Source organism: Prunus avium, chromosome 8, assembly GCF_965620075.1.
Source record: "Prunus avium chromosome 8, drPruAviu1.hap1.1, whole genome shotgun sequence".
In the NCBI taxonomy this organism is placed as follows: Eukaryota; Viridiplantae; Streptophyta; class Magnoliopsida; order Rosales; family Rosaceae; genus Prunus; species Prunus avium.
Window position 1 is genome coordinate 40,197,419 of NC_142291.1, and position 128,730 is coordinate 40,326,148.

Sequence of the window (128,730 nt, forward strand, 5' to 3'; positions counted from 1 at the left end):
GTTTGGTTTTGTTATCTTGTGTTGGGTTTTGAAAGTCGAATTCAACAATCCTCGACTAGTTTATGAGTTTAAACAATTTTTTTTGTTGTGATCTGAAGCCAATTAGCTAACCAGTTCAAATTTATACTTTAAAAAATGCAATGGCAACAGACTGAACTGACATTTTTAAAAAAATGGAAAACGTAATAATGGAAGCTTTCGATGGAGGAGCAGAGAATACAGGCCTTTGGGAATACTCTTATATTTTTTATCTTTGGATTCTTGGATGGATGGTTCATGCTTCATGGTTGTTGATCTCATTAATTCCTAACAACATTCTTAAATATAGTCCTGTCCTCCGTTATTACATAATTAAATTTTACAACAGCCTTCTTTTTTGTTTGGTTTTTCATTTTTAATTGGCGCTTGTCAAGAGTAACCTACAAACACAAACATACGGCTGTAAATATATAGTCCATTTTTATTGAGGGATTCTTTAAATAATTTTATTTGAGGGACACCTTAAGGGTTCCTTACGATTTTTTTTTTCAACGATCGAAACTATCTATTTTTTAAGTTTACATTCATAGATCATTCTTGCAAAAAATTAGACAAATCAAAAACTGTTTCGATATTCAATTGTGTCCTACAAAATCAATCAACACAGTGTTTTAAAGAAAGTACTAAAATTTCAATTATTCAATTGAGTAGTCAAATGGTATTGGATTCAAGTATTTTTTGTAGAGATAATCTACAAAATAGACGGTTTGGATTAGTAATATACAATACGGAATGAGCCCTACAAAAATATGCCTCAAATAAGCTAATTTGAGAAGACCCTTAATAGAAGCCCGCCCTCCGTGTGTGTGTGTGTATATATACCTACCATACATGATCCATATAAAATATATATTGATTTTTCTCTTTGCGGGGTTGCAAAGTAACAATGAAATAATTAACACAGCAGCATTTCACATGGATGCCTGATTAATTTACACAGTTGACAGTGCATACTTTATCTTTGGGAGCTTTTGGGAGCTTTTGTTGCAACGCAAGAAAGAAGAAAGAAGAAAGAAGAAAGAAGAAAGAAAGTAGAAACAAACAAATAGTGCAGTTAATGTAATGTAGTACGGAAGCAGATGGCCATAAACTCTAATGATGGCAAAGGTAAAGGCCGATTTGACATTTCCTTTCAAATCCCTTTGTTTTTTGAACATTGATTTAGACCCCTCTTCTTTTGGTGGCATCGTGTGTTGGCCTGCCCTGCCCTGCCCAGTAAAGCTTTTATTTTTTGTCCCAGAGTTAAACAACAAAATATATCTGACAAACTTTTTCCTTTGTGGTTTGTCCTTTTGGAGTTTGAGTTTTCACCATTCAATAATCACTTTGTATTCAGTACTCACTTAACCCATTGCCCGTTGCTTTGCTATTATGCGGGTGGCTGCACGCTACACGCTGCACCCATTGACATTGTCACATTGCTATGCAATTATGTTGGTGGATGGAGAAAATATACGGGTGGGAATAGAATTCAATCTCATTATACATCAACAACATTCTGGAATATATTCATATACATATCGTATAAGTATCGATAATATCAACGTCGATCATTTCTTGTGAAAATAATTTAAAACCTTAGAGAGTGTTCTTGTAATTTCTAAAACCTCAAGAAGTTTTATGAAAATGTCGAAAGCCTCAAGAGGTGTTGGTGTAAATAACTCAAATTTAAACCTTATAGAAACTCTATATGGTAGTAAGTCACTCATGTATCTTATGATACAATGTATAAAGTGTAAAATATTATAGTAAATCATTATAAATAAATGATTATGGTGTGTTTAATCTTCTTTCATTAATTACTATATATTTTCTACACTCATAGTGTTTGTCAGTTCGCTATATAATCAACTCAAATTAGTTAAACTCATCAAGCAATGCATTTTCTTCAAATTTTTTTGTGATAAAGTAAAATATAATTGACTAAATAAACATGCTCCAAAATTGCAATAATTTTTTTTAAGTTTTTCTTACAATTTATGCTGTTTTTATTCAATTTTTATTGATATCAATAATATCTCAATATTTCTATCGAAATTTCCGTGTTTTTGCACTAACAATATTTCCAAAATCATCAATATAATATTTTAGACTTAGGGTGGGAAAAACGTTCCATCCTGTTTCTCTCACTCTCTCCCTAAACCGTAAAGAAAAAATTGTGGCCTCCTCCCTCTCTCAGAAAACCGAACCCCAACAACAACAACAAAACGCGAACAGAATTTTTTTAATTGAAATGAATTTGAAAAAAGAATATAAGCTAAACCGAAAATTCAAATGTGGAAAATTGGGTACTGAAATTTTTGTACATGTAGTACTAGTAGCAGCAGCAGTTACAATAGAACATGGAAAAGGGTGACAAAATTTCCCGGCAAGTCTTGATATTATCTTTTTTTGTACACACTACAGAGAAAACCAAATGAAGCAAGATTCTCCAGCCCGCCGGTAAAGTTGGAAATTTTCAAGTCCAAAAGTCTTGCATGGATGAGCGACTATCGTCGTCTATCAGCAGCTCAATGCCTCATACTTAACTGTAATTGGGCGGTTAAACCCAACCTGCGACAGCAAATTCCCAACCACCGCAATGTCTCGGCAAAACACCCCTTGGAACGACGCCGCTGCTGCTTTAGCTTCCGATGACGACGAATGCATACTATGATTATTGATAATATTATTGTTCATACTGTGATTATTATTCCTATTACTAGAATTGGAACAACTAGAGGAGGAAGAGGAGGAGGATTCAATAAAAGACTCTTGGGTTTGAGTTACTTGCAGTTGCATTGCAGCTGCTGCCTGAGCTGCTCCAAGTGCAGCAGCAGCCTTCTTTCTCTGTTTCTCAGCAGCCTCCTCTTCCATGATGGTTGTCATCACGCTCGAATAACCCTTTTGCAGCAATCTGTAAAGCAACAGAGCTGACATCTTCGCTTTATCTCTAATTGAATCAACATCCCGATCATCCGCCAGCTCACAACGGTCAATGAAAATGGTGGCCTTATCGGGCTTGTGCCTTAAACACAGCAGCAAATGCGCCCTCTCTAACTCGGACCTCGAACAGCCACGCCGCAGCCCAATCAAAGCATAGTAATCCACATTCCCTGTTTCCCCAGAAGCCACCCTCTGTTTCAGTTGCTGTATCTTCGTCGTCAGCACACAGAGCTTCCCGGGAATCTCCCTGTACCTCACGTTGTGTCGCTTCCAGGCCGGTCCCGCAAGCTTCCGATCCCTCAAGATGGCATTGTACAAAAGCTTCAAGTGCTCCAGGTCATGTAAGCAATCAGGCAAACACCTGATCGTCTCAAGAAGTGACGCTCTCGTATCCAGTGCTTGTATGCAACTCGGCTCAAGAGCCAAAGTCCGATTACAGTCCGCGATGGCCTCCGCGATCCGACCCGCCGACCGGTAAGCCGAGGCGCGCTGCATGTAGCACTCTGCCAGAAATCCCTGTGGGGCCCCACGGCGGCCGTCGACGATTTTAGTGAAGTGGCGGATGGCCTCGGAATAAAGGCCAGCGTCTAGGGCAGCAATTGCGGCCGTACGGCGGCGAAGGAGGAGCTTTATGTGGCTGAGGAGGTGGGTCACGGTTTCCGACTCGGTTAGGATCCGAGGCGGAGTGGCGGGCGCGTTGGCGGACGAGATGATGTCGTCTGAGAGATGGAAATTGGACAGGGAGAAGCTATCGTCGGACCAGCATATGCTTTCGCGGCGGAATGCGGCGGTGGCAAGTCGTTTTCCGGTCTGGAGGAGAGCCATGGCATCCTCCATTAGGCCCAGGTGGCAACACGCCTGGCCGAGAACCAAGTACCTGTGTCCATCAAATACATCGCACTCAATCAACTCAATTTGCAAAGTTTATTATTTTTCTCTAATTATTACTTGATTAAAAAATAGAAAGAAGAAATGGTGAAGGAAAAGATTATTCAAAATTTATAAGACTAGACGACTAAGGCTAAAGGGGCACACACACCGCATGTATATATTTTATAGGGGCACATGGCATATTGGGGAAAAACAGCTTTCTAAATAGTGTGAAAAGGTTTCAAATGTGAATGTCAATTGGATTATTTTATAATTTTCAAAAATGGTTAGCTGGCCCTGCAAATTTGGAAGTCAAATTTCTGGAACACAACTGGATTTCAGTGTTGTTGCCCCAAGTCCCTAACACCTCTTTCTACAAAGTTTTTAGTAAAACAATTGCAAAACAAAGAACAACAACACAAACATGTACCAAAATTTTGAAACAAAGTATTATACATATTGTAGGGAATTGTTGCTCTTCTGAGAAAAGATGTAAGAAGCAGTGGTAGAGAAGAAGAGGTACAGAAAATAGCATTTAATTTTTATGGCTGGTTAGCCTGGCAGTGCATTTACTACTCTACTGGAAACGTATAGTGAATAGTTAAGTCATAAAAAGCTGAACCCAGAAAACAATTTTAAAAGGAGGCCAGGCAAAGGCAAAGGCAACACAACACGCAAAGCAAATTTGCAAAACCAATGGAATGGAGACAGAAGATGAGAAGAGAGGAGGAATTGGAAATTACCTCCATTGCCCTTCCTTTTCGCAATTTTTACAGAGGCCTGCCATGACCTTCTTTTTCAAGTCGGAGACAGAGAAACACTTGAAGGAAGGATCCCGATCCGGCGAGTCACAGGAGGAGTTGGTGTTAGATGAGAGAAGCTTGACTCGCTCCCTGGAAAGCGGCTGAGAGGAAGAGTCGGAGGCAGAGTCGTCGGATGCCATTTTGAGGCTGGGAATGTAGTCCTGAAGCATATCAGCCACGTCCTTGAAGCGCCTGAGATAGAGCAGAGACCTGGCTTTGAGTTCAAGGGCTTGTTCCAGGCGAGGCGAGATGGCCAGAGCCGCGTCCAGGAGCCCCACAGCCGAAGCGATCTCGCTCTGTTCATGAGTCGCAATCAGGCTTCTGGCGTCTCTCATATACTTTTCCACAATCTGGATGGATATTATTATCAACCAAACAAACAACACTAACATCATTCATTAGCTCTCTCTACTTAATATTGGATCCTAAAAATTAGAAATGAATCCCCATTTCATTTGGATTAATTTGAGAAGAAGATGAAATTGATGCCTGATGACGACAAATGGCATTGGCACCTTGATTGCAGCAACAATGAACTAAGAAATTGAAGATCAAAGACCAAAGAGGAGTCAAAGAGCATACCTTTCTACTGCTAAGCCACCAGTGCTTCTTCTCATTGGAAGACAGACAAGGAGAAGTAGCAGTCATTCTTCTTCTTCTTCTTGTTAATATCTTGTAAGGGACTTCACCATTCACCATTCAACATTCACCATCAACCCTCCCCCCCCCCCTCTCTCTCTCTCTCTCTCTCTCTCTCTCTCTCTCTCTGTATCCCCTTCAAACAATAATACACAATTCTTTTCTCTGCTCCTGCTCTAATTAGACAAGGGAGAGGAGAAATATCTAGTTATATATGTAAGAAGAAGAAGAAGGAAAAGATAAAGATAAAGAGAAGGATACAGAAATAGAATGGAAGAGGATTTAGAATCTGCAGGAAATTTTGAGGAGTAAATATGGGAAGAAGGAGGTGTAGAGAAGAACAAAGCTCTTAAAATAAAACTAAAAAATTAAAAATAAGAGAAAGAGAAAATGCCAGCTTTGACCTTATACATACACTCTCGTAGAGAAACAAGTAAAGGAAAGGAAAGCCTTGATCCTTCAACTTAATAGCTGGCACCAGCCACTCACTGCACAGCACAGTATTAGATTCTCTCTCAAGTCTCTAGCTAAGCCTACTATCTATCAGAGCCTATGACCAAAATTACAAAAATACTGACTAAATTCTCATCTCATCAACATTCAACATTAACCCACTGGGCTGCAGCCGGTGAGTGCATCATTGTGACTGGATATACCCGGTCAACCATCACGGGTCCTTCCTTGGGTTCAACTACTGGGCGCAAAAGATTAAACGCCACCAAATTTGCCCCCATAACCTAAAATAATTAAGTAAATGATTACTATACTTATTTGTATTTTTATTAGATAAAGCTAGAGAATTTTATCGAGGAAATAAACATGCAATACTCCCCAAAATAAGAATAAGTTTAAGGGGATTATGCGACTATCTCTAAACATAAAGATTTGATGGTAATCTAATACAATTTTAGTAGATTTTAAAATTAAAATAAAAAGTCTTTCCAATAAAAAAGTATAATGAACACAGTACTCCATTTATTTGGTGGTAAATAAACGCGGGACTTGACTCCTTAATTTATGTGGTTGGTTAACTAACTGGGCAGAAATGTGACGAAATGTGGTGTTTAACTTTTAACCTAAGAAATGAAAACTTTCCTAAATTTGTACCTATGAAAATGTCACTGATAGTGTTTCTTAAAGTTGAAAGAAATTAGCATTGCCTTTTTCTTGGTATTTTAAAAATTACCAATGTATTTTTAGGGTTTACTAATTATTCATTGATTTAGGGTTTCATAGCCAACTCTGTGTATAGATTAGATAAAATGATTAAATAAGTAAACCCTAAATCAAAGAATAATTAGTTTGATGACGTTGAGTATTTGATTAATTGGTTAGCTAGGAGGTTGTTAAGAGAAGCCAGCTTATGTATTAATTTAATCTGGCAGATAAAACTAAAAAGTAATGTGGTGTAGGTGTTTATAGATGGTTGGAGATTTCAAACAATTTATTCCTCTCTTAATTTGTTAATCCCTATAGCAACGTTCATCTCTAACAATCACGCTTTATAATTGGTTAAATTATTCAACAAATGCTTACCAAATATGTTACATGTGCGTGTGGGATAGTGTGATATGTGTAAGATGCTTTCTTTTTTTGGGCCAGAGTGTAAGATGCTATTTCAAACGCTCAATTCATTTACTAACAAGTTTTTATGGGAAATAAATAAAATATTTATACAAATAGCAACTTTTATTTTATTCAAATTATTATGATTCTTTCCCTTGTTTGGACTTTGGACTTGGGACTTTGGATGGGACGATTGAGGATAGGTAGTATAATAGTGAATAGATAAAATGAAGAGGGAGGAATTAGTATTATTGGATAGGATTGGATTGGATTGTTATTTATTTATTTAATTTTAGTGGGAGAAAGTAGAAAGTGACTCTTCCCTTGTAAGCCACAGGAATCATGCTTTTCCTTTTGGGATTTTTGCTTGCTTTGCTTTTGTTTTTGTATATATATATATATATATTTTATTTTTTTTTATTTTCACCCACAACCTCAACCACAACCACAATCCATCCACATTGATTAATGAATGGAATGCACATGAATATGGATAGATTGCCAGATGGGTTTGTCTTAAAGCCCTCTCTAACTTACCCTTTCCTTTTCCTTTCCCTTTCCCTTTCCCTTTCCCTTTCCTCTGCCCCCACCAAACCCACAACAAGCAAAGCACCCTCATTCATTCTTTCCATTCCAGAAACAACCCTCTTCCTCCTACAATCTCGTGCTCTGCTCTTGCCCACGTCACCATCTGAACCTAGCCTGTATCCACGTGTTATTTCCTTATGTTGGGTCCCACGGTTCAAGGACCACTCCCTCCCATATCCAGACCAGATCGGCCACAATTCCTTTGTTAGTTTTAATTACTGTACATGGACATTCTTCAATGAGTATTTTATGTTAAGGATTAGTTACATAATCTCAGCGTTGGATTGCATCCAAAAAACCATCAACACATTTAATGAATGCAATCCAACGGCCAACTTTCATAAAATACTTATTAGAGAATCTCTTTTACTATAGTATATATATCATAACTATTCATTTAGTAAATTATTGTTCATATATATTATCTTTGCAAAGAAAATAATCAAATTGAAGATCGTTTAATCATTTATGTATATAAAATAAATTAAAGTTTGGTGTAATAATTAAGATCCTCACGATGAACTGTTCATTTATTTGTTACATATGGTCGGATGGATGATGAATTTGATTGTTGTCTCCATACATGATTTTGAAATGGTAATTTGGAAAATGAACTAATCTGATTTTAAGTTCATACTTATTCAATATATTATTGCAATCCAATGCATGATTATTTGTTCTGTTGTAACTATTATGATTCCCAAGTTGTAGACAGAAAAATTTATGAAGCCTAGAACAGCTGCCAAACAATAAATCAATATGCTCAAGATTATAAAAGAGAAGGCTTCCAATTTCTTACTAGATCTTCTATAATTATGGTATTGTACGTTACCCAAACTAAAATTTATGGTACCATACAGCACCATAATCCCCCACACCACACCCAATTAATATAATAGTAAATTAGTAATACCTAACAGCTTCCTGCGTGGAATGAAAGAGTCCTCCACCTCATAAGTTTGGTTACAATATTCTATCTGAAAACAATTCAATATATACGATCCCAGTTGAACTATAGGTACTTTAAAATTGATGGAAGAATTAATGGGGGGTGGGGGGATGATCAAATACTATTGTCTTGTAATGGGTTGGGATAATGACATACTAGAATAATTAAGCTAAGTTCGTTCCCATAGGTTGGGGACCATTTGGACTCATGCCCAAGGGTTTGGTTTCTTCCACACAAGCACACAAGCACACAAGCACAACACAGATAGATAGAGACGGCTGCAACTCTCTTGTCTTTGTACAGCTAAGAAATCCAGGTTGTAAAACTTATTTGAGACGAAGACGGCCCATTTTATAGGTAGAAATCATTAATAGAATTATACAATATGAAGCAAGCTCTATGACTATGGCATTTGTTATGAACTTGTGAGGTGTCTCGGTGTCTCGGTGTCTCGGTGTCTCGGTGACTCAGTGTCTCAGTGTCTCAGGGTCTCAGTGGCTCAGTGTCTGTCTGTCTTGTGTATTTTCATTTTGGCTAGGTCAATGTAGGCTATTTTATCATCTGGATCTGGTGTTCAAGTCGAACCCTTTGTTTAGGTTTTGCATGAAGCTATATATATATATATATATATATATAGACATTTTTGCAGTGACGTACGGGTTCAAACATTCCCATCAATAATTAACGCAAAGAAAGCTGATTGGATATTCGGCTAATAATTCCATTTTGATGTTTAAATTCCGATTAGAGATATTAATTCCCACAATATTATTAATTTAATATTGCATTAGGGTGGCTGTTAGTGTTTACAACAAACAAACAATGAAACAAACAAAGAAACAGCATCATGATTATTCATGCAATGCAACTTTGCAAATTGCAAAATTGTGGTTAACCATTCTCAAAGACATGTTTGTGTCCAAGGGGGCAATAGTGTTGTCAACTCCTAAATATTCTCTTCTCTTTTCAAAAAACACATAAGCTTATGTTATATTTAATTACATAAGCTTGTTTCTTGTTTATTCCACTCTGCACTTTGCGCATTTTGACGGCATTTAGAATAATCAATCCCCTAATTTATTTAATTTATTATAAAAAAATAATAATACATCTGTGCTGTGTGTGCAGAAGCTCAAGCCCAGGTCTGAGGGGCGCACGTGTCTTGTGGATGAAATTTCACGTGGGGAAGGTGTCCCATGTGCAAAGACGTGCAGCTTTATGAACCCATATTCACCCCAGTTGCCTTGCCTTGGTTTATTAGCTTAACTTAAGTGTGAAATGGCCAACAACGCCAGCCTAATTGGGTTGGGTTGGGTTGGTTCTCTCTCTCTCTCTCTCTCTCTCTGTTGCTTTGCTCAAAAGTGTCGCTGATATTTTATTATCACTGCCTCTGCAAGTCTGCAACCCAACCTTCCAATATTATATAGGACATCCACATCCATCTCTAAACTCACATCCAGGTTCATTGTTCGCTAATAAGTCATCCATCTCTAAACTCACATCCTTTTTTACTTAAAATTAAAATTAATTATGACAATTGTCGATAAACCACGCTTGTACTGTTTAATTAAACAACAGTTGACGAATCTCACATCCTTAAAGTAATTTAAGTAACGACTACTCACAAAATAAAATGTGCTTTTAATATTCTAAAGCATCATTCATCAACCCAAACTCATTAAATTGTTCCGTTTACAATGTCATACACATGCGTCAGAAATGACATATCAATTCAAATTTGGCAAGTATGCATAATAGGTTGTTCAAAATATATAAAATAATTGTTTCTTTTTCAATATTATTATGGCAGTCAAACGATTTCTTTTATCTTTTTGTCCCAAAAGAAGCATATGATTCCACAATAAAGAATTACAAATCAAATGATTCTTCATGAAGCATTTATTTTCTAAACCATTTCCCAAGCTAAAACTTACAATTCATGTCAATGTCTGTTCGATCGTCAATACTGTATCAAGTTTTCTTTTCCATTATATACACACCAATGGCCACTACTAGTTCACCTTGGGGCCTAGCCCTTTTTGTAGTTATAACTTACACATACAACACACATCACAAACTTTTAAGGGTATATATGTCAATTCACATCACAACATGAATTCATCCCAATTTCAAGAAAGTTTTGAGCCCCCTAAACTTTCATATTATACAATATTCCCCCAGTCTTCAATTTTGTCACTATTTTTCGTTAGTTTCAATCACGTACATATGACTAACTTTTAGTGGCATATACATCAGTTGACGAAGCAACAACCCTAATTTTGGGTCTTACACGAAAGGCTGGATGGAAATTTTTATAGTAGGGAATGGGTGAGCCAAACCAAGTCCCAACTTAAAATAGCAAAAGAAAAAACTCTCAATTTGATAAAATAATTTAGAAGAGAAGAGAATATTTAGGAGAGAATTACTCTAAAAAACAACGTATTGATGTAACCCTGTTCGACTGCCATCATTTCACTCGATCTAGTTGCAATAGCCTCAACCCATAGGGCAAAAAAAATATTATTACAATGAACCGCCCGATAAATTACGAACTGTGCTCCCTGAAGACGACTTTGAATTTAGTGGGCATTGTTAAATTTCCCCCCTCATATATATACATATATTAATTTCTACTTGGTGCGGCTAAGGAAGATTTTAACATGAATTATATGACGAAATTAAATAAATATATAACCTTGGACAGTGTCATAGTTTCAAATTTGGATGGTTTGCCCTGGTCGTGACAGTAGCTGATTAGCTCCCAGATTAGATTGAAACCAGATTTAAAGCTGAATCTGATCCAAGAATGAAAGGTTCGCCCAATAATTGGGCACAACATGTGCAAAGTAGTAGGTATGGAGCCTTTGCCGGAGTCATGGGCATCAGAGAGGGCTCATATCATATACAAGTTACAAGAGTTGTGTTTGGAATTTATTTCGAGCCCACCCAGGGTCCACCCCACTGCCCCTCAGCCTTTGGAAAAGAGAACAAAAATTCTTTTCGGATAGTTAGTGCTACTCCTTGCGCTTCAGGAAAACTATTTACAAATTACAAAACAAACTAAATGGTCACATCACAATTTTGGAAGCCAAAGAAGAAATGTTAATTATAATTAATTAGCTCACTGATGACTTTATGTTATAATTAGCTCACTGAGACTTTATCAATTGATTCTTCACCACATAAAAAAAGAAAAAGAAATGATGGATGATGTAAGAAGGAGTTGAATAAGTACGTACGTTGTGGGAATCTGTGGTGTCTCTCATACAGTCATATATACTTGCTTGGGCAATGGCAATGGGCATAGCATGCATTATATATAGCCTCGGTCACTCTCTCACTCATATTCTGCTCATAAATGTCAAAATCAGAGCCATACTGTTATAGTTTTTTGTTTTTTGTCGTGGCTTCCTTCCTGGGGTTTGCATATGCAATTTGCAGCCTCAGTCATCATCATATCCTCATCTGTGTTGCTGCTGCTGCTGCTGATGATGATGATGCACATTTAACATAAGATTGTCCGCAGGATGGCAGGAGTTGCCTAAGATTTGCCAAGCTTGGTGCTTTTCCTAGCTATTTGCATCACATATCGGAAATATATATATATATATATATATAATAATAACATATTATACCATCAAATCTTAATTTCTTATTAATTTTCTGCGTCAAGCTTAAGCATGTGCATGGTGCAGCAAACCCTCATTTACAGCTCATGTGAGAATTTAGATGAAACATGAAAAAAGAGTCTTTTATATGATTAATAGTCTTCTTAATGGATTTCTCATGTGGCCGAAGCTGTCTAATAAATTAATTAAACTTTTTCTAACCGTCTTTGAAATTTCAAATTCTTCATTCATAGCTGAAGTTCGCATACTTCTCTTCCATACTTCTCATGTAGATTGGAATATTTATTAGACATATATATTTTATATACTACAAAAAGTAGAATTGTACGTATGAATTAATTTCCAATGTACGTACATTTGCATCAATCAATTCAATGCTCAATCAACTTGAAATATATATCAAGATTTCTAAGCAACCAAAAGAAAAGAAAAGAAAAGAAGAAAAATCAAAATCTGAAACAATTAAAGGATTGGGGTACCCCTATTTCCTCCTCCTCCTCCTCCTGCTGTTAAGCTGGAAAAGGTCGACCTTAACGAAGGTGTATCCATCCTTTACTCAAAAAAAAAAAGAGTATGAAAATGGTGGTGGAAATGAATTAGGATATATATATATATATATATATATATATATATATATATATATATATATATGTGTGTGTACGTGATGACTTGAGGCCAAGCCCCAGTCACACAAGCAGTTCACAGTGTAGCGGGCTGGAGGGAGACAGAGTGCATGAGGTCACCAATATGAAGTTTGTGTCGTCCCATTGGAATTCTTCGAATTCCAGACCCGTCCACAACGCTAAGGTGCTTGCACACATGAATGTTGATTCGGACTCGGCGTTGAGTGTTGGCGGGGACATATACTTTCTCAAACGCAACCAGTTGCTTGTGAGGAGGAGCCCAGCCGCCTTGTCGTGGTGGGCTAGACAACACTAGCAAAGTGTGAGAACCATCTCGGTTGCCCACATTTCTCACGTCCACATCAAGACCCACGGAAAGTTTGCTGCATTTTGCATGCGTCACTCGGATTGCCTTGCCATAAGAAGAAGAATCGTTAATGGTGGCTGTTGTTGTTTTGTTTAGGGATGTTGTGTGGTGGCGACCGTCAAGAGCGATGGAAACCACAGTGACAAGGGGTACATTATTGGGTATGGTTTGAACAAATTTTGTGTAGCTCAATCCGTGACCAAACGGGTACACCACTGGGCCTTTGTAGAATCTGTAGGTTCTTCCAGGGTATCCTTTTGAAGGGTTTGACCTCATCTCCATGGCTGTCATTGCCAAATTCCTAAGATACTCCTGTGGGTACCAGGTCATAGGCAGCTTTCCTCCTGGGTTTGTGGTTCCGAAAAGGACGCGGGCAATGGCTGCTCCCCCAGCTTGGCCAGGGTAGCCAGCCCATAAGATGCCGCCGATGCGTGGGTCATTGTTAGCAAAAGACACGTCAATTGGGCCACCGGACATCAACACCAAAACGGTTGGGCCTTTAGAAGCCGCAGCAACTTTAGATACAAGGTCTTGCTGTCGTCCGGGTAAAAGCAGCCCAACTCGGTCTCTGAATTCAGCCTCAATGGACTGGTCAAGCCCCATCACCAAAACAGTGGCATCTGCTTGACGGGCAGCGTCAATGGCTGCGCCGAATAGCGTGTCGTTGGCGCAGGCTACATCCGCACAACCCGGCTGGTGAAGGGTCCTACTTGCATATTTCCCTAGTCCTTGTAGGGGTGTAGTGTATCCGCATGCCACACCTTGAAACATGATTAAATATTTGTTTTAATTATATTAAGGGTTTACTTATATAAATAGTAAATTTGTGCTTAATTACTAGTTACCTACCGGCGTAGTTGCCGATCATAGTGAGAGTAGCATCAGAATTGGGGCCAATGACAGCGAGAGTGCGGTGACGGCGGGTGGAGAAAGGCAGCGAGGGCCCGTGGTTCTTGAGAAGGACAATGCCTTGCGTGGCAGCTTCAAGGGCGAGGTCCTGATGGGCTAGGCTGCATACGTCTTTGGGGCCCAATCTGGCATAGGACGACGACGACGACGCAGCTGCATTATCATCAAACATCCCCAGTCTCATTTGGACTGTCACTGTATTCACCAATGCATTGTTGATATCAACCTCCTTCAACAATCCTATTTTAACTGCTTCCTCTGAGTGCACACCCAGGAATGGCCCACAGTCTAAATCCAAACCTGCATGCATATCCAATTAGTTAGTTTTAACTTTTACTTAGGAGATGAGATATATTAATCTAGTCAAGTTTAATTCACCTGCTTTAATGGCATCAGCAGCGGCTTCTTCAGGTGTTGACGTGTAGTGTTGGCTATCATAGAATACACCCACTGAGTCGCAATCAGACACAATATAGCTGCATGAAAACAACAAGTAATCCGTTGATTAAATGTGTGTATGTGTGTGTTGCCGCCCAAAAAAAATAAAAAAATTACCCATCAAGGCGCCATTGAGCGCGTACAGTTTTCTTGAGGAGATTAGGGTCGGCGCAGGTGGGGACACCATTCACTTGGTTGTATGAACACATGACACTCGCCACCTTTCCTTCCTTGACGCACATCTTAAATGGCACATCGAATGTCTCCTCCATGTCCTGCTTGCTAACCTACACGGTTACACCACCCACCCATGCCATGATGCCATGATGCCATGTTAATTTATTCTTATTTTTTTAATAAGAAAATTAGGTGAAAACACGGGAATTAATTACGTACGTATGATGTTAATTGAGAGGGAGGGAATTTCAATTACCCTAGCGTTAAAGTGAAAGCGATCAACTCCGTTCCAGTTATCGAGGTCATAAGCCGTGAAGTGCTTACAGCAAGCAGCCACCTTCAAGCGGTTACCGTCATTGCCCTGTAACCCCCTCACGTAGCTGGCAGCGTATCTACCCACTACTAGAGGGTCTTCACCGGGAGTTTCCTGTCCACGGCCCCACCTAGGGTCTCTCAGTATGTTCACATTTGGGCTCCAAAACGTAAGCCCAGCAACACCCCCGTTGTACATGGCTCTTGCTTCGTCTGACACTACCTGCACCACCACCACCGTCCCAATGTTAATAATATTATATTCATGCGCACATTAATTAATAATTAGTATACTTAGCAAATGCATGTCTACAATTTGTCACTGGAATATTATTCACGAGCCAAATTCATTGAGTTGAGCTTCAGAGTACCACCAGCAACTAGCTAGCTAGCTGCCCAACCACTCCCACTCCCACAGTCCACTCTCTCACTCACTGACTGGAGAGAGAGAGAGAGAGAGAGAGAGAGAGAGGGCATGGCATGTAACTTCTTGTACTGCAGTATATGGGATGGGCTACCCATTGAAAAAGGGCATTACGAACTATAAAAGCATTTGTTTTGTTGGCCCACTTTTTATATCTCAACCTCCAATAAATAATATCCAATTCATTCATTTAAAGTAAAAAGTTTGAGAGTGGACATAAAGCAAGATAAGGATAATCATCATGTATTTACAACTTAATTTCTACTTGTTTATCAACCAAATCTTAATTAAAGTAACTTTCCAATATTTCATTATGGGAAGCGGAATTAAAGTGTATATTTCTTTGTTTTATGTCACTTTTGAATTCTTGATAACGTTTTAATAACAAACCAATGCATATATACCAAATACTCACAACGCCTTGCTTACTTACAAACCAATGCATATACTAACTATTTGATTAAGTGAAACTCACTCTAATCAAATTTCCATCCAATAGATTAACTAACTATGCTTGCTTACTTAGGTTTTTTTATGCGATCGTCACATTATATATATATAATATTACTAATTCATTTATATTATAATACATGTATTTATTTAATAATATTATAAGTAACTTAAGTTCATAAATATCAAGCTCACGTGACAACATCACCGGCATACTAATTAAAAAAATTCTTATGCTTATCATAACAAAAAGAAAGAATAGAACCACCAAAAAAAGCCAACTTCAATTATAGTACTGAAGCCTTAAATTTATAGCTAGGCTAGAAGGACGAATCTAGGAAATTGAAAGAGGAAAGCGAAAAGAAAAAATCTCTCACCCTTCCGATGGCTTCCCACAAAGAGGCATTGAAGGAAGCAGCGGTTGTGATGACTTGAGGGAAGCTAGTGGCCCCAGGGAAGTCCCCACCAAACTTGGTTCCGGGGCCGACATTTGAGACGCCATGAAGTGCCTCGGACCACCATTCATAGCCTTTGATCCCAAGGCGTGGGACGGGCAGAGCAGTATTCACCAGCAGCTTAACCTTCTCTTGCAATGTCAACCTTGCAAGAAGATCCCTCACTCTATCTTGTATGGGCAATGTCACACGGCAAAATGGCAAGTCCTTGGTCCTTGCATCTTTTGGGTTGCAAGCGAATGAGTCGCTGCCTTGGCAACTTTGCTGGAAAACACCCAAAACCAGGAAAAGGCAGATGAGGGATATAGAAGCTGCAGCCATTCTTCTAGCTAGTGTAAAATTGTGCTCTCATCTGGGACTGGGACTGGGACTGGGAGGGGAGGCAAAAGTCATGCGGTATATATAGCCATACGCGTGCTACAGCAGTGCACGCAAGTATGGTGGTGGTATGGAATATTGGATGGATGTTGATGAATGATGTTATATACTCATAATGTTTTTTCAACTTTCTTAGAGAAAAGCAGTGTGTGTGTGTGTGTGCGCGCGCCCGCGGGCGGTGGGGAATAATATCATATCATATCATATAAGTTGGTGGCCAGTTGATAACTTATGAGAGCAAAATTCATAATTGAATTTACCAGCTGCCATTGTAACTTGCAAGTAAGTCAAATAAATAAATTGAGAAGATCAGAAGAGTAGGTTTATGTAGGCCATCCGATATATGCACTCATGGGCAGACGTACATTAGCTCATAAAAATGGATAACCATTGGTCGTCCACTTCCCAAGAGATGTCGGCTCGGGTCCCACGCATAGAGAAATTGTAAGAGTAACGGGTGAAGTTAGATAATCTAATTGCTTAATTGTATCTTGTAGATTAATCTTGCTTAAAAATAAAAATAAACCAAGTAATTTTAAGACTTTCTCATCATCATTTCATAATCATAGTATGGCAAGTAAACCAAGAAAAGCCCTTACTAATGGAAATGATAATATAAAGCAAGGGGCTTTGCTTCCAAGGGAGGTTACTTTTCTATGTATGATTCATGATTGCATTGCATCAGCAAGAACAAAGCAATTAAAAGGAATTTCTTAAATTAAATACTGTCACCAAATAAAACAAATAGAAAAAGAAAGCATTGTATTGTTAACAAAAAAACAAGAAGAAAAAGAATGCATTGTTTTTGTTTTTCTAAAGAGAAAAACAAAAAGAAGAAAGCAGAATTCGGCTAACATTGTATGGGCGTCCTGGACTTTTATATTCTGTTGGTGCAGGCATTTTGTAGATATAGTTGTTGGGTCATGGTGGCATGGGGAAAAGAAGGAACACAGCAACTTGTGTCTAGTCTTTTTAGTGGTAGTGGTACCATAACATATAATATGGATATAGGTATTGAAAAGCTTCTGTCTTGGGAAGATGCCCAACAACTGGACCTGATCTAAGTTTCTCCTTTAATTTCAAGCACTTTTCCCACTTCTATCTTTCTCAGAGTCCAGACACAGTTTTTTTATTTTTTATTTAGGCATATATTATCAATTTCATATTCATTTTCCCATAACAATAAATGATAGAATAGAGTAACATTAAAATCATGATCATGCACCGCCTCAAATAACAGTATATATACAGGGATTTTCCGCTCTGATATCGATTGGCCACCAGTTTTTTTATTTGAACCCGCACTAGGCTAGCTAGCACAGTACATACAGTAGAGTAGCCATGCAGATGCAAATTGCAATGCAGGCAGGCAGGAATTAATGTTTTCTTGACCAAAGTTGTTGTTATGGTGTCATGAGCGCTGCTTGAGATCAGGTTTCACTTGGTCAACGTACGTACGGAGGCCAAAGTTGTTTGTGATTAACTACTAAGCTGGAATTTCAAAATGGGGTCCAACAGAAAGCGGGAGAGAAAGATAACAAGTAATTAATAGGAGGGGGGCCGGGTTGAGAAAGAGAAAGAGAAAGATAATGGCAGACTAGTTGTTAGTTAACTTAATTTGCACTGATGACCCATAGGCAATAGTAATCATGGATGCTAATTAAATTAAGATGTAGTGAGTGCGTGTGTGTGTGTACCTAATTATGAATTGTGTGATTAGAGCTCTGAACAGAAACAAACAAATTAGTTGGGTGGGTGAGGTTAATCAACCGTGGAAGTAACAGGAGAATTGGGAAAAGTTTGTTGAATAAGAAGAAGAAAAGAAATAGATTAATTATTATGTGAGGGTGAGCTCTAGACGATTTTGTTCTATCTCTGTTTTCAAAACTCCTCCCCCTCCTGCTGTGCTGTGCTGTGCTGTGATGAAATATTAACAGCAGCAAGACCCTTCATCAAAATACTCTCATAAATGACACACAAAACAACAACACTAGTTGAACAGATTACACCATCTCATACAGCCATTATCTCTTACAATTAGCTCTAATTAATGATTAATCACATACAATTCATCTTTTATATATATATACTTACTTCAACAACATTCTTAATTAATTTCCGCACAAGGCCTGCCATGCAGATGCAGATGCAGCATAGTCGAAATCGAAATACTTCCATCACTAAAATGGATCTTTCTTATTAGTTCAAAATAACCAATGAGATTTCTTCTTGTCAACCTTCTTCTCCTTAATGGTATCCAAATTTGGTTTCCAAGTACCCTTGCCTGAAAACTGCCTGCTCAAATATTCTGGTCTCGCGTCCAAATCTTCCGGAAGATCAAACTGTGGCATGTACTTCGAATTCGACATCCTCTCCGCACAAGATTCCTTGTTTGGCAGAGCACAAGCTTGTCCAGGATGGCCTGCTGGGCATATCCTAGCAAGGAAAGGTAAAAACCTTGAAGATGACAATAGTGACCTTGATCGTAAAACCAAATTTGCACTTAAAACAACACCATGAATCTCTTGTGATGACAAAGAGACTGGTTTCCCTTGCTTCATTGGCAGCATTAAGTAAACCTTTTTCTTGTCTAGCTCCATATCTGCAGGCAATGGGGTTGGCCTTTTTTCAGAGACAGCCGCTCCGAATTCGACAACCACTTGTTGTGGGTGCTCTAGCATGAGCTCAGCAACTGTTAGGGGCTTGTTGAACTGATGCACCGACCCATCCGACAATATCACTTTTCCGGTGGCACTGGCATGTAATTGCTTGTGCGAGATGGAATTACCCATGAATTATAATTATAATTAAGGGCTCAAGCTCAAAAGATAACTAATTCAAACTACTCTTAGAAGGCAGAGAGAGAGAGAGAACACGAGGTGCATAGGATTTTTTGATGATCAGTTGAAGAAAATCTTTTGTTTTGTGGCGTTTTATATATCATTAGTAGCAAGGTATACGCGTGGAACTGGGAGTCTTAGGCTTTGTAGGACATGTTGGTTAACCAGCTCCATCTTGGTGACGGATACATGGTGGACTTGGTAACTAATATATACAAACACTTAACTAACCAATACAAATTAACAATTGGATGGGGTCGTTGGGTCTGGGGTGGGGTTAGTCCTAATTCATGGAGAGACAAGGACATAGATAATACATTGCTAAAGCTTGCTTCAAGACTCTGCTGGGTTTGATTATATCTGCGGTCACAAATGTTTGAGGTACCCACCCAGCTCAAGTCTGCCAATTCTTGTAGGCCACATATATTTATTTAGTAGAGCCCAGAGGTCAAGGAACGGTTCAACCATAACTAGGTTAAGTTGTTAACTAAATTTCTTTAAATTATTAACATACCTGCGATGACTGAAGCCTAAATCGTAATGAAATACCGAGCTCAAGTTCAAAAGAAAGCTCCTTTTCCTAATTGTAATTATTAGAAACTTTCAGATTACTCTTATAAGTTGGGATCTTTGCAAAAAAAGGATGAGCAATTACCAAGAAAATGCCAAGCAGTGGTGAGTATCTTTCGTTTCTTTTCTGATTGACATTGACGACCAGACCATCAAATAAATTCTTCTAGGCAGCGATCAGTAATGAATTTTTTATAAACATATTTGCAAGAATGCTCATCTCTTAAACACTTCCTATCATTAGAAGATGAAACAAGTCATTTCAGACAAAGTACTATTTCCTTGCTCCAAAACAATAGAAATACGCCAGAGAAGGATTGAGGCCACAAATAAATTTTTTTACAAAGCAGTGGCATTGATATTTCCTTCCACACAAATCCGAAGACAATAAAAGATCCAATTAAAGAGCCTAAATAAAACAAGACTGAATAAAATTTTGAGGTAAGGTGCCACAGGTTGTGATAGTTCAAGGGGCTGTAGTACGTGTTGTCGACCATCCTCCTACTTGATGTATTGAGAGAGCCATTTGAAACCATCACCATACCCCATTTTCCGTACAATGCTGCACATAAATACTTCTAACGGACGGACATTTGAGTCTGTTAGGTTTACCTTGCCCTTGCCAGTGGTGAAGTTGGTCAGCCCAAGGTGGTATCGCAACTCATCCTCTGAGGCAGCATATGGTATGTCAATCTTGTTCCCTAGAATTAGAAAAGGGACATTGGCAAGAGCTTCATCAGAAAGGAGTGCATCAAGTTCCTTTTTTGATTCAGCAAACCGCTCCTTGTCATAGGCATCCACAAGGTACACCACAGCATCTACCTATAAAAAGCAAACCATGTATGTATAACTATAACCCATGTTGGAACCTTTTCCTAGCTGATGAAAGTCCAAGCACAACACAAAAGGAGTAAAGTAATTTCAAACTTAAACATCTATCACAGACCAGAGGTACAAGGTTCTACAACTGAGATGCAGAGCATTAAAGATGCAACACAAACACTTGTGTCCATGCAAAATATTCGATGCTTCAATCAGTTATAGAAAAATGCATAAATTGGTTGTACCAAGCAAGCAGAGAAGTTGAAGGCTCGACCAGGACGAGAAAGAACCGAGTACCAACATGGATTAAACTATGAAATTCTAAATGATGGCAAGGACGAAGCTTTCTTCACCAGATTTCTGACCAGTAAAAAAGACCTATTGCAAGCAGGTTTAAGTTGACACAAGAGAGAGACATTGCAAAATAACGCTGCAGAGACATGACAATAGAGAAATAATATATCTAACCTTTGCATAGTAATCTCTCCAGACCCTGCGAGCAATCTGATGACCTCCCAAATCAAAGGCTTTGAACTTGATTTTCCCAATGCTTAACTCCTCTGATGTTGGATACTGCGTAGGCTGATGCTGTACCAGTCTCTGGAAACCAGTACAACCAACAATACTCAAATTGTAAACTTACCACACAGAAGAAGAGCAATTCATTTGCAAACAACCTAATATTTATATTCGAACAAATCACACTACACTAGCAGCCTATCAGTCTAGCAGCACACATGAAATGAAAATACCACCGTGGATAATCTAATATTTGACTGATTGCTCTAGTTTTGGGCATAAATTTGAATCTTGTTGTGAGCTGCCTGCGCTCTTTGTTGTTGATGTATTGCTTGTGCGGGCGGCTGTGATTAAGTGATGTATAATTTTTGTGCTGTGTGTTTGGTACTGTTTTTGGGGAGAAGAGAAAACTAAAGATCTCGTAATTGTAAATCTAGCTGCTCAATTCTCTTTCCGAGGCAATTCTATTTACAATAAATAATCTAATCCGAAATAGGAAAATTAAAGCATAAAATGAGAATTTAAAGGAGAAAAGGGGGCCAAGGAAGGAACCTCGTCTTTCAACATGTGAAGCAAGGTGGTCTTGCCGGCATTATCGAGGCCAAGGAACAAGATCTTGGCCTCTTTCTGCCAGAGACCCAGGGAGGCCAGCACACCGTAGAACCAGTCGAACAGAAACATGCTCAGAGAGTCAGAGGCTGGCCGGTGCTGCTCAATCAATTAATTCTCACGCGGATCGGAACCAAATGGATCGGGTCGAGCTCGGATCCACGACAATCGAAGCCTTATCGGATCCTGCCGTTCAAGGCTTCCGAAGAGAGTTCATGAGTCTACGATCCCTAACTCAAACATGGGAATATAATAAAGTAGTAAGTATCCAAATTACGAGCGAATTATGAGAGAGAGAGACGCAGACAGCAACGCACGCAATTTTCTGGTAAAGTTTGTGGTAACTGGTAACTTAAGTCTCGGACTATTGTCAAAATAATTAATTACAATATTAAAATACGTGTTGCTTGCTGTAACTCTTTTTAACACGTTCTCTTTAGTTTTGCTCGTTGATGGCGGCTTACGACGCCGTTTGCTTGTTGCGAACTCATAAGTTATGGAAGAGGGTTCATCCCACTTTCGGCGAACCAAACAAGGAATTCTTGAGGCTTCACTTCACCACTTTTCTTCAGTCTTCCTTCCTGTGTGGTGTGGGGATGATGATAACAACAAGAAGGAATTCTCCACCGTTTAGGTTTTTGACACCTCCATTATATAATATATGAATAAAATGCTTCTTGTTTCATGAATTTGTTTGGGACGCTCTGAACTTGGTACTAGTTTCTTTTTTTCTTTCGGTGGTAAATAAACGCGGGACTTGACTCCTTAATTTATGTGGTTGGTTAACTAACTGGGCAGAAATGTGACGAAATGTGGTGTTTAACTTTTAACCTAAGAAATGAAAACTTTCCTAAATTTGTACCTATGAAAATGTCACTGATAGTGTTTCTTAAAGTTGAAAGAAATTAGCATTGCCTTTTTCTTGGTATTTTAAAAATTACCAATGTATTTTTAGGGTTTACTAATTATTCATTGATTTAGGGTTTCATAGCCAACTCTGTGTATAGATTAGATAAAATGATTAAATAAGTAAACCCTAAATCAAAGAATAATTAGTTTGATGACGTTGAGTATTTGATTAATTGGTTAGCTAGGAGGTTGTTAAGAGAAGCCAGCTTATGTATTAATTTAATCTGGCAGATAAAACTAAAAAGTAATGTGGTGTAGGTGTTTATAGATGGTTGGAGATTTCAAACAATTTATTCCTCTCTTAATTTGTTAATCCCTATAGCAACGTTCATCTCTAACAATCACGCTTTATAATTGGTTAAATTATTCAACAAATGCTTACCAAATATGTTACATGTGCGTGTGGGATAGTGTGATATGTGTAAGATGCTTTCTTTTTTTGGGCCAGAGTGTAAGATGCTATTTCAAACGCTCAATTCATTTACTAACAAGTTTTTATGGGAAATAAATAAAATATTTATACAAATAGCAACTTTTATTTTATTCAAATTATTATGATTCTTTCCCTTGTTTGGACTTTGGACTTGGGACTTTGGATGGGACGATTGAGGATAGGTAGTATAATAGTGAATAGATAAAATGAAGAGGGAGGAATTAGTATTATTGGATAGGATTGGATTGGATTGTTATTTATTTATTTAATTTTAGTGGGAGAAAGTAGAAAGTGACTCTTCCCTTGTAAGCCACAGGAATCATGCTTTTCCTTTTGGGATTTTTGCTTGCTTTGCTTTTGTTTTTGTATATATATATATATATATTTTTTTTTTTTTTCACCCACAACCTCAACCACAACCACAATCCATCCACATTGATTAATGAATGGAATGCACATGAATATGGATAGATTGCCAGATGGGTTTGTCTTAAAGCCCTCTCTAACTTACCCTTTCCTTTTCCTTTCCCTTTCCCTTTCCCTTTCCCTTTCCTCTGCCCCCACCAAACCCACAACAAGCAAAGCACCCTCATTCATTCTTTCCATTCCAGAAACAACCCTCTTCCTCCTACAATCTCGTGCTCTGCTCTTGCCCACGTCACCATCTGAACCTAGCCTGTATCCACGTGTTATTTCCTTATGTTGGGTCCCACGGTTCAAGGACCACTCCCTCCCATATCCAGACCAGATCGGCCACAATTCCTTTGTTAGTTTTAATTACTATACATGGACATTCTTCAATGAGTATTTTATGTTAAGGATTAGTTACATAATCTCAGCGTTGGATTGCATCTAAAAAACCATCAACACATTTAATGAATGCAATCCAACGGCCAACTTTCATAAAATACTTATTAGAGAATCTCTTTTACTATAGTATATATATCATAACTATTCATTTAGTAAATTATTGTTCATATATATTATCTTTGCAAAGAAAATAATCAAATTGAAGATCGTTTAATCATTTATGTATATAAAATAAATTAAAGTTTGGTGTAATAATTAAGATCCTCACGATGAACTGTTCATTTATTTGTTACATATGGTCGGATGGATGATGAATTTGATTGTTGTCTCCATACATGATTTTGAAATGGTAATTTGGAAAATGAACTAATCTGATTTTAAGTTCATACTTATTCAATATATTATTGCAATCCAATGCATGATTATTTGTTCTGTTGTAACTATTATGATTCCCAAGTTGTAGACAGAAAAATTTATGAAGCCTAGAACAGCTGCCAAACAATAAATCAATATGCTCAAGATTATAAAAGAGAAGGCTTCCAATTTCTTACTAGATCTTCTATAATTATGGTATTGTACGTTACCCAAACTAAAATTTATGGTACCATACAGCACCATAATCCCCCACACCACACCCAATTAATATAATAGTAAATTAGTAATACCTAACAGCTTCCTGCGTGGAATGAAAGAGTCCTCCACCTCATAAGTTTGGTTACAATATTCTATCTGAAAACAATTCAATATATACGATCCCAGTTGAACTATAGGTACTTTAAAATTGATGGAAGAATTAATGGGGGGTGGGGGGATGATCAAATACTATTGTCTTGTAATGGGTTGGGATAATGACATACTAGAATAATTAAGCTAAGTTCGTTCCCATAGGTTGGGGACCATTTGGACTCATGCCCAAGGGTTTGGTTTCTTCCACACAAGCACACAAGCACAACGCAGATAGATAGAGACGGCTGCAACTCTCTTGTCTTTGTACAGCTAAGAAATCCAGGTTGTAAAACTTATTTGAGACGAAGACGGCCCATTTTATAGGTAGAAATCATTAATAGAATTATACAATATGAAGCAAGCTCTATGACTATGGCATTTGTTGTGAACTTGTGAGGTGTCTCGGTGTCTCGGTGTCTCGGTGTCTCGGTGACTCAGTGTCTCAGTGTCTCAGGGTCTCAGTGGCTCAGTGTCTGTCTGTCTTGTGTATTTTCATTTTGGCTAGGTCAATGTAGGCTATTTTATCATCTGGATCTGGTGTTCAAGTGGAACCCTTTGTTTAGGTTTTGCATGAAGCTATATATATATATATATATAGACATTTTTGCAGTGACGTACGGGTTCAAACATTCCCATCAATAATTAACGCAAAGAAAGCTGATTGGATATTCGGCTAATAATTCCATTTTGATGTTTAAATTTCGATTAGAGATATTAATTCCCACAATATTATTAATTTAATATTGCATTAGGGTGGCTGTTAGTGTTTACAACAAACAAACAATGAAACAAACAAAGAAACAGCATCATGATTATTCATGCAATGCAACTTTGCAAATTGCAAAATTGTGGTTAACCATTCTCAAAGACATGTTTGTGTCCAAGGGGGCAATAGTGTTGTCAACTCCTAAATATTCTCTTCTCTTTTCAAAAAACACATAAGCTTATGTTATATTTAATTACATAAGCTTGTTTCTTGTTTATTCCACTCTGCACTTTGCGCATTTTGACGGCATTTAGAATAATCAATCCCCTAATTTATTTAATTTATTATAAAAAAATAATAATACATCTGTGCTGTGTGTGCAGAAGCTCAAGCCCAGGTCTGAGGGGCGCACGTGTCTTGTGGATGAAATTTCACGTGGGGAAGGTGTCCCATGTGCAAAGACGTGCAGCTTTATGAACCCATATTCACCCCAGTTGCCTTGCCTTGGTTTATTAGCTTAACTTAAGTGTGAAATGGCCAACAACGCCAGCCTAATTGGGTTGGGTTGGGTTGGTTCTCTCTCTCTCTCTCTCTCTCTGTTGCTTTGCTCAAAAGTGTCGCTGATATTTTATTATCACTGCCTCTGCAAGTCTGCAACCCAACCTTCCAATATTATATAGGACATCCACATCCATCTCTAAACTCACATCCAGGTTCATTGTTCGCTAATAAGTCATCCATCTCTAAACTCACATCCTTTTTTACTTAAAATTAAAATTAATTATGACAATTGTCGATAAACCACGCTTGTACTGTTTAATTAAACAACAGTTGACGAATCTCACATCCTTAAAGTAATTTAAGTAACGACTACTCACAAAATAAAATGTGCTTTTAATATTCTAAAGCATCATTCATCAACCCAAACTCATTAAATTGTTCCGTTTACAATGTCATACACATGCGTCAGAAATGACATATCAATTCAAATTTGGCAAGTATGCATAATAGGTTGTCCAAAATATATAAAATAATTGTTTCTTTTTCAATATTATTATGGCAGTCAAACGATTTCTTTTATCTTTTTGTCCCAAAAGAAGCATATGATTCCACAATAAAGAATTACAAATCAAATGATTCTTCATGAAGCATTTATTTTCTAAACCATTTCCCAAGCTAAAACTTACAATTCATGTCAATGTCTGTTCGATCGTCAATACTGTATCAAGTTTTCTTTTCCATTATATACACACCAATGGCCACTACTAGTTCACCTTGGGGCCTAGCCCTTTTTGTAGTTATAAGTTATACATATATACAACACACATCACAAACTTTTAAGGGTATATATGTCAATTCACATCACAACATGAATTCATCCCAATTTCGAGAAAGTTTTGAGCCCCCTAAACTTTCATATTATACAATATTCCCCCAGTCTTCAATTTTGTCACTATTTTTCGTTAGTTTCAATCACGTACATATGACTAACTTTTAGTGGCATATACATCAGTTGACGAAGCAACAACCCTAATTTTGGGTCTTACACGAAAGGCTGGATGGAAATTTTTATAGTAGGGAATGGGTGAGCCAAACCAAGTCCCAACTTAAAATAGCAAAAGAAAAAACTCTCAATTTGATAAAATAATTTAGAAGAGAAGAGAATATTTAGGAGAGAATTACTCTAAAAAACAACATATTGATGTAACCCCGTTCCACTGCCATCATTTCACTCGATCTAGTTGCAATAGCCTCAACCCATAGGGCAAAAAAAATATTATTACAATGAACCGCCCGATAAATTACGAACTGTGCTCCCTGAAGACGACTTTGAATTTAGTGGGCATTGTTAAATTTCCCCCCTCATATATATACATATATTAATTTCTACTTGGTGCGGCTAAGGAAGATTTTAACATGAATTATATGACGAAATTAAATAAATATATAACCTTGGACAGTGTCATAGTTTCAAATTTGGATGGTTTGCCCTGGTCGTGACAGTAGCTGATTAGCTCCCAGATTAGATTGAAACCAGATTTAAAGCTGAATCTGATCCAAGAATGAAAGGTTCGCCCAATAATTGGGCACAACATGTGCAAAGTAGTAGGTATGGAGCCTTTGCCGGAGTCATGGGCATCAGAGAGGGCTCATATCATATACAAGTTACAAGAGTTGTGTTTGGAATTTATTTCGAGCCCACCCAGGGTCCACCCCACTGCCCCTCAGCCTTTGGAAAAGAGAACAAAAATTCTTTTCGGATAGTTAGTGCTACTCCTTGCGCTTCAGGAAAACTATTTACAAATTACAAAACAAACTAAATGGTCACATCACAATTTTGGAAGCCAAAGAAGAAATGTTAATTATAATTAATTAGCTCACTGATGACTTTATGTTATAATTAGCTCACTGAGACTTTATCAATTGATTCTTCACCACATAAAAAAAGAAAAAGAAATGATGGATGATGTAAGAAGGAGTTGAATAAGTACGTACGTTGTGGGAATCTGTGGTGTCTCTCATACAGTCATATATACTTGCTTGGGCAATGGCAATGGGCATAGCATGCATTATATATAGCCTCGGTCACTCTCTCACTCATATTCTGCTCATAAATGTCAAAATCAGAGCCATACTGTTATAGTTTTTTGTTTTTTGTCGTGGCTTCCTTCCTGGGGTTTGCATATGCAATTTGCAGCCTCAGTCATCATCATATCCTCATCTGTGTTGCTGCTGCTGCTGCTGATGATGATGATGCACATTTAACATAAGATTGTCCGCAGGATGGCAGGAGTTGCCTAAGATTTGCCAAGCTTGGTGCTTTTCCTAGCTATTTGCATCACATATCGGAAATATATATATATATATATAATAATAACATATTATACCATCAAATCTTAATTTCTTATTAATTTTCTGCGTCAAGCTTAAGCATGTGCATGGTGCAGCAAACCCTCATTTACAGCTCATGTGAGAATTTAGATGAAACATGAAAAAAGAGTCTTTTATATGATTAATAGTCTTCTTAATGGATTTCTCATGTGGCCGAAGCTGTCTAATAAATTAATTAAACTTTTTCTAACCGTCTTTGAAATTTCAAATTCTTCATTCATAGCTGAAGTTCGCATACTTCTCTTCCATACTTCTCATGTAGATTGGAATATTTATTAGACATATATATTTTATATACTACAAAAAGTAGAATTGTACGTATGAATTAATTTCCAATGTACGTACATTTGCATCAATCAATTCAATGCTCAATCAACTTGAAATATATATCAAGATTTCTAAGCAACCAAAAGAAAAGAAAAGAAAAGAAGAAAAATCAAAATCTGAAACAATTAAAGGATTGGGGTACCCCTATTTCCTCCTCCTCCTCCTCCTGCTGTTAAGCTGGAAAAGGTCGACCTTAACGAAGGTGTATCCATCCTTTACTCAAAAAAAAAAAGAGTATGAAAATGGTGGTGGAAATGAATTAGGATATATATATATATATATATATATATATATATATATATATATATGTGTGTGTACGTGATGACTTGAGGCCAAGCCCCAGTCACACAAGCAGTTCACAGTGTAGCGGGCTGGAGGGAGACAGAGTGCATGAGGTCACCAATATGAAGTTTGTGTCGTCCCATTGGAATTCTTCGAATTCCAGACCCGTCCACAACGCTAAGGTGCTTGCACACATGAATGTTGATTCGGACTCGGCGTTGAGTGTTGGCGGGGACATATACTTTCTCAAACGCAACCAGTTGCTTGTGAGGAGGAGCCCAGCCGCCTTGTCGTGGTGGGCTAGACAACACTAGCAAAGTGTGAGAACCATCTCGGTTGCCCACATTTCTCACGTCCACATCAAGACCCACGGAAAGTTTGCTGCATTTTGCATGCGTCACTCGGATTGCCTTGCCATAAGAAGAAGAATCGTTAATGGTGGCTGTTGTTGTTTTGTTTAGGGATGTTGTGTGGTGGCGACCGTCAAGAGCGATGGAAACCACAGTGACAAGGGGTACATTATTGGGTATGGTTTGAACAAATTTTGTGTAGCTCAATCCGTGACCAAACGGGTACACCACTGGGCCTTTGTAGAATCTGTAGGTTCTTCCAGGGTATCCTTTTGAAGGGTTTGACCTCATCTCCATGGCTGTCATTGCCAAATTCCTAAGATACTCCTGTGGGTACCAGGTCATAGGCAGCTTTCCTCCTGGGTTTGTGGTTCCGAAAAGGACGCGGGCAATGGCTGCTCCCCCAGCTTGGCCAGGGTAGCCAGCCCATAAGATGCCGCCGATGCGTGGGTCATTGTTAGCAAAAGACACGTCAATTGGGCCACCGGACATCAACACCAAAACGGTTGGGCCTTTAGAAGCCGCAGCAACTTTAGATACAAGGTCTTGCTGTCGTCCGGGTAAAAGCAGCCCAACTCGGTCTCTGAATTCAGCCTCAATGGACTGGTCAAGCCCCATCACCAAAACAGTGGCATCTGCTTGACGGGCAGCGTCAATGGCTGCGCCGAATAGCGTGTCGTTGGCGCAGGCTACATCCGCACAACCCGGCTGGTGAAGGGTCCTACTTGCATATTTCCCTAGTCCTTGTAGGGGTGTAGTGTATCCGCATGCCACACCTTGAAACATGATTAAATATTTGTTTTAATTATATTAAGGGTTTACTTATATAAATAGTAAATTTGTGCTTAATTACTAGTTACCTACCGGCGTAGTTGCCGATCATAGTGAGAGTAGCATCAGAATTGGGGCCAATGACAGCGAGAGTGCGGTGACGGCGGGTGGAGAAAGGCAGCGAGGGCCCGTGGTTCTTGAGAAGGACAATGCCTTGCGTGGCAGCTTCAAGGGCGAGGTCCTGATGGGCTAGGCTGCATACGTCTTTGGGGCCCAATCTGGCATAGGACGACGACGACGACGCAGCTGCATTATCATCAAACATCCCCAGTCTCATTTGGACTGTCACTGTATTCACCAATGCATTGTTGATATCAACCTCCTTCAACAATCCTATTTTAACTGCTTCCTCTGAGTGCACACCCAGGAATGGCCCACAGTCTAAATCCAAACCTGCATGCATATCCAATTAGTTAGTTTTAACTTTTACTTAGGAGATGAGATATATTAATCTAGTCAAGTTTAATTCACCTGCTTTAATGGCATCAGCAGCGGCTTCTTCAGGTGTTGACGTGTAGTGTTGGCTATCATAGAATACACCCACTGAGTCGCAATCAGACACAATATAGCTGCATGAAAACAACAAGTAATCCGTTGATTAAATGTGTGTATGTGTGTGTTGCCGCCCAAAAAAAATAAAAAAATTACCCATCAAGGCGCCATTGAGCGCGTACAGTTTTCTTGAGGAGATTAGGGTCGGCGCAGGTGGGGACACCATTCACTTGGTTGTATGAACACATGACACTCGCCACCTTTCCTTCCTTGACGCACATCTTAAATGGCACATCGAATGTCTCCTCCATGTCCTGCTTGCTAACCTACACGGTTACACCACCCACCCATGCCATGATGCCATGATGCCATGTTAATTTATTCTTATTTTTTTAATAAGAAAATTAGGTGAAAACACGGGAATTAATTACGTACGTATGATGTTAATTGAGAGGGAGGGAATTTCAATTACCCTAGCGTTAAAGTGAAAGCGATCAACTCCGTTCCAGTTATCGAGGTCATAAGCCGTGAAGTGCTTACAGCAAGCAGCCACCTTCAAGCGGTTACCGTCATTGCCCTGTAACCCCCTCACGTAGCTGGCAGCGTATCTACCCACTACTAGAGGGTCTTCACCGGGAGTTTCCTGTCCACGGCCCCACCTAGGGTCTCTCAGTATGTTCACATTTGGGCTCCAAAACGTAAGCCCAGCAACACCCCCGTTGTACATGGCTCTTGCTTCGTCTGACACTACCTGCACCACCACCACCGTCCCAATGTTAATAATATTATATTCATGCGCACATTAATTAATAATTAGTATACTTAGCAAATGCATGTCTACAATTTGTCACTGGAATATTATTCACGAGCCAAATTCATTGAGTTGAGCTTCAGAGTACCACCAGCAACTAGCTAGCTAGCTGCCCAACCACTCCCACTCCCACAGTCCACTCTCTCACTCACTGACTGGAGAGAGAGAGAGAGAGAGAGAGAGAGAGAGGGCATGGCATGTAACTTCTTGTACTGCAGTATATGGGATGGGCTACCCATTGAAAAAGGGCATTACGAACTATAAAAGCATTTGTTTTGTTGGCCCACTTTTTATATCTCAACCTCCAATAAATAATATCCAATTCATTCATTTAAAGTAAAAAGTTTGAGAGTGGACATAAAGCAAGATAAGGATAATCATCATGTATTTACAACTTAATTTCTACTTGTTTATCAACCAAATCTTAATTAAAGTAACTTTCCAATATTTCATTATGGGAAGCGGAATTAAAGTGTATATTTCTTTGTTTTATGTCACTTTTGAATTCTTGATAACGTTTTAATAACAAACCAATGCATATATACCAAATACTCACAACGCCTTGCTTACTTACAAACCAATGCATATACTAACTATTTGATTAAGTGAAACTCACTCTAATCAAATTTCCATCCAATAGATTAACTAACTATGCTTGCTTACTTAGGTTTTTTTATGCGATCGTCACATTATATATATATAATATTACTAATTCATTTATATTATAATACATGTATTTATTTAATAATATTATAAGTAACTTAAGTTCATAAATATCAAGCTCACGTGACAACATCACCGGCATACTAATTAAAAAAATTCTTATGCTTATCATAACAAAAAGAAAGAATAGAACCACCAAAAAAAGCCAACTTCAATTATAGTACTGAAGCCTTAAATTTATAGCTAGGCTAGAAGGACGAATCTAGGAAATTGAAAGAGGAAAGCGAAAAGAAAAAATCTCTCACCCTTCCGATGGCTTCCCACAAAGAGGCATTGAAGGAAGCAGCGGTTGTGATGACTTGAGGGAAGCTAGTGGCCCCAGGGAAGTCCCCACCAAACTTGGTTCCGGGGCCGACATTTGAGACGCCATGAAGTGCCTCGGACCACCATTCATAGCCTTTGATCCCAAGGCGTGGGACGGGCAGAGCAGTATTCACCAGCAGCTTAACCTTCTCTTGCAATGTCAACCTTGCAAGAAGATCCCTCACTCTATCTTGTATGGGCAATGTCACACGGCAAAATGGCAAGTCCTTGGTCCTTGCATCTTTTGGGTTGCAAGCGAATGAGTCGCTGCCTTGGCAACTTTGCTGGAAAACACCCAAAACCAGGAAAAGGCAGATGAGGGATATAGAAGCTGCAGCCATTCTTCTAGCTAGTGTAAAATTGTGCTCTCATCTGGGACTGGGACTGGGACTGGGAGGGGAGGCAAAAGTCATGCGGTATATATAGCCATACGCGTGCTACAGCAGTGCACGCAAGTATGGTGGTGGTATGGAATATTGGATGGATGTTGATGAATGATGTTATATACTCATAATGTTTTTTCAACTTTCTTAGAGAAAAGCAGTGTGTGTGTGTGTGTGCGCGCGCCCGCGGGCGGTGGGGAATAATATCATATCATATCATATAAGTTGGTGGCCAGTTGATAACTTATGAGAGCAAAATTCATAATTGAATTTACCAGCTGCCATTGTAACTTGCAAGTAAGTCAAATAAATAAATTGAGAAGATCAGAAGAGTAGGTTTATGTAGGCCATCCGATATATGCACTCATGGGCAGACGTACATTAGCTCATAAAAATGGATAACCATTGGTCGTCCACTTCCCAAGAGATGTCGGCTCGGGTCCCACGCATAGAGAAATTGTAAGAGTAACGGGTGAAGTTAGATAATCTAATTGCTTAATTGTATCTTGTAGATTAATCTTGCTTAAAAATAAAAATAAACAAAGTAATTTTAAGACTTTCTCATCATCATTTCATAATCATAGTATGGCAAGTAAACCAAGAAAAGCCCTTACTAATGGAAATGATAATATAAAGCAAGGGGCTTTGCTTCCAAGGGAGGTTACTTTTCTATGTATGATTCATGATTGCATTGCATCAGCAAGAACAAAGCAATTAAAAGGAATTTCTTAAATTAAATACTGTCACCAAATAAAACAAATAGAAAAAGAAAGCATTGTATTGTTAACAAAAAAACAAGAAGAAAAAGAATGCATTGTTTTTGTTTTTCTAAAGAGAAAAACAAAAAGAAGAAAGCAGAATTCGGCTAACATTGTATGGGCGTCCTGGACTTTTATATTCTGTTGGTGCAGGCATTTTGTAGATATAGTTGTTGGGTCATGGTGGCATGGGGAAAAGAAGGAACACAGCAACTTGTGTCTAGTCTTTTTAGTGGTAGTGGTACCATAACATATAATATGGATATAGGTATTGAAAAGCTTCTGTCTTGGGAAGATGCCCAACAACTGGACCTGATCTAAGTTTCTCCTTTAATTTCAAGCACTTTTCCCACTTCTATCTTTCTCAGAGTCCAGACACAGTTTTTTTATTTTTTATTTAGGCATATATTATCAATTTCATATTCATTTTCCCATAACAATAAATGATAGAATAGAGTAACATTAAAATCATGATCATGCACCGCCTCAAATAACAGTATATATACAGGGATTTTCCGCTCTGATATCGATTGGCCACCAGTTTTTTTATTTGAACCCGCACTAGGCTAGCTAGCACAGTACATACAGTAGAGTAGCCATGCAGATGCAAATTGCAATGCAGGCAGGCAGGAATTAATGTTTTCTTGACCAAAGTTGTTGTTATGGTGTCATGAGCGCTGCTTGAGATCAGGTTTCACTTGGTCAACGTACGTACGGAGGCCAAAGTTGTTTGTGATTAACTACTAAGCTGGAATTTCAAAATGGGGTCCAACAGAAAGCGGGAGAGAAAGATAACAAGTAATTAATAGGAGGGGGGCCGGGTTGAGAAAGAGAAAGAGAAAGATAATGGCAGACTAGTTGTTAGTTAACTTAATTTGCACTGATGACCCATAGGCAATAGTAATCATGGATGCTAATTAAATTAAGATGTAGTGAGTGCGTGTGTGTGTGTACCTAATTATGAATTGTGTGATTAGAGCTCTGAACAGAAACAAACAAATTAGTTGGGTGGGTGAGGTTAATCAACCGTGGAAGTAACAGGAGAATTGGGAAAAGTTTGTTGAATAAGAAGAAGAAAAGAAATAGATTAATTATTATGTGAGGGTGAGCTCTAGACGATTTTGTTCTATCTCTGTTTTCAAAACTCCTCCCCCTCCTGCTGTGCTGTGCTGTGCTGTGATGAAATATTAACAGCAGCAAGACCCTTCATCAAAATACTCTCATAAATGACACACAAAACAACAACACTAGTTGAACAGATTACACCATCTCATACAGCCATTATCTCTTACAATTAGCTCTAATTAATGATTAATCACATACAATTCATCTTTTATATATATATACTTACTTCAACAACATTCTTAATTAATTTCCGCACAAGGCCTGCCATGCAGATGCAGATGCAGCATAGTCGAAATCGAAATACTTCCATCACTAAAATGGATCTTTCTTATTAGTTCAAAATAACCAATGAGATTTCTTCTTGTCAACCTTCTTCTCCTTAATGGTATCCAAATTTGGTTTCCAAGTACCCTTGCCTGAAAACTGCCTGCTCAAATATTCTGGTCTCGCGTCCAAATCTTCCGGAAGATCAAACTGTGGCATGTACTTCGAATTCGACATCCTCTCCGCACAAGATTCCTTGTTTGGCAGAGCACAAGCTTGTCCAGGATGGCCTGCTGGGCATATCCTAGCAAGGAAAGGTAAAAACCTTGAAGATGACAATAGTGACCTTGATCGTAAAACCAAATTTGCACTTAAAACAACACCATGAATCTCTTGTGATGACAAAGAGACTGGTTTCCCTTGCTTCATTGGCAGCATTAAGTAAACCTTTTTCTTGTCTAGCTCCATATCTGCAGGCAATGGGGTTGGCCTTTTTTCAGAGACAGCCGCTCCGAATTCGACAACCACTTGTTGTGGGTGCTCTAGCATGAGCTCAGCAACTGTTAGGGGCTTGTTGAACTGATGCACCGACCCATCCGACAATATCACTTTTCCGGTGGCACTGGCATGTAATTGCTTGTGCGAGATGGAATTACCCATGAATTATAATTATAATTAAGGGCTCAAGCTCAAAAGATAACTAATTCAAACTACTCTTAGAAGGCAGAGAGAGAGAGAGAACACGAGGTGCATAGGATTTTTTGATGATCAGTTGAAGAAAATCTTTTGTTTTGTGGCGTTTTATATATCATTAGTAGCAAGGTATACGCGTGGAACTGGGAGTCTTAGGCTTTGTAGGACATGTTGGTTAACCAGCTCCATCTTGGTGACGGATACATGGTGGACTTGGTAACTAATATATACAAACACTTAACTAACCAATACAAATTAACAATTGGATGGGGTCGTTGGGTCTGGGGTGGGGTTAGTCCTAATTCATGGAGAGACAAGGACATAGATAATACATTGCTAAAGCTTGCTTCAAGACTCTGCTGGGTTTGATTATATCTGCGGTCACAAATGTTTGAGGTACCCACCCAGCTCAAGTCTGCCAATTCTTGTAGGCCACATATATTTATTTAGTAGAGCCCAGAGGTCAAGGAACGGTTCAACCATAACTAGGTTAAGTTGTTAACTAAATTTCTTTAAATTATTAACATACCTGCGATGACTGAAGCCTAAATCGTAATGAAATACCGAGCTCAAGTTCAAAAGAAAGCTCCTTTTCCTAATTGTAATTATTAGAAACTTTCAGATTACTCTTATAAGTTGGGATCTTTGCAAAAAAAGGATGAGCAATTACCAAGAAAATGCCAAGCAGTGGTGAGTATCTTTCGTTTCTTTTCTGATTGACATTGACGACCAGACCATCAAATAAATTCTTCTAGGCAGCGATCAGTAATGAATTTTTTATAAACATATTTGCAAGAATGCTCATCTCTTAAACACTTCCTATCATTAGAAGATGAAACAAGTCATTTCAGACAAAGTACTATTTCCTTGCTCCAAAACAATAGAAATACGCCAGAGAAGGATTGAGGCCACAAATAAATTTTTTTACAAAGCAGTGGCATTGATATTTCCTTCCACACAAATCCGAAGACAATAAAAGATCCAATTAAAGAGCCTAAATAAAACAAGACTGAATAAAATTTTGAGGTAAGGTGCCACAGGTTGTGATAGTTCAAGGGGCTGTAGTACGTGTTGTCGACCATCCTCCTACTTGATGTATTGAGAGAGCCATTTGAAACCATCACCATACCCCATTTTCCGTACAATGCTGCACATAAATACTTCTAACGGACGGACATTTGAGTCTGTTAGGTTTACCTTGCCCTTGCCAGTGGTGAAGTTGGTCAGCCCAAGGTGGTATCGCAACTCATCCTCTGAGGCAGCATATGGTATGTCAATCTTGTTCCCTAGAATTAGAAAAGGGACATTGGCAAGAGCTTCATCAGAAAGGAGTGCATCAAGTTCCTTTTTTGATTCAGCAAACCGCTCCTTGTCATAGGCATCCACAAGGTACACCACAGCATCTACCTATAAAAAGCAAACCATGTATGTATAACTATAACCCATGTTGGAACCTTTTCCTAGCTGATGAAAGTCCAAGCACAACACAAAAGGAGTAAAGTAATTTCAAACTTAAACATCTATCACAGACCAGAGGTACAAGGTTCTACAACTGAGATGCAGAGCATTAAAGATGCAACACAAACACTTGTGTCCATGCAAAATATTCGATGCTTCAATCAGTTATAGAAAAATGCATAAATTGGTTGTACCAAGCAAGCAGAGAAGTTGAAGGCTCGACCAGGACGAGAAAGAACCGAGTACCAACATGGATTAAACTATGAAATTCTAAATGATGGCAAGGACGAAGCTTTCTTCACCAGATTTCTGACCAGTAAAAAAGACCTATTGCAAGCAGGTTTAAGTTGACACAAGAGAGAGACATTGCAAAATAACGCTGCAGAGACATGACAATAGAGAAATAATATATCTAACCTTTGCATAGTAATCTCTCCAGACCCTGCGAGCAATCTGATGACCTCCCAAATCAAAGGCTTTGAACTTGATTTTCCCAATGCTTAACTCCTCTGATGTTGGATACTGCGTAGGCTGATGCTGTACCAGTCTCTGGAAACCAGTACAACCAACAATACTCAAATTGTAAACTTACCACACAGAAGAAGAGCAATTCATTTGCAAACAACCTAATATTTATATTCGAACAAATCACACTACACTAGCAGCCTATCAGTCTAGCAGCACACATGAAATGAAAATACCACCGTGGATAATCTAATATTTGACTGATTGCTCTAGTTTTGGGCATAAATTTGAATCTTGTTGTGAGCTGCCTGCGCTCTTTGTTGTTGATGTATTGCTTGTGCGGGCGGCTGTGATTAAGTGATGTATAATTTTTGTGCTGTGTGTTTGGTACTGTTTTTGGGGAGAAGAGAAAACTAAAGATCTCGTAATTGTAAATCTAGCTGCTCAATTCTCTTTCCGAGGCAATTCTATTTACAATAAATAATCTAATCCGAAATAGGAAAATTAAAGCATAAAATGAGAATTTAAAGGAGAAAAGGGGGCCAAGGAAGGAACCTCGTCTTTCAACATGTGAAGCAAGGTGGTCTTGCCGGCATTATCGAGGCCAAGGAACAAGATCTTGGCCTCTTTCTGCCAGAGACCCAGGGAGGCCAGCACACCGTAGAACCAGTCGAACAGAAACATGCTCAGAGAGTCAGAGGCTGGCCGGTGCTGCTCAATCAATTAATTCTCACGCGGATCGGAACCAAATGGATCGGGTCGAGCTCGGATCCACGACAATCGAAGCCTTATCGGATCCTGCCGTTCAAGGCTTCCGAAGAGAGTTCATGAGTCTACGATCCCTAACTCAAACATGGGAATATAATAAAGTAGTAAGTATCCAAATTACGAGCGAATTATGAGAGAGAGAGACGCAGACAGCAACGCACGCAATTTTCTGGTAAAGTTTGTGGTAACTGGTAACTTAAGTCTCGGACTATTGTCAAAATAATTAATTACAATATTAAAATACGTGTTGCTTGCTGTAACTCTTTTTAACACGTTCTCTTTAGTTTTGCTCGTTGATGGCGGCTTACGACGCCGTTTGCTTGTTGCGAACTCATAAGTTATGGAAGAGGGTTCATCCCACTTTCGGCGAACCAAACAAGGAATTCTTGAGGCTTCACTTCACCACTTTTCTTCAGTCTTCCTTCCTGTGTGGTGTGGGGATGATGATAACAACAAGAAGGAATTCTCCACCGTTTAGGTTTTTGACACCTCCATTATATAATATATGAATAAAATGCTTCTTGTTTCATGAATTTGTTTGGGACGCTCTGAACTTGGTACTAGTTTCTTTTTTTCTTTCGGTGGTGAAACGGCAGGCTAAGCCCAAAGAAAACAAACATTTTTGGTACTTCTTTTTACTCTAGGCTTTTTATCACAAAACGTCCGTTTGCGAAACTATCAGATTGCATCCTTAAAGTTTTTTTTATCACTCATGGTCCCTAACGTTAATATAGGTGCTCTTAAATAATCCCTCTGTCAAAAAAACTATTAAATTCAAGGATATAATCGTAAAATCAATTCAAAATATTATTATATATATATATAAATTTCTCTCTCCCCTCTTTCTTTTCTATTTTCTTTCCTTCTCTCTCTCTCTCTTCCTCTTTCTTCCTCTCCCCGAGTTCAGAACTACAGCGGCGAAGAAGAGGATTAGGAGGGAGATCAAGCTTCTCTTTCTTGGGGTGGGTTGGGATATTGGTGGGGATTGCCTTTTCAATGTTCTCTTGGGCTTGGGACTGGAATTGGGAGATTTGAAGCTGCTGCTGTTGTCAAGGCAGAGCATGGACAAGTGTTTGCCAACCACCGCTGCGTATTCTTCTTCTGATTTTGGGTTCTTAATGTTCTGGTCACTGCATTCAACCATTAGTTCTTCTTGATTCAAATTCTATCTCTTCTTCTTCTTCTGGTAGGGAGGGAGAGATTCTTGAGATTCTTGAATATTTTATTTTAATAATTGGATGCAGAGTTGCGAATGAAATGCCTCCTCTCTCTTATATAAATACAGCAATATATATATATATTTAACGGCCTGTGAGAGTCTTTTCAACTTTCAACTTTGATAGTTGATGAAAGAAAGAGAAGAGAGAAGACTGAACTCGGGGAGAGGAAGAAAGAGAGAGAAGAGAGAAGGAAAGGAAATAGAAAAGAAAGAGGGGAGAGAGAAATTTATATATATTTTTTATAATTAAATTGATTTTACAATTATATCTTTGGATTTAATAGTTTTTTTTACGGAGGGACTATTTAAGAGGCATTTCGTTCCGGTACAACTGTGGTTGTGGAGGGAGCTTGATGTGATGTGAGAATTAGCAGCTGGAAGGCGATCATAGTCCTTCACTGAGAGTTGATTATGCATGAATTGGTTTGTCTTGTGGAAGTCAAGTCAGCCAAGCCCAAGGGGAATGCAAATATTATATATTGGGACATACTGTATTACTGGGAATGGGAGCTTCAAATTTAAATGTGTGTGTGTGTGTCTTCTGTCTGGGACTTTGATATTGTTTCCTTGCTTCCTGCCTTCCTAAATACTGGGCACTGGGCACTGGGCACTGGGCAGGGCATAGAGTTTGAATTGAATCTGATCATATATAGCTCATAGATAGATGATGTCATATCATATATATTTAGTATTCACAGGGACAGAGCTTAACTTGTCATTGGCAATTTGGCAGGCAATGAGAGGTAATTAACTTAATTGTAACCAATCGATATATGTATACACAGGCAGAACATAAATCTTATTTTTATAATTACACAAGGCAGACCAGGAATCAGGATTCTCCAACGCCATCTCTTCATTTGATTTGAGATAAGAATAGAACAGAAACTGATGATTATCATTTATTTGTTGTCACTGGTCAGGCACTGGCAGGATGCTTCACAATCACCACCGGACACTCTACGTGTTTGGCACAATAATCACTTACACTTCCAACAAGAGTCCTGCAGAAGGATTAATTACAGATAGATAATTCATAAATCATAATAATCAATCAAATTCCCATTGCAATTGAATTATATCGGCATTCGGCAGTGATAGTACTAGCAGCTCACCTCTTAAGGAAACCATAACCGTGGCTTCCCATGACCAAGGTATCAGCTCTAAGTTTCTCAACCGTATTACATATCACATCCTTTGGATCTCCCCTCCCTACCATTCTCTCAATATGCACATGTGCCTGCATCACCACATCAACTTAATTACAACTTGTAATACTAATACTAATTTCAAATTAAACACAATCACTTGTACTTTTACAGGAACAAAAATAAATAAATCTATACATTGGTGTGGAAATTTCTGTAGACAGCTTCGGCTCTTTGCATCACTGAATTGACCATGTCAGTGCCGTATTTTTCCATGGTTGCAACTACATCGCTGGAAAACATATATCCTGTCAAATCAAGTACACCATCTCCAAATTAGTTCATTAACAAACACGATCATCATCATCATATCACACATCACATATCTGCTGTGATGGTTCCAAGCCAAAATAAAATCTAAATAGCTTGTTGCCAATTAATTACCTGCAGCATCGAAAGTGGAACGGACTGGCGGTGGTTTCACATAGAGAAGAACAAGAGTGTTGCTGGTGTTTTCAGAAGAAGAGAGGTTTCCCAGACACCAGGACAGTGCATGCATGCTTTCTTCACTCTCATCTACTGCCACCACAATTTTGTTCTCTCTGTTCTTCATATGTTCGCCCTCGCCCTCCATTAATTGCTACAACTTAATTATAAGCCTATAATCAACCAAAGTGCTCTGTTTGTTTGGGGCCTCACTCACTCAAGATATTGATACAATGATACACACAAACCCAAATGAATGATAATCTATGTATATATAGCCTGTAGCCTGTAGGGTTACTTGTGCCGTCGGATTAGCTAGATAGATACATGAATTATTAGTGTTTCTAGTTTCTGAAAGGGAAATAAATTAAATTAAATTAAATTAAAACCCCAGACCCCAAATCCATACATTATATAGTAAACTATTGACATGAAAATAACTAACTGCTCCTTGTCCTCTCCTCCCCCTCCTCCTCCTCCTCTAGGTTTGGCACATGCGCAAATTAATTAACAAACCAATGCTTTAACCAGGTGATCCCTTTTCGTTAAAGACTCTAAATAATGATTAATTAGGTTGGAATTGGAAGTAGGGAACGAGGAAATGACATATACAGTCATCCTTCAATATTCTTCTAGAAAGTTCAGACAGAGTGGCTAAGTTTGAATCTTCAGCCCACCAGACGTGTTACAATCATAAGGAAGAAGGTCATCCAATAATTCACATCCTGCCAGACTATGACTTGCCTAGAAGATATTTTTTTTATGTAATTTTGGTCTCTGAAGAAAGGAGAAAAACTAAGTTGCAACTAGGATAACAATATTTTACTATTCCGGCTAATAATGCTCTGTTACGTGTGTTATAGCGTTATTTGTTGGGAATAGCAAGCAAAGTAATGCTATTCCCGTTTCATGGAAGTCTTTCTCCTAAAGAATGAGAAGCCTATACTATCTTCCTGTAGTAACAACAGTGAAAACAAGTTCTGGGAATTGAATTGACTGCACTTTCCTTGACAAGTTTTGATGTTTACTACCTATATATCACTAATAAGTAACAAGTGCCTCTTTTACAATGCTCGCTCGCTCGCTGGGGTTACGCCTTCATGGAGATATTTATGAAATACTTTATATTCCATCAAATCCAAATCCAATACTTACTATCTAAATTCCAAAGCCATGGTCCCAGAAAGCGTCATCTTTGTCATCCACAAGGCACAAGGCACAAGGCAAATTAATAGCTAGCTTCATGTCTTTTTAGTAGGTCCAAATCGGTTGCTGTTACTAGTGCAACTTGGCATCTCCTCCTCATCCATTAACAAGCGGTCTCAGAACGACCATATATATATAATCTTTCCCAAGAGCTATTTGAATATATTTATATTTTTTAATGAAAGCTATTTGAACTTTTGCATGAAGCTAGATTAAAGCATCTTAAATAATTGGGCTTAGTTGTACAAGGTAGCCAAGCCATTGCCATTCTCAAGTCTCAAGCTCAAGCTCAACCATGCATGCATACTAACATTGTTGTTGTTCTTGTCAATGTCACACATTCGATGTGAGTCTCAGGCTATCCCAGCCAGCCTATAAAAATCTCTTCATTCGCCGAATAATGAGCTGAATATGGCCCAGCCCAAATTATGTCATGAACAATCCAGTTCCATGTCCATGTATTATTTCCTATTATGATAAATTGGGTTTGGAACTTATTTTTCTATATAGGTCTGTAGATTAGACACCAATTGAAAAGTTAAATAAGGAACTAATACATATATATGCTTTTTTTAATTATAGAGAAAATACATATATATGCTATTAAAATTCAACGTTACAGCATTTTTTATCAATATAATAACGGAAACAACACTTAACCAACCCATATTCATTGGGTGTCTAAGGGTTTCAAACCTCTACTCACATGGTTGGAGATGAAAAAGCTCAACCAATTGAACCATACCCCTCTGCCACTCAACCAACTTTTAGTTATTACATCTCAAATTTGTGTGTTGGCTTGTATCTAGGTAGCAAAATGGAGAATTATTGTATTTATGTACCTTAGAATTGTGACAACAATACATAATATTCATATGTATTGATAAATTCGCAGATATGGGCTTAGTCAAGTTGGCTAGAGCGGATGTACTCCCCACTCTGCACTCGAGTTCACATACCCCTCTTTATAGTTTAAATTCTTTTAAAGTAAATTATCGCTAATATAAAAAATTAAAGAAAAAGATAGACTCGGAGTATGTAACTACATGGCAAAGTCGTATGTATTTATAAACCTCCAAAACCCTAAATTGTTGCAATTTTGACAGGTGTATAACTTAGCATCCAATTTGAAAGCGTATAAAGAACAATGCATTCGTCTTACGTGAAAGAAGCACATACACACACATACATATATAAATATATTATATAAAAAATAATGCATAACAGAGTGAACCGATATGAAAATGTGAAGAATAAATAAATAAAAAGGAGATGACACAATTGTAATTTAAAACAATTAAAATATCAGCAACTCGCACATACTCAAATTTGAAAGGAATATTAAGGATAGAAATATAGAAGCACAAAAATACCCATTAGCATCTAAACAACTTGGGTCCACGTAAAGCATGACTTATGACCTATTTAAAACAAATCAGCTTTCTCTCAACAAAAAAAACACACACACACACACAAATGAGCTTTTGCTTGATACCTAATCCAGAAAATTTTAACAAAAATGTGTCAAACTTAACATCTAATCTATATATTTTTTATAACACTTTGTACATTTAAAATGGTTAGGTACAACATAGCCTTTGAAATCCATGTATCAATTAGGCAAATAGTTTATCAATATATATAAAGCAAAAGGCAGAGAATGGTGAAACATTTAAAATACAAAAAAATTTCATTGGTTAATGCAACCATTAAGAATTGAAATTATTGATTAAATGAGGATAATATAGTAAATTCACAATTTTTTTATATTTTTTAAAAAATTAAAATTAAAAAAAAAAAATCAGATAATGAATCCTATTTTTATAAAACACAACTACCCAATATTTTTTTTAATTCTAAAATAAATTATTTTTTTTTAAAAAAAGCCTCCTCGCATGCGTGAAACGCGTGCGGAGATGCTACTTTATAGAAAAGGCAAATAAACTACTCTTTATCTATTTCCATTCAAATTTAAACATTCATCATTCATGTGTGGTGTGGTTAACATTTTATTGGAACAATCTCGTTATTGAAACTTGAAATTTGTTTGATGCATTTCTGTTTCGCCTTTGAATTGAAACCTGGTAGGCTCCACATGTGGATGGCATTAGATTAGATTAGCCGCTAAAGATGAACTTGTCCAACGGTCATGTAGCGACAGGTGGATGGGTGGTAACGGGTAGGCTCCAAATGTCCCCACAAGTTAGTGCCGACCGCATTGCCTTAAACCTTCAAAAAGTTGAAATTCCATGTAAGGGGGAATTTAATCCCATCCCTATTCTTTCTCTATCTGTATCCATATGCCATTTGTTTGCTTTATTATTAGACCATCGCAAAAGAGTCCTCTCGTCTTAGATAAATCCAAAACTCTATTTTAATTTTATAAAAAAAAGATAAGACTGAGAGGGGATAAGAACAAATTCTTATGGCTAAGAAAATTGAATAATTTGTTTTTTATTTCAATTGATTTCTACCGTTGATCAACCATCCGAGGCCCCAAATTTGAACTTGGGATGGGAGTAGAAATTCGAATTGGACTCGGAGGGAGGAGGAATAAAAAAGTGTCCTAATTCAATAATGTACGAATATTCAATTCAGTTCAATATAGCAAATTAGCGAATACAATAATAAAATTATATTAAAGGACGGCATTGCCCCTCTGTTGATCCGCGTTACAGATCATCTTCACTCTTTTCCTTTTCTTTTATTTCCACCGTTTTATTTGATGAATCTCTTCCTTGATAAAATAATCTTTCACAATTGAAATATTGAAATATTATTGTTGTCATTTTTATACCTAATTTAATACTTTATGTTTTATTAAAACATCATACAATTACTTCTATTTTATTAAAACACTACAAATATTTTTCCTGTCCTTTAAGATCCATATTTCTATACTATGCCATAGGGGTGGGTACAATTTCGGGCCAACCAAATCAAAGTGGGTTGGGTTGGTTTAAAAAAGAGCGGGACTTGAGTTCAAAAAATCATAAATCGCTATATACGGGGAAAGAAATGTTTAGCAAAACATTTAGCATAACAAAAACTAATTATAAACTTTCATTTCATAGTATGTTTACTTATCATGATTGGGTATTGGAATGATTCCAATTTCTGCTTCTCCCGTGTGTACAAAAACTGATTATAAACTTTCATGGCATGTTTACTTATCATGATTGGGTATTGGAATAATTTCAATTCCCAACTTCTCCCGCATTTACTAACACATTAGGAATAAAACATTACGCGGGTTCCACCTTAAAATCTGTAATCGAATACTCTCAAAATCAAGAATGTGATCAACTAGGGGGAGTAGTTGATCCGATTCCAATACCCGATTCAGGGATTTCTCAATTCCTGATAAGTAAACATGCCATCAATTCTTTGGTTTACACAACTTCAATGACATAATGATTCTTCTTATTATACACTTAAGTCCTCTAATGATCAGAAATTTCGGCTGCCACCCTCTTCAGAGTTAGTGGCCTCCATCCCTTCCCTCCCAGACCTTCCCCTCCCATCTTCTCCCCTTCCCTCCACCCTTCTAGACAAGGGCGGAACAAGAAATTTTTTAATGGGTGGGCTAGCTAAAGTTATTAGCTTAAAATCTAATGATAAATTTTTTTTGTACTTACATTTTCTATAGTTTTTCTAGAAATAAAAGTATACATTAAATCATATAAATCACATAATTGTAAACACAAGGAAAAAAATTGAAATTAGAGCCTTATTATTCGCTAAAGGGTGAATTTCATTTAAAAAAATGCTTCTCTTTTGGAGACAAATTAATAGAAATTTTTTAAAATTGATGTTGGGATAAACTTTGACACCAAATACAAATGTGGAACATCTCTTACTATGCATATTGGTCCTAAAATTGTATATTTATTTATTTATTTTCAGTTAAAATATAGACTATATGTATATTTAATTTGTTTTTTTCCCAAATTGTCCCTGGGCTACAGCCAAGGGCAGCCCTTGCCTTGGTTCCGCCAGTACTTCTAGATTTTGGTGCTTGGCTATCTTGGTGAATTTGTTGGTTGCTTGGCTATCTCGTAGGGACAACGTAGTGGTACATCTTGTGTGCTTGCTGTTGTCGGTGAGTTCTTTCATATTTGAATTAACTTTTTGTGGTTACTGTGCTTCCCTATTTATACTAACCCTATGTAATTATTTGTATTTGTATCGACCTTTATAGTTGACGACATTTAGGCATGAATTATGAATGCAATTAATCGCATTTCTAAAAAAATAAAGAAGTTTGAAGTGTGTTTAAGCGTGCAGTGTAAGTCGTGCATCCATATTTATGGCGTCAAAGACTTCATTGTTAGTTTTGTGAAAACGCGTAAGGGCATAAGACCAGTTGAGTGAATATTCATTTCATTTAGAAAAGTGTAAGGGTATTATTGGAAGTTCGGGTCATATTTCTTTTATTTAAAGTCCAGTCTTTCAGACACAAGAGAGAGAACTAGACACGGACGGACACAGATACGGCAGATTTTGAAATAAAGAGAAATTTTTGAAAACAGAGGAAAGGTTGTGACAATATGGGAGAAGTTATATTGTACGTGGAGGATTTGGATTTGAAATCCTGCTCAGCAATTTTAGTCTGTAGGATTTGCCATGAAGAAGAATTTGGAAGCTGTGAGAGCATGGAAGCTCCTTGTGCATGCTCTGGAACTGTTAAGGTACAGGCAAACAGAATTTTGCTTTTGTGGGTTGTGTTGGCTGTTTCTGAATAAGCCTTTACATCGATTTTTGTTTCGTTTTTTCAAAACTTTGCTCAGTTTGCACACAGAAATTGCATACAGAGGTGGTGCAACGAGAAAGGCAATACAACCTGCGAAATATGTCTCCAGGTAATAAGATTTTGTTTTGGGTTCTCTTGATTCTTTTATTCTTTTTCTTTTTACATTCCAGATTTTTTTTTCTTCATATTAAATGAATAGTTTTACTTAGTGTTTACGCATCAAAATCGAATTGGGTCGGATGTCATAGTTGATTTGAGATGATCAGACTATGTTGATATCGTTTTCTGTTTTGTTTTTGGATTCTTGGCGTCTAAAATTTGTCTTTTCCCGTAACTTTTATTTCTGTTCAAGTCTGTTCTGTCTCTTTCTTTTCTCTGGGTTATACTCTCCGGTTCCTTCATTGTGATTATTAGTTTCTTACCTCAAAAACAGAATTCATCATGGATAATGATTTGGGTAAATATTATAGTTTGGTCACTTGGCTTTACCTGGTAGTGAAACTTTCTTCTAGTTTTATTTAGTGCTATAATTGTAATTTTAAATTTGAAAAAGAGAAAAAAGAGAAGAAAAAAAAAGGTGTTTGCTTATGATGTTGGACCATAAATTTGTGCAGAGCTATGAACCTGGATACACAGCACCGCCAAAGAAGTCGCAGGTAGATGACACAGCAGTAACCATTAGGTAGGTACATATGTGATCTTATCCAAAACCAGAATTATATACATAATTGATAATTCAGCTTGCTATTATCTATCCGCATACATAATTCCCCTTTAATTTTCTGTTTTTCGTTATCCCTTTAATTGCACGCAGACAAGTATATTTTTCTTTTCTATGTAGTATTATTCAATCAAATGCAGATGAAAGATAATCATAAAAAAAATGCAGATGGAAGATGCTCAATCAACACTAGTTAAAGGCACGTTTATTTCAATATTGATGTTTAATTTAAAGAATGAGGCAGACAGAGACAGACAGAGTTGTTTGCAATTGCAATTGCAACAACATAATTCTTGTATTTATAACACATGTGATGGGACTCGGACGACTTGGAAATATTTGTAAATCTCATGTAGAAAATGCTGATCCTTGAGTTGAGTTGAAACTTGAGTCTTGTTTAAGTTTGCTTTTTTGTTTTTTTGTTTTTGGGTGTTCCCAGAGATAGCGTGCAGGTTCCTAGAAGAGACCAAGAGCCACGAAGCCCAAGGTTAGACTTAGAGCGGGTGCAACCAATAGAAAATGTCTACTCTTCTCAATCTCAATGCTCGTCTGCAGCTGATAGAAGTGCGTCTTGTTGTCGATCACTGGCTCTACTTGTAAGTTTCTTTTTTTGATATAATACAAAACTTTATGCACCAGTAGCTAAGTTAAGAAGAACTCAAGACTCGAGAGAACCTATCGTCTATACCCTAAACCCACCATTCCATGGGCGTTACAAAATATGTATGGAAGGATGACCAGGTTAGGTTGCTCCCCTTGTGGTAACCACATCATGTAGGTGGTCGAAGAGGAGGTTTCCCACACACACTACCAATGTGTCATTGGAGTTCAAACCTAAGATCACTGTTTTACAAATCAAGACCAATTTTCCACTTAATTTAGGGATATGACAATATAGGAGAAGCTAAAAGTGCATTTTGAATACTCTTATAATGATAATAATTTTTTTTAAAAAGGGATAAAGATATTATTCTGATTCTAACAAACATACTCCAACTGTTTAATTTATGATGAGTTTGCAGTTTACGGTGGTTTTGCTTGTGAGGCACCTCTTTGTGGTGCTTACCGGTAGCGAAGAAGATTACCCCTTCACGCTTCTAACTGTAAGTGCCACATTCTTTCTTTGGTTCAACTCTTTGCCCTCTCCTCTACTCCACTCTGTAAATAACAAATCAAAAGTCAAAGTGACATATCTCATTTTTTGATATATTGATATTGAAAGGGCCGGCCTTGGGGTGGGCGGGAAGGGCCATGGCCATGGGCCTCCATTTAAGCGGCCCCAATTTTTTTAAATATTATATATATACACCAACGTCCAACTCAAAAAAAAAAAAAAAAAAACACACACACACGCACCATGAGATTAAATGAGGAAACACAATTTCTCTTCCCAGAAGAAACCCCAACACGCTTCCTATTTTCCCACGCAACGCCTACTCGTAGTTTATCCATGGAAGAACTTACTCTCTATTTAATCCACCGAGCTCTTTATATTTTATCCTATCCAACAAACTATTTTTGCTCTCCCTAAACCCTATATGCTGGTCCCTGTTGAGTTTTGTTCTTGCCTTTGTTGTTGGGGCTTGGCCTCTAACTTTTGTTAGGTGGTTTGTTGATTCTCTTTATTGTTTTAATTAGCACCTTTCAGCCAAAAAAAAAAAGAAAAAAAAAGGGCTACTTGAGAACTTATTGTCAAAGATTTGGTTGTTTTGTTGAATGTTAGAAGCTATCTGATTATGTATGGACCTAAATATAATTTTATTTATTTATTTATCATTTATGTACTTTTGATTTGTTAGAATGAAATTATTATGTTTAAACCAAAAAGAATGAATGAGCAAAAAAATAAATTTCCTTTCGTATTAAGCTTTATTGTATACTACTAAAGGGGCCTCATTTAATATATCGGCTAGGGCCACCCAAAAGTCAGGGCCGGCGATTGGATGCTTGCTAACTGTAATTTGAATTTTGCAGGTACTTATTCTAAGGGCTAGCGGGATTATCCTTCCAATGTATATATTAATTCGAACAATCACAGCAATTCAAAACAGCGTCCGGCAGCAGTATCGATATCATTATCAGGTTACTTTTGTTTGTTTTTTTTTCTTCCCACAAACATTAAAAGCCTAGTTAGTAAAATACGAAACTGGAAAAGTACGAATAAAATACGTAAGTGTTTTATTCGGCAAAATTTTGGCAAGATACAATTGAAAAGTTCGGTCACTATACAATGTTTTAATATAAGATATTTAATTTTTAAAAAATATATTATCTTTATTCAATAATATGTGAAAAATACGTTAATTTTGTTTGTATTATTCAAAATTTCGTAAAAAAAATGTGTATTAAATGTGAAAAATACATATATACGTGTAAAATATGTGTATTGTATGTTTGTTTTTTAAAAAACATGTATTTTACCAAGTCTTTAAGATGTGTATGGAAAACGGAAATATTATTGAAAAATGCATAAGTATGTGTATAATAAAAATATCAAACTGAAAAATGAAAAATGCTAACTAGGATTAAAAGTTTGACATTTACGTACTTATGTGATGGAAGAAAATGATATAACATGAATGGGTAACCGTTATGTAACAAAGTTCCAGAGTAGCACACTTAAATCTCTCCTTTTCTATTTTCTTGTTTTGTTGGGTATATACATAGCAGGACTCTGATGATGAGACCTCAGACCTGGGAGACAACCAAGAAGAAGTAGAAGAAGATCAACATCATTCAATTTAACGCACTTATTATTATACTATTTTCCATTTTGCAACAGAGCATCATATCAATGCTCTCATCTGTCTTTACGTACATTATATATACGAAAAAGAAATATCAATTTTTTCTTCTTCCTTTCCTTCATTAAGTTTCAGGTTGAGCTACATGCGTCCTTTGCACAATCGAATCCCCAAAAAGTAGAAAATCAACCCACCCACCCACCAACCCAATTAGAATAAGAAAAAGTGTTTAAGTAGGTCGATATTTAGGAACTCAGCAACTGCATATACCCGTTCAGTAGGAGTATAAACGACCAGATCTACCGGCATATAATTCACTTTGAAAACAGTCAGCCTCAGTTGGTTGGATGCCAATAATAAAGATAAACTTATACAACTTATGGAAACAACCAACAAACTTCAAAGCCTCAGTCGAAAATTGGAACCGATACCAACAAATAAAAAAAGAACCAATACGTTGACATCACAACTAATGGAAGAACCAGTCTCCTCGGTCCAGACAACAATTTGCCATATATATAACTTGTAATCTTAAGAGTTGGTCAATCCAGCTAGAAAGAAAGTGGCAACTTAAGTCTTCTGGATAGGCTCAAAATATGTACTACATTTTTTAGTCACACATTCTATCAAACATGGCTAAGCATGGACTCCACGACTGTTGTAAGTAGAAAAAAAATGCATCATCATCTCAACTTTGTTGCTCAAGTATTCTTGCTCTATGCCAAACTTCAGTTAGGGAGTCAATGTCAATGCTCTTGGTAGACTCATGACTAGTCCATTTTTCCACAGCACTAATCAACTCTTGGATGCAACTTACCATGTTGTCAACTGGACTTTGAAAGAAAAAGCTATCTGCCTTCCTGTGTTTACCATATGTAGCCTCGAATTCCCTGGACTTAGCAGCAGCTTTTTGAAGGACGGAAATAGGAAGTCCTGAAGAAAATAATCGTAAGAACTGGAATTTGGCTAATGAATTAAATGAGTAATGCACAAGTTAATCTCAGAGTTTATTTTTCGCAAGCTTGTTTGATTCTCATAAAATGTTCCTGGTCATCCACATATTATACTCTACTATATTATACCCTAAACCCATAAATTTTTCGTAAATGATATTAGCTGAGGGCAAAGGTACTTCAGATATAGATAATATACATGTTGATAAAACCAGAGCTGACAGCAAGGTGCCTCAGATCTAGATCATATTTCACAACCAAATGATTGCATTTTGACTACTTCTCTACTTCATTCACAACAAATTTATAAATGACATTAGCTGAGGGCGAAAGTGCTTCAGACATAGATAATCTACATGTCGAAGAAAACCACAGTGGACAGCAAGGTGCCTCTGATGTAGATCATATTTCACAACCAAATTATTTGACTACTGTTTGTTCCAACTTGTGTTACGGACACTAATAAGGAAGCAGTGAAAGGTAAAGATCCTTACCAGCTAACCGTGCAATGTTGACACCATAGCTTTTAGGGCATGCACCAGGAGTCAGCCTGTAAAGAAATGTAACTTCTTCCACACCTCCGTCTCCATTTCCAACTTGGCATGCCATATGGCAGAGTGAAACCTATTGGAAAAAACAAAAACAAGAGGCAGCAAATTAAACACAGGTGCAATTATAAAAATAAGGCTGATAATAAAAAAACTACAAGGAAAAACCTCGTACCATTTATGGCAGTTGCATACATGATTAGAAACATTCATGATTGGATCACCAATCATGTCAAAATAATAAATCAACCACCAAAGAAGAGAAACATACCTCAGGATTGTTCTGATAATCTACAGCTAGTCGATGATAATGGGTAGAAAACATTCCTCGACACTGGACCTTGTAGACAAAATGTTCAAGAACAGATTCCCTGCCAGTTGAAAAGGAAACTAATCACAAATACTGATTTTGTTAAAGGCAAAAGCATGTACAAATATCTAGCATGACTAGCACTTACGCAATGGCTTGTCCATCTGAAGTCGATGTTCCACGTCCAAGTTCATCCAGTGCCACCAATGAATTACGAGTAGCAGATGACTACAAAGAATATTGAAATATATGTTTATAACAGGAAAATTCTTAAACCAAAACACCTTCATCGGTCAATTGAAGTTACTCAAAGTTCTCTAAGAATTTTGGGACTCAGTGTATTGATATACTCGTTTCAGTCATGAAAGACATTTCATGGAACAAGATATTGGAATACATTGAGAAGACATGCTAGATTCATAACCAATATTAGAACTATTAGAACCAGATGAGGAGAAACTCAGAACAATATATTATAATGTCAAATTACTTTGAGCTCGGTTGCTCTAGATATTAATCTCACCAGCATTGTTGCGGTTTCTGAAAGCTCTGTCAGAAATGTACTTTGGCCTACCATGATATGATCTCTGGCACCCATACGAACAAAGATTCGGTCAACAGGAGATAGCTCAAAGCTCTCTGCAGGCACATCTGCTCCTAACTGTTGAAGAAACAAAGAGGGAAATGACCGAACATTACAAGTCATGAAATACAACAAAGTAAGAAATTCAGACCATAACAGAAGACAACTTTTTTTTTTGGCCATGATAACAGAAGACTACTTTACCTGGGCTAAAATAGCAGCCAAGCAAACTTGGCGAAGAAGTGTTGACTTTCCACCCATGTTTGGACCGGTGAGAAGGATAAAGCTCGCATGGCCAGAACCTCCAATAGTAATGTCATTGGAGACAAATGTACCTTTCCCTAAAGAATCACTTTTAAGAACCGGATGTCCCAAACTTTTTGCAGAGAAGTGGGGTACCTCATTAGCACATGATGAACTCATGATAACTGGCCGACAAGACGGTCCTTCAAAATAATCACTTGCTATTGCTAGACTGATTAAAACATCCAATTCTACAACATGAGGGTTCAATGTCAGTCGTGAACACAAAATAGACACTAAGTAGTTTAGATTCATGGAAGTGATTTTAGAAATAAGATAAAGGAATTGTTAAGCCCAAAGGTTTGAAATGTAACTAGAGTTAAATTTGGTTGAAGACCCATACTTGATTCAATCAAACACTGCCACATAATTTGGTGAATAGATTTAGTATCCCTAGCAGTACTCATATCCATATAGAAATTCAGATATATGTGTAATTATGGAGAGTTCTCTTATCTTATATAACATAGACGAACACACTTATTAAAAGAAAAGAAAAAGTGAATGTAAAGCCATGTTCCAATCCACACACAGAGTTCGACCAAAAAAGATTAGAAAGAAATCCAAAGCAGAGGAATAAAGAACGCATACCTGCAGTCACAGAGACCAATTGTCTCCATTTAAGATGATGCTCACAGAATTGTCCAATTAACCTATGCAGAATGCTTTTTAGTGAGGACTCTTTATCAGTTTCAGCTTCCGATAGCTCTGTCAATGATTTCTTAATATTTGGTGTCCAGTATCTGAAGATACCCTGCATGTTTAAGGTTGAAACACAGGGAAGATGTGAGCATGAAAGCTACTTGATTCATTATTCCGCACCTTTTTCTAATTACCTTTTTTGATGAACATAACTCATAATCTCGAGGAATACTCCCACGCAGGCTTTCTGGCACTTCCAACAGGTAAGAATCTTTTCCAACTGTGACATAAGTGATCTGTAACAGACCAACAGAAGACAAATGGGATTTTGTTAAACTTATTTGTAGAAGGGCACCACTAAGAAATCAAAATACCAATGTGTCTTTTGTAGAAATTCTTACCGATTTATTTCCAAGTAATCTTCTCTGTTCTTGGAGGTATTTTGTTAAATGAGACTCTATCTCCTTTACTTTTTCACAGGAAGAGTCATATTCAATATCAACTCCTTCATGAGGTATTATACGACCTGAACTATTGGCTTGTACCCAATCAAAGGCATCCTTAAAATGTTTTAAAATTGGGTTGACATCAGGAAGACCTTGACCTGCAAAACAATGACAATAAGATGCCAAGATTTTTAAAACAATGAAAAGATACATGCACATGCCAAAACCAATTTATAAGATGACAAAAAAGATCTTTTGAAATGATAGAAATATAAACACAAAAATCAAATAATACCCGGTGTAAGCAAATGATGAAGTTGTCTAGATTCAACATGCTCCAAGATGACTCCAAGAGAACAACATGTCTGAACCATTAGTTCACAACCGTGCAAAGCTGAAATAAACTCCTGAAGCTGTTTTTTAGCAGCATCCTCGTATAAAACAACCTTATTAGCATTCCTCCCGCAAGCTTTACTGCATTCAATCACATTCAGTTACTATAAATCATTCTCTGGAGCCATCGGTAAGTTCCCTATAAGCATAAGTTTACTATAGTGATAATAAAATCAACTGGTTATTCCAAGCTTACCTACTAGAGAAGACACGCGCAAGCAACCGCTCCATGTCTGGCAGCCTAGACATTGCTTTTCGAAATTCAAGTGCATAAGGAAGATTAACTCCCTAGAAAGAAGCATAAATTAGAACATTTGTATGCCAGATATGATGTAGGATATGGGTGAATTGAGTATTTGGGTAATTTAGCGGAAGCGAAAACAAAGGAAAAACAGAAAATAGGTGGTAAAAGACGCCTTGGCTTCACACCAAGGAGTTATCTCTGGAAAGTAAACTTTTCTTAATATCTCAAATCTCCATTTTAAAGAACTACATGAGGGGTATTTATAGCAAACTAAAACCTAGAAACAATAGGATAAAAAACCCTTACTAAAAAAGAAATCCTAATCCACCAAGGAACTAAGTAAAATAAACTAGGAAACTTAAATCAAATCCTACTAAAAATCTGGAAACTAAAATCCTAGTGAAATCTGGAAAACTAGAGAATCTAGGAAACTAATAAATCAGGAAACTAACTAATGATGTCCGCATCAATTCCCTCTGGCTGAAAAGATCTCGACTCCGGCGAGATAAAGCTGTAATAACATTCCAAAACGTCGGGATCAATGTGCGGCAGGTCCTCCTTTGTAATCCGAGTACTACAAGAATCTGGTTTAACTTCCACTTTACTAAGAACGTCTGCATCTTCCTTAAATCTTTAAGCGTAATGATATGTAGAGCTTTGGTTTTACCTACTTTGTCTTGCTCCTCTTCGTTTGGTATAGATTGATTCACGAGCTTGGGTTGAAATGGCTTCATCATGATCTTCTTTCCTTTATGATGAATGAACATATATTTTCTTGACCCAAGATGGTAACATTGTAATCGTAGATCCATGGTCTTCCCAAGAGAATATGACTCACATCCATATCCACCACATCACACCAAACATGATCTTTGTAACATGAAAACTGTATAGGAACGTGACATCGTTGGGTAACAGGGATAGAAGATGTATTGTCAATCCATGCTACTCTGTATGGCACAAGATGCTTCTCAGGCGACAAACCAAGACGTGAAACAGTTAACGTTGACACCACATTGATACAACTCCCATTATCTATGACCACCTTACAATCTTTATCTCCAGACTTGATGTAAGTGTGGAAAATAGAAGTCCTACACCAATCCTCAGTTTCCTTTGTAGGTTAAGCCAAAGTACACCTTACTATTGCTAATGTTGGATGAGGGACTTCAAATTCGATTCCACAATCTTCATCAGGTTGTTGGGGTTCATAAATATCTTCCTCGAATTCGCCTTGATTGTCAGCTTGTTCGTTGATGTGTGCACACAGATTTCTTGTTGCCTCCTTCGTTGGGCATTGGACAGCAAAATGTCCAAAACCTTGGCATCTATAACATCTTTGTGTTCCACCACCACGTGTATCAACTAGCACTCCTTTTCCCTTGGCAGTTTTTACTAAATTAGTTGTAGATGTTGGAGTCGTAGAATTTGGAGTCACAGATGTGCCAACATGAAAATCAGATCTTTGAGAATCAGTTTGCTTGACTACATTGGATGACTTTAAATACTTTTCTAATTCTTGTACCATCTGAAAAACCCTCTCTAAAGTATTCACAGTATGAGGAATTAATTCCCTTTGAAGCTCTGGACGAAGTCCTGATCTAAACTGAGAAATAGTCATCCTTCGATCTTCCCTTATGTCACATCGCAACATGAATTCCTCAAATTTTGCAATATATTCAGCAACTGGCATGTTATCTTGACGAAGAGTTTGCCACTCATCCAACAAACTCTGTTGATAGGATAATGGTAGATATTTCTGCTTCAACCTTTCTTTCATCTCACCCCAATGGATGATTGGTTCTTCACCAGCTCTCTAGCTGTGTTTCAACATTGGTCCAAAACAATCCAGCTTGACCCACCAATTTTATCTTAGCAAATCCCACCCTTCAAGCTTCAGACATGTCATGCCACTCAAAATAGCGACCCATGGTAGCTAACCAGTCGAGGAGTGCTTTAGGATTTAGCTCACCATCAAAATTAGGAGCGTCAACTTTCACTGATCTCATCACCCTTTCATCAGGGTCTTGCTCATAGCCACGATGAAAACTGTGTCTCTCTACGTCTCGATCATTCCTTCTATCATGACGTTGTCGCTCATGATTCCTCTCTTCTCCATTCACACTTGCTTCATCATGTTGGTTAGCTATTTCTAAGTCTGCAAGGCGACGTTCCACGAGTCTGGATCTAGTGTCCGAATCTGCCACTTGCGTTGATAGGTTTTCCATCATCTGAACAAGATGTTCAAAGTCTGTTGCTGGCTCATCTGTCTTTCCAGGCTTAGTCGGAGCCATCACTTGACACAGCGTGAAGAACAAGAAATATTCTAAAATTCTGAACCCAAGAAAACGAAAACTAGGCTCTGATACCAAATTTGATGTAGAATATGGGTGAATTGAGTATTTGGGTAATTTAGCGGAAGCGAAAACAATGGAAAAACAGAAAATAGGTGGTAAAAGACGCCTTGGCTTCACACCAAGGAGTCTCCAATATCTGGAAAGTAAACTTTTCTTAATATCTCAAATCTCCATTTTAAAGAACTACATGAGGGGTATTTATAGCAAACTAAAACCTAGAGACAATAGGATAAAAATCCCTTAGTAAAACAGAAATCCTAATCCACCAGGGAACTAAGTAAAATAAACTAGGAAAAACTTAAATCAAATCCTACTGAAATCTGGAAACTAAAATCCTAGTGAAATCTGGAAAACTAGAGAATCTAGGAAACTAACTAATGATGTCCGCATCAAGATAGGCCCAAGTGCTCAGTGTCCAGTTCAAGTCATCTAGATACTGTATACACTAAAGATTCGGATTTTAAGTGAAAAAGAAGAATTGGAAGTAACAATGCCCATATAATATTTACCTGAAGACTTGCAACAGCATCCTGGCGTTCCTTTATCAACTCTACATGATATAGAGGTCTTGCAAGCCATGTTTTAAGCAATCGCTTCCCAAATCCGGTAACACAGTGGTTCAATTGTGCATATATTGTCCTTCAAGAGTAATAAATTACCTCAGAATTTAGATTAGAATGAGAAAAATTAAAGACATGTTTAAGATAATTTAAAGAAGGTTACCCTGAAGAGTCTCCATTCCTGGTGTTCTCAAAAATCTCAAGGTTCTCTAGGGCAGCTGAGTCAAGAACCATGTATGGTTTTGATACAATATCACCAAAACCAGAACTTGGAAGTAACTCGAATTTTGCAAATCGGAGTAATGTCTCATCCAGAAAAGCCTGCTTTAAATAAAAAAGAACGCCTCCAAGAGCTGAAAGTGCAAAGATGCCATTCTCACCTGTTCTCATAAGCTCTGACAACACATCTGGCAGGCAGCCCAAGTCATCATCTTCCAAATGAGAATCATTAGCATGTAAGTTGGATGTCTTTGGAGAACCAGAAACCAATTGATCAACGGTGCACCTGTAGATACGTCTAATTTCCTGAGCAGTTCTCTCAGCATCCCAGAATTCTAAAAGCGGAACTAACTCATTGACTAGTGGACTTCTTGTATGCCTTAGCAGTACTTTCTCTGTTTCAGGACCAAGTAGTTTTACAGGTTTTATAATTTCCACGGGCCTCAGCTCGGACAAGAGACAAGACAAGGCACTGCACTCTAAATCATCTCCAAACTGTTAATGGGAAAACAATACTAGTAAAAAACACATCCATACAAAACATTTAGTTCAGTAAAGCAATACTAGTAAAAAAACACAGACATACGTAACATTTGATTCACTAAAGCACTACAAAACATAGCATGAAAAAACTTGTTTGTTGTGAAATGGAAATTAGGAGTAACAATGTCACAACTTGCACTGCTGATCATACATGTCCTCAAACAGTTAAATTTAATGGAAATGTAGACAGCCACTGATTCCAGTAGGCACCAGAAAATCACGCTATCCAGACCTTTTACGTTCATAATAGGCACACAATTTCACCAATTATGCTTAGCAGTTACAAAGAACCCCCTCTGCCCTCCCTCTCCCCACTGCTTTGATGAGTGATGAGTCCCACCCTGTTCGTGGAACAACTGTATGCTTTATGTGTGCATATATGTCTGTACAATTATGAGAATGAAAACTATGAGAAAAGGATGAACGAGATGTTCTACCAGACTCACACCTGCCCAAGAATGACGCGGCTGGTAGCAACATCAACTACACAAACCCCAAAAATCCGCTCTGTATTTTGGTTTGCCACATTCTGAAAGTTTTCAGTCACTGCCATTAGATAAGAAGCATCAGGGTTTGCTGACAGCATCTCTCCCTCAGTTAGAGTTCCTTTTGTAACCACTGCACATATTTCACGTTTCACAACCTATAGACAAAGGTGAAGTCAGAAGTTCATAGTGCCTTTTATGAGTAGCTTCAATATGGATATGAAATTACTAAGTGCAGTGCTAAGAATTAAAATATAGGATATCATATAAATCAAATGACAAACATTCAAGTATATATATTGACAGGTCAAATGAGCATACCTTATCTTTAGAGCCATCCTCTTTGCGACGAAGCTCCATCTGTTCAGGTGTTTCTGTCTGCTCTATAACAAGAACTCGATACCCCTGCTCAGTCAAGGCAGATTAAATTAATCTCCTCCCCGATTAAGAAATATACTTCTAATAGATATTAGAGGTTTAACTTCAACGAATTAGAGTAAAAAAAGATATCTTCAGAGAAAATGACAAGAATAAAGCCAACCTTCCTAGCCAGTTTCTCCACATTCATCGAGAAATTCTTCTCTGGGAATCCACAGTGGGGTTGTTCACCCTAATATTAGTCAAAGAAAAATTACTAAACAAAAAACAAATAGGAAACACAATGGATGTATCCAAAATGCGGCTAAAAAATATCAGAAAATTTCAAATTCAGAAGAGAACAGCTTGTATCTTTTATTTTCTTCTTTTGACCTATAAAATGAATTTTATCCAACCATTATACAGTCAAGGTAAAATGAGAAAAGAAAGAAATTGTTAAGTGCTCACACACAACAGCTAACACCAAGACAGAATTTGAAGATAGATTACCTTCATATATTGCAGACCAAGTTCTTTTGCTCCTATGTGTGCATCCATTTCAAAAAGTTCATAAAATTTGCCCATCTGCTCAAACAAAAATCAGATATTCATCACTTGACTGCAGTAATGACCCTGAAAGTTTGTGTGGCATTATAAAACCTATATATTTTTTAATCCAAATTATATATATAACATTACTTGGCTACTGTAAAGGATGAACATACCTTGAAAAAGAGAACTTTGTCCATGTGCTTTGACTTAAACTCCCACCATTGTCTCTGAATATTAACACATGACTAGATTAATAGCGTTCATGATGGTAAAGTGCCTCCAAACCCTATAGGCCACTTATCTATCTAAAAGCAATTACCTGGCCACCTGACAAACTCTTTAAGAAATCAGGAGGTAAGTAAAGAGTTCTTGGATCATAATTTGCATCTCCAGGACATCTTTTTTTGGCATCCCTACGCTCTCTGTTTCCAGACCAAAGCAGTTGAGCAAAACATTTATGAAATTGGGATTCCACGTAAACATTTTCTAAATGCCTCCCAAAAAGGAGCAATAAATTCAGATCTGCGCACACTAATGTAGTAAAAGTTCTCCTTTCATAAATAGTCATAGGCAAAACAGAGATACAGTGACTGACTAATGTTGTCAGCAAAGAATTATATAGTTTTTGAATAGAAACGAAATTTATTGAAAGAAACGAAAAGGAACACACAAGTGGATAAGGCATCCACAAGCCAAACGAACAACAAAAACAGACTAAAAAACAAAGACAGCAGCCAAACTACACAGAGACTGCCATACCAGAAAGACCCAAAGAAAATAAGATGCAAAAAAACACTTCACATCACAGCAGCAGCCATATCCCTCAGTATTGTGGAGTAAGAATAGTCTTTGAAATCTGAAGTGACAGAAGCCCATAGGGCATCAGCATAGAATTATATGTAGGCTGTAGCCATACAACAAGTTTAAAATGTAAAACTAACAACATAAAATGGCAATTAACAGATTGCCATTAGACACAGCAATTACCAGTAGCTTGTTTGCAACTGCCAAAAAAAACAGGCACAAAGTGGGGTGGTCCTAGAAACACCATAGCGAATAAGTACAGAAACTTACTCCCCCAGGAAGTGCAACTTTTCAGCTTCACGAACGATAAACCTTCCTGAGGCATCACCAGATAAAACAGTATTCATACCATTAGCCACCTTTGTGCCTGCAATTAAGCAGGCTCAAATTCAGTACGGCATAAAAGATATACCACGATAAAGACCCTACCTTTTCGGTATCAATAGTTACACCATTGATTGGAAGTATACATAACCAAATCAAGGTAAGTTAACTTGAGTATCCATTGGCTGGCATGGCAATAAGAAAGTAAATGCAGAAAGACAATAAAGTTTTTTAATAAAATACCATGCAATTCATATATAGCTTGACAAACTATTTTTTAAACTTGTATAAATCTAACCATTAACACTTATTAAGTCATACAGGATAGAATAGCTCTAGTTTGGCTTGCATTTTCTAAAATCAGGTAAATCCACTTCTAAACTGCTGCCATTCTTTAGAAATGCCATTTCTAAAACAGGCATAGAAATACACATACATGGAAAATAATTAGATAAATAAACAGAGGCACAAGAAAGCCCCTTCGAAATGTAATTATTTTTATAAACAAAATCACCATCAACCCCGCCATGCATTTGAAATTTGAATATATTTTTCTCAGTACGGCACATTTCTTATCTCCAAACAAAATCAACAAATAAAGAGAAACATAGGGCACACACTCAAAATCCCAGTACTTACTCTCAGCATTAGGGGTAGGCTCCATCACATATTTATCACACTTGATCTTCTTAGCAGACCCCAAATTCCCTCCACCTTTCAACTTTCGTTTACTCCTCAAGCCTCGCTTTCCTTTGTTCGTGCTTGTTGTGGGGACTTCATCATCTTCCTCATCCTCCAATTCCATAAGCTCCTCTTCCTCCTCAGCAACCTCAGCACCCTCAGCAACTAGGTCTTTGTCCCCACTCTTCCCCCAGTCCTCGTCGCTGGAATCATCGTCAGCAACATCATTGCTGCCTTCCTTATCCTCATCCTCATCCTCCATAACCACATGCCCATCCACAACGACCTCGTTGGAAGTCGACAAAGGGCCTCGCCTCAAACGTTTCAAGGTCTTGACGGTTTCCTGGACCCATTGGATCTTCTCCTTTCCCAAATCCAACAACTCCTCTTCAGCATCATCGTACTGAACTAAATGTTTACCATTATCCTTACTGAACAACTTCACATAACCTTCGTACCAGATATTATCCAACGGCCAGTAAACCCTGATCCTCTTGCCGACAACCTCTTGGCCATGGGATTTCTTGGGCTTGGGCTTGGACTGGAGAGGCGAAGGAGTGGTGGGGCTAGGGCTGGGACCGGGGCTAGGGTTAGGGTTTTGAGTTTGTTTGGATTTGCCAGAAATGGGGGATGGGGAAGAAGTGGTTTTGGAGAAGAATGAAGTGATTTGGCGCTGTTGGTTGATCAATGGGGAATGGCCGTTGCTCCGACGACGCGACATTGCCTGCTGTGTGTGTGTGTGATGATTGTGTTAATTAGTAGCTCTGACACTCACTGCGAATGCGGGTTACAGAGAGAGAGGAACTTAAAACTGATGCACGTGGACTGTGGGCAAAGAGGGTTTCGATTCTCAAGTAAAAGAGAGGAATGTTTCATGTAGCGGGAAATAACCGAAAATGGCCGGGGGAAGCTGCTGTTTGGCGGGAAACCCTACCTCTCTCAGTCTCAGTCTCCCTCCATCCATCATTTTTATTTTAATTTCTTTTCATTTTGTTGGCCTTATTGGGCCGGCCTGCGATAGAATTGGGCCCAACAATCTGCAAGGTACGTTGTCAGTCAGGAGCTACAAGTTTCATCTTTGAATCTTTCGATACTTATAGATACTACTTGCTTGAAGTTGATTTCTCCTCTCTCGCTCTCTCTAATCTCGATCTACCAGACGGACTACCAGAACCAGAGGCCTCGACTCAAGCATCCTTTCATGGCTGCCCCATGTCGCACTTTCTAAGAAGATCCACACCCACTCAACACCAGCACCAACACTACTCGCTCTGTCTCCAAAGCCACTTACTTTACTCTCAATCCCACCCAATACTTGTCTCAGATGCCCACCTTTACCGCCGGCTCACCCCCTCGCTACGCTCTGTCTGTCAGGGGCCAAGGTCTGGACGAGAAAAAAGACGTCGTGGAGAGCAAAGGTGGCTTCCTAGTGGTAGCACTCTGCCCCTGCCTGGTTTGCTTCATTCTCCTCCTCATCGTAATTTCCATCATTCTCATTGTCAAATTCCATTTCTTTTGCCACACCCCACTTCACTCTTTTCTCTACAAGAAAAATTGCTAACACCCACACTTTCCCGTTTTACAATTCCAAGATTGGTGGTGGTGCCCAATGTTCACTTACTAGGAAATGTGGTTGGTATAGAATATTCTCATAGGATTAGGGGATTTTCTAGTGCCACCGCTGGTGGTTCGGATTCTGATTCTGAAATTGATAGTGGGGACGAGGCTAGGGGTGAATGGGAGGGTAATGAGGGTGTTCATGCTAGTTCTAGTGGGGACCCGGATGAGGTTGATAGGGTGTGCAAGCTGATCGATGAATTGTTTGCCTTAGATCGGAATATGGAGGCGGTTCTTGATGAATGTGGCATTCATTTGTCGCATGATTTGGTTGTGGCCGTGTTGATACGCTTCCAGCATGCTAGAAAGCCCGCCTTTCGATTTTTCTGTTGGGCGGGGCAGAAGCCAGGGTTTGCCCATGATTCGAGGACTTATAATTCGATGATGAGCATTTTAGGAAAGACTAGACAGTTTGAGACCATGGTGTCCCTGCTTGAAGAAATGGGAGCGAAAGAACTTTTGACAATTGAAACATTTGTGATTGCTTTTAAGGCTTTTGCTGCTGCCAAAGAGAGGAAGAAAGCTGTTGGCATTTTTGAGCTGATGAAGTTGTACAAGTGCAAAGTTGATGTCAATACTATTAATTGCTTCCTTGATACTCTTGGAAAGGCAAAGCTGGGAAAAGAAATGCAATTGCTTTTCGAGAAGTTGAAAGGGAGGTTTACACCAAATTTACAGACTTACACACTACTGCTCAACGGGTGGTGCAGCTCGAAGAATTTAATGGAGGCAGGGAGGGTGTGGAATGAGATGATTGACAAAGGATTTAAGCCTGATATTGTTGTGTATAATACTATGCTTGGAGGGTTGTTGAGGAGTCACAAGAGGTCTGATGCTATCAAGTTGTTTGAGGTCATGAAAGCCAAGGGTCCGTCACCCAACGTCAGAAGCTATGGTATTATAATTCACGATTTCTGCAAGCAAAAGAAGATGAAAGAAGCAGTTGACTCTTTTTATGAAATGCGTGGATCTGGGTGCCAGCCAGATGCTGTGGTTTACACATGCCTAATCACAGGGTTTGGAAATCAAAAGAATATGGAAATGGTTTATGAATTGTTGAAAGAGATGAAGGAAAACGGTTGCACTCCTGATGGGAAGACTTACAATGCCTTGATAAAATTGATGACAAGGCAGCAGAGAATGCCAGATGATGCAGTGAGGATCTACAAGAAGATGATTCAAAATGGCATTGAGCCATCGATACACACTTATAACATGATCATGAAGTCTTATTTTCAGATGAGAAATTATGATATGGGTTGTGCTGTATGGGATGAGATGATTCAGAAGGGGTGTTGCCCTGATGATAACTCATACACTGTTCTCATTGGAGGTCTCATTAGTCAGGGAAGATCAGGGGAGGCCTGTAAATATCTAGAGGAAATGATAGAGAGAGGAATGAAACCTCCTCAGCTTGATTTCAATAAGTTTGCAGCCGACTTCTCCAGAGCTGGGAAACCTGACATTTTTGAGGAGCTTGCTCAAAAGATGAAGTTTGCTGGTAAAGTTGAAATCTCCAATGTCGTTGCAAGGTGGGCTGAGATGGTGAAGAAAAGGGTACAGAGAAGAGATCCTATTGATAATGGTGGTCAGTGAATGTGAGTTACTTCATGAAGATCTAGGATACTTGGCCTCAAAGATGGCATAGGAGGCATCCTGGTTATATTTGGCTGCCGAACTTTTAGCATGCATCAACAACTTGTTGGGTTGAAAAGCCACAGTTTCTGTTTTATATTATTATAGTTTGTGCACTTGTATCTTATTTGCCTATTTGGTCCTATTTGGTGTTATAATTAGTTCAGATTGAGAGTATTTGTCCCACATTGAAAAGTTAAGGGACCAAGCCTGGGTTTATAAGGAGTTGAGCTACTCCCTCCATTGCCAATTGGTTTTGGGGTGGAATCTCAACTTCCTTCATGGTATCAGAGCGAGGCTTCACGTGTTAGGCCCAACGGCCACACGTGCTCCCACGTCACCCAATAAGTGTTGTCCACGTGTTAGGTTTGAAAGTTCGCCACACGTGCGGGGGCGTGTTGAGAGTATTTGTCCCACATTGAAAAGTTAAGGGACCAAGCCTGGGTTTATAAGGAGTTGAGCTACTCCCCCCATTGCCAATTGGTTTTGTACTTCAGATGTATCACTTGATTTGTATATACTTTTTGAGTTTCAGGTTTATGTACTAATGGCTTTCCCGCAAAGTTTATTGACCGGCCTTGTAACATCCCGACCCAAAATTTTAATTATTCGTTAATTAAATCAATTTATTAAATTGTGAAATTACAATTTAGCCCCTAGGGGTAGGGATAATTTAGTCACTTTTTAATCCAAAAAGGATTTGGGGGAAATAAATGGCACCATTACGTAGATCGCATCGAGATGAGTCCGTAAACACATAGTGAGCTTGAATTGGAGTTATAATGAAGAAATTATTATCAAAAGCATAACCGTAAATTTTTCGAAAAGGGATTGATAAAAATCATAAAACTCTCTCTCTCTCTCTCTTTCTCCCTCCCTCCCGTGCGACAGCAGCCCCCCCTTCGGATTTTGCTTCGCGGCCGCCACTCGCGCCGGACCCGTCCCAAAAGGACCGACACCTTCTCCTCTTTCCATCCTGACCATTCCCAGCCGCCACCGCCACCGCATTTCACCGGAAACTACAAAAACGACGTCGGTTTTGACCCATTTTTCTCATCGCTCGTTCGGACGTTTTCGGCTACCAAATTTTGCGATCTACATATGCTTTTTCATCATCTCAATGTGTTCTAGTTGATGGTTGGGTTGTTTAGGATCAATTTCTACATTTTGGTTGTCTAAGCGATTGAAGTTTTGGCCGGTTTTGGCCCTTGATTCCGGCCATCTCTGGCCACTTTTTGGGGTTGGTCCAAGAACAAAAGTTGCTTCACTCAATGTCCTGATCATGTAGGTATAAGTCTTGATCGGCGGTTTGGAGATTTTCCGATCGCCAGAATCGCTTTGGACACCCACGCACTGCCGACGCATGTGGCGGCGCGTGGGCACTGTTTGGGTGTCCTTCTTGGTTCTAAAATGATCATCATGTCATCCCAAGCGCGACGGTATGCTCATATTTGAATTAGGTTATCGTTTGACCGTCGATCGGATATCACATATTAGGGGTTATCAGGGTTTGACATGTTCGGACCATTGGATCGACTCCAATTTAATATATAGGCATCCCTATGATCGTGTAGGAATTCACGGATCGTGCATCAGAACCCCGGATGTTCCGATTCAATAACTTAAAGTTTGCGTTAAACGATAACCGTCTGATCGTGCGATCGTGAGCGATCCGACCGTTCGATTCGGACCAAACTTGCAGGACATGCTTATTAAACCTTGTTGAACCCATAGGAACTTCCAGATCGGAAATCGGAGGTTGTGGGCCCCGTGGGCCTAGTTGACCCATTATGGAAAGTTTGACCACCCGGTTGACTGAGCGTCTTCCGAGGCTATCCTATCATCCGAAACACGTAGTTGGACTTTAGGAACGTCTCGTTCCTTGTACACTTGCTTGAAACCTAGGAAAACTAGGGTTTTATTTAAAGTTCTCGTTCGTAGCTCTTTACGTTAATCTAGCGCTCGTGTTTGTAAATAGGTACTCCGGTTACTCGCACGCAGCAGGCGGGACCCTCTCAGGGTCAAGCAACGTGTGACTATTTGTGAGTGGACTTTGTTTTCAAATATTAGGCATTGTTTTATGATGGAAAAACTATGCATATGGATTTAATGGTTTATTGAATTCATTATATATTCAATTGTTGAACTTAATATTTTTGTAAAGTATTTGCAATATATTTGGGGTTTTGGCATATTTGAGTATCTTGAATTTATATATATGGATTTTGAGAATTTCTAGCTATGGTTGGTTATGTGTGGGGTATGTGGGGGTGTTGATGTGGGAATACGGAAAGAAAGTGGATTTTAGTATGTCAGTTTGAAGTGATATACACACTATCCTATGTACCTCCCCAGATACTTGGATATGTTGGAACCCGGGCACCCTTGACGGGGTGTTTCGTAGACCCTTAGTGGGATTAGTCTGCGCACGCTGAATAAATCCTATTGCTTTCGAGTTGAGAGTTAAAGACTGCGTATTTTGGTTTCCCAAAAACAGATGCCAGAAATGGATGGGTTTGAAGCACAACAATGCAAATAAGGAAAGAGGAAGAACCTTACAATGTTCACATTCCCTTCATTCCATTAACTGGTCATGCACTAGGCGAGGAAAGAAAAAAGAGGATTGAGGCTCGCATATCGACCATTTTAAGCAAATCGTTCCAAAGGGAACATTTGCTTGAAATAATGAGACGCATTGATAGTAGAAATAAATTTAAAGCGAAATGTTCAAGGTAGAGGGATGACATTTTTATATCACATTTCTAAGAGCATTCACAATCATGCTCTCTATTTTATAGTTAAAATTTAGCTAAAAACACTATAAAGCTATTTTAGGAGGTCTCTATAAAATTTCAACTCCCTAGTTTAAAGAGTCATAAATGTTTTTAATATTTTTTAATTCAATTTTTGAATAAAGTGTAGACACAAAAGCAACAATAAAAAAAATAGTTGGCATTAAATAGATGTTTAAAATAATATTAAATATAGAAGCATTTAATTATAGGGAGTTACTAGGAGTCCTTTCTCTCTAGAGATTTCCTTATTTTATGAGCTCCTAGAGATCTCCCTATTTTAAGAGCTGAATAGGGAGCATGGTTGGAGGTGGTTTTTTTAAATTCCTCCTTCAATTTTAGCTAAGGTGATAGTTTAGGGAGTCCATTGTAGATGCTCTAATATAGTTACGCGGCCTACAAACAATATAAGTGAGCTTCCTCTCTATTAGAGATGTGATACAAACATCTTATTTATATGTCTTATAATATAGTTGTGGGTGTGGGTGAAACATGAATCCAACTAGTTTTTCTTATTATAAAATTTTAAATTTTAATACAAGCGTTATTTTGGGGGGAGGGGGGGGAGGGGGGGGGAGGAATCGAACCTAGGATCTCAAGTGTAGGGGTAGATGCTCTTAACCACTTGAGCTACAAAGCCCCATACTTTTGTTCTTAATTACTGTTTTACCCCTGTAACGGATGCTCGGTCTCACTTTACCCCATGCAACTGGAATTTTCTCACTTTACAAGAAATTAAGCCTTTTAAAAAAAAGACATTTCCTATTGAGGGAGGTGATAATATACTTAACTCACACACACTACACGGATGCTATGACTTAAACTCAGAACCTTGTCTGAGGGAGCAATTACTTTAAACCACTACACAAAAAGCCCTTTGACCACCTAGAAGAAAAAAAAGTTAATTATATTTTTGGTCACTGTGATTTCAATTTTCCCGATTTTGTCACCGTAGTTGCAGTAGTTAACAAATCAAGTCCTAAGCCTCAATTCCCTCAGTTTGTTTAATTTAAAAAATATTTAATATTAAGTTAAAAATAATTAATTTCAATGTAAAATTTAATATTTTTAAAAAAACCTACCCCATGTTCCCTTTATTTCGCCGTCAGGCTCCCTTCCCCACCTATCCAACAATACCTAGGTTCAGTTTGAGATTGTTGTCACTTTTAAAAAAAGTTTCTTATGCTTTACTTTGAAAATAATTAATTATAAAGTAAAGCTGCTTTACTTTGAAAATAATTAATTATAAAGTAAAGCGGCTCCATGTTTGGTAAACAATATTTTTAAAGTGTTGTTAATATAAATAGTAGTGTTAAAACCGTTTGGTAAATTTTAATATAAAACTGTTGTAAATGTGAATATTAACTAAAATAGACATGATGTTGAAAGTATCATGCGCTAATCATGTGGTGGTAGTGGTGAAGGTGGTGGTGAAAGAGATGGAGGTGAAGGTGGTGGTGGTGGTGGTGCCGACGCCGGTGTTGGCGTGGTGATGGTGGTGGTAATCAAGAAAATTGAAATTACGGTGACCAAATTTGATTTTGAGCCAAACCCCGGTGACCAAAAATGTAATTAACATAAGAAAAAAGAGTAAGGAGAAGTATTTACGGTATTTGTATGAATATGGTATATCTATCTATATATATAAAGCAAAAGACAGAGAATGGCGAAACATTCAAAATACCAGAAAATGCCCTTGGTTAATACAAACATTAAGAATTGAAATTATTAATTAAATGAGGATAATATGGTAAATTCATGCCTTTTCATATTAAAAAAATTTAAAAATAAAAAATAAATCAGATAATGAATCCTATATTTATGAACCACAACTACCCATTATTTTTTTAAATTCTAAAATAAATTTAAAATTTGAAAATAAAAAGCCTCTTGCAGGGCCGTTAGGCTAGTTACGTAGGTATAATACACATTTTGAAGTTATCAAATTTTAGTGGAATTGGGTTATCACAATAGTTGTGCCCCTGGATCCGAAATCTATATATATAAAGCAAAAAGCAGAGAATGGTGAAACATTCAAAATGCCAGAAAATGCTTTTGGTTAATTCAAACATTAAAAATTAAAATTATTAATTAAATGAGAATAATATGGTAAATTCATATTTTCTCATATTAAAAAAATTAAAACTAAAAACAAAATTAGATAATAGGTCCTATTTTATGGAACATAACTACCCATATTATATTTTCTTAATTCTAAAAATAATAGAAAAAAAAAAAAATCAATTGGCACATGCGTGAGCATGTGTCAAGGGGCTAGTTTTTTTTTTAAAGAAGTTGTCAAATTTTATTGTACTTTTTCTTGAAAAACCTAAGGAAATTTGCAGCAGTCAGTGGTGGACACCACGGTTTACGAGCCTCCAGTGAGTGCAAAGTTGTATCCCTATCGTACACCAACACCAACTACGGTATTGTCCTCTGTAGTTTACAAATTAGGGCTTGCTTTTCAGAGAGAGGAACGTCAGGGCTTTTCAGCGAGAAGCATACGTACCTTTGAAAAGCTTCAGGCTTGAGGTCGCCGTTGAGGTTGAAAGAAGGACCAAGTCTCGGGTAAGTAAATTTTGTTCTGAAATTACAAATCAGCTAAAACAAGTTTGGAATTTGAAATTCCAAGTCTGCATTGGAATACAAACCCAATAACCGTGGATTCGGCGTTGGACGACCAATGTCAAAATTGTCGAATCCATGAAGTCAAACATTCTTATGAATTTTGTTAGAGCGATCAATTTTTGTGAAACTTTCTTGTTATATCTTCACGGCACTACTAGGTCTTTCACTTCCGGATTATAGGGCAAGAATTGGAGTGCCTGTCATGTACTTTTTATCAGTTTGGATGGTATGTTCTTGAATCTTATCAGTTTACAAAATTGCTGGGAAAGGAAAACGGTCTAGTCTGTTAATTTGGAGGCGTGGGGAAAATTAGGAATTGAAGGACACTGAAAAACCCTGAACCCTGAAAAAAAGGGCATTTTGATATATTGTCAGTCCTCTAGTTCTTTTTGGGTCATCGCCTCAATAACAGCCAAAAAAAAAAAATTCAACTGTGATTCTTATAAACTGCCTAGTATGAGACTAGATTTGATAACTCACTGGAAGGTATGTTGAAGAAAGAAATAGAGGCCAACTTCCGAATTTTGTCCAAGTTGAATGTACTAGATGGACTAGTCATGAAGGAAACTTACCCCTCCCAATCCCATCAACACCTTATGACTTATCTTCTAATCTTAATGCTTAAATTGGGCATTTACAATCATTAATCAATATGTTTATATCATCTTTCACCAACACGCACTTGTAATTGTACATAGCAGAATCATTAGATTGTTGCAATTTGAAATTATCCTCTTATTGCTGTCTTTAGTCATGTAGTGCACATAGCTCTGTTGGGATACCCCTAACTGTAATTAATTAAGAGTAGAGGTACTAGCAAAAAGAGCAAAAACAATTGAGTACAGTTGAAGGTTTCAGTTATTATGGAAGTCATCTTATTGTTGAAGCGTAGTACGAACCATAAGTGAACCATTTGTTTGTCATCTGGTTTCTAAGAATGTCATCAAGATTTTCAGAACCCTTTTTTTTTGTCTTGGATATCTTTCTGGACACAACCAGCATCTTCATTGAAGTAATTAACCATCTGTCAAGCAAATTTGGATACAAAACCATAGAGAAATTACTATCCAGTCAATGCTTTCTACTGTCATACTGTGTGTCACTGGTTAAAAGCTAGTTGTTTCCTTGTTGGATTGATCGTGCTGCAGTATCTGATGGAGGCTCAAATTCAAGAATCAGTTCCTTGTAGGCCTCAGGTCAAGGTGAAATTCCAGCTTGGTTCAGAAACATATTCTGTCAATCGAAACACTGGCATTCTTTCCGAGCAAGTGGTTTCCGTTAAAGAAGAAAGCATGAACATATTGAAGGACTTCATCACCAGACATAATGTTCCTAATGACGTCCCTGATGAACTTGTTGAAAACTCCTCGGAAGATGATGGTGAAATCCCTGAGAAGCCTCCTGTCAAGTTGAAGAAGACTAAATTTACTTGATTGCCTTTCTATGCCCAGGTTTAAACCCCAAAACTGTTTGTGGAGTGCTCCTTTTGATGTCTTAGATCAACTTTTTGAACTACATCTGGAATTACCCAGCGTTAGCTACTTTTGCAATATGAAGTGAAGTGCTTATGTTTTCAAGTTTGACATTAACTACTTTTTGAACTATCAGCTTTTGAAATTCAGTCCGTCCAATTGAATTATTAATTATCAAGATTAATTCTGGACTCCAGCTAGGTTTTAGTGGGCATTTTCGTATCCCTTGTACTCTTGACTTCACTTAAATCACTTGCTGTTACAGATTATCTCCCGATCGAAAGTGCAATTGGCAGGCTTACCCTCGTACAGATTTTAACTGCGACTGTGAGTCTGTTGACTAACCTGAAAACTCGGATAATTCGCAAATCAAAGCTGTGCAAGAAAAATACTGTTCTCATGGGTAAGCTCAGATCTGTTCCATTCCATTAGCCTTACTTAGCACGTATTGTTAATAAGATGATATTAAACATCTTCTCCACCGGCCAGAATAGAAAAAATCTCTGGCCAATAATGCTATGCCAAAGTATTATCACGTGTGTCATAGCATTATTGTCTAGGGATAACAAAATAGTGTTATTCCTGTTTCATGGAAGTCTTTCTCCACATTCTGAGGTTAGCTCTAAGATGAGCATGTTTCTAAAATGGTTGAGAATGGAGGTTACCATACCGACTTGATTATGATGTTACAAACTCTGGGCTCCTATAGCCATGGACGGTGACCTTTTTTTTTTGTCCAAACGATAAGGGATAGACGGTGATTGTTGGATGCTACGATGTTAGCATTTAAGAGTTTGCCCCCCACAATCTTCTGATTTTATCTCATTTTCGGTCTGATTCCCAACAGAATAGGCCAACAAGCTTCAGAAAAATCTCAACACAAAGAGGAGTAACTGTCATTATAATAATAGAGATAGAGATAGAGATGCATTAGAAAGGAGACTTGGAAAACCATCCACATAATCCCCAACTAAATTATCCAATATAACCCTCTTATAAAACATTAAAACCCAAAATAAACAAGAGAAAGACTTGAAGCCTAACAAAATTGGGTTGGATATAATCTTAACAGACAAAACATTTGGATCCCAATTTAGGAGAAGTGTATACCATCCTTGTTGAACTCGGAAAGTAGGTCCAAGAATTGCTGTAATTTGAGCTTCGAGGACCTCTCCCCTTCAAAACCTGCCTTCTTCAACACACTCAAGACCTTTTTTTTGAATTCAGATACCTCCCCTTCTGCATTACCATCCTCCAACTCCATTCCATCATCCACTTCATCATCATTCATCTCTGTCCTCATCTGAAAAATCCATCACATCATTAGTATCCTCCAAGGCACCTTGTTGGGCTGGTGCAAGATTAAGCGCCTGCAAGGTCTTGTAATTCTTCTCTAGCAAATTGATGAAACTTTTCTGCCTAAAAATTGAGCCAAGCATTTTGTTCTTCCTATTGAAACAGATCCGCAAAAAGCCATCCCACTCCTTTTGGTTCACTTCAAAAGGTGGTTTCCTGGGTTCAATTCGAACGACAGAGGAATCTACCTTAGGCAGGGCGAAAATTGTTCCTTCCAACTTTGAGTAGATGGGAGACCCGAGACAAGAATTGCGTGTTGACGGTAAGACGACAGTAGAGCTTGTCACCAGGCTGCGCAACCAGTCTCATTGCAAATTCCCTTTGGAACATTATAATGGCACATCTGAAAGCAGGTTGGTGCTTCAATAACTTGAATGTGAGGGGAGATGAGATTTGAAAAGGGATATTTGCCACGCATATATCAAAATAGGGAAGTTCAGTCTTCAGCACATCTCCTTGAATAACCTGTGGACATAGCAAACAAATCCTCTATCTGTATTCGATGAAAATCATCAACAACACATCGTATCACACATCATACAACAGAATTTGAGAATTCCTTCATGGCATAATAGTTCACAGTTTCTAAATTATCATATTCACCGAAACGCTAATTGCAATTACTCAATAATGGGTTTTCAAAGCAAAAATAAAGTGCTTGGATATTGAAAATAAGCACGAAAAAGGAGGTACCTGCAAGCGGCTGGAGAGAGGAGTGCCCTGAAATCGTCTCTGCAGCTCGAGGACCATGCGAGCGTCAATCTCGACGGCGATGACCCTCTTACCAACTTCTAGAAGCTTCTTGGTGAGATTACCAGTACCAGGACCAATCTCTAGGATGACATCGGTGGATTTGATCCCTGACTTCTGGACTATGGAGTCCACCAGTAACGGATTCTTGAGGATGTGCTGTCCTTTGGACTTGTGGAACGATATGCCTCCTTGGTAGGGCGTGTGCCCTGCTGGCCTCGCCTTCTCTTTCTTTGTTTTGCCTCCTGCCATTGATGCCAAACCAAAGGCTGAGAGGGTTGTTTTCCTTGGGATGTAACACCGAAATCTATTTCGGTTGAAGTTGGAACTAGAATGGTGTGTGGCAGTTGATTGAAGGATTTATCACGTGTCTTTTTATAAAGTGATGTGGATGAACAATTAGCATTGAAGTTGATGACTCCATTTCAAGAAATTGTACCATACTGAGCAAGCCATCAATCTATCTTGAAGGATGGAGGAAGAAGAAGCCAAGACGAAGCAGAATTTTCCATTAAGACTATTAGAATTTTTAAAAGAGAGTCGTCACCATATGTTCAACTGACTTTGGCCTCCAATTTTACCTTTTAGAATAAAATTAATTAAAAAAGGGAGTCGATTTCCCAATTCCACTTTTCTCTACTTACACTCCCTTTTGCTTTTTAATACTTTTTAATCAATTTTGTTCTTTCTCTTTCCGATTCTACCCTTATTCTCCATTAATTTTTTTTAACTTCACTTTTATATTATTTATTTGGCTTTTTATCACAAATGGTCATCATTTGCATAATTTTCACCTTTCGTCCTTAAGGATTTTTTGTGACACTAATGATCCTTAATGTTACCATCTACACATCAAAATGGTCCATATCGTTAACTTCCGTCACATTTTCTGTTAAAATGCTGACGTGGCACGCATATGGGCTACATATTCAATCATATAGAGTCACATGACTTTAAATAAAATATAAAATATATTTAAAAAAGAAAATTAAAATTTTTAGAAAAAAAAGAAAGAACTTAAATTAATAATAATAATAATAATAATATGCAGAAATGAAGTATAAATTACCATTCCTGGCCCTTACCTGTCGGGGATTTTTAAAATTCAGAGATCCCCATACTCGATTTCCGTTTTGCCCTAGAATCTCCTCTCGTTAGGACCGGGAACCCGGCCAAACAGGGATTTATGCCATCCATAAGTCCGATTCTTCTATTTGACTAATTTCTTATGTTGGCATATAATGTTGCATCTTTGTCTGGCCAAAATTTTCTAATTTTTCTTATGTTCGGATCTTTTCCTATTTTTTTAAACAAAGATCTTTATGCAGAGGAGGTTGTTGCACAGAGCCTTCTTCTCCAGCAAGGGCTCATTGCCCCAATTGAGATACACAATGAAATGGTTAATTCCGAGGTGGCTAATTCTAATGTTGAAGCTGCAATGGTCACTCTTTGTGCAAATAATCTCGCGGGAGAATATTTGCCTCTAGATCCTTCAACCTTCGATCTTCCTTCTCTCTCATTCTCGATTCCTGTAAAAAAGACTGGAGTAAATAGACCACACCCGGGGGGTGTTGGCCAAAGGCCCTCCGATGCCGATGCCTAAGTTAGTTCGAGTGTTTGTAGGAAAACAATAGCTAAGCAAAGGGTACGGAGTTTGTATGGTGTAAACCGGGCGGCCGGAGCCGTGTGTGGTGGCCGGAGCCGTGTGGAGAAAATATGGAGAGTGGAGAGTTGAGAGGGAGAGAGAGCTTCGGGTATTTTCTCGGGTTTTGGAGCTAGGTTTAGAAGTAGGATTTTTGAAGTACCTTGAATGATGAATAAACCCATCTATTTATAGGAGCCTCGGGGCTAGGATTTCGTAGCCTCAGGGCTAGGGTTTCGTAGAGATCGAGTCAGACTTGATAATATCTGAATTATCTCGTTAATTATAAGATAATATCCTATAATTAGGATATTATCCCTTTGATAAGATAATACCCAAATTATTGATATTATCTTATTAATTATAAGATAATATCCCTTTATTATGATAATATCTCAATTAATGATATTATTTTTATTAATTATGAGATAATACCATATAATTAAGATATTATCCAGATTAATTAATTATCCTAATAAATGATTTAATTAATTAATTTAAGAGATAATCTTCTTTTCCACGTGGCGTGCTCTGATTGGAGACGAAAATATTTGCTCCCACAATCACCTTGATTCAATCATCACCCAGAGGCAACTAAACGGTGATTTCTCTGACAGCAACCTGGATACAAATAAAAAGAGTACTGGAAGGAATTCGCGCCTACCATAAACTCCCAGTTAGGAGAAGAAAGATCCCGAGAATTTCTACCTACTAGGGGACTTTTGCCCAAGAGGAAGAAGCTAAGAGTCACCAATACAAATAATCACCCGCTGCACCTTTCTTCTCTTCTCTTATGGGGCGGGCAAGTTTTCTCTGCCCCAAAGTTCGAGGAGCCAACGCCAGTACGAGAGGACTGGGTTGGGCCAACCTATGGTGTACGGTTGTTATGCCAATAGCAGCGCGGGGCAGCTAAGTTGGTATGGATGAACTGCAATGAGTCTGTCAATGCAAACACATATTTTTTTTTCTTCCCAAAAGGGTGAATTTCCAATTAATACAAATTTTGACTAATTGACAAAGCAATTGGAACGCGAGACCTAATTTGGCATAATAACTAAGATTTATAGTCTGACAATTTATATAAAATGCAAAATTGACAACATTTTCCTATATGAATCAAGATGCGTATAGCAAGATTGCTTCAAATTTTTTAAAGTTCTTATGCCAAACTGCTGAGCTGACTAATAGAAATGATGATCTTGAAGAAGATGCGTATACAATAAATGATCTGCTTTGGCCTTGGGGATTTCACTCTCCCTCTGAAAGGACTGCTTTACCAAAAATGGAACAACGGGGACCTACTTGAAAAACAAAATTGAAAAGAAGAAAGAGCAGTCTAAGGAGTAATAAGGAAGACCAGTTGCATCTTCTGTACTCAAAACCTCTGCAATCTTGACAGTTTTTTCTTAAACCATTTTGAGAGGTGCCTAATCCGGGCTTGCAATTCATTTCTCTTGAAGTACTGCCTCGCGTTTGACAGCATAACCATTATATCATGCTCCACAGCTTCCAAGCTTCTATAATAGTCATTCCTTAACCTTGATTGGATTAGTTCCGGGTACAATTGCACAGGAAAGCTGCAAAATATCCACAAACCAAAGTATCATTATTTTCTCAAAATCTTAGTTTTTGCCAACAATAATTCATATTAACAAATGTGATTATTGATGTGCACTTGGTTCTTTTTTTTCTTTTCTTTTTTTTGTGTGCAGGCTTTGTGATAGAACGGCAGGAAGGGCCCTCTTAACAGGCTATAAGCATATAGGTCATGAAGTTCCGCACATTCTAACTAATTTCAAGGAAATTAATTAGAACTCAATGGATTGGAAGGTTCCTATAAATGTTCTAACACAGGGATATGGTTAATCCATATATAGTATTTCTTTACCTGTTGCAGAAATCCGCCTTCCGAACAGCTTGATTCATTTGTTGGATTGTTTGGGAGTCCTGCATCATTTACAGCATAATTAATTAAAATCCTTATAATAGTTCAAGCTTTAAATTCCAATTCCCACAAAATAAAAACAGGGACGTGAAAGTATTTGAATAACCTTCTGCTCCAATTTAGAAAAATAGTGCAGCAGCTTATCTCTGCTTTCAGAATTAATATGGGGGTGTTCCAATAATATGGATGGATCACGCAGTTCCCAAGGACAATGACAATGGGTTATCCCATCATCATTCTTGTACCGAATCTCATATCTTAACCAAGGGCTGTTGGGAAACTCATGTGATTTGGCCTGACAACGAACAATTTGACCTTCCCACCAATCCCCACCTCCATCTGAATCCCTCCACCAAACCTCGCATTTGTCCCTAGTGGTCCAGTTTCTTCTAATAGCCGCATCATACCATATTTTCTCAACAATGAAATCACTGAAATCAATTTCAGGCAAAGTTAAATTCCATGGTTTACCAAACATAGCAGAAGAAGGGTCTACAAATTTAAGTTCCATTCTACTGCAGCTCTCCCCAGAACCAGGCTGCGAAGCATACTCAAGGCTTTCAACCTTGCAAATTTCCACAGCTTTGATGTTTTCCTTAATTGATCCCCAAGGACCCCAAGGACCCACTTCTGATTTCATAACTACTTCTAGATACTCTTGATGGCCCTAACAATCAGAAGCCAAAATATTAGTTATTAAACAGTAAATACAAAAGCAGAACTCAAAAAAGACCAGAAACCACAAAAACAGATGCTAAAAATTACCTGTCTCAGGTACACCACTTCATCACCTAGCTGAGGAATATAACGGTATCCCGGCTCATGTTTTGACAACATCAGCCATGACAACTTTCCAACAGGGGTATCTAACATGCTTCGGGTTGAAGAACTTTGGTCATTATCATTATATGAACCCTGACGATTTCTTGTAGACCTTGGTCTTTGATATATCTGATCACACACTTTGACGGAGGAGTCTTCTGCATCTTTTGATGTCCCCGCTGTTTGATGGCCCCATCTCAACTTAAGGCTACGGCTCACAGAGCCCACCCCCTGTGAAGTTGCCTTGATCTTTAATGTTCTTGTTCCACGTATTGCACCCATTGCAGCTTCAGGGAGATCAATTCCTGAATCATGATGGTCGTTGACATTTGAGGTATTTTCTTCCATATTACCATCAACACCTTCTGAATTAGTCCTACCCTTAAAAAAAAACTTCAAAGAACCTGGTCTGCCAGCACCTCCACTCACTTTTGGCATTTCCAGGTTTAAATTCTGGTCCATGCATGAAGGATCTTCTGGCATTAAATCTCCATAACCTGTTAGGTGTTCTGCAGAAAACTTGAGGGAAGCATCATACTTTAATTCATCAGAGTGCATTGTTCCAGCAGCCTCCTCTATCTCTAGGGAGTCCTCTATGCCTTTTGGTTTGCGCTCGCCCAAAGCTGAGGACTCTAAAGATGACGATATGAGTGTATGAGGAAGCTCTTTACTTTTTAGATCGTCCAGATTCTCTAATGCATCAGTTCCATTATGTTCCTCATCCCTGCAAGGCAAGATACCTCCATAATTTTATTTTTTCCCTTAACTTTTGAATGAGTATAAAACTTTGCACAGTTGTCCTTAGGATAAACATACCAATTGACAGAATTCCTCTCTTTCATATAGACATCAAAACTAGCAAGGGATCCAGTGGCTGCCTCTATTGGTATGGGATTTCCTGATCTTGTATGCTTTGGTGTGCGTATCTTGACCTCTCCCCACCCAACTCTGTTATCCTTGTCACATGGAGATGCCTTCAAAGAATTTCCAGCCTTTGCAGTTTGCCCGGGATCTGCGAATTCATTGTCTATGAGATTTCCTGACAACTCCACGTCAATCACATCTGCCAAAGATGAACTCAGACCCTTATTAATCCTCTTATCTTGAGTCACATCTTGATATCCAGAAGATGGAGACACCAAATCAGCCTGATTTTTATATTTGATTTTTACATCCTGCGGAGCCTCTTGCTTCTTAGAATCACGAAGTGGAATCTTGAAAACCAATTTTGGCTTGCTTCTGACATTTGACTGAGATGAAGAAACTGCAAGAGGCTTGGCTATATCCTCAAACTCGTGGACAGATGTTTCTTCTTTAGTATGTTTTTGTTGCATCATCTGGTTACCATCATCACTTTGAATGTGGAATTGTTGCTCTAGAGAATCACTGTTTGATGAATCATCTTCATCTATTTCTCCATCAGTAGATGTTCCAGGGATCTGAGAAAGCACATTTCGAGCATTGCGTGCTGCAACTCGCTGGGGTCTCAAGGTCTTTGCGGAAGGCTTTCTCTTTGAAACTTTCCGGCCACCTTTTGAATTTTTAATTCTCTCAATCCCAGATATAATGCCATCATGCTCATCCACTTTCCTTTTCTTGCCACGCCTCTCAGAACAGGTTATTGACTCAACCTAAAAATCATAAAATTTGAGTCGATTTAGGTCGAACTAGAACAGAAACTAGTATAGATGAAGAGACTGTATTTACCTTTTGTCGTTTTCTTCTTGATCGGCGAAGGCCATCCTTATGACTGCATTCAGCTTCACTGTATTCTGTACTGCAGTCTGGATCGCTAGAAGAGCTGGTGGTGATATTTCCTTTCTCATCTTCACTGGAATTTTCCTCAGTACCGTGATACTCTGAATCAGTATCTTCACTTGCAACTTCATTTTCTGGCTCCCATAACATGGCATCAAAAAAATCTGGTAGTGGCTCAATCATTCTTTCCAAATCTGGTAAAGGAGGCATCTGATAATCTAGGCCTGTATCCATGCCAATAGAGAATTTCATGGATGAAGGATGCCATTCCATGCCAAGAGCACCCAGTCGCCGTTGCTGGTATGTACTTTGATAAGGTTCAGGATATGGCATCATACCTATTGTTTCCCATCAATCTACGTTATGAGAAAACATTGTGACTGAATATATATTAAGAACCCAACCCAGTAGAACCAGAAACATACTTGAATCACAGAGAGGATCTTGAAGATTCCTTCGATAAGCAGGAAGCTGTGTCTCCTGCAGCATATATAGTATGTTCCACAATCACACGTGGAATAGAATGTAAATACCAGAAATAACATTCAACATCAATCAACTGTACACCATGCACAGGAACATAAAAGTACATTGATTCAATTTCTTAATGCGCAAGTTGATGCCATCTGCAGCTGTGTAATAAAATTTACTCCAGAACAATGTACTAGTGAGTACTAATGAGAAGATGATTTAACCTGATCAATAGGATATCCAGAATCATCCCGTGCAAGGGGGCGATAATCCCCAAGGAAGAACTGTAGGAGAATCACACAAACGGCCATCATAGAAGAATTGCATAACACGAACTTGAATCAAAAGATAAAGAGTAGACAACTGTACAAACAAATGCTTAGGATACCTGATCATATTTAGCATCTTTTTGAGACTCGCCTTCACCCGTGTTTATTAAATATACTTGGCCAACATCATCTGAGAGTACTATTGATGTCCCATCCCTAAGTAACAAAGAGAATATCTCTCATAAAAAACATTAGCAGAATAAAGGTTAAGCATTTTAGTTTCCACGAATTAGAATTTGATCATTCAAAATTGATATCCACGTCGTAAAGAATGATGGCACCAGTAAACTGAAAATCCATCATTCTGAAAGTGGGCAGGGGAGAGGGGGTCAATGAGATATTGAAGAGATGTGAGGTAGTAGCAAGGCAACTAACCTATGTCTCCTTACATAAATGAACCCCCACAAAAAGTAATAAGGTTAAAATTGTCAGTTTAACTATAACACGAGAGAAGAGTATTCAACATATTTGAAAATTGGGTAGCTCACTTACGCGGAAAACTTCCCATCAACCAACTTAACGTTTCCAATTTCGTATATCTTAATAGGCATGCCCTCCCATATCTAGAAGCCACCAAATACAAAACAACGTATTAACAATACACATTAGGAGAACAATGTATCAGAAAAGAGAACTTGAAAAATTCAAGGAATAAACCGAAGCTCACATCCCAAACTATTGTTTGCCCATCATACCCAGCACTCATAGCAATCCGAGGGTTAAAGGGATGAACATCCAAAACATATGACTGCCAAGAATTTGACAACAGACAAGTGCCACAAGATCAATAGATTCAAAAATTCAAATTCAAATTCAAACAAAAAGCTATTTCCTGGTGCAGATAAAGCATTGGATTAAAAAAAAATGTATATCTGAGTCAAGGCATTATAAGCATTATGATAATCAGAATCTGAATCTCTTAATATATCAGACACCACTTACAGATGCAGTGTGACCGGTCAAAGAATGTACTAAGCTACCATCAACAGCGTTCCAAACACAAATTCTGCAATCTGCATAATTATTACACTTATTAAAGAGAAACCCTAAGTTTATAACCCAAGTGCTTGAATGCATGCAACAAAAGAATTGTGCGTTTTAATGGAACAGTTGTGCCGTATAGGTTAAAATTATGAGCTTTGAATTAACAGCTGGGTGGTTATCTGTTTAATATGAGGAACGCCTCCAGGATGTCATGTCAATCAGACAAGTTTTGAGTCTAGGCATGAGGAATAAGGGACAAGCCATGTGCGACGAACAGGCATGAATACAGCATCTATAGGATAACTCTTGAAAGCTATTTGGTATTTTTTTGGAAACAATGGGCACAAAAGTTAGTGTAGCCAAAAACATTAATGGGTGGAATTATTAATGGCTCATTAAGAGAAGCAAGAGGTGACAACCTCTGAACATAAGACTTGGAAAAAGTAACTATGATCGTTCACTTGAGCAGTGAATGCCCCCAAGAAGAGAGTAATTATGGCTCAACTTATGATATACAAGAAAGAAGCTGAAAACCAATGCAGGCTTAAAAAGAAAAGAAAAAAAAACGCATGACAGTATGTAACTTGATGGATGCAGTGGCCCAAGCAAGAGCATAATGTAGTTGAGATTAGGTGCTTTCTTTTAGAACATGGAAGAGGTATGCCAAGAAAATCCTATTTCCGTAAAAATACTTTCCATAAGTATAAACCTTGGTAAGTACTTTACCCATGATAGCTGCGAGCACAAAGCGGTTATCCAGGCTCCACACAATCATATTAACACCACGAGGGGTGGGAAGAAATCTCTGACGAGGGCCTCCTCGAGGTGGCTGAGGAGGCAGTGGGGGAGGCGGAACTTTCAAATGATATGCACGTGTCCAACGTCCAACTTTTCCCTAAAGTCAACAGTGGAATATAAAGGAATGATCACATGAAATTAGGGTTTAGGATTTACATGAAATTAGACTCTCAGAAAAGACTCTCAGAAAACTGAAGAAAAAAAAACTCATTCAAAGGAGCTCACATGAGATCTGTGTGATCTTGGAACCCATATAATGGCACTGCCATCACGAGAGCAGGTAACTATGTTGTTGTGACGAAACCTGAGAATTCAAATATGGGTTATTAGCACATTCTACCAACAAAAAAAAAAAAAAAAAAAGTAGTTGTGCGGATACTATACTACACAAAAACAAGAGCATAAGCATGATGCAGAAAATATCAATGTAAAATCATATCAGATATCAGTATACCAGGAATTTTTGAACTTCATATTACTCTCCTCCTTCACAGAGTCAGAAAATGAAGATTTTGAAGGAATGGCACAGCCACTGCATAGGGAAGCAGCAAAGATGTTATGAATATTTTCAAAGAAAAATTTCTAATAACGATAAACACCAAAGAGAACTTGACAGAAACAACATAAATTATGGGAAAAACAAAACAAGAAATTTTAAAGGAACCTTCGTAAGATATTCATTTAATAAATTATCTTCTGGAAAAAAGAATATGGAATTTAGGTTCATAGTAGGTTTGTGTGGTTTAAGTGAATATAGTGTGCACTGTCAGACGGTTATCCGAAATTATCGTCTGCTCAAATGATATTTAACGATTACAATTTGTATAGTAAATTGCAAGGACAACTTAACACCACATTCCTAGGAAAGAAGTGCCATCCCCTAGATCAAATATATAGGACTGCTTTGCCCTTTTTGAATATATTGAAGAAGAACAAGTAAGCAGAGACAGCCACCCCAAGCCAGTGGCTGTGAGCAAAGATTGCCACATTGTCACCCAATCCAGTGACTGCTCATAGGTCACTGTGCTTGTATCAGGAACCTCTGTTTTAATCTATCTAAACTTCTCCTGTATAGAAGGTCGATTTCACTATTTGTTCAGCCGAGCCTATTATTCTTTTTTAAATTACCAATTAGGTAAAGTTTGGTGCCCTTTTATACATTCTAGTTCAGCATACGGTGAGTTGCGGATTTGTGAAACACTCCGGCATTTGACAAATTGAGAAAACTGATATTTTCTTGAAACTGACGAGCTTTCAGCTAATTTCGGGAAATGTCAACACTTTAGGAGAAACAATGCAGAAAATTTCTATCAGAAGCTTTCCCCAACCTGAATTGCACATAATTAATAACACCAAAATTTCACCTATATTGTTAATTTTTATGACCTTCGGACAAACAAACCTGAATTGCACATAATTGACATCATTCTCATGGCCCGACAGTACATCCAATTCATGTATTGGTTGTTCTGAGTCATCTGTATTAGATTTTAAAGCATTCCAGACCTGCAAGTAGTTGGGTTATGGTAAAACATCCAACTTCACATGCGGCAAAGTCAACTGATGCAAGTAAACGGAAAGGTAGCAGTGGGCAAATCATATGGACTAATTTGAAAACTATGTAGTTAAACATACCCTTGCAAAAGTGTCAGAGCTACCGGTGACAAAAACCGTTCCATTGGCATTGTAAGCACAACAGAGTATCTGATGGCTTTGTGGACCATTACTTGAGGAGGGTCCAGTACTTGAAATAGCATTGCTCCTCCCTACAAGTAAACATCACATAATGTAAGTTTGCATCACCCGAATAACCATAAACCAATAAGGCAACAGTGTCAGAAGCACTATCTAACCAGTTAAAGTGTCCGAAGGTTGTGGCATGTATATCCGCGGAGGGTACTGGGAAGACCTAGCATCCCAGATTCGACAAGTCCCATCATCCGATGACCTATGAATGTTATGGGCGTAAAATAACTAACAGAGAAAAAGATTTCAAGAATTATTTCACTTAATGGCCATAACCAACACGTTGCATTAAAGGTCTGAAAGACATCGTTAAGAGTCACAAAGTGCATATGAGTAGTAAATTACTTTACATGAAGATGTTTCCAAACTAAGGATGCAAGTAGACATGTACACACACACACACACACACACAGAGAGAACAGCCAAGAGAAGGGAAGCAACATAAAAGAGCATTCTCTCTTAGAATTTGGCTTACGATAAAAGTTGGTAAACAGCACTAAGCCTGGGACTAAATGCAATAGCAGTCACAGCTCCAGTATGCCCTTGAAGAACTGAAATTGGAAATCCATCTGGCAAACGCCACTGCAGGTAAAATATATATTCATTGACTGATAAACAGGAAAATAAGCAAATTGACATTTTAAATGTTAGGGTATACATACAACTCGAATGGCAAAGTCATTTGAAGCAGATGCCACCAAAGCGTTGTTTGAACTTACAGCCAAGTCAGTAATGTCACCCTTTGATTCATATAACAAGAAGGGTAGAATAAATAATACAAGAAAAAACAAATGAGGCTATATTGAAAGCCCAAAGAGAGAGGGAATGAGGGAGGGAAAGGGGGAGAGAGACTGTAAGTCGAAATTATTAAGTGAAGAATCTTAACTCACTTCATGCCCACGACAGCTAGCCAAGCAAAGCGCAGTTTCCATTGACCAAATTTTGACAAGGCGATCATCCGAACCAGTGATAACATATCTCCCAGACCGATCAAAAATGGCTACAAGATACAAGTGCCGGTCATCTTTGTTCTCAAAAAATTCCAGTAATACAAATTCTTTACACAAGAGATAACTAGAAGCTCCAAGGGAAACCTAAATAAATAAATAGCCGTAGATGGAACAAGAGGATGCATAAAGTATATTATAAGACAAAATTACGGCAAAATTTGCAAGAACAATTTGGAAATACAAAGTAGATCAGCATTGACTTTTCATTCCTTTGACATAAAACTCCCAGTACACTCATAAACACTGGGCAATAAAAGGAAAATGCTCGGATATTGTCTACATCATCTGTGTGATATATTTTGTACCCTTATCCCAGACAGTGTTGGCAGTAACATTAAGAACTTAGCATGACCTCATAAAACGGGATTCCCTGAAAATAAATTGTTTATACAAGTTAGTTAAAAGTGAACAATACCGCAATAGACAGCATTACGGTGCCCCCGTAGCTTCTTTTTGTTGTTCATCTTTTGCACCATAGTTGATGGTTTAGCAATAGCATAACAAGCAGAACGAATTGATGGAGCACGATGATGCTTTGTGAAACCTCCTCCAATTTCCCTCAAACTAAGCCCATGAACTTGGTCAGCCTGCATGTAAGGCCAACGCAGGTGAGCTGGCAGGGGCTTAACTCTCTTCTTTTCCGTAGTCCTATCACCTGCAAAAAAGGAAATTAAAAAAAAATTCAAAATAAGTAACCCTTGGAGAAACTTATTATGCATGGAAGCTGAAAAGATATGTGGCATCACAAAGCAGCCTAACAAACTTCTCTACCTCGAGAGGAAACAGACTTCAGATGAGTACGGAAGGCAGAGATTTATGCCAAAAAGTGACAATTAAAGGTAAAAGATGCAAACAAAATTTAAGCCGAACCTATCAGTTACATGCATAAACTACCTAAGTAGTATATTAGGTTTATGATAAGCATGCCATTGAGCAGGAAAGACAGATTTTTCAAAGACGCAGTAGGCTAAGATGGGTCTTGTAGGTGCTACACAAACATAACATGTTAAATAAGTGTTACATCCACCCACAGGTTGTCATATTAATCTTTAAAAAAATGTTACAACGGATATCTGTCAAAGTTCTCATACTTATTTAGAGCAAAGTAGTTGAATACTTATTCCTAAAAAGGACATATATCAGTGTAAATAAATGACAAAATTTACAAGTGACCAAAGATTTGTATAGCAGAGGTTTCAGCCTCCAAACAATCATTAAAGAAAATTCTACTGTCATAGTTTATGTATTGTTCATTGAGTTATTCAGGTCAATTATTACTAATACAGAAGATTTCCATAAAACTTGGTTTTATGCTAAACATCACTTCTCCCATATCCAAAATACTTCACATACAGAAAAAAAAACACCCATGAAGAGTAAAAGATACTCTGAAATAAGAACTATAAATATCACTTACAATCTAGAAGTGAAAAAGAACCAGTTCCCAGTAATGTAGGGACATCAGCCGCATTCGGAGCACTTCTTCCAACCTTGCCATGCAAAGGAGTTGCTATACTCAGTATCAGTTGCTTTAGAAGCTTTACCAAGTGATCCCTCTCTATATGAGGATACCTATTGGTCATACAAAAGACTAATCAATAAAAACTGAAAACAGGAAACAAAATGACTAGCCCCATTATAACTAAAGAAAAAACAAAAGAACTAATGCAATACGAAAATCCATGCACCCTGCTAAAGTTTGTCAGTTTACCATTATCCCCCAAAGCTTAAGCTGTTAGAATGCTGGCCACAACTATTTTATGTTCTTAACACTCCCCCGCACATGTGGGCCTCTTTCCACCTTTAGAATCAGAGTAATTGAACAGAAAATAAGAGAATTTGTTTGTTTACCTTTGTACGGTTAGATTTATACTGATTCAAGCTTTCAAACATTAACTTCTATCAGATTATATATGCTATTTTACATTGATTTTGGTTTTTTCACTGCTTTGAGTTAAAAACATATTCTTAAGATTTTTAAAATGTTGGCATGTTAAGATCCACAAAAGCAACAAACGAATTGGGAGTAATCACTAGTGATAGGGCAAATACAGAGGGCAAAGGAGAGAGCGATGCCCACATTAGATCAATTGATTCGGAGGATCACAAAAACTTTCAGATTCTTTCATGCTTTATTGTCATTGTTTCGACTTAAATTCGGAGTCGCCTCAACCCCCTAAATAGGAAGAGGGGTACTTTAGAAATAGGGGGTAATTGCTTCGCACCCGACTGTGATAGCCTTCTCCCCCATACGCCTATCCTAAGGGGAGGAGCAATAGAGAAGGCACCTTCGCCCCAGAAGGGAGCTATCTAAAGAGCACCAATAGTGAGTTCTCTACTATATAAAGAGCTATAAAGAATTTAGAAGGGTCTTTTAAGATTAAGGATAAAGAAAAAGAGGTGAAGGTTGCCCCTCATCCAGCTCTCTGCAAGGGAATCTCCACTCATTGCTTACCCTAATATCCTCCCGTCTGAAACATGGATGAAAATATCGGCCGATATCCCGATATATCGGCTGATATCCAGATATATTGGCCGATATATCCCTTTTCTTAGGTGTCAATACAGATAAAAGGGGGTAAGCCAATTTCTTCCCCCTTATCGGCGATATATCCCCGATATCCTCGATATTTACCAATATTTCCCGATACCAGACAAATAACCCAGAAATTTGTCTTTAGTTTTGAAAGAAATCATAGGTCCCAACCACTGAATCAATGTCAAAAACCAAGCTCTAATACTTAGTAGCTTCTGCTTTCTTCTCTTCTCAGTCATTTCGGCTATCTTTGGCTCTTCCTTTCATCTCTCTAGTTGCTCAGTATCTTGTGTGCTTGAATTTATTTTTCACCTAATCTTCTATCTCTCATTTCCTTTATCATTTAGTCTGACTCTTGTAATATAATGTTGGGTGATGTATTAATGGGTTGGGTTGGGTTATATTTGAATAATGTTGTCTTTGTTGTGTTTGTATTTATTTTCAGGATTTTCATCATGCATTATATACACATACATTTCATCATATGCATATCTTGTAGTTAGTATATTTTGAATTTTATTTGCTCAATACATTCATTGATAATGTGCTTAATATCTATGAAAGTTTCACTTCAAAATTCCGTGTTTTAAAGCCAATATCTGTCTTTTTGGTCGTTTTTCCCCAATACCTAATACGACATCGATATATCCCCCGAAATATCTGTAAATTGAAGGCCCGATAATATCTGTATCGTCGATATTTTCATCGTTGGTCTGAAAAGCATACAGACTTAGTGTTTGAAATGGGTTAGAATTGAATTCTAAAGTTCTGGAACTGCAGAACCCAAATATTATCGATTTGGCTTAAGAAACTCATTCCATGGACTGGAGTATAACCTCAATCAGGTGGCAATCCAATAGATCAAGCTCTCCTGATAACATGTTGCAGACCCTGTCTAATTTGTTAAAGCCTTGTTACTAAAGTTTTTCTTGTTTTTTTAGGTGCTTTGCACTGCAAGATTTTCTCTGTCAAGCTTGTTTACTTGGTAAGTGATGTGTGCTTCGGTAAGTGACAAGAGCGAGGTGAGTAACTAATATGTATTAAAATTTCTATTACAGTAAAGCTAAAATCGAAGCTGATAGAGTCTGAGAAATTTTCTGTGTTGAGCTTGTGTGCTTTGGGTAACTGATGAGAATGAGGTTGGTGACATAAATAATTAGATAAAATTTCTATATTAGCTATATATAAAATCCAAGATTCTGATACGCAGTTATCATGGAATTTGTTTAACTTATCCTTGATAAATATCTCTTCCAAACAGTTAAGCATGTTTACTTTTTAATTTTCCAAGCATACTCATTCTTCTTCTAGTTATCTACTTGTTCTTACATAATACAGTGTGTAATCTTAGGGGATTCAGTTATAAGCTTACTCCTAAATGTACTATGTGTGTCATATGATGGGATTCGAGTTGTCTACCCATCCTTACATGATGTGTATGTTGTGCGATAAGATTCACTTATAACCCCATTCCACATGTGTGTCATGTGACGGGGTTTACTTATATAGTATTATTTCTGAAAACAAAAAGGTTATTTGGTGTTGATTTATATGTGCGTATGAGAATATTTTATATGAACTGGATTCTAACTCAATTATTTTCTTTAAATAAATATTTTGCAAAACCTATTGTAAACTGAGTTGTGTAAAACTACTTGAATGACATAATTATGTTTACTACTCACTGGACTATTGACGATTACACCCCATATTTCCTCTTTTACATATCAGTATGCCTGTTGTCTGTTGGACTGGACAAGGATTAAGGGATGAAGTTTGGGGTTAGAAGACCATACAAGGGATCTCAGCATGTCATATGCTGCTTCGAATGGGTTTTGGGGCTGCGGTAAGTCATGTTATATACAGGCACGGTCCTACACCCAGGCTAACCTGGGCTGTAGCCTAGGTAAGTTTATTTTTTGTAGGCTAAAATAATACCACAGTCCAGCCCACTTGACATCCCCATTCCAACCAATTAAAATCCCATTAAGAAACCTACCCTGAATGTCTGACCAATAAGTTAATAACAATAAAAAAACCCACACACAAATAAAATCCCACTAACAAACCTGCACTACACCATGTCTCACTAATAAAAAATACAAACTAACCCCACACGGGACCACTTATGCAAAAAACATTCATTCTCTCTTTGCTAAGTTACCCAAGCCCTGTTCTTCGAAGAAAAAAAAAATCATCCCTCGTATCGCAGGATGCGGTAGTGCACGCCAAAGCCATCACCCATGTCATTCTTGAAGACTTAATTAAAAGACGTAATCTTCAATTCTTCGTATTCTTTAATTTTCTTCTCTAAATTGGTTGATGTTGAAATTTTGGAGATTTAGGGTTTATGAAGCATCAATTAGGGAATTACAATTGAGACTTATGAATTATCAATTAGGGATTTTGTTAGTTTATATGTTTACATCTTCTATATATTATTCAATAGGTTATACTTTATATAAGTGTTATTTGTATTTGTATTTTGCATTAGATGCATTTTGAGGAGTAAGACTCATTATGTCCCCTGTGTATTTTTTTTGTTATCAATGAAATTCAATCGTATTGTCGAGTTTTCTATAGGTTTGTACGTAAGGTAAATTTAGCCCACGCCACTTCGAAATCCTGGGTCCGTCCCTGGTTATATATATGATGCAAATATTAAGTGACTAATGTTAAAACATATATCTTCTGTAATAAGAGGACACATGATATGAACATAAACAACAACAAAACTAACAAGAACAAATCCTATGCTTTCCTATGACAAGGGTAATATAAATTGAGAAACATCTGTACCTTTCAACCAACTTGTTGTAACTCAATGGGAAAGAGATGGCATCATCATTATTATTGCCACTTCCTACGCCGCTCCTTGAAAACCAAGCATGGTACCTTCTAGGTAGAAGCTGATGTTCCAGAAGATCATTCCCAAATTGTTCAAAAGTCCTCTGGCATGGCCCAACAGACAGAAAGTGCATAATCAAAAAGTAAACCTCTCTAATGTCTATATCGACTCCAGCCTCAGCAACATGACCTGTATCCCTCTCTTCCTTTTCAGGTTGAACCTTCTCATTCCCCTTATTTAAAATACTTGAAGGTGCCATAGAAAGAGAATTTGCACCACCAGACAAAGTGCACTTCCAAGGATCCATTGTTTGCGTACAACCTGAAGCATCAAAACATATACTTACTGAAACCATGAAAAACAGTTTATGCATATGAACGGCATCTGTGGACTAACTGAAAGATACTAAATATATTCCCCACCATAAAGGGAAAGCTAGCGACCCAGAATTTTTTTTCCCAACCTTGGTAGATATAATCAAATGATATCTTCCTACAATATAAGTGAATTTCTTAAACGGTAAAAGCACAGTTCCCAATCAATGTAGAAAGATATGAAACACTTATCAATAAAATTAATGAAAGCAAATGGTCAATATGACCACATATAGAAATACACACTTACCAGAAGATCTATTATACAAAGCCTAATGTGTGACTACGGATACAGCCTACAAAAGCCATATAACACCTAGAGCAATTTCTTTTTGTTTTTCTTGGTAAATTACTAAAAAGCCCATCAGCTATTGAATTGGCCTTGAGCCTTGTTCCTAAGGGGAGGATGTGCCACCAGGCCCGAAATGAAGGGGGTCTCATGCAGATGTAATACATAACCCTCCCCAGCCCTCGCAATGAAGGGGGTCTCATGCTCCGTGGCTACAAATACGAGGCATTACTTCTCTAAATGTTTAAGCAACAATTTTTAGATGAGTTACATACCACGACTGCCCAAATTGGTAAAATGGCTATTGAGTCGAACCCAATTGTTCTCAAGCTAGCCTGCTGCTATAACTTGGATGAGTCCAAAAAAATATAGCCAAGAATATCTTTTTGCGTTCTTTGTTGTAAATTTGCGCTTTATCAGCCCTGGATAGAGACAAACAGTGAAAACAACTTGAACAGCCATCCTGAAATTCTTAAGATATAATAATGCAATTAACAATTATGGTAGTTGTGTTCTTACACCTTTCTCCAAATAGTAGGTCTAGCTAAAGTGGAGGGAGATAAGGCCTAAAACATGCAAAGTTTAACTTCAAGAGTTTCTCCTTTTTTTTTCTTTTTTTTTCTTTTTTGGCCTCTTAACTTCAAGAACTTCAAATTATACAATCCTCAACTAAATAGCTAAAGATGGATGCTCCATTATGACTCTTCCAATTATACGGAGTTCTAACTTCAAGAGGTTTTTAATTTAGTTTTATTTGACATTTTCTTTATATGCCATTAAATTCAAGAGCTTCAAATTCATATGATTTCCTGTAACAAATAGCTAAAGGCCAGTATTCCATTATAACTGTTCCAATTATGCGAACAAAATATTGTATAATCGAGGACTTTATTAGCTTCCATAATTGAAGCAAATAAAGGGTTATTGGAATTTGTTTATTTTGAGATATGTAATTCAATGAGAACTAGAAGAGACAATACGAAACCTAACAAATTGAGAAATGCACCTCTGCATTAAGATTTTGTGTTCAAGGGTATATCAGTTCTCATAGTGATAGTTAGGCATCAAGGTTTCAACTAAGTATAAAATAAAAATAAAAATAAACGTTTGCATTGAAACCTCTAAATTTGCTTCAAGAAAGTAAAAGAGAGGTACAGTTGACTGAAACTGAAGAGGTGGCTGAATCCATTATGCGGATCCCTGAGAAGCATGAACAGAAAAATTCCAAAACCAGTCACATGCATATCAATATCACAAAAATTTTGAAGCAACAGGCGCCCAAAACCAATAATTTGAATAGAGTGAAAAATCCTGTGTTCTGGATTGTCTAATGAAACATTAAACTTAATTAGAGTAGATTATGTGTCCATGATCCATCCATATGCAAAAAGGGTAAACTAAAGCTTAATTACATCCAAGGAAGAGCTTAATTACCTTTAGATAGAGCCCGTTTGGATAATAAAGAGAATGAGAAATCGCAGTTGCTCACTTGCAGGTATGTGAAAAAGCTAAAAGTGGGTTTAGGTTTCCGAGGTAGAGAAGAGCTTGTCCCAAGTCCGACCTCCGACCTCCGACCTCCGAATTTATAATTTCTTTTATTTTATATCTTCGTTTGGGGTTTAGTCGAATTCTTTCTATCTAGGGGTCTTATATTTGGTTTTCAGTGAACATCATTCAGGATGCTCATTCATGCTACCCGAAATGGAGGAAGAAAGAATCCTATTCATTCTCAGAAATTTGGCATAATTAAATTAATGAATAATAAATGGGTTTTTTCATTTTTCATTTTTTTTTCCCTCAGAATGGAAATACTTCTTGACTGAAAAAAACAGAATGGAAATACTTAAGTGCGATTCGATATCCGCGCGCCCAACTTTGATAGTCAGGGCGCCTAATATGGAAATGCCAAGTATACCATCCATTTCAGTAATTCGGTTCCGCAAATGAGTTTTTCGAATTTCAAATATATTTTCCATTATTATTGCTTGAAAGTTAGAAGAACTCCAACCAAAAGATGTGGTGCGGTTAGCAAATTGACACTTTCAATTAGCGAGCTATTTGGTGCCTCAATGACAGGGGTTCGAAACCTGTTGGAAGCATTTTGTGGTTAGAGGCAAGCCGAAACTCGAGTGAGGATTAATCCCACCATTTGGGTGTAGGGACACCTCATGATATTTACAAAAAAAAACAAACAAAAGTTAGAAGACCTCCAAGAAAAAAAAAGTAAAAAAATTTTAGATGAGTAAAAAAAAAGTTGGTTTTAAATACTTTGAAAATTTTAAGATTAAAAGTTGACCATAGTTATTTATAACAATCGATATGTGTGTCAAGTTTTAAGGGGGGTGTACGCATTGGGACACACAATTCAATATATTATTTTTATTCATTCTATTTTATGGTAAATTAGTAATTCAATAAATAATTTGGTAATAAGATGTACCCAATTAATTTTATGGTTCGTTTAGCAGCACTTATAAAAAAACAACCAAAGCAATTGAAGCATGATCATAATACATTAATATTTTTCCACCACAATGCATAATCCTAATACAACCGAAGCAATTGTACTCAGTCAATTTTTGCTAAAACAATGCATGCATTAGAGAAAACAAATGTATTCCCAACTCCCAAGTCGCACACCACATGAAAATTGAAAAGAGCGAGGCAACGTACACACGAGTATTCTTCCCAGGTTGAGTATTCTTCCCACTCACAAATCTTCCCAACTTCGCTCCCATGGCCTAATTCATCTCTCTCCCTTCCCAGGTTGAGTATTCTTCCCACTCACAAATCTTTCAAATGTAATAGGGTCAAGAACACTCCTGTGTCAAGGGATTTCAGCCGTCTGAGGAGTCTACTGCAAAGCATATCAGGCATCAATAAATTGGATGTCAAAAGTAAGGGGATTTATCTGCCACACATTTTTTTTTTGGTTGAAATTGAGTTTCATTAAATAGAAGGTTAAAGTCAGATTACATCAAATTGAACTCAAATAATTGAGTTCAAACAAAATGCAATACAAATAGACATAGAACCCACTACAATAAAACTAACAAAATGCATAGAGCATACATAATCTGCCACACATTCAAGGCTGCGTATTCCTCCAAACATTCTTTCAGTTGGGCTTCACTGTACCCCTGTTCCAAAGCAAACGTTCCGCAGGGCTTAAGACAAAGAATATATAATTAAGGACAGGATTATAAAAAATTTCCTCCAATTATTTGAGTTTCAGAATTTTTATTTTAGTAATGTTATGATTCTCTGTTGAAGTTCTATAGTATGATCTACGTTCTTATCACTTTTAAGTTTTATTCTATTTTGACATGATAGGTACTACGGTTGTATTTTTGCATTAAATCCACCTATAGGTTGAAAATCAATCAACTTTCTGAACATCACAGTATGCTTTGCAAATTTGAGTTTCAAAAACTAACCTTCCTAGAAATCCGATTTAGTGCATGTGCATAGCTCACATCCAGCTTGTCAGTCCTGGCAGCTTCATCTCGCAAAATTGAATAGATATCGGAGATAGCATCCAGACCAGATTTCTGGCGATCATCTGAGTACAAAGAGAACTTTGACATGTGCATTAGACCCTTGAATAAAATAGTAGAATTGGGCATTAATACCCTCGACGGTGTTAATAAAATTGACAGAATTCTTTAATTGTCCTTAAATTGTTATAATCCTTAAACTACAATGGCAAAAGTGACCGAATTGAAACTACAGGGACCAAAAGTGACATTTGGCCTTTACTTTCTTATCCAGTTCGTTAAACAAAGTGGAATCTGCCTTTTTTTAATAAAATCGATGTCACTCAATGACGTGATTCGAAGAAGCGGTTGAAGGGATGATTATTTTTTTGGCTTTCATAGAAAGCAAATAAGGAACTGGTGGAGTTTAATAAATTTTTATGAAATGCCCATAATTCCCTTTTTAATTTGGGAGATTCACTATTATACTCAATATAGGAGCCCAAATTTTAAAAAATCCCTATATGAAATGAACTTTAGAAACACACCCAAAGCCCATTTACAACATAATAAAAAGGTTTTTAACTTCTTTTAAATTACAAAACTGGCATTGATTTCTTAAAACAAACCCAACCCCAAAACCTCATAAAAAAGCCTAAAACACTCAATAGGGCATCAAAGTAATTTAATAATCAAAATTAAATTCAATATGACCAGCTATCATATTTTGGGTTTGTTTATATAAATTAAATGGTGTAAGGTTTATTTATAATTTTAGTACTAAGAATGGGTATATGACTAAATATCTCTTTTAATTTTTATAATCTCATAGGTTTTTTAGGTTCAATGGTCTATGAACTTTGACCCAATCCCCATTTTGGCCCCTCAATTTCCAAAATTGTTCTTGTGGTCCTTCAACTTTAGTTTCATTATGACAAATGGTCCTACTGTAAATTTTGTTAACTTTTTCTATTAAATTTGAACATGTGCATGGCACATTGTGTACTGTTGAGGGTCAAAATCGAAAATTGCTTTACTCTTGGGAGAAAAACTTTTGTGTCATAGGAATTCCACAGTCAGCATCACATCAATATCCCCATCCAATAAAATACAAATAGTTGTAAACCAATTTAAGTTTCAATTTTAAATTTTAAATTTTACAAATATTTTCCGCACCCAATTTCCTCTCCCTTCGGCACCCTTTCTCTCCTCCGTTCCCTTTCTCTCTTCAATCACTCCTCATCCATCATCACCCACACACCCCGGATTTCTCTGTTCCTCTTCAATCACTCATCCTTCGTCACCCACACACTATCTCTATGTTTTTTTTTACCAATTTTATTTTATTGAGTTATTTATTTGCAAATTCTGGAAATTTTGGAAATGGTTTGGGTGGCTTGGGTCCTATAGAGGAACAATGTACAGTTTGGAGTGACTGAAGAGAGAGAGTAATAAAGTTGCATAATTTTTACAAACTCATAAACATGAATGGAGGAGAGAGATGAATGCTGGAGAGAGAAGAGGAAGAAAATGATACAAAAATTAAAAATAATACAAGAATACCGTTTTGTCCATGCATTTAACAAAAAAGATAATAAATTGACGGCATGACCATTTGTTCAAACAAAAGTAAAGTTGAAGGAATTGTTTTTTTGGTCATAAGTAAAGTTGAAGGATTACAGAACAATTTTGAAAATTTAAGAACCAAAATGTGAATCGGGTCAAAATTTAAGGACCATTAGACCTAAAAGCCTTTATCTCATAACATCGAGCATGGCGTGAGAGGAATTAACGTTGGGCTGTTCTATCTTGGGAGCTCCTCCTCCTACTTGGGCTAGGGCCCGTTGTTGTCCTCTTTAGTTTTCTATTATTTTGAATCTTGGCCCAGTATAAAAGAAAAAAGGAAAAAAAGCTAAAAGAAGAATAGACCCTATATTCGTTTTCCCGCCAAAACCCTCACCTTTATTCTTCATTTACCGCCAAACCCAAATCTGAGCTCTATCTTCTCTGTCTCTGCTTGTGCGAGTGCCTCTCTCTCTGCAGGTGAACCATGAAGGACCTCGACTTCGGCCCTGACAAAGGTCAATTTGGGTTTTCAGATCACTATGTCCCCCCTTCTCTCTCGTCAATACTCGATTTCATTTTGTTATTTTCTTTTTATATTTTCAGTGCACGCGAAGGATTTCCTTTCCAACTTTATCGATTGCAATGGTGAACCCAAATACATGCGGATCCTTGTGAGTTTATCTCTCTCTTTTTTTAACACATTTTCTAATAAGAAATAGTTACGTACTGAAAACCCTAAATTCTCATTGGGTTACTGCGAAGATGTTGGATCCTATTTTTCTTAATTTTTAGTTATACAACACCAATCTCTAAATTTCTTTAAAGTTTTTCGTATTCATGTCCTGTGATTCTTCTGTCTTTTTCAGCAAGAAGTTGCTAACCGCAAATTTCGAGCAATTCAGATTGATCTTGAGGACTTGTTCAGTGTAAGTTCCGCCTTTGCCTTTTGACTTTTGTTACAATGCCCTGGTCCTGTTGTGAATAAGTTGTTAATTTTATAATGCAGTACAGGGAGTTGGATGAAGAATTCCTCAGTCGGGTTACTGAAAATACTCGGCGATATATTGGTATTTTTGCTGATGCTATCGATGAGCTCATGCCAGAGCCCACAGAGGCCTTTACAGATGATGATCATGACATATTGATGACCCAAAGGTCCGATGATGGGCCAGAGAATATGGATGGTCCAGATCCACATCAGAAGATGCCTCCAGAAATCAAGCGCTACTTGTGAGTTCAAAGTTATTTATATTGTTCTTGGAATTTTGTGTCTAGATGTGATTTGTGTGCCAATACACTTATAATAAAGCTACACTACCATATAATGAGGTATTCACTAAGCTAGCTTACCTTCAGCAAAATTGACATTCATTTACCAACATGTCATGAATAGAGAACTACTAAACAAAAAAGTTGCAACCGAAACAGGTAGCCTATGAGTGATACTATACTAAAACCTAAAGCGTCACCTATCCCATAAATGATACCAGCAAATATAATTTAAAAAATAAAAAAGGGTGAAAGTTCATATATGCAAGTATTACAAACACAAGAGATTTAGAAAATATATTGTTAGGGTACCTCCCGATGTGTAGCCCAACGGACATTTGTCTCATTGGAGTATGCTTGAAAATATATTGCCATTTGGTACAAAGTAAACCCTGCTTGAAAATATATTTCAACTAATTAGCTGATAAACCCTGTTTGTAGTATATGCTTGGAAATATATTGTCATTTGGTGCAATGTAAGTTCAACACATGTATCCCAGGTTAAAATTGGTAACCGGTTTTAACGTCTACTACATACTTGCGGCTGTACTTTATTAGCAAGTTCTATATGCTTCACCTTCTAGTATAGTGATGTAAAAATTCACTAATGTTTTCTCATATATATTGTAGTGAAGTTTACATAAGAGCATCTTCAAAGGGGCGGCCATTTACCATTAGGGAGGTCAAGGCTTCATATATTGGTCAGCTTGTAAGGATATCAGGTATTGTGACACGGTGTTCAGATGTTAAGCCATTGATGCAGGTTGCTGTTTATACATGTGAAGAATGTGGTTTTGAGATTTACCAGGTAATTATAGACAAGCTTATCTGAGATACTTTGTCTTGACGTAAATGTTGTCTTGTTTCCTATTAAACCACCACACCCCCTTTCACCCCCCCCAAAAAAAAAACCACTATAATTTTCAGCCAAGTATTCGAAATATTTTCAAACATTTGATTGCCAGTTACAGTACTCAGCAGATTTTCTAACATTCTTTTCTTTCACTCTTTGGAGTATTATTCATTCAATGCCAGCCGGTCTGTACTTGGGCCCAGTTTCTTTAGAGCCACTTTTGTTGAGTTGCTAATTCTGTTTGTGCCCAACAGGAAGTAACTGCGAGAGTATTTATGCCCCTGTTTGAGTGCCCATCTAGGCGTTGTATAACAAATAGAACCAAGGGGAATCTTATTCTTCAACTCAGGGCATCAAAGTTCTTGAAGTTTCAGGAGGTACTTCTTGTTGATTCAGTCATAATTGTAATATGATTTTGCATTTTTCCCCAGTAGCGTTTATCATCCTTCTGTGATATGTTTGGTTGTGGTTTAATTGCAGGCCAAGATACAAGAATTGTCTGAACATGTTCCAAAAGGCCATATTCCACGGACAATGACTGTTCACTTCAGGGGTGAACTCACAAGAAAGGTTGGTTGCTTTATGTCAATTTTCATAAAGTATTTTAAGGGTAAACTTACAGTTTTTAAATGAATCTTCCGCAATGGGAACAGGGAGAGTGGCGTTACATTTCCAATTTGAATAATTGCATGATTGCAGGGAGTGATGACACCCTGCTTCTTCTACTTGACTGATTATATACTATTTTCTTAAAGTTTTGATGTGCCTCTATCTGAATTAGGTAGCTCCGGGTGATGTCGTTGAACTATCTGGCATTTTTCTTCCTATTCCTTACACTGGTTATAGAGCAATGCGGGCTGGCTTAGTTGCAGATACTTACTTAGAAGCCATGTCTATCACACACCATAAGAAAAGATATGAAGAGTAAGCCATTCTTCCAGTTCCCATTTTTAATTTTGTCATCTTCTTATGCATTGTGTGAATCAGTTCTCAACTGAAAAAAGTCATTTATATTTTTGTAATGAACTTAATCATTTTTCAAACATCCAGGCTTCAACTATTATTTGTTTCCCTTCTATTCAACTATTAACATAGAGTTTATCTAGTACTTTTAGTGCAGTTTTCGGTAAACAGTAAACTAAGAGTTGTTCTGTACCTACTTAGATAAACCTCTTAAATTTTTGGTGATAAAACGGGTACTGTGTGTACTAAGTTGTGCTCTTCTGCAGGTATGAACTTGTAGGAGATGAGGAAGAGCAAATTGTACGTTTAGCTGATGATGGTGACATTTATAATAAGTTGGCACGATCTTTGGCACCTGAAATTTATGGGCATGAAGATATCAAAAAGGCTTTACTTCTGCTTCTAGTGGGTGCCCCTCACAGGAAACTAAAAGATGGAATGAAGGTAAATGACAGATTGTCTATAAGATTATGGATAGTCTTTGGATATAATCTCTATAGTAAAATGACAGATTGTCAGTCCCCTTTTCTTGCTTCCCTTTCCTCTCAACCCTCCTTGACCGGGCTCTTACTGGTCCTGGTCACTGGTTAATGGTTATGCAAATTGAGTTTCAGTTTGCAATCTGTCTCCCTCCACTGTAAAATGGGATTCCAAGCTCATATTCTCTTTTTAGGACATTTCCCAAGCTCATATTCACGCATGTGATAAGCAGATTGGTCATGGTGTGTTGTATCATTTACATTATCGCCCTACAAAGGTAATGATATATTTTCTGTTAAAATGCAGATTAGAGGAGATTTACATATTTGTTTGATGGGTGATCCTGGAGTTGCAAAGAGCCAGCTTCTTAAGCACATAATTAATGTAGCACCCAGGGGAGTTTATACAACCGGTAAAGGAAGCAGTGGAGTTGGTCTAACTGCTGCTGTTCAGAAAGATCCTGTCACAAATGAAATGGTCCTCGAAGGAGGAGCATTGGTGAGATACATGTGCTTCTTTCAGTTATAGATGTTTTCAGCTATTTTTATCTTCAAATGTTATACAAGTGGAAGAGAGCATACACAACAGTAAATACTTGTGGAATACTTGCATGATACTCAGACTACCAAGTTGCCTCATTAGCCATATTTCAAAAGAATGCCCTTTCCTGTTAACTTCTAATTGGAATCAGAAATAAGGTTTCCTTGCATCATGTCAATGTTTAATTCAAGACTGTTTCCAAACAGTTACTTCCTAGCCAGTCTGTAGAAGCCAATCCATAACCAACTCAAAATAAAATCCCTAATTCAATCAGATTCCCCATTGTTCTCCATTAGGCTTCTGATCTGATTGGTTTTCAAAGGTTTCTGGGTGTTAAATTATGTAAGAATTAACTCATTTCAGGTGCTAGCGGATATGGGCATTTGTGCAATTGACGAATTTGATAAGATGGATGAATTAGATCGTACAGCCATACATGAAGTTATGGAGCAGCAGACCGTCAGCATTGCCAAGGCTGGGATCACTACATCTTTGAATGCAAGAACTGCTGTTCTTGCTGCAGCTAATCCAGCGTGGTACAAATCTTTCTACTTCTCATAACCTGGGTTTATTTAGGGCATTGGTCCCTGTTGCTTCTCTTCTAATTCATGTTGCCCAAATTATGTGGCAGTTTTTCTCCTGCGGGCAGCTAGCCTTCATTGTGTTATATTCTGGTCTATATGAAAACTCTTACTTAGTATATATATTTTTGAAGGGGGAGATATGACCTACGTAGAACTCCAGCTGAAAACATTAATCTTCCGCCAGCCCTTTTGTCAAGATTTGATCTTTTATGGTTAATTCTGGATCGAGCAGATATGGATAGTGATCTTGAGATGGCTAGGCATGTCGTCTATGTCCACCAGAATAAAGAATCTCCTGCTCTTGGCTTCACTCCACTTGAACCATCTGTTCTCCGGTAAATCTCATTGTACTTTTCAACATAGAAAGCACAATAATAGTAACGATTTCAGAAAATTTGCTTTGTCTTTAGGCTTTCTTAATAGATCACTTATACATGCAAATGAGTAGAAGAGCACTGTATAGAACTTGCAAAGCTCCCTAAATTTTTATGTGCAAGTCTATTGATTAGTGGGACTTTCTGATACCATACTTATCCTTTCTTTTTCAAAAAATTTCAGTGCATATATTTCTGCTGCAAGAAGATTGTCTCCTTCAGTTCCGCAGGAACTTGAGGAGTATATTGCTAGTGCCTACTCTAGTATTCGGCAAGAAGAAGCTAAATCTAATGCTCCCCACTCCTATACGACTGTGAGGACCCTGCTCAGTATTCTTCGAATATCAGCTGTAAGTCCTGTTTTTCATTTGTTCTCTTGTTATGTGCTTCCATAATACATGCTGCGTATCCAATATAATGAAATGGAAAGAAATGTTTCAACAATATATGCTATGTATCAAAATTGAATGAAGTGGCAAGAGATGGTGTCTAACTGTCTACATCAGGCATAGGGTTTGGGGGTGTCAGAATTGATGTCCTGCAGTCAACATCAGGCAGAGGAACAGTTTTTAAATGTTTGGACCTGAATGGTGCATACTTAACCTGCATTCTTTCTGAATATGGACTGGGTTAAAAATGTGAAAAGATAATATGTATGAGTATGTTGTTTGAACTGGCTTTTACCCAGTTAAGTGGGTGGTCTGCCTTAAAACTGTCATCCATAGTGTGGAACAATAGATGTTGGTAACAATATTTTTACCCATTTGATGGGTTGCTCAAGAAACGTCATCTGTAAGTAGAGGAAGGATATCTAGTATGGTACAAATATATTTAACTAATGCCAGTCTTTTTTGGGCATAGGGTTTAGGGTATATCGATTAAACAAGCTTTACTTGGTTTGTTTAATCGGTTGCTTAAAAAGTGTCATCTAGAGAAGGGAGCAATAGATGCTTATGGGGTGTATTGACTACTTAAAAGACAAACTGATTTGTTTCATGTACAGGCATTAGCAAGACTGCGATTTTCTGAGACTGTTGCTCAAAGTGATGTGGATGAGGCACTAAGGCTAATGCAGATGTCAAAGTTCTCTTTGTACTCAGATGATCGCCAGAAATCTGGTCTGGATGCTATCTCCGATATCTATTCAATTTTGCGAGATGAAGCTGCCAGGACTGACAAGCTGGATGTGAGCTATGCACATGCACTAAATTGGATTTCTAGGAAGGTTAGTTTTTGAAACTCAAATTTGCAAAGCATCCTGTGATGTTCAGAAAGTTGATTGATTTTCAACCTATATGTGGATTTAATGCAGAAAATACAACCGTAGTACCTATCATGTCAAAATAGAATAATTGGAGGAAATTTTTTATAATCCTGTCCTTAATTCTATCTTCTTTGTCTTAAGCCCTGTGGAACGTTTATTTTGGAACAGGGGTACAGTGAAGCCCAACTGAAAGAATGTTTGGAGGAATACGCAGCCTTGAATGTGTGGCAGATCAATCCCCTTACTTTTGACATCCGATTTATTGATGCTTGATTTGCTTTGCAGTAGATTCCTGAGACGGCCGCAATCCCTTGACACAGGAGTGTTCTTGACCCTATACATTTGAAAGATTTGTGAGTGGGAAGAATACTCAACCTGGGAAGAGAGAGAGATGAATTAGGCCGTGGGAGCGAAGTGTTTTATATTTCTGTGTACGTTGCCTCGCTCATTTCAATTTCCATGCGGTGTGCAACTTGGGGGTTGGGAATACATGATACGTTTCTCTAATGCATGCATTGTTTTAGCAAAAATTGACTGAGTACAATTGCTTCGGTTGTATTAGGATTATGCATTGTGGTGGAAAAATATTAATGTATTAGGATTATGCTTCAATTGCTTCGGTTGTTTTTTACGAGTGCTGCTAAACAAACCATAAAATTAACTGGTTACATCTTATTACCAAATTATTTATTGAATTACTAATTTACTCTAATATAAAATGACTAAAAATAATATATTGAATTGTGTGTCTCAATGTGTACACCCTCCTTAAAACTTGACACATATCGATTGTTATAAATCACTATGGTTAACTCTTTAATTTTAAAATTTTCAAAGTATTTAAAACCAAAAAAAAAAAAAGAAAAAAAAGAAGAAAAAAAAATAAAAACTCTCTCTCCTTCTCGACCCATCCCACCTTGAGACCCTATTCTCTACGCCAACCCCCTCAACAACCCTAATCATCGTTTCCCCATCAACTTCGACAACTCATTAAAACCCAATTCTCAAATGAAACAAACCAGACTTTTCTTAACTTTTTTGTTGTTGGAGGTCTTCTAACTTATATTTTTTGTAAATATCATGAGGTGTCCCCACACCCGAAGGGTGAGATTAATCCCCATTCGGAGTTCTGCTTGCCCCTGACCACAAAGTGTTTCTAACCCCTGCCATTGAGGCACCAAGTAGTTCGCCAATTGAAGGTGTCAATTTGCTAACCGCACAACACCTTTTGGTTGAAGTTCTTCTAACTTTCAAGCAATAATAATGGAAAATATATTTGAAATTCGAAAAACTCATTCGCTAAACTGAATAACTGAAATGGATGGTATATTTGGCATTTCCATATTAGGCGCCCTGACTATCAAAGTTGGGCGCGCGGATATCGAATCGCACTTAAGTATTTCCATTCTGTTTTTTTCAGTCAATAAGTATTTCCATTCTGAGGAAATAAAAAATGAAAAAGGAAATTACCCATTTATTATTCATTAATTTAATTATGCCAAATTTCTGAGAATGAGCATCCTGAATGATGTTCACTGAAAACCAAATATAAGACCCCTAGATAGAAAGAATTCGACTAAACCCCAAACGAAGATATAAAATAAAAGAAATTATAAATTCGGAGGTCGGAGGTCGGAGGTCGGAATTGGGACAAGCTCTTCTCTACCTCGGAAACCTAAACCCACTTTTAGCTTTTTCGCATACCTGCGAGTGAGCAACTGCGATTTCTCATTCTCTTTATTATCCAAACGGGCTCTATCTAAGGTAATTAAGCTCTTCCTTGGATGTAATTAAGCTCTAGTTTACCCTTTTTGCATATGGATGGATCATGGACACATAATCTACTCTAATTAAGTTTAATGTTTCATTAGACAATCCAGAACACAGGATTTTTCACTCTATTCAAATTATTGGTTTTGGGCGTCTGTTGCTTCAAAATTTTTGTGATATTGATATACATGTGACTCTGGTTTTGGAATTTTTCTGTTCATGCTTCTCAGGGATCCGCATAACGGATTCAGCCACCTCTTCAGTTTCAGTCAACTGTACCTCTCTTTTACTTTCTTGAAGCAAATTTAGAGGTTTCAATGCAAACGTTTATTTATATTTTTATACTTAGTTGAAACCTTGATGCCTAACTATCACTATGAGAACTGATATACCCTTGAACACAAAATCTTAATGCAGAGGTGCATTTCTCAATTTGTTAGGTTTCGTATTGTCTCTTCTAGTTCTCATTGAATTACATATCTCAAAACTAACAAATTCCAATAACCCTTTATTTGCTTCAATTATGGAAGCTAATAAAGTCCTCGATTATACAATATTTTGTTCTCATAATTGGTACAGTTATAATGGAATACTGGCCTTTAGCTATTTGTTACAGGAAATCATATAAATTTGAAGCTCTTGAATTTAATGGCATATAAAGAAAATGTTAAATAAAACTAAATTAAAAACCTCTTGAAGTTAGAACTCCGTATAATTGGAAGAGTCATAATGGAGCATCCATCTTTAGCTATTTAGTTGAGGATTGTATAATTTGAAGTTCCTGAAGTTAAGAGGCCAAAAATGCAAAAAAAAAAAAAAAAAAAAAAGAAAGAAAAAAAAAGAAGGGAGAAACTCTTGAAGTTAAACTTTGCATGTTTTAGGCCTTATCTCCCTCCACTTTAGCTAGACCTACTATTTGGAGAAAGGTGTAAGAACACAACTACCATAATTGTTAATTGCATTATTATATCTTAAGAATTTCAGGATGGCTGTTCAAGTTGTTTTCACTGTTTGTCTCTTTCCAGGGCTGATAAAGCGCAAATTTACAACAAAGAACACAAAAAGATATTATTGGCTATATTTTTGGGACTCATCCAAGTACTAGCAGCAGGCTAGCTTGAGAACAATTGGGTTCGACTCAATAGCCATTTTACCAATTTGGGCAGTCATGGTATGTAACTCATCTAAAAATTGTTGCTTAAACATTTAGAGAAGTAATGCCTCGTATTTGTAGCCATGGAGCATGAGACCCCCTTCATTGCGGGGGCTGGGGAAGGTTATGTCTTACATCTGCATGAGACCCCCTTCATCTCGGGCCTGGTGGCACATCCTCCCCTTAGGAACAAGGCTCAAGGCCGATTCAATAGCTGGTGGGCTTTTTAGTAATTTACCAAGAAAAACAAAAAGAAATTGCTCTAGGTGTTATATGGCTTTTGTAGGCTGTATCCTTAATCACACATTAGGCTTTGTATAGAACGGAGTGTAGTGCTGGTAATAGATCTTCTGGTAAGTGTGTATTTCTATATGTGGTCATATTGACCATTTGCTTTCATTAATTTTATTGATAAGTGTGTCATATCTTTCTACATTGATTGGGAACTGTGCTTTTACCATTTAAGAAATTCACTGATATTGTAGGAAGATATCATTTGATTATATCTTCCAAGGTTGAGAAAAAAATTCTGGGTCGCTAGCTTTCCCTTTATGGTGGGGAATATATTTAGTATCTTTCAGATAGTCCACAGATGCCGTTCATATCCATAAACTGTGTTTGATGGTTTCAGTAAGTATATGTTTTGATGCTTCAGGTTGTACGCAAACAATGGATCCTTGGAAGTGCACTTTGTCTGGTGGTGCAAATTCTCTTTCTATGGCACCTTCAAGTATTTTAAATAAGGTGAATGAGAAGGCTCAACCTGAAAAGGAAGAGAGGGATACAGGTCATGTTGTTGAGGCTGGAGTTGATATAGACATTAGAGAGGTTTACTTTTTGATTATGCACTTTCTGTCTGTTGGGCCATCCATGCCAGAGGACTTTTGAACAATTTGGGAATGATCTTCTGGAACATCAGCTTCTACCTAGAAGGTACCATGCTTGGTTTTCAAGGAGCGGCGTAGGAAGTGGCAATAATAATGATGATGCCATCTCTTTCCCATTGAGTTACAACAAGTTGGTTGAAAGGTACAGATGTTTCTCAATTTATATTACCCTTGTCACAGGAAAGCATAGGATTTGTTTTTGTTAGTTTTGTTGTTGTTTATGTTCATATCATGTGTCCTCTTATTACAGAAGATATATGTTTTAACATTAGTCACTTAATATTTGCATCATATATATAACATGACTCACGCCGCAGCCCCAAAACCCAGTCGAAGCAGCATATGACATGCCGAGATCCCTTGTCTGGTATTCTAACCCCAAACTTCATCCCTTAATCCTTGTCCAGTCCAACAGACAACAGGCATACTGAGAACACCATCATTTGCTTGATCATTAACCTCTCCATTAGAATTGTCATCAACAATACGGAGGTTAATAACACATTGCGACCAGCTACAACCATTTAGAGAAAAACCTGTCATGATACTTATTGAATGTAAGAACCATTCAGAAAAAATAGCCGAAATATAGAATATTTGAGCTCATCAATAACATGGAAACTTGAATTAATGTAAAGAATTTTATAGGTTGAAGAGGTTACACACACCTTGATTGGCTATTAGTATTTGTTGGACTAGTAGCATGCCTGAGTATTGCCTGAGAAATTACAAACTCTCCATGTCTCCAATCAGAAATTGCGACCTGTTTACAAAAATACAGTAGGTGCTAGTTATTTTTAATATCCAACCACATAATTCAAACAACTCAAGGGTAGTACTCAACCTACCTCATGTAGGCCTTAGTGTTGATCGATGCATGGTTAAATCAACTCCATTAGGGGATAAATCAAATACCCTCTCCTCCTTGCCTCCCTCCCATCTTATTTCAAAGATTGATATGAACAATGATCTGAGAAGAATGAAGATATCATATAAAATAAAGGGATTGTCAGATTCAAGTCCAGAAGGTTTGGCTGGTATTAGGTCTAATTTGCATTCTTTTGTTTGTTGATCCACATCCATTGGCATATATTCCTCGTTTTCTATGCCCAATTTGCCATTTGAAGTAAAAAATAGAAACAAATTGAAAATCTCCATTTTATGCATCTTTTTCTCATATTTCAAATTTTATGACTGAATTCATATCAACAAGAAAATAAATTATTCAATTTAATTCCAAAACATACTTCTGTTTCTCAATTCCTAAATTAATTACAAAGCGATCTCAAATTTCTATCAGATTAGGGCTTCATATCTGTTTAAACTAACATGATTCTATGTTTGCAATGGAAAATCAAGTGTCCTCCTCCTAAACAATGACTAAAAATGACATAATTATCAAATTTTTCTATTTGTTTAAGTATGTGTTTCATATAATAAATTGAGTAAAATTGGATAATAATTATGTAATAGCATAGTGATACTAAATTATACCTCGTAGAATCAGAAGTCTCCTTGAAAATCTGTTGAAGTGCACGCGGCACCATACCGGACTGCCTATTGCACCCAAAAATCGTACGAGTCTTTCCAGAGCCACCAGGCCCGAATGCAGCAAGCATCCCACTTTTGCCCTTCAAAAAAACCTCCACCAGTGGCCTCATCATCTCCTCATACACCTCCTCCTATCAACAATAACACAAATTAGAAAAAAATAGGTAGAGATAATAACAAGAAAAAAGAAACGCAACCGAAAATGAAAAGGGAGAACTGAAGTCACCTGAGAGGAATCATGGGAGAAGACTTGTGAAAAGCCGTCATATACCTCTGTCTTGGTTTAGGGTTTAGGGTAGCGTGACTAGGGGTGTAAGTTGGATTGGAAAATCCGATTCCGACCGATTTCGGTCCGAATATTTCCAAAAAAAATCCGACTCCGATAAATCCGATATCCGAAAATGCCGAATCCGATATTTCCGATAAATGCCGAAAATTCCGCAATTCCGATCTGAAAAATTCCGCAATTCCGATCCGAAAAATTCCGAAGTTCTCCGAACCCATTCCGATCCTATTTTTCCAACTTGATTCCAAAAAATTCCGAGTTTCTAATTAAAATTGTATTATTTTTAGTTTATAGGTCTTATATATGTTTCATTTCTTATTTGTTATATTTTAGTACCCACATACAAATATTCATACATACTAAACATAGGCTTGGCAAAAAAATATACTAAACATAGTAGTATATAACTTTAAGACTATAGGTAATATATAGTAATATACTAAACATAGTAATATATATTTGGCAAATATGCATAATGTGTGCTTGTTATATCCAAACGTACTACAAATATGGTAAATGTAGGGAGTATCATATCATACTATTATATTTTGTATTCTATGTATGTATGTATTTTTAAAATTTTAAACTATCTTCATTTAAAATTTTAATTATAAAATTATTTTATATATACATGAAATACAACACATAAGATAAGTATGTTAAGTGAATCTTAATAATTGTAGTATTCCAATTGCCTAGAGCAATAAAACTCTTTACACATGTTCATGCCCACAAGAATCTAAAACCAACGTGATGGTCACTTGACTATAACTTGAGCATCAATTGATTGAATGTGAATCCATCTTTAGCATTTGAATCAATAAATTTTCATTCACATGATTAGAGCATGATGATGTTTGAAGGAGAAGATTTGACTGTTTTGGATATAATTTGATTGGATTGTTTGATCATTTGACGGAGAAGGGCTTTGATCATAGACTGAAACCAAAAACGCATAAAATAAGGATAGTTGGTTTTGATATACCATCCATAGGTTTTGGATGCATAGGTGTTCTTTTTCTATGAAAGTTATTGGAGTTGTTGGAGTCCCATTTCTTAGAGTTGTTGGAATCCCACATCGATTGAAAACATAGACTTCAGATGTTTTCTTCTTTATAAATATCTTTATCCCAATTCAGTACTTGAATAGACTTCAAGTTCAGCCTACAATCTTAAGTGGGCTCGACAGGTCATTATTTAGTAGTATTTATGAAGTCTCTAGTTGGGTTTCTTAATTAATGCCTAGTTGGGCTTCTTGATAGAAAGCCTAATTGGGATCTTAATATTATTTTTTTTGTTAGTTACGTATAATATTGATATGAATTTGTTCTAAAGAATTTGAAACTTCGGAATCGGAAAGTTTCAAAAAAATTCGGAATTTTTCGGAATCGGAACAATATTATACGAATTTGTTTTGAAGAATTTGAAACTTCGGAATCGGAAAGTTCCGAAAAATTCCGGAATTTTTCGGAATCGGAATCGGAAGTGTTTAAGGAATTCCGAAAGATTTTGGACGGAAATTGGAATGGCTGTTTCCGATCCGATCCGGCCGAATTGCAGCCCTAAGCGTGACGGACCGGGAAGTTTTGACCCTTAGGCACATCTTTTGAAACCAAGGTTCAAACGCCGACTTCCTTCGGAATCTCGGGTTCCGATCTCCCCTGACGCCACTCTGGCCGAATCCTCATAAAAACGCCGAGGTTCTCGAATTTAGCGATGTGAGGTGTTTCTTCCGTTACTGGGTCCATCTGCGCGCCGTTTGGGATTGCGTTTTCAAGGCTTAGTCTACGGTGTTTACTTTGATGACACAGAAGAGAGAATCAGAGAAAGATGAACAACGTAGACTAAGCCTCGAAAATGCAATCCCAAACGGCGCGTAGATGGACCCAGTAACGGAAGAAACACCGCACATCGCTAAATTCAAGAACCTCGGAGTTTTTATGAGGATTCGGCCAGAGTGGCGTCAGGGGAGATCGGAACCTGAGATTCCGAAGGAAGTCGGCGTTTGAACCTTGGTTTCAAAAGATGTGCCTAAGGGTCAAAACTTCCCGGTCCGTCACGCTACCCTAAACCCTAAATAAACCAAGACAGAGGTATATGACGGCTTTTCACAAGTCTTCTCCCATGATTCCTCTCAGGTGACTTCAGTTCTCCCTTTTCATTTTCGGTTGCGTTTCTTTTTTCTTGTTATTATCTCTACCTATTTTTTTCTAATTTGTGTTATTGTTGATAGGAGGAGGTGTATGAGAAGATGATGAGGCCACTGGTGGAGGTTTTTTTGAAGGGCAAAAGTGGGATGCTTGCTGCATTCGGGCCTGGTGGCTCTGGAAAGACTCGTACGATTTTTGGGTGCAATAGGCAGTCCGGTATGGTGCCGCTTGCACTTCAACAGATTTTCAAGGAGACTTCTGATTCTACGAGGTATAATTTAGTATCACTATGCTATTACATAATTATTATCCAATTTTACTCAATTTATTATATGAAACACATACTTAAAAAAATAGAAAAAATTGATAATTATGTCATTTTTAGTCATTGTTTAGGAGGAGGACACTTGATTTTCCATTGCAAACATAGAATCATGTTAGTTTAAACAGATATGAAGCCCTAATCTGATAGAAATTTGAGATCGCTTTGTAATTAATTTAGGAATTGAGAAACAGAAGTATGTTTTGGAATTAAATTGAATAATTTATTTTCTTGTTGATATGAATCCAGTCATAAAATTTGAAATATGAGAAAAAGATGCATAAAATGGAGATTTTCAATTTGTTTCTATTTTTTACTTCGAAGGGCAAATTGGGCATAGAAAACGAGGAATATATGCCAATGGATGTGGATCAACAAACAAAAGAATGCAAATTAGACCTAATACCAGCCAAACCTTCTGGACTTGAATCTGACAATCCCTTTATTTTATATGATATCTTCATTCTTCTCAGATCATTGTTCATATCAATCTTTGAAATAAGATGTGAGGGAGGCAAGGAGGAGAGGGTATTTGATTTATCCCCTAATGGAGTTGATTTAACCATGCATCGATCAACACTAAGGCCTACATGAGGTAGGTTGAGTACTACCCTTGAGTTGTTTGAATTATGTGGTTGGATATTAAAAATAACTAGCACCTACTGTATTTTTGTAAACAGGTCGCAATTTCTGATTGGAGACATGGAGAGTTTGTAATTTCTCAGGCAATACTCAGGCGTACTACTAGTCCAACAAATACTAATAGCCAATCAAGGTGTGTGTAACCTCTTCAACCTATAAAATTCTTTACATTAATTCAAGTTTCCAAGTTATTGATGAGCTCAAATATTCTATATTTCGGCTATTTTTTCTGAATGGTTCTTACATTCAATAAGTATCATGACAGGTTTTTCTCTAAATGGTTGTAGCTGGTCGCAATGTGTTATTAACCTCTGTATTGTTGATGACAATTCTAATGGAGAGGTTAATGATCAAGCAAATGATGGTGTTCTTAGTATTGTTGATCTTGCTGGAGCTGAGAGAAAAAAGAACTGGGTATCAGGTTTCACTCATGTGACTGAATTATTCTCACTGAACTAGCTGTGGTTAATGTTGAAATTTGTTCAATTTTGGCTGTTCACTGCATCCCACAAGGCATGATACATATACTTTATAATTGTTATCACCATTTTTTCAGATTTATACTGTTACTATTTTAGGATGCTTTACTTAATGAAGGGTTGTATTGAACCAAAAGAACCCATTAGAATAAATGATACCACATTTTTTCTGTTTCCTTTTCTCCTCATTCTATTTATCTTTAGATGGCAACATAAGCAGTTTTTGAAATTGATAGTGAAAAGCTTGAATTGGTTTTGACATTTTGTATACAGATTATATTTTTTGCACAAGTCAATGCATAGTCTTGATTTTGAATAATTATTTTGTTTATGGCTTATGTTTTTTCTTTTAATTTGCAGGGAGTAAGATTGCTTGAAAGTAAGTTCATCAACAGAACATCAATGGTCTTTTGCTTGTGCTTGAGAGTATGTAGCCTTAAGTTGGTTTTCTCGACCTCACTCTTCATTTGCCCTTCATCATAATTAGTTTACCATTTTACTTGCTTTTTCTTGGCAACTTATAAGGCCTTTATTGTTTTCCTTGCTCTCTATACATGTGTGTGTCTATGGTCTTATCCATTTCTTTTTTTGTTTTAGTCTTTATTGGAGCATCAGAAGAATACAATGAAGCCATTGGAGAAGCGCTTCCAGGACTCTTTGGTATTGTTTTCATTTACTGATTTACTCGTTACTAGTCCTTTGTTTGGCTCTAGTCTTTTGATAACTTCAATGCAGTAGCTTAGGATTTAGTAATGTGTTTTTTGTCTTGGGACAGTTGACCAAGTACCTGAGAGCTTACATGGAAGGCAAGAAAAGGATGGCGTTGGTATGTTGTCTTATCACCACCTTGTAGTTCTGCTGTCTTTAAAATCATCTCACTGCTTTATTTGTTAATTGTGCAGATCTTAATAGTGAAAGCAGGCGGAGAAGATTATCATAATACGTCTTGCCTGCTAAAACAAGCCTCACCGTATATGGAGATCAAGTAAAATCCTCCATCCCCAACCCAAAAGAAACTCATTATATATAATTTTTGTTTTTTTTGTACAAGCTGTTACAGTTTCTGTACCATGCATTTAGGTTTAATAATAAACCATCAAAGAGAAGGCTTTCTCCAAGCTTTGTTTTGAAGGGGTATAAAGAAAAACTCGAGGTAATCCAATGATGCATGAGCATCTATTAGACTTTCCTAATCTAAGTGGGCTCATCAGCCAATAATTTTAGTTATATTACATTAATAAATTATTTTGTTAATTGCTTTTCTATTCTTATTAGAATTTGGTTTAATTTCCTGTTTTAGTTTTTAATTTCCCTTTTTAATTAGGTTTTCTTAATAAACCAGGAATATGAATGTTTAGCTGATGTAATCTAGTATAAATATAATTCCAGACTTCAGTATATGGAAGTTTCTTTTGGGATTTTTGTCTTAGAACTCAATTATTTTCGTTCCAACTTCTATAATATTGCTTTATCCATCAATTTTCTGTATTTTGGGAATGCTTGGGTCGCTGATAGCAGCTTATAGCCGTTGTTCTACATCAAATTGGTACCAGAGCATCGGTTAATACTTCCTCCACACCATGGTTGGACGTGCTAGAGGTCGTGGATGAGGAAATCAAGCCCAACAAAAAGAGATGGGCCCAACAAAAAGAGATGGTTGAGATGTGGCAAATGATCGAAGATTTGTTGAGAGCGGTGCAAGCCCTCCAACGACAGGAACACGTGGATGCTTGATGCCTATATGGACATTTCGGAACGCAACTGCGAACCCTTAAGACACACTGGAAGGTGGTCTTAAGGATGACTTGAAGAAGATGCAAACCCCTTTCATGAAGCTGGAAACCATGTTTCGAAGGATCTCAAGTCAATGATTGAGATTGGCTGATGATTAGGTTTGTGAGAAATTACAGAATATTCAGTAGTTTCTAATTGGGATCTCTTTTGCATGCAACTATTTCTATCGGGAAAGCCACGCTTATTCAAAGGGCTGATTATTTAATTTAGAATCCCTTTGAATAAGTAAGCGTTGGTAGGAGAGGCGGGATGATGAGTAGGGGTGGGCATTCAAACCGGCAAACTGGAAAACCGAGTTGACGAAAAAGTCAACAACCGGTCAACAAACCAAACCGGACTGGTTCTGGCTGGTTCCGGTTCCAATTCCATGCCTTCAAAAACCGGACTGGCTTGAATATAATTAATTTATGCAGTGGGCCTTATTTTACCTAAACCTTCCATTACCAGCTTCAAGCCCAAACAATCGGGCCTAAACCTACAATTATACCTCAATCCCAAATCCAAGCCCACTCCAAAAGAAAAAGTACTTTTCTTATACCAACACTGAAAAGCTTCTCTCTTTTCACCCTAGGCAGGTGCTTTCTCTCTCTCTCTCTCTCCTGAAGAAAATCCTAGCCGCCACTTCTCTCTTTCTCTCTTTTTTCTTCTTCTTTTCTTCCTCTCCTCTCCTCTCTCTGTCTGATTTCTCTTTCTGTTTCTTACTCTCTTCGATTGGATCTGTTTTGGTCTTTTAGTGTTCTTTAGATTCTCATTTTTATTACAAATCGTGGAATGTCATTTTTTGTTTCTGGTTTCAAAAGATGGTTTGTTGGATAGATTATTTATTTTTGGTATCATGTGGCTGAGAAGTTTCAGATCTGGTTTTACTTGTATGGATTCGTCGATTCTCTCCATTGAACATTCAATTGTTTAAACCGGCCCGGGCACTGTAAATGTGTCTTATCTTTTCTTCTTCTTCTTCTTGTAACTCTATAGTGTAATGTAATATGATGCTTCGGTCCTTTGCTTATTATGGTTATTCTCTTGTAACTTGTAATATGTATTTAACATTGGGCTATATATCGTTTGTGGTCCTTGAATTGGAAACGCATGCATACACGCATTGCTTTGTTAATATCATTTTGTTTTTTGTTTTTTTTGGTCGACGTTAAGAGTTAGTCATTTCTTGTAGGTGGCAGAAGAAATCCAGCGCCTTAGAGAAAGCAACCTTGAGCTTGAAAAGGAGCTGAAGTATCTCAAGTCACTGATTGAGGTACAGAGGTTGGTGGATGACCTGGTTGGTGATAAATTACAGAATTTGCTATATTTTCTGGTTGAATTTGGATATCGGGTGTGTGTTTATGTTGCTGTTATTGATAGTACTTATTGATCATGATCATGATGGTGCGTGGAGATATATACTTGATATAATATGTGTGCAATGATAAAACCACTAGCTAAGTAGATGTGTATTTAAGATGATCAAAGAATCTTGACTTAATATCTTGTGATTATAACTTGAATTCGTCAAAGAACATGAATTTATAATTAGTTTAATGTGCCAAAGAAAAGGAATTTATAATTAAGCACATATTTTTCTAAAGCTACACATCAAAATTACATTGCTTTCGCCCTAACTTCCGATGTGACAAAGAAGGAAACATAAAAGAAACATATATAAAAAGAATGTATCAAATAGGTTGCTTCAAACACCAGGAGTAGAATATGTGTATTTAAGATGAACAAAGAATCTTCGACTTAATGTCTTGTGATTATAACCTAGCTTAAGTGAATGTTTTGAGGTATTTATGTTCATGTCTTTTGTTGTATTAGAAAATATATTATTGCTTTTCATTGAAACTGATCGATTTTAGTTGTCATTGTAAATTTGTCTGGTATTTTTTTTTTCCTTCTTTTGTTGTTGTTGTAATTTTGTAGTGTGATGTAATATGATGCTTCGGTCCTTTGGTTAATCTCTTGTAACTTGTAATATGTTTTTAACATTGGGCCCAGTTATATATTGCTTTCGGTCCTTTGAATTTGAAACGAATCCATACGCACATTGCTTTGGTAATATCATTTTGTTTTTTACACCCATTTTACAATTGGTCGTTTCTCTTGGAAGTAGAGTTTTTTTGTTTTTTTGTTCTTTTGTCAACTTGGAAGTAGGAGTTAGTCATTTCTTGTAGGTGGCGGAAGAAATCCAGTGCCTCAGAGAAAGCAACCTTGAGCTTGAAAAGGAGGCGAAGGATCTCAAGTCACTGATTGAGGTACATAGGTCTGGTGATGTTCAGGTTTGTCATAAATTACAGAATTTGCAATAGTTTCTGGTTGAATTTGGATATCGGGTGTGCGTTTATGTTGCTGTCATTTATAGTACTTACTGATCATGATCATGATGGTGCGTGGAGATATATACTTGCTATAATATGTATGCAATTATAAAACCACTAACTAGGACACGTGTATTTAAGATGATTAAAGAATCTTTGACTTAATATCTTGCGATTATAACCTAGCTTAAGTGAATGTTTTGAGGTATTTATGTTCATGTCTTTTATTGTTCTATTATGATTGCCTAAATTTTGTTTGTATTTGCAGTGGGATGACTCAGTAGTTACATCAGAAGAAAGAAAATTGAAAGATGAAGACCTGCCTAGCCCAAAAAAGAATGCTATTTCCCCATCGAAGGAGGACAAGCATAGACTTGTTAGGAGAAGAAAAGTAAACAAGTGGAGCTCTTTGGAAAAGGACACCTTGATGGCTGGTGTAAAGCAATATGGAGTGGGACATTGGAAGTTAATCTTGATTAGCAACCAGGGCATCTTTGGAGAGAGAACGTAGGACTTTTCTTCTCCTAGCAAGTCTATGCTTGTCCTCCTTAGATGGGGAAATAGCATTCTTTTTTGGGCTAGGCAGGTCTTCATCTTTCAATTTTCTTTCTTTTGATGTAACTACTGAGTCATCCCACTGCAAATACAAACAAAATTTAGGCAATCATAATAGAACAATAAAAGACATGAACATAAATACCTCAAAACATTCACTTAAGCTAGGTTATAATCACAAGATATTAAGTCAAAGATTCTTTAATCATCTTAAATACACGTGTCCTAGTTAGTGGTTTTATAATTGCATACATATTATAGCAAGTATATATCTCCAAGCACCATCATGATCATGATCAGTAAGTACTATAAATGACAGCAACATAAACGCACACCCGATATCCAAATTCAACCAGAAACTATTGCAAATTCTGTAATTTATGACAAACCTGAACATCACCAGACCTATGTACCTCAATCAGTGACTTGAGATCCTTCACCTCCTTTACAAGCTCAAGGTTGCTTTCTCTGAGGCACTGGATTTCTTTTGCCACCTACAAGAAATGACTAACTCTTACTTCCAAGTTGACAAAAGAACAAAAAAACTCTACTTCCAAGAGAAACGACCAATTGTAAAGTGGGTGTAAAAAACAAAATGATATTACCAAAGCAATGTGCGTATGGATGCGTTTCAAATTCAAAGGACTGAAAGCAATATATAGCCGGGCCCAATGTTAAAAACATATTACAAGTTACAAGAGATTTAACCAAAGGACTGAAGCATCATATTACATTACACTACAAAATTACAACAACAAAAAAAAACCAGACAAATTTACAATGACAACTAAAATCGATCAGTTTCAATGAAAAGCAATAATATATTTTCTAATACAACAATAAAAGACATGAACATAAATACCTCAAAACATTCACTTAAGCTAGGTTATAATCACAAGACATTAAGTCGAAGATTCTTTGTTCATCTTAAATACACATATTCTACTCATGGTGTTTGAAGCAACCTACTTGATACATTCTTTTTATATATGTTTCTTTTATGTTTCCTTCTTTTTCACATCGGAAGTTAGGGCGAAAGCAATGTAATTTTGATGTTTAGCTTTAGAAAAATATGTGCTTAATTATAAATTCCTTTTCCTTGGCACGTTAAACTAATTATAAATTCATGTTTTTAGACGAATTCAAGTTATAATCACAAGATATTAAGTCAAGATTCTTTGATCATCTTAAATACACATCTCCTAGCTAGTGGTTTTATCATTGCACACATATTATAGCAAGTATATATCTCCATGCACCATCATGATCAGTAAGTACTATCAATAACAGCAACATAAACACACACCCGATATCCAAATTCAACCAAAAACTATAGCAAATTCTGTAATTTATCACAAACCTGGTCATCCGCCAACCTCTGTACCTCAAACAGTGACTTGAGATACTTCAGCTCATTTTCAAGCTCAATGTTGCTTTCTCTAAGGCGCTGGATTTCTTCTGCCACCTACAAGAAATGACTAACTCTTAATTCCAAGTTGACAAAAGAAAAAAACTCTTACTTCCAAGAGAAATGACCAATTGTAAAATGGGTATAAAAAACAAAATGGTATTGCCAAAGCAATGTGCTTATGGATGCGTTTCAAATTCAAAGGATTGAAAGCAATATATGGTCGGGCCCAATGTTTAAAACATATTACAAGTTACAAGAGATTAACCAAAGGACCGAAGCATCATATTACATTACACTACAAAATTACAACAACAACAAAAGAAGAAAAAAAAAAGACCAAACAAATTTACAATGACAACTAAAATCGATCAGTTTCAGTGAAAAGCAGTAATATATTTTCTAATAGAATAATAAGACATAAACATTATTACAATTTGAATCCCCAATCTCTAATTTGAATTATCATATTTTTTTTTCCATCAAATTGAGCACTTCTAGCCTTTGCCTCACCCAACCCTAGCTTACAGTACAGACTGGTATTGTTGAAATAGTTCAGTTTTTTCATTTATGTGATAGTAGATCTTTTGTTTCCCTTTGAATCCCTGATCTCTAATTTGAATTCTCATATTTTTTCTCATTAAATTGAGCACTCATAGCCTTTGCCTCAGCCAACCCTAGCTCACGGTATAGACTGGTATTGTTGAATCGGTTAATTTTTTTCATTTCTATTTTAACATATCTTTTGTGTACTTTTCAATCCTCAATCTCTAATTTGAATTATGATATTTTTTCCCATCAAATTAACAACTCCAAGACTTTGTCTTAGCCAACCCTAGCACACGTTACAAATTGGTATTGTTGAAATGGTTTCAGTTTTTTTTCATATATGTTTTAGCCAATCTTTTGTGTCCCTTTGAATCCTCAAATATCCCATCAAATTGACTAGTCCAAGACTTTGACTCAGCCAACCCTAGTGCACAGTATAGACTGGTATTGTTGAAATCACTCAGTTTTTTTCATTTATGTTTTAGTAAATCTTTTGTATCCCTTTGAATCCTCAATCTTTAATATGAATTATGATATTTTTTCCCATCGAATTGAGCACTCCTAGCTTGTCTCAGCCAACCCTAGCTCACCGTATAGACTGGTATTGTTGAATCGGTTCATTTTTTTTCATTTTTATTTTAGCAGATTTTTTGCATCCCTTTGAATCCTCAATCTCTAATATGAATTATAATATTTTTTCCCATCGAATTGAGCACTCATAGCCTTTGCCTCAATCTCTAATATGAAAAAAACTGAATCGGTTCAACAATACCTGTTTGTACCGTGAGCTAGGGTTGGCTGAGGCAAAGGCTAGAAGTGGTCAATTTGTATTGACAAAATATGAGAATTCAAATTAGACATTGAGGATTCAAAGGGACAAAAGATTTGCTAGAATATAAATAGAAAAAACTAAACATGTTCAACAATATTAGTCTGTACTATGAGCTATGGTTGGCTGAGGCAAAGGCTAGAAGTGGTCAATTTGTATTGACAAAATATGAGAATTCAAATTAGAGATTGCAGATTCAAGGGGACACAAAAGATGTGATAAAACATAAATGAAACAAACTGAACCAGTTTAACAATATCAGTCTGTATTGTGAGCTAGGGTTGGCTGAGGCAAAGGCAAGGAGTGCTCAAATTGATGGGAAAGAAAATGTGAATTGAAAAATATGAGAATTCAAAAGAACTGCTAAGACATAATTGAAAGATATACTTTGTAGGTCGATCTACAACAGGTAAAAGAGGCACTGAACTCAGCAGTAGAAGCGATGGAGATAATAGATCTCCAAGTTCAACGATCTACGGCAAAGGTAAAATAACTAGGAGACTTTTTCCTTTGACAATCAACAAGTGGATATTTTACTTTTTATCGTTAGTGATGGCACAATTGACAAGAGGAAAAATTTCATTGTAGTGGGAGGAGAGGAAAATTTTGCAAGTCGTTTCGTCAGAAACGGTGGTCGAACGAAGCTGGAATCGATGTCGGAAAATGTGGTTGTGCAACGGAGAGAGAGAGAGAGAGAGAAGCTGACCTGGGTTTTTAAAAGGCTTATTTATGTACATGCCCTCTGTGCTTTCAAATTTATCTTAGATTACCACATGTTCTTTGAAATATCTCAAAATACAACCTACACTTTTAAAAACTGTCTCACATTACCCGTTCCGTCAGTATTAAGAGACGTTCAGTTACGTGGTGTGGGCCCCACTTCTTTTCAATCGCTTCACAATGGAGAGTAAGGGTATTCAGTTTCAGAAAATGGGGTATTTGGGTGAGAAGGGGAAATTGGGAAAAGAAGGCTGGGAATTTGAGGTGGGGTTTGGATTTGGGAGAATCTAGAGCAGAAAATTAGGGTTTATGAATCTCTGAGTGGAGTTCAGATTTGGGAAAGGGGGAATGGGGTTGGATGATTTGGGAGAAAAGGGGGAAGTGGGATTTCAGGTTTGGAGGTTCAGTTGGTTTTTCTGTGTGTGAAGACTGACTGAATTGAAGAAGAGATGGAAACAGGAGAAGCAAGGCATGCCCAATGGTGCCATTATTGGAAGTTAGCACGGATGCAGACTTCGTGGACCACTTTAAATCTAGGGTGGAGATTTCTAGCCTGCCCAAAGTCAAAAGTAAGAATGTTTAAGATTAAATTTTCAGTCATTGTTTTGGGCATCACAAATTGATAGAGCTCTTATTGATCAAATTTTCAGTCATTGTTCTGGGTTGATACAGGGAAGTGGTGAAAAATGATGTAGGTTTTTTCAATGGTTTGATGCAGAAATGTGTGAGCGTTCAAAGTCTTTGATACCTGATTAGCTGAGGAAGATTGATAGGGTGGAAAAGGAAAATGTAAAGATTCGAGCAAAGTCAAGAATATTGTGGGCTGCTATGTTGCTTTCCTGGTTGGTGGTGTTTGCCATGAAGATGAATTAGGAGGAATTAAGAGTAATAAGTTTTGTAATTTGGTGGGTGTAATATGATTGAGAAGCCTGGGCTACTTGAGACCAATAGTAGTAGTTCAGTAAGCAATGTAATTTGAGACCAGTAGACCAATAGCAGTAGTTCAGTGGGTGTAATGTAATGTAATTTGGTGGGAAAACAATGTAATTTGTTTTGAGTTTTATCAGTAAGCAATAGTTCATTGTAATTTGTTTTGAGTTTTGAGTTTTCTTTGTATTGTGATATGAATGGAAACCAGGAACAAGTTACAACCATATCTTGTTCATTGGATATTAAATGGTGACGTACTGATAAGCATCACACCAAAAACAGGTTACAACCATATGTTGTTCATTGGATACCAAAAATAGGTTACAAAAACAAGTTACTCATAAGCATATCTTATTCATGCCATATCAAATGGTTACATCTCAATACTTGATCAATATAAGCACCACACCAAAAACAGGTTACAAAAACAAGTTACTCATAAGCATATCTTATTCATGCCATATCAAATAGTTACATCTCAATACTTGATCAATATAAGCACCACACCAAAAACAGGTTCCAACCATCACATTACATATCAAATGGTCAATTACATTTAAGTACCTGACTCAAAAACCTTAACAGACATGAAAGCCTAATAAAATCAACCATTACAGACATCAAAGAGTTACCAAACCAACAACTCAATTGCAACCATGAAGACATTAAAGTCTTACAAAACTAACCAATTGCAGAATCTATAATTCCACAACATTCAAACTATACTTCCACGAAACCATAATTCAAAAAGATTTTATCTTAATTCAAAAATAGGTTGTTGCAAAAGTTCAACATCATCACATCTAAGGATGAAAAAAAGGATCTTTGACAAAATGACTTCTCTGTTGATCTTTCATCCTCCTCCTACGTTGTTGTACTCGAGATAGTTTGGCAGAGTGAGATGAATCACATGTTTGAGAAGCCTGAGCTGCTTGAGATGGTTGGGATTGAGAAGCCTGGGATTGAGAAGGCCCTTGGGAACCACTCGCTTGTTTCCTTTGCCTTAGTTGCATACTTTGTTGTCCGCTACTTTGCTCTGTACCATCTCTCCTTTTTACCTAAAATAAATAATAATTAGGTATGCATGATATGAAAATCTGAATGGTGAATACATAGTTCATGTAACAACCTGGTCCTAAATTAATAGTTAAATATTAAATTAATCAAGAAAAAGACAATTTTAGCCCAAGAATATTTAAATGATTTAAGAGTTGACTTTTTATTCGGGGAAGATTAAATAATTAAAATAAGAGGAAATAAGTTTAAATGAGAAAATAAATTGTAATAAATAATAATAGGAATATGTTTTGAATTAATTAAGGTTTTTGAAAATTAAAATATTAATTAATATTAAAGGGGCAAAAAGGTCATTTTAAGTTCGGGAAGAAATTTGGAAATTCCGATTGTGCCATCGCGTAGAGAAAGATGAAACGAGTCCGTAGACACGTAGTGGGCTCAAATTCGAGCCGTATTGAAGAAAATACGATCAAGTTACGTTGAGGGGCAAAATGGTAATTTCGAAATCAGGATTTAAAAAAAAAAAACCTTCTCTTCCTCTCTCTCTCTCTCTCTCTCTCTCTCTCTCTCTCTCTCTCTCTCTCTCGTGCGATAACCCCCCTCTGGTTTTTCCTTCCTGTAGCCTCACCACTGCTAGCCACCACATCCGACCACCAACGGCCGTCGGACCGGTCTAGAAAGGACCAGTGTCACTCCGCCACCAAGCTTGATGCCACCCCCACCACTCCGCCGCCGCTGCGTCGTCGGAAAACACAAAAATCGGCCGGAAAATTATGTGTTTTTGGTCAGTCGTTTCTTCCTCCTTCGGCCGCCAAATTGGACGAATAAGGTATGGATTTCCACCTATTTTTCGTGCTCTAGCTGATGGTTAGGTAAGATTTGAGAAATTTCTAGCTTAGGTGGGTTAAATTTCAACCCAGAGTTTGGCCGGTTTTGGATCCACGATTCCAGCCACTTCCGGTCGTTTTTTGGGGTAGGTCCAAGAACAAAAGTGACTCCAAATGAGGTTTTACACTCAGGGTAGGAAGCTTGGCCGGCGGTTTAGAGTTTTTCCGGTCGCCAGAAAGGGTGGACCTCAACGCTACCTTCCCCTTGCAAAAGAAAAAAAAACGTGCAGCTCACCTCCCCTACCTTCCCACCTTCTTTTTCACGAATTACAAAACCCAACCCTAGGGCTAGGTAAATTGAACCAATCGGTTTGGTTCGGTCCGTTTTTATTATTTGTTTAGTTGAAAATTTGGTGGAAAAATCGGACCAAACTGGTTAACCCAGTTCGACGCACGGTTTGCAATTATCAAAACCATCAATTCTCTTGATCCAAAGGTAGGAGGTTTCAAACCCCCTGCCATCCAACTTCGAATCAATCACTTGCACCATTGAACTAACCAAGTCCTTCGAATCAAATTGACCACTCCTAGCATTTGCCTCAGCCAACCCTAACTAACGCTATATACTGTATTTTTGAACCGGTTCAGTTCGTTTCATTTATTTTTTAGCAGATCTTTTCTCTCCCCTTGAATCCTCAATCTTTAATTCGAATTCTCAAACTTATTCTCATCAAATTGACTATTCACTATATAACTTACCAGTAAGATATTGTGTTTTCAGGTATTTTTGAATCGGTTCAACTCGTTTTATTTGTGTTTTAGTAGATCTTTTCTGTCCCCTTGAATCCTCAATCTCTAAATTGAATTCTCATATTTTTTTCCAATTAAATTGACCACTCCTAGCCTTTGCCTCAGCCAACCCTGTCTCACGATAGAGACTAGTATTACTGAATCGGTTCAGTTCGTTTCATTTACGTTTTAGCAGATGTTTTATGTACCATTGAATACTCAATCTCTAATTTGAATTCTCATATTTTTTCCCATCAAATTGACTACTCCTAGCCTTCGAATCATCCAACCCTAGCTCACGGTAAAGACTGGTATTGCTGAACCAGTTCAGTTCGTTTCATTTATGATTTAGCATATCTTTTCTGTCCCCCTAAATCCTCAATCTCTAATTTGAATTCTCATATTTTTTCCCATGAAATTGACCACTTCTAGCCTTTGCCTCAGCCAACCCTATCCAATGGTATAGTCTGGTATAATAGAACCGGTTCAGTTCGTTTTATTTATGTTCTAGCAGATCTTTTCTGTCCCCTTGAATCCTCAATCTCTAATTTGAATTCTCATATTTTTTCCCATCAAATTTACCATTTCTAGCCGTCGAATCAGCCAACCCTAGCTCACAATACAGACCGGTACAGTTGAACCAATTCAGTTCATCTCATTTATGTTTTCGCATATCTTTTCTATCTCTTTGAATCCTCAATCTTCAATTTGAATTCTCACATTTTTCCCCATCAAATTGACCACTCCAAGCCTGCCTCAGCTAACCCTAGCTCATGATACACACTGGTATTGCTAAACCGGTTCAGTTCGTTTCATTTACGTCTTAGCAAAGTATTTCTGTCCCCTTGAATCCCCAATCTCTAATTTGAATTCTAAAATTTTTTCCCACAAAATTGACCACTCCTAGGCTTTGCTTCAGCCAAACCTAGCTCACGATACAAATTGGTATAGCTGAACTAGTTTAGTTCGTTTCATTTATGTTTTAGAAGATCTTTTCTATCCCATTGAATCCTCAATCTTTAATTTGAATTCTCATATTTTTTCCCATCAAATTGACAACTCCAAGCCTTTGTCTAAGCCAACCCTAGCTCACGATATAGACTAGTATTGCTGAACCGGTTCAGTTTCTTTCATTCATGTTTTAGCAGATCTTTTCTATCCCATTGAATCCCTAATCTCTAATTTGAATTCTCATATTTTTTCCCATCAAATTGACCACTTCTAGCCTTTGGCTCAGCCAACCCTAGCTCAAGGTACATATTGGTATTGCTGAACCGGTTCAATTCGATTCATTTATGTTTTGGTCGATCTTTTCTGTCCCCTCGATTCCTCAATCTCTAATTTGAATTCTCATATTTTTTCCCATCAAATGGACCACTTCAAGCCCTTGCCTCAGCCAACCATAGCTCACGGTATAGACAGATATTGCTGAACCGGTTCAGTTCGATTCATTTATGTTTTAGCAGATATTTTCCATCTCCTAGAATCCTCAATCTCTAATTTGAATTCTCAAATTTTTTTCCCATGAAATTGACCACTTCAAGCCCTTGCCTTAGCCAACCCTAGCTCACGGTACAGACAGGTATTACAGAACCGGTTCAGTTCGATTCATTTATGTTTTAGAAGATCTTTTCCATCCCCTTGAATCCTCAATCCCTCATTTGAATTGTCATATTTTTTCCCATCAAATTGGCCACTCATAGCGTTTGAATTAGCTAACTCTAGCTCACAATACAGACATGTATAGCTGAACCAGTTCAGTTCGTTTCATTTATGTTTTAGCAGATCTTTTCTATCCTGTTGAATCCTTAATATTTAATTTGAATTCTTACAATTTTTTCCCATCAAATTGACCAGTCCAAGCTGTTGCCTCAGCCAACCCTAGCTCACGATACAGAGAGGTATTGCTTAACCGTTTCAGTTCGTTCCATTTATGTTTTAGCAGATCTTTTCTATTCCCTTGAATCCCCAATCTTATATTTGAATTCTTATATTTTTTCCCATCAAATTGACCACTTCTAGCCTTTGCCTTAGCCAACTCTAGCTCACGGTACATTCCGGTATTGTTGAACCTGTTTAGTTCGATTCATTTATATTTTAGCAGATCTTGTCCATCCCCCCGAATCTACAATCTCTAATTTGAATTCTTATATTTTTGCCCATTAAATTGACCACTACTAGCCTTTGAATCAGCTAACCCATGCTCACAATACAGACTGGTATAGCTAAATCAGTTCAGTTCGTTTCATTTATGTTTTAGCAGATCTTTTTTTATCTCGTTGAATCCTCAATCTTTAATTTGAATTATCATATTTTTTCCCATCAAATTGACCACTCCAAGCCTTTGCCTCAGCCAACCCTAGCTCATGATACAGACTGGTATAGTTGAACCAGTTCAGTTCGTTTCATTTATGTTTTAGGAGATCTTTTCTATCACATTGAATCCTCAATCTTTAATTTGAATTCCCATATTTTTTCCCATCAAATTGACCTCCCCAAGCATTTGCCTCAGCCAACCCTAGCTCACGATACAGACTGGTATAGCTCGCGGTATATACTGGGATTGCTGAACCGGTTCAGCTCTATTCATTTATGTTTTAGTCAATCTTTTCGGTCCCCCCGAATACTCAATCTCTAATATGAATTCTCATATTTTTTCCCACCAAATTGACAACTTCAAGCCTTTACCTCAGCCAACCCTAGGTCATGGTATAGACTGGTATTGCTGAACTGGTTTAGTTCGATTCATTTATGTTTCAGCAGATCTTTTCCACCCTCTTGAATCCTCAATCTCTAATTTGAATTCTCATGTTTTTTCCCATCAAATTGACCACTCCTAGCACTTGTATCCGCCAACCCTAGCTTACTGTACGGACAGGGTTAGATGAACCCGTTCAGTTTTGTTTTTGTACATCTTTCTTGGCCACTTGAATCCTTGTCCAATAATTTGAATTCTCATGTTTTTTCCCATCAAATTGATCACTCCTGGCACTTGTACCAGTCAACCCTAGCTCACGGTACGGACTAGGTTAGCTGAATCAGTTTAGTTTTTTTTTTTTGTAGATCTTTTCTGCCATTTTGAATCCTCAATCTCTAATATGAATTCTCATGTTTTTTTCCCATGAAATTGACCACTCCTAGCACTCGTATCAGCCAACCCTAGCTCCCTGTACGGACTGGTATAGCTGAACCGGTTCATTTTTGTTTTTGCAGATCTTTTCTCCCCGTTTTAATCCTCAATCTCTAATTTGAATTCTCATGTTTTTTCCCATCAAATTGACCACTCCTAGCACATGTATCAGCCAACCCTAGCTCACTGTACGGACTGGGTTAGTTGAATCGCTTCAGCTTTGTTTTTGCAGATCTTTCCTGCCCACAAGAATCCTTATTCAATAATTTGAATTCTCAAATTTTTTCCGATCAAATTGACCACTCCTAGCACTTGTATCAGCCAACCCTAGCTCACGGTACGGACTGGGTTAGCTGAACCGGTTCAGTATTGTTTTTGCAGATATTTTCTGCCCTTTTGAATACTCAATCTCTAATTTGAATTCTTATATTTCTTCCATTCAAATTGACCACTCCTAAAATTTGAATCAGTCAACCCTAGCTCACTTTACGAATTGGCTTAGCTGAACCGGTTCAATTTTGTTTTTTCAGATCTTTTCTTTCCACTTGAATCCTCAACCTCTAATTTGAATCCTCAAATTTTTTCCAATGAAATTGACCACACCTAGCACTTGTAACAGCCGACCCTAGCACACTGTACGGACTGGTAACGCTGAACCGGTTCAGTTTTGTTTTTACAGATCTTTCCTGCCCACTAGAATCCTTATTCAACAATTTGAATTCTCATGTTTTTCCCATCAAATTGACCACTCATGGCACATGTATCAGCCAACCCTAGCTCACTGTCCGGGCTGGGTTAGCTGAACCGGTTCAGTTTTGTATTGGCAGATCTTTTCTACCCTTTTAAATACTCAATCTCTAATTTGAATTCTCAAGTTTTTTCACATGAAATTGACCACTCCTAGCACATGTATCAGCCAACCCTAGCCCACTGTACGGACTGGAATAGCTGAACCGGTTCAGTTTTGTTTTTGCAGAACTTTCCTGCCGACTTAAATCCTTATTCAATAATTTGAATTCTTATGTTTTTTCCCATCAAATTGACAACTCCTAGCACTTGTACCAGGTAACCTTAGGTCACCGTATGGACTTTCTTAGCTGATCCGGTTTAGTTTTTTTTTTTTTGTCGATCTTTTCTGCCCTTTTGAATCCTCAATCTCTAATCTGAATTCTCATGTTTTTTCCCTTCAAATTGACCACTCCTAGCACTTGTATCAGCCAACCCTAACTCGCGGTACAGACTGGTATAGCTGAACCGGTTCAGTTTTGGTTTTGCAGATCTTTTCTGTCCTTTTCAATCCTCAATCTCTAATTTGAATTCTAATGTTTTTTCCCATCAAATTGACCACTTCTAGCACCTGTATCAGCCAACCCTAGCTCACTGTACGAACTGGGTTAGCTGAACAGGTTCAGCCTTGTTTTTGCAGATCTTTTCTACCGTATTGAATCCTGAATCTCTAATTTGAATC

At 37.4% G+C, this 128,730-nt stretch overlaps 15 protein-coding genes and 1 pseudogene across 29 annotated transcripts; 5 read left to right on the plus strand and 11 right to left on the minus strand.

Moving 5' to 3' along the window:
* Positions 1–2,292: 2,292 nt before the first annotated feature.
* Positions 2,293–5,809, minus strand: LOC110749356 (uncharacterized). Of its 2 annotated transcripts, none has more exons than XM_021949443.2 (3): positions 5,220–5,809; positions 4,578–4,987; positions 2,293–3,841 (listed from the first exon to the last, which is right to left on the minus strand). In XM_021949443.2, exons 1-3 carry the CDS (start codon positions 5,334–5,336, stop codon positions 2,542–2,544), a joined length of 1,827 nt encoding a protein of 608 aa, XP_021805135.1. In that variant the 5' UTR covers positions 5,337–5,809; the 3' UTR covers positions 2,293–2,541. The 2 variants fall into 2 exon arrangements, with proteins under 2 accessions (XP_021805135.1, XP_088102259.1); XM_088246133.1 differs by having other exon boundaries at positions 4,578–5,022; positions 5,220–5,355.
* Positions 5,810–12,378: 6,569 nt separating this feature from the next.
* Positions 12,379–16,671, minus strand: LOC110749313 (putative beta-D-xylosidase 2). The gene is made up of 6 exons (XM_021949396.2): positions 16,086–16,671; positions 14,779–15,057; positions 14,463–14,632; positions 14,286–14,383; positions 13,848–14,207; positions 12,379–13,759 (listed from the first exon to the last, which is right to left on the minus strand). Exons 1-6 carry the CDS (start codon positions 16,482–16,484, stop codon positions 12,708–12,710), a joined length of 2,358 nt encoding a protein of 785 aa, XP_021805088.2. The 5' UTR covers positions 16,485–16,671; the 3' UTR covers positions 12,379–12,707.
* A 1,799-nt stretch (positions 16,672–18,470) lies between these two features.
* Positions 18,471–19,569, minus strand: LOC148292728 (uncharacterized). Its single transcript, XM_088245973.1, has one exon. It carries the CDS (start codon positions 19,331–19,333, stop codon positions 18,746–18,748), a length of 588 nt encoding a protein of 195 aa, XP_088102099.1. The 5' UTR covers positions 19,334–19,569; the 3' UTR covers positions 18,471–18,745.
* Positions 19,570–20,169: 600 nt separating this feature from the next.
* LOC148292729 (small COPII coat GTPase SAR1A-like) lies at positions 20,170–22,230 on the minus strand. The gene is made up of 3 exons (XM_088245974.1): positions 21,845–22,230; positions 21,242–21,373; positions 20,170–20,773 (listed from the first exon to the last, which is right to left on the minus strand). The coding sequence occupies exons 1-3, from the start codon at positions 21,971–21,973 to the stop codon at positions 20,453–20,455; spliced, it is 582 nt and encodes a 193-aa protein (XP_088102100.1). The 5' UTR covers positions 21,974–22,230; the 3' UTR covers positions 20,170–20,452.
* A 6,507-nt stretch (positions 22,231–28,737) lies between these two features.
* On the minus strand, positions 28,738–33,024 carry LOC148292730 (putative beta-D-xylosidase 2). Its single transcript, XM_088246356.1, has 6 exons — positions 32,439–33,024; positions 31,132–31,410; positions 30,816–30,985; positions 30,639–30,736; positions 30,201–30,560; positions 28,738–30,112 (listed from the first exon to the last, which is right to left on the minus strand). Exons 1-6 carry the CDS (start codon positions 32,835–32,837, stop codon positions 29,061–29,063), a joined length of 2,358 nt encoding a protein of 785 aa, XP_088102482.1. The 5' UTR covers positions 32,838–33,024; the 3' UTR covers positions 28,738–29,060.
* Positions 33,025–34,823: 1,799 nt separating this feature from the next.
* On the minus strand, positions 34,824–35,922 carry LOC110749319 (uncharacterized). Its single transcript, XM_088245479.1, has one exon. It carries the CDS (start codon positions 35,684–35,686, stop codon positions 35,099–35,101), a length of 588 nt encoding a protein of 195 aa, XP_088101605.1. The 5' UTR covers positions 35,687–35,922; the 3' UTR covers positions 34,824–35,098.
* A 600-nt stretch (positions 35,923–36,522) lies between these two features.
* On the minus strand, positions 36,523–38,583 carry LOC110749381 (small COPII coat GTPase SAR1A). The gene is made up of 3 exons (XM_021949476.2): positions 38,198–38,583; positions 37,595–37,726; positions 36,523–37,126 (listed from the first exon to the last, which is right to left on the minus strand). Exons 1-3 carry the CDS (start codon positions 38,324–38,326, stop codon positions 36,806–36,808), a joined length of 582 nt encoding a protein of 193 aa, XP_021805168.1. The 5' UTR covers positions 38,327–38,583; the 3' UTR covers positions 36,523–36,805.
* A 1,793-nt stretch (positions 38,584–40,376) lies between these two features.
* LOC110749327 (Adenine nucleotide alpha hydrolases-like superfamily protein) lies at positions 40,377–41,590 on the minus strand. Its single transcript, XM_021949408.2, has 4 exons — positions 41,222–41,590; positions 40,976–41,085; positions 40,745–40,869; positions 40,377–40,633 (listed from the first exon to the last, which is right to left on the minus strand). Exons 1-4 carry the CDS (start codon positions 41,409–41,411, stop codon positions 40,549–40,551), a joined length of 510 nt encoding a protein of 169 aa, XP_021805100.1. The 5' UTR covers positions 41,412–41,590; the 3' UTR covers positions 40,377–40,548.
* A 5,337-nt stretch (positions 41,591–46,927) lies between these two features.
* On the plus strand, positions 46,928–50,811 carry PIT1 (RING/FYVE/PHD zinc finger superfamily protein). Of its 2 annotated transcripts, none has more exons than XM_021949384.2 (7): positions 46,928–47,160; positions 47,260–47,331; positions 47,837–47,904; positions 48,383–48,539; positions 48,966–49,046; positions 49,918–50,025; positions 50,614–50,811. In XM_021949384.2, the coding sequence occupies exons 1-7, from the start codon at positions 47,020–47,022 to the stop codon at positions 50,686–50,688; spliced, it is 702 nt and encodes a 233-aa protein (XP_021805076.2). In that variant the 5' UTR covers positions 46,928–47,019; the 3' UTR covers positions 50,689–50,811. The 2 variants fall into 2 exon arrangements, with proteins under 2 accessions (XP_021805076.2, XP_088101194.1); XM_088245068.1 differs by having other exon boundaries at positions 47,271–47,331.
* Positions 50,812–51,044: 233 nt separating this feature from the next.
* On the minus strand, positions 51,045–62,952 carry MSH6 (MUTS homolog 6). The gene is made up of 21 exons (XM_021949380.2): positions 61,950–62,952; positions 61,257–61,353; positions 60,502–60,604; positions 60,356–60,409; positions 60,141–60,215; positions 59,815–59,883; positions 59,595–59,678; positions 59,237–59,431; positions 58,190–58,740; positions 57,976–58,105; positions 55,062–55,153; positions 54,768–54,946; positions 54,428–54,630; positions 54,221–54,322; positions 53,976–54,138; positions 53,286–53,575; positions 53,022–53,159; positions 52,647–52,726; positions 52,460–52,559; positions 52,135–52,264; positions 51,045–51,620 (listed from the first exon to the last, which is right to left on the minus strand). The coding sequence occupies exons 1-21, from the start codon at positions 62,710–62,712 to the stop codon at positions 51,376–51,378; spliced, it is 3,843 nt and encodes a 1,280-aa protein (XP_021805072.2). The 5' UTR covers positions 62,713–62,952; the 3' UTR covers positions 51,045–51,375.
* Positions 62,953–63,072: 120 nt separating this feature from the next.
* Positions 63,073–65,815, plus strand: LOC110749302 (uncharacterized). The gene has a single exon (XM_021949381.2). The coding sequence runs from the start codon at positions 63,204–63,206 to the stop codon at positions 65,202–65,204; it is 2,001 nt and encodes a 666-aa protein (XP_021805073.2). The 5' UTR covers positions 63,073–63,203; the 3' UTR covers positions 65,205–65,815.
* A 4,504-nt stretch (positions 65,816–70,319) lies between these two features.
* Positions 70,320–72,280, plus strand: LOC110749309 (uncharacterized). The gene is made up of 2 exons (XM_021949392.2): positions 70,320–70,603; positions 71,812–72,280. The coding sequence occupies exon 2, from the start codon at positions 71,818–71,820 to the stop codon at positions 72,094–72,096; it is 279 nt and encodes a 92-aa protein (XP_021805084.2). The 5' UTR covers positions 70,320–70,603; positions 71,812–71,817; the 3' UTR covers positions 72,097–72,280.
* Positions 72,281–72,997: 717 nt separating this feature from the next.
* LOC110749308 (ribosomal RNA small subunit methyltransferase-like) lies at positions 72,998–74,766 on the minus strand (annotated as a pseudogene). The gene is made up of 2 exons (XR_015826181.1): positions 74,185–74,766; positions 72,998–73,956 (listed from the first exon to the last, which is right to left on the minus strand). The product of XR_015826181.1 is annotated as a ribosomal RNA small subunit methyltransferase-like (transcript).
* A 2,147-nt stretch (positions 74,767–76,913) lies between these two features.
* Positions 76,914–93,581, minus strand: LOC110749340 (WD40 domain-containing protein). Of its 2 annotated transcripts, XM_088245428.1 has the most exons (27): positions 93,228–93,581; positions 92,913–92,993; positions 92,069–92,215; positions 91,082–91,451; positions 87,164–87,318; positions 86,162–86,401; positions 85,627–85,736; positions 85,399–85,476; positions 85,212–85,318; positions 84,844–84,938; positions 84,626–84,756; positions 84,393–84,496; positions 83,445–83,522; positions 83,216–83,294; positions 82,919–83,087; positions 82,151–82,221; positions 81,876–81,956; positions 81,701–81,771; positions 81,268–81,364; positions 81,104–81,163; positions 80,834–80,888; positions 80,358–80,746; positions 79,467–80,281; positions 78,594–79,374; positions 77,935–78,495; positions 77,772–77,830; positions 76,914–77,460 (listed from the first exon to the last, which is right to left on the minus strand). In XM_088245428.1, exons 4-27 carry the CDS (start codon positions 91,435–91,437, stop codon positions 77,259–77,261), a joined length of 4,944 nt encoding a protein of 1,647 aa, XP_088101554.1. In that variant the 5' UTR covers positions 91,438–91,451; positions 92,069–92,215; positions 92,913–92,993; positions 93,228–93,581; the 3' UTR covers positions 76,914–77,258. The 2 variants fall into 2 exon arrangements, with proteins under 2 accessions (XP_088101554.1, XP_088101555.1); XM_088245429.1 differs by lacking the exon at positions 81,876–81,956.
* A 3,618-nt stretch (positions 93,582–97,199) lies between these two features.
* On the plus strand, positions 97,200–103,793 carry PRL (Minichromosome maintenance (MCM2/3/5) family protein). The gene is made up of 15 exons (XM_021949509.2): positions 97,200–97,350; positions 97,439–97,506; positions 97,702–97,761; positions 97,842–98,065; positions 98,735–98,912; positions 99,212–99,334; positions 99,438–99,527; positions 99,739–99,881; positions 100,187–100,364; positions 100,707–100,898; positions 101,304–101,476; positions 101,656–101,859; positions 102,083–102,248; positions 102,902–103,123; positions 103,331–103,793. Exons 1-15 carry the CDS (start codon positions 97,320–97,322, stop codon positions 103,433–103,435), a joined length of 2,157 nt encoding a protein of 718 aa, XP_021805201.2. The 5' UTR covers positions 97,200–97,319; the 3' UTR covers positions 103,436–103,793.
* Positions 103,794–104,611: 818 nt separating this feature from the next.
* LOC110749317 (kinesin-like protein KIN-6) lies at positions 104,612–121,634 on the plus strand. Of its 11 annotated transcripts, XR_015826382.1 has the most exons (15): positions 104,612–104,926; positions 105,958–106,103; positions 106,741–107,114; positions 111,043–111,230; positions 111,755–111,876; positions 111,962–112,056; positions 112,189–112,344; positions 112,763–112,828; positions 113,000–113,062; positions 113,178–113,228; positions 113,305–113,387; positions 113,483–113,555; positions 120,244–120,333; positions 120,438–121,138; positions 121,288–121,634. XR_015826382.1 is itself a non-coding variant. In XM_088245923.1 (14 exons), exons 8-14 carry the CDS (start codon positions 112,201–112,203, stop codon positions 114,134–114,136), a joined length of 696 nt encoding a protein of 231 aa, XP_088102049.1. In that variant the 5' UTR covers positions 104,612–104,926; positions 105,163–105,243; positions 105,958–106,103; positions 106,741–107,114; positions 111,043–111,230; positions 111,755–111,876; positions 111,962–112,056; positions 112,189–112,200; the 3' UTR covers positions 114,137–115,143. The 11 variants fall into 11 exon arrangements, 9 of the variants coding, with proteins under 9 accessions (XP_088102049.1, XP_088102051.1, XP_088102048.1 ...); XM_088245923.1 differs by lacking the exons at positions 120,244–120,333; positions 120,438–121,138; positions 121,288–121,634 and adding exons at positions 105,163–105,243; positions 113,921–115,143; XM_088245925.1 differs by lacking the exons at positions 120,244–120,333; positions 120,438–121,138; positions 121,288–121,634 and adding exons at positions 105,163–105,207; positions 113,921–115,143.
* The last annotated feature ends 7,096 nt before the right edge of the window (positions 121,635–128,730 follow it).

What these genes read in the sequence shown, in the direction of transcription:
- LOC110749309 (XM_021949392.2), top strand. Translation starts at nt 71,818, where the DNA reads ATGGAGGCTCAAATTCAAGAATCAGTTCCTTGTAGGCCTCAGGTCAAG.
- LOC148292729 (XM_088245974.1), bottom strand. Translation starts at nt 21,973, where the DNA reads ATGTTTCTGTTCGACTGGTTCTACGGTGTGCTGGCCTCCCTGGGTCTC. An exon ending in TTCACATGTTGAAAGACGAG is followed by an intron (nt 21,374 to 21,844) that starts GTTCCTTCCTTG and finishes ACTGGTTTCCAG; the next exon opens with AGACTGGTACAGCATCAGCC. An exon ending in GGAGAGATTACTATGCAAAG is followed by an intron (nt 20,774 to 21,241) that starts GTTAGATATATT and finishes TGCTTTTTATAG; the next exon opens with GTAGATGCTGTGGTGTACCT.
- LOC110749327 (XM_021949408.2), bottom strand. Translation starts at nt 41,411, where the DNA reads ATGGAGGGCGAGGGCGAACATATGAAGAACAGAGAGAACAAAATTGTG. An exon ending in TTCCACTTTCGATGCTGCAG is followed by an intron (nt 41,086 to 41,221) that starts GTAATTAATTGG and finishes TTGATTTGACAG; the next exon opens with GATATATGTTTTCCAGCGAT. An exon ending in ACAGAAATTTCCACACCAAT is followed by an intron (nt 40,870 to 40,975) that starts GTATAGATTTAT and finishes GTGGTGATGCAG; the next exon opens with GCACATGTGCATATTGAGAG.
- LOC110749340 (XM_088245428.1), bottom strand. Translation starts at nt 91,437, where the DNA reads ATGGATCCTTGGAAGTGCACTTTGTCTGGTGGTGCAAATTCTCTTTCT. An exon ending in TTCTTTTTCACTTCTAGATT is followed by an intron (nt 86,402 to 87,163) that starts GTAAGTGATATT and finishes CCTTTTTTGCAG; the next exon opens with GTGATAGGACTACGGAAAAG. An exon ending in ATGACTTTGCCATTCGAGTT is followed by an intron (nt 85,319 to 85,398) that starts GTATGTATACCC and finishes TTTTACCTGCAG; the next exon opens with TGGCGTTTGCCAGATGGATT.
- PIT1 (XM_021949384.2), top strand. Translation starts at nt 47,020, where the DNA reads ATGGGAGAAGTTATATTGTACGTGGAGGATTTGGATTTGAAATCCTGC. An exon ending in CCTGCGAAATATGTCTCCAG is followed by an intron (nt 47,332 to 47,836) that starts GTAATAAGATTT and finishes AAATTTGTGCAG; the next exon opens with AGCTATGAACCTGGATACAC. An exon ending in AGTATCGATATCATTATCAG is followed by an intron (nt 50,026 to 50,613) that starts GTTACTTTTGTT and finishes TATACATAGCAG; the next exon opens with GACTCTGATGATGAGACCTC.
- LOC110749302 (XM_021949381.2), top strand. Translation starts at nt 63,204, where the DNA reads ATGTCGCACTTTCTAAGAAGATCCACACCCACTCAACACCAGCACCAA.
- PRL (XM_021949509.2), top strand. Translation starts at nt 97,320, where the DNA reads ATGAAGGACCTCGACTTCGGCCCTGACAAAG. An exon ending in CCAGAAATCAAGCGCTACTT is followed by an intron (nt 98,066 to 98,734) that starts GTGAGTTCAAAG and finishes TATATATTGTAG; the next exon opens with TGAAGTTTACATAAGAGCAT. An exon ending in GGGGTGAACTCACAAGAAAG is followed by an intron (nt 99,528 to 99,738) that starts GTTGGTTGCTTT and finishes TATCTGAATTAG; the next exon opens with GTAGCTCCGGGTGATGTCGT.
- LOC110749319 (XM_088245479.1), bottom strand. Translation starts at nt 35,686, where the DNA reads ATGGGTAATTCCATCTCGCACAAGCAATTACATGCCAGTGCCACCGGA.
- LOC110749313 (XM_021949396.2), bottom strand. Translation starts at nt 16,484, where the DNA reads ATGGCTGCAGCTTCTATATCCCTCATCTGCCTTTTCCTGGTTTTGGGT. An exon ending in GCTCAATGGCGCCTTGATGG is followed by an intron (nt 14,384 to 14,462) that starts GTAATTTTTTTA and finishes GTTTTCATGCAG; the next exon opens with CTATATTGTGTCTGATTGCG. An exon ending in TGCTGATGCCATTAAAGCAG is followed by an intron (nt 14,208 to 14,285) that starts GTGAATTAAACT and finishes ATATGCATGCAG; the next exon opens with GTTTGGATTTAGACTGTGGG.
- LOC110749381 (XM_021949476.2), bottom strand. Translation starts at nt 38,326, where the DNA reads ATGTTTCTGTTCGACTGGTTCTACGGTGTGCTGGCCTCCCTGGGTCTC. An exon ending in TTCACATGTTGAAAGACGAG is followed by an intron (nt 37,727 to 38,197) that starts GTTCCTTCCTTG and finishes ACTGGTTTCCAG; the next exon opens with AGACTGGTACAGCATCAGCC. An exon ending in GGAGAGATTACTATGCAAAG is followed by an intron (nt 37,127 to 37,594) that starts GTTAGATATATT and finishes TGCTTTTTATAG; the next exon opens with GTAGATGCTGTGGTGTACCT.
- MSH6 (XM_021949380.2), bottom strand. Translation starts at nt 62,712, where the DNA reads ATGTCGCGTCGTCGGAGCAACGGCCATTCCCCATTGATCAACCAACAG. An exon ending in GCCTACCCCTAATGCTGAGA is followed by an intron (nt 61,354 to 61,949) that starts GTAAGTACTGGG and finishes GCTTAATTGCAG; the next exon opens with GCACAAAGGTGGCTAATGGT. An exon ending in ACAAAGTTCTCTTTTTCAAG is followed by an intron (nt 60,216 to 60,355) that starts GTATGTTCATCC and finishes TTGTTTGAGCAG; the next exon opens with ATGGGCAAATTTTATGAACT.
- LOC148292728 (XM_088245973.1), bottom strand. Translation starts at nt 19,333, where the DNA reads ATGGGTAATTCCATCTCGCACAAGCAATTACATGCCAGTGCCACCGGA.
- LOC110749317 (XM_088245923.1), top strand. Translation starts at nt 112,201, where the DNA reads ATGGTTGTAGCTGGTCGCAATGTGTTATTAACCTCTGTATTGTTGATG. An exon ending in AGCGCTTCCAGGACTCTTTG is followed by an intron (nt 113,063 to 113,177) that starts GTATTGTTTTCA and finishes GTCTTGGGACAG; the next exon opens with TTGACCAAGTACCTGAGAGC. An exon ending in GCAAGAAAAGGATGGCGTTG is followed by an intron (nt 113,229 to 113,304) that starts GTATGTTGTCTT and finishes TTAATTGTGCAG; the next exon opens with ATCTTAATAGTGAAAGCAGG.
- LOC148292730 (XM_088246356.1), bottom strand. Translation starts at nt 32,837, where the DNA reads ATGGCTGCAGCTTCTATATCCCTCATCTGCCTTTTCCTGGTTTTGGGT. An exon ending in TGTGGGAAGCCATCGGAAGG is followed by an intron (nt 31,411 to 32,438) that starts GTGAGAGATTTT and finishes GTGGTGGTGCAG; the next exon opens with GTAGTGTCAGACGAAGCAAG. An exon ending in GCTCAATGGCGCCTTGATGG is followed by an intron (nt 30,737 to 30,815) that starts GTAATTTTTTTA and finishes GTTTTCATGCAG; the next exon opens with CTATATTGTGTCTGATTGCG.
- LOC110749356 (XM_021949443.2), bottom strand. Translation starts at nt 5,336, where the DNA reads ATGGTGAATGGTGAAGTCCCTTACAAGATATTAACAAGAAGAAGAAGA. An exon ending in GGTGGCTTAGCAGTAGAAAG is followed by an intron (nt 4,988 to 5,219) that starts GTATGCTCTTTG and finishes ATATCCATCCAG; the next exon opens with ATTGTGGAAAAGTATATGAG. An exon ending in GAAAAGGAAGGGCAATGGAG is followed by an intron (nt 3,842 to 4,577) that starts GTAATTTCCAAT and finishes TGATGGACACAG; the next exon opens with GTACTTGGTTCTCGGCCAGG.